General features: G+C 33.4%; 45 non-coding genes across 45 annotated transcripts; all 45 read left to right on the forward strand.

Moving 5' to 3' along the window:
- The first annotated feature begins 3,090 nt into the window (after positions 1 to 3,090).
- Positions 3,091 to 3,162, forward strand: TRNAW-CCA (transfer RNA tryptophan (anticodon CCA)). The gene has a single exon. It is a non-coding gene; the product is annotated as a tRNA-Trp (tRNA).
- A 5,403-nt stretch (positions 3,163 to 8,565) lies between these two features.
- On the forward strand, positions 8,566 to 8,637 carry TRNAW-CCA (transfer RNA tryptophan (anticodon CCA)). The gene has a single exon. It is a non-coding gene; the product is annotated as a tRNA-Trp (tRNA).
- Positions 8,638 to 9,787: 1,150 nt separating this feature from the next.
- On the forward strand, positions 9,788 to 9,859 carry TRNAW-CCA (transfer RNA tryptophan (anticodon CCA)). The gene has a single exon. It is a non-coding gene; the product is annotated as a tRNA-Trp (tRNA).
- A 6,641-nt stretch (positions 9,860 to 16,500) lies between these two features.
- On the forward strand, positions 16,501 to 16,572 carry TRNAW-CCA (transfer RNA tryptophan (anticodon CCA)). The gene has a single exon. It is a non-coding gene; the product is annotated as a tRNA-Trp (tRNA).
- Positions 16,573 to 17,722: 1,150 nt separating this feature from the next.
- On the forward strand, positions 17,723 to 17,794 carry TRNAW-CCA (transfer RNA tryptophan (anticodon CCA)). Its single transcript has one exon. It is a non-coding gene; the product is annotated as a tRNA-Trp (tRNA).
- A 3,592-nt stretch (positions 17,795 to 21,386) lies between these two features.
- TRNAW-CCA (transfer RNA tryptophan (anticodon CCA)) lies at positions 21,387 to 21,458 on the forward strand. The gene has a single exon. It is a non-coding gene; the product is annotated as a tRNA-Trp (tRNA).
- Positions 21,459 to 32,976: 11,518 nt separating this feature from the next.
- TRNAW-CCA (transfer RNA tryptophan (anticodon CCA)) lies at positions 32,977 to 33,048 on the forward strand. Its single transcript has one exon. It is a non-coding gene; the product is annotated as a tRNA-Trp (tRNA).
- A 2,373-nt stretch (positions 33,049 to 35,421) lies between these two features.
- Positions 35,422 to 35,493, forward strand: TRNAW-CCA (transfer RNA tryptophan (anticodon CCA)). The gene has a single exon. It is a non-coding gene; the product is annotated as a tRNA-Trp (tRNA).
- Positions 35,494 to 36,643: 1,150 nt separating this feature from the next.
- TRNAW-CCA (transfer RNA tryptophan (anticodon CCA)) lies at positions 36,644 to 36,715 on the forward strand. Its single transcript has one exon. It is a non-coding gene; the product is annotated as a tRNA-Trp (tRNA).
- A 1,150-nt stretch (positions 36,716 to 37,865) lies between these two features.
- TRNAW-CCA (transfer RNA tryptophan (anticodon CCA)) lies at positions 37,866 to 37,937 on the forward strand. Its single transcript has one exon. It is a non-coding gene; the product is annotated as a tRNA-Trp (tRNA).
- Positions 37,938 to 39,087: 1,150 nt separating this feature from the next.
- TRNAW-CCA (transfer RNA tryptophan (anticodon CCA)) lies at positions 39,088 to 39,159 on the forward strand. Its single transcript has one exon. It is a non-coding gene; the product is annotated as a tRNA-Trp (tRNA).
- Positions 39,160 to 40,310: 1,151 nt separating this feature from the next.
- Positions 40,311 to 40,382, forward strand: TRNAW-CCA (transfer RNA tryptophan (anticodon CCA)). The gene has a single exon. It is a non-coding gene; the product is annotated as a tRNA-Trp (tRNA).
- A 1,767-nt stretch (positions 40,383 to 42,149) lies between these two features.
- On the forward strand, positions 42,150 to 42,221 carry TRNAW-CCA (transfer RNA tryptophan (anticodon CCA)). Its single transcript has one exon. It is a non-coding gene; the product is annotated as a tRNA-Trp (tRNA).
- Positions 42,222 to 43,372: 1,151 nt separating this feature from the next.
- TRNAW-CCA (transfer RNA tryptophan (anticodon CCA)) lies at positions 43,373 to 43,444 on the forward strand. Its single transcript has one exon. It is a non-coding gene; the product is annotated as a tRNA-Trp (tRNA).
- A 2,989-nt stretch (positions 43,445 to 46,433) lies between these two features.
- Positions 46,434 to 46,505, forward strand: TRNAW-CCA (transfer RNA tryptophan (anticodon CCA)). Its single transcript has one exon. It is a non-coding gene; the product is annotated as a tRNA-Trp (tRNA).
- Positions 46,506 to 47,655: 1,150 nt separating this feature from the next.
- TRNAW-CCA (transfer RNA tryptophan (anticodon CCA)) lies at positions 47,656 to 47,727 on the forward strand. Its single transcript has one exon. It is a non-coding gene; the product is annotated as a tRNA-Trp (tRNA).
- Positions 47,728 to 48,878: 1,151 nt separating this feature from the next.
- Positions 48,879 to 48,950, forward strand: TRNAW-CCA (transfer RNA tryptophan (anticodon CCA)). The gene has a single exon. It is a non-coding gene; the product is annotated as a tRNA-Trp (tRNA).
- A 2,989-nt stretch (positions 48,951 to 51,939) lies between these two features.
- Positions 51,940 to 52,011, forward strand: TRNAW-CCA (transfer RNA tryptophan (anticodon CCA)). The gene has a single exon. It is a non-coding gene; the product is annotated as a tRNA-Trp (tRNA).
- A 545-nt stretch (positions 52,012 to 52,556) lies between these two features.
- TRNAW-CCA (transfer RNA tryptophan (anticodon CCA)) lies at positions 52,557 to 52,628 on the forward strand. Its single transcript has one exon. It is a non-coding gene; the product is annotated as a tRNA-Trp (tRNA).
- A 1,151-nt stretch (positions 52,629 to 53,779) lies between these two features.
- On the forward strand, positions 53,780 to 53,851 carry TRNAW-CCA (transfer RNA tryptophan (anticodon CCA)). The gene has a single exon. It is a non-coding gene; the product is annotated as a tRNA-Trp (tRNA).
- A 2,776-nt stretch (positions 53,852 to 56,627) lies between these two features.
- On the forward strand, positions 56,628 to 56,699 carry TRNAW-CCA (transfer RNA tryptophan (anticodon CCA)). Its single transcript has one exon. It is a non-coding gene; the product is annotated as a tRNA-Trp (tRNA).
- A 544-nt stretch (positions 56,700 to 57,243) lies between these two features.
- Positions 57,244 to 57,315, forward strand: TRNAW-CCA (transfer RNA tryptophan (anticodon CCA)). Its single transcript has one exon. It is a non-coding gene; the product is annotated as a tRNA-Trp (tRNA).
- Positions 57,316 to 59,070: 1,755 nt separating this feature from the next.
- TRNAW-CCA (transfer RNA tryptophan (anticodon CCA)) lies at positions 59,071 to 59,142 on the forward strand. Its single transcript has one exon. It is a non-coding gene; the product is annotated as a tRNA-Trp (tRNA).
- A 1,150-nt stretch (positions 59,143 to 60,292) lies between these two features.
- Positions 60,293 to 60,364, forward strand: TRNAW-CCA (transfer RNA tryptophan (anticodon CCA)). The gene has a single exon. It is a non-coding gene; the product is annotated as a tRNA-Trp (tRNA).
- Positions 60,365 to 62,129: 1,765 nt separating this feature from the next.
- Positions 62,130 to 62,201, forward strand: TRNAW-CCA (transfer RNA tryptophan (anticodon CCA)). Its single transcript has one exon. It is a non-coding gene; the product is annotated as a tRNA-Trp (tRNA).
- Positions 62,202 to 64,602: 2,401 nt separating this feature from the next.
- Positions 64,603 to 64,674, forward strand: TRNAW-CCA (transfer RNA tryptophan (anticodon CCA)). The gene has a single exon. It is a non-coding gene; the product is annotated as a tRNA-Trp (tRNA).
- Positions 64,675 to 65,218: 544 nt separating this feature from the next.
- TRNAW-CCA (transfer RNA tryptophan (anticodon CCA)) lies at positions 65,219 to 65,290 on the forward strand. The gene has a single exon. It is a non-coding gene; the product is annotated as a tRNA-Trp (tRNA).
- Positions 65,291 to 65,835: 545 nt separating this feature from the next.
- TRNAW-CCA (transfer RNA tryptophan (anticodon CCA)) lies at positions 65,836 to 65,906 on the forward strand. The gene has a single exon. It is a non-coding gene; the product is annotated as a tRNA-Trp (tRNA).
- A 1,151-nt stretch (positions 65,907 to 67,057) lies between these two features.
- Positions 67,058 to 67,129, forward strand: TRNAW-CCA (transfer RNA tryptophan (anticodon CCA)). The gene has a single exon. It is a non-coding gene; the product is annotated as a tRNA-Trp (tRNA).
- Positions 67,130 to 68,280: 1,151 nt separating this feature from the next.
- Positions 68,281 to 68,352, forward strand: TRNAW-CCA (transfer RNA tryptophan (anticodon CCA)). The gene has a single exon. It is a non-coding gene; the product is annotated as a tRNA-Trp (tRNA).
- A 545-nt stretch (positions 68,353 to 68,897) lies between these two features.
- TRNAW-CCA (transfer RNA tryptophan (anticodon CCA)) lies at positions 68,898 to 68,969 on the forward strand. The gene has a single exon. It is a non-coding gene; the product is annotated as a tRNA-Trp (tRNA).
- Positions 68,970 to 70,130: 1,161 nt separating this feature from the next.
- On the forward strand, positions 70,131 to 70,202 carry TRNAW-CCA (transfer RNA tryptophan (anticodon CCA)). The gene has a single exon. It is a non-coding gene; the product is annotated as a tRNA-Trp (tRNA).
- Positions 70,203 to 71,353: 1,151 nt separating this feature from the next.
- On the forward strand, positions 71,354 to 71,425 carry TRNAW-CCA (transfer RNA tryptophan (anticodon CCA)). Its single transcript has one exon. It is a non-coding gene; the product is annotated as a tRNA-Trp (tRNA).
- Positions 71,426 to 72,585: 1,160 nt separating this feature from the next.
- TRNAW-CCA (transfer RNA tryptophan (anticodon CCA)) lies at positions 72,586 to 72,657 on the forward strand. Its single transcript has one exon. It is a non-coding gene; the product is annotated as a tRNA-Trp (tRNA).
- Positions 72,658 to 74,414: 1,757 nt separating this feature from the next.
- Positions 74,415 to 74,486, forward strand: TRNAW-CCA (transfer RNA tryptophan (anticodon CCA)). The gene has a single exon. It is a non-coding gene; the product is annotated as a tRNA-Trp (tRNA).
- Positions 74,487 to 76,860: 2,374 nt separating this feature from the next.
- TRNAW-CCA (transfer RNA tryptophan (anticodon CCA)) lies at positions 76,861 to 76,931 on the forward strand. Its single transcript has one exon. It is a non-coding gene; the product is annotated as a tRNA-Trp (tRNA).
- Positions 76,932 to 77,475: 544 nt separating this feature from the next.
- TRNAW-CCA (transfer RNA tryptophan (anticodon CCA)) lies at positions 77,476 to 77,547 on the forward strand. The gene has a single exon. It is a non-coding gene; the product is annotated as a tRNA-Trp (tRNA).
- Positions 77,548 to 80,533: 2,986 nt separating this feature from the next.
- On the forward strand, positions 80,534 to 80,605 carry TRNAW-CCA (transfer RNA tryptophan (anticodon CCA)). The gene has a single exon. It is a non-coding gene; the product is annotated as a tRNA-Trp (tRNA).
- Positions 80,606 to 84,802: 4,197 nt separating this feature from the next.
- TRNAW-CCA (transfer RNA tryptophan (anticodon CCA)) lies at positions 84,803 to 84,874 on the forward strand. The gene has a single exon. It is a non-coding gene; the product is annotated as a tRNA-Trp (tRNA).
- Positions 84,875 to 87,244: 2,370 nt separating this feature from the next.
- TRNAW-CCA (transfer RNA tryptophan (anticodon CCA)) lies at positions 87,245 to 87,316 on the forward strand. The gene has a single exon. It is a non-coding gene; the product is annotated as a tRNA-Trp (tRNA).
- Positions 87,317 to 89,687: 2,371 nt separating this feature from the next.
- Positions 89,688 to 89,759, forward strand: TRNAW-CCA (transfer RNA tryptophan (anticodon CCA)). The gene has a single exon. It is a non-coding gene; the product is annotated as a tRNA-Trp (tRNA).
- A 2,371-nt stretch (positions 89,760 to 92,130) lies between these two features.
- Positions 92,131 to 92,202, forward strand: TRNAW-CCA (transfer RNA tryptophan (anticodon CCA)). The gene has a single exon. It is a non-coding gene; the product is annotated as a tRNA-Trp (tRNA).
- Positions 92,203 to 95,190: 2,988 nt separating this feature from the next.
- TRNAW-CCA (transfer RNA tryptophan (anticodon CCA)) lies at positions 95,191 to 95,262 on the forward strand. Its single transcript has one exon. It is a non-coding gene; the product is annotated as a tRNA-Trp (tRNA).
- A 1,149-nt stretch (positions 95,263 to 96,411) lies between these two features.
- Positions 96,412 to 96,483, forward strand: TRNAW-CCA (transfer RNA tryptophan (anticodon CCA)). The gene has a single exon. It is a non-coding gene; the product is annotated as a tRNA-Trp (tRNA).
- Positions 96,484 to 102,518: 6,035 nt separating this feature from the next.
- TRNAW-CCA (transfer RNA tryptophan (anticodon CCA)) lies at positions 102,519 to 102,590 on the forward strand. Its single transcript has one exon. It is a non-coding gene; the product is annotated as a tRNA-Trp (tRNA).
- The last annotated feature ends 33,883 nt before the right edge of the window (positions 102,591 to 136,473 follow it).

Here is a 136,473-nt window from a genome sequence, read left to right on the forward strand (position 1 = left end):
ACTATTTGTAATATAAACCACCAGAGAATCTACCGAATCACTTTTAATAAGAGGCAACAGTAGCGCATCTGACTCAAGATTAGAAGGTTGCGTGTCCAAATCACGTCGGGGTCTGTTATCATTTTGAAGATAAACTGCTCTATTCTGCCCAAAAATACTATACTAGAAACTAATTACCAAGATTGTTATCTACTTTCAATAATGTGATTATACCTCAAACTGATACCTATATCACTAGCACATAGTCATTAAATAACTCACATTCTTATCAGTTCTCATAATTATTATACAAAAAATATCCAGTTTAGAGAATACGTTACTTGAAGGCCAACTCTAAATGTCTGTAATGTAACAATACATTTAAAAGCAATTAGCTTTTCTGGATCAATTTTGGATCACTACCATCACTTGTCTATTTTAACAATACATTTAGTACCAATTTGATTTTATGGATGACTTTTTCCATTCAAATGACCTATACTGTGATGAATAAAAATGATACACTAAAGTAAAAACCACCAGACATATCTTTTTGTTTTGTTACCGAGGATGTAGGTTTGTTTGCTTGACAACTACCTAATTCAAGGTATAGTATAAGCAGATGATCTATTTGTAATATAAACCACCAGAGAATCTACCAAATCACTTTTAATAAGAGGCAACAGTAGCGCATCTGACTCAAGATTAGAAGGTTGCGTGTCCAAATCACGTCGGGGTCTGTTATCATTTTGAAGATAAACTGCTCTATTCTGCCCAAAAATACTATACTAGAAACTAATTACCAAGATTGTTATCTACTTTCAATAATGTGATTATACCTCAAACTGATACCTATATCACTAGCACATAGTCATTAAATAACTCACCTTCTTATCAGTTCTCATAATTATAATACTAAAAATATCCAGTTTAGATTAAACTTTACTTGAAGGCCAACTCTAAATATCTGTAATGTAACAATACATTTAAAAGCAATTAGCTTTTCTGGATCAATTTTGGATCACTGCCATCACTTGTCTTTTTTAGAGGTACATTTAGTACCAATTTGACTTTAAAGATGACTTTTTCCATTCACATGACGTATACTATGAGGCATAAAAACTCTACACTGACTGAAAAACCAGAATACATATCTTTTTGTTTTGTTACCAAGGATGTAGGCTTGTTTGCTTGACAACTACCTAATTCAAGGTTTAGCATAAGCAGATGAGCTATTTGTAATATAAACCACCAGAAAATCTACCGAATCACTTTTAATAAGAGGCAACGGTAGCGCATCTGACTCAAGATTAGAAGGTTGCGTGTCCAAATCACGTCGGGGTCAGTTATCATTTTGAAGATAAAATGCTCTATTCTGCCCAAAAATACTATACTAGAAACTAATTACCAAGATTGTTATCTACTTTCAATAATGTGATTATACCTCAAACTGATACCTATATCACTAGCACATAGTCATTAAATAACTCACAATCTTATCAGTTCTCATAATTATTATACAAAAAATATCCAGTTTAGAGAATACGTTACCTTAAGGCCAACTCTAAATGTCTGTAATGTAACAATACATTTAAAAGCAATTAGCTTTTCTGGATCAATTTTGGATCACTACCATCACTTGTCTATTTTAACAATACATTTAGTACCAATTTGATTTTATGGATGACTTTTTCCATTCAAATGACCTATACTGTGATGAATAAAAATGATACACTAAAGTAAAAACCACCAGACATATCTTTTTGTTTTGTTACCGAGGATGTAGGTTTGTTTGCTTGACAACTACCTAATTCAAGGTTTAGAATAAGCAGATGATCTATTTGTAATATAAACCACCAGAAAAATCTACTGAATCAGATTTAACAAGAGACCTCGTGGCCCAACGGTAGCGCGTTTGACTCCACATCAGAAGGTTGCGTGTTCAAATCACGTCGGGGTCAGTTGTCATTTTGAAGATAAAATGCTCTTTTCTGCCAAAAAAATACTATACAAGAAACTAAATACTAAGATTGTTGTCTACTTTCAATAATGTGATTATAGCTCAAACTGATACCTATATCACTAGCACATAGTCATTAAATATCTCACCTTCTTATCAGTTCTCATAATTATAATACTAAAAATATCCAGTTTAGATTAAACTTTACTTGAAGGCCAACTCTAAATGTCTGTAATGTAACAATACATTTAAAAGCAATTAGCTTTTCTGGATCAATTTTGGATCACTGCCGTCACTTGTCTTTTTTAGAAATACATTTAGTACCAATTTGATTTTAAAGATGACTTTTTCCATTCACATGACGTATACTATGAGGCATAAAAACTCTACACTGAAGGAAAAACCAGAATACATATCTTTTTGTTTTGTTACCAGGGATGTAGGCTTGTTTGCTTGACAACTACCTAATTCAAGGTTTAGCATAAGCAGATGAACTATTTGTAATATAAACCACCAGAGAATCTACCGAATCACTTTTAATAAGAGGCAACAGTAGCACATCTGACTCAAGATTAGAAGGTTGCGTGTCCAAATCACGTCGGGGTCAGTTATCATTTTGAAGATAAAATGCTCTATTCTGCCCAAAAATACTATACTAGAAACTAATTACCAAGATTGTTAACTACTTTCAATAATGTGATTATACCTCAAACTGATACCTATATCACTAGCACATAGTCATTAAATACCTCACATTCTTATCAGTTCTCATAATTATTATACAAAAAATATCCAGTTTAGAGAATACGTTACTTGAAGGCCAACTCTAAATGTCTGTAATGTACCAATACATTTAAAAGCAATTAGCTTTTCTGGATCAATTTTGGATCACTACCATCACTTGTCTATTTTAACAATACATTTAGTACCAATTTGAATTTATGGATGACTTTTTCCATTCAAATGACCTATACTGTGATGAATAAAAATTATACACTAAAGGAAAAACCACCAGACATATCTTTTTGTTTTGTTACTGAGGATGTAGGTTTGTTTGCTTGACAACTACCTAATTCAAGGTTTAGTATAAGCAGATGATCTATTTGTAATATAAACCACCAGAAAAATCTACTGAATCAGATTTAACAAGAGACCTCGTGGCACACCGGTAGCGCGTCTGACTCCAGATCAGAAGGTTGCGTGTTCAAATCACGTCGGGGTCAGTTGTCTTTTTGAAGATAAAATGCTCTTTTCTGCCAAAAAAATACTATACAAGAAACTAAATACTAAGATTGTTGTCTACTTTCAATAATGTGATTATAGCTCAAACTGATACCTATATCACTAGCACATAGTCATTAAATATCTCACCTTCTTATCAGTTCTCATAATTATAATACTAAAAATATCCAGTTTAGATTAAACTTTACTTGAAGGCCAACTCTAAATGTCTGTAATGTAACAATACATTTAAAAGCAATTAGCTTTTCTGGATCAATTTTGGATCACTGCCGTCACTTGTCTTTTTTAGAAATACATTTAGTACCAATTTGATTTTAAAGATGACTTTTTCCATTCACATGACGTATACTATGAGGCATAAAAACTCTACACTGAAGGAAAAACCAGAATACATATCTTTTTGTTTTGTTACCAGGGATGTAGGCTTGTTTGCTTGACAACTACCTAATTCAAGGTTTAGCATAAGCAGATGAACTATTTGTAATATAAACCACCAGAGAATCTACCGAATCACTTTTAATAAGAGGCAACGGTAGCGCATCTGACTCAAGATTAGAAGGTTGCGTGTCCAAATCACGTAGGGGTCAGATATCATTTTGAAAATAAAATGCTCTTTTCTGCCAAAAAAATACTATACAAGAAACTAAATACTAAGATTGTTGTCTATTTTCAATAATGTGATTATAGCTCAAACTGGTACCTATATCACTAGCACATAGTCATTAAAATATCTCACCTTCTTATCAGTTCTCATAATTATTATACTAAAAATATCCAGTTTAGATTAAACTTTACTTGCAGGCCAACTCTAAATGTCTGTAATGTAACAATACATTTAAAAGCAATTAGCTTTTCTGGATCAATTTTGGATCACTGCCGTCACTTGTCTTTTTTAGAAATACATTTAGTACCAATTTGATTTTAAAGATGACTTTTTCCATTCACATGACGTATACTATGAGGCATAAAAACTCTACACTGAATGAAAAACCAGAATACATATCTTTTTGTTTTGTTACCAGGGATGTAGGCTTGTTTGCTTGACAACTACCTAATTCAAGGTTTAGCATAAGCAGATGAACTATTTGTAATATAAACCACCAGAGAATCTACCGAATCACTTTTAATAAGAGGCAACGGTAGCGCATCTGACTCAAGATTAGAAGGTTGCGTGTCCAAATCACGTAGGGGTCAGATATCATTTTGAAGATAAAATGCTCTTTTCTGCCAAAAAAATACTATACAAGAAACTAAATACTAAGATTGTTGTCTATTTTCAATAATGTGATTATAGCTCAAACTGGTACCTATATCACTAGCACATAGTCATTAAAATATCTCACCTTCTTATCAGTTCTCATAATTATTATACTAAAAATATCCAGTTTAGATTAAACTTTACTTGAAGGCCAACTCTAAATGTCTGTAATGTAACAATACATTTAAAAGCAATTAGCTTTTCTGGATCAATTTTGGATCACTGCCGTCACTTGTCTTTTTTAGAAATACATTTAGTACCAATTTGATTTTAAAGATGACTTTTTCCATTCACATGACGTATACTATGAGGCATAAAAACTCTACACTGAAGGAAAAACCAGAATACATATCTTTTTGTTTTGTTACCAGGGATGTAGGCTTGTTTGCTTGACAACTACCTAATTCAAGGTTTAGCATAAGCAGATGAACTATTTGTAATATAAACCACCAGAGAATCTACCGAATCACTTTTAATAAGAGGCAACGGTAGCGCATCTGACTCAAGATTAGAAGGTTGCGTGTCCAAATCACGTAGGGGTCAGATATCATTTTGAAAATAAAATGCTCTTTTCTGCCAAAAAAATACTATACAAGAAACTAAATACTAAGATTGTTGTCTATTTTCAATAATGTGATTATAGCTCAAACTGGTACCTATATCACTAGCACATAGTCATTAAAATATCTCACCTTCTTATCAGTTCTCATAATTATTATACTAAAAATATCCAGTTTAGATTAAACTTTACTTGCAGGCCAACTCTAAATGTCTGTAATGTAACAATACATTTAAAAGCAATTAGCTTTTCTGGATCAATTTTGGATCACTGCCATCACTTTTCTTTTTTAGAGGTACATTTAGTACCAATTTGACTTTAAATATGACTTTTTCCATTCACATGACGTATACTATGAGGCATAAAAACTCTACACTGAAGGAAAAACCAGAATACATATCTTTTTGTTTTGTTACCAAGGATGTAGGCTTGTTTGCTTGACAACTACCTAATTCAAGGTTTAGCATAAGCAGATGAACTATTTGTAATATAAACCACCAGAGAATCTACCGAATCACTTTTAATAAGAGGCAACAGTAGCGCATCTGACTCAAGATTAGAAGGTTGCGTGTCCAAATCACGTCGGGGTCTGTTATCATTTTGAAGATAAACTGCTCTATTCTGCCCAAAAATACTATACTAGAAACTAATTACCAAGATTGTTATCTACTTTCAATAATGTGATTATACCTCAAACTGATACCTATATCACTAGCACATAGTCATTAAATAACTCACATTCTTATCAGTTCTCATAATTATTATACAAAAAATATCCAGTTTAGAGAATACGTTACTTGAAGGCCAACTCTAAATGTCTGTAATGTAACAATACATTTAAAAGCAATTAGCTTTTCTGGATCAATTTTGGATCACTACCATCACTTGTCTATTTTAACAATACATTTAGTACCAATTTGATTTTATGGATGACTTTTTCCATTCAAATGACCTATACTGTGATGAATAAAAATGATACACTAAAGTAAAAACCACCAGACATATCTTTTTGTTTTGTTACCGAGGATGTAGGTTTGTTTGCTTGACAACTACCTAATTCAAGGTATAGTATAAGCAGATGATCTATTTGTAATATAAACCACCAGAGAATCTACCAAATCACTTTTAATAAGAGGCAACAGTAGCGCATCTGACTCAAGATTAGAAGGTTGCGTGTCCAAATCACGTCGGGGTCTGTTATCATTTTGAAGATAAACTGCTCTATTCTGCCCAAAAATACTATACTAGAAACTAATTACCAAGATTGTTATCTACTTTCAATAATGTGATTATACCTCAAACTGATACCTATATCACTAGCACATAGTCATTAAATAACTCACCTTCTTATCAGTTCTCATAATTATAATACTAAAAATATCCAGTTTAGATTAAACTTTACTTGAAGGCCAACTCTAAATATCTGTAATGTAACAATACATTTAAAAGCAATTAGCTTTTCTGGATCAATTTTGGATCACTGCCATCACTTGTCTTTTTTAGAGGTACATTTAGTACCAATTTGACTTTAAAGATGACTTTTTCCATTCACATGACGTATACTATGAGGCATAAAAACTCTACACTGAAGGAAAAACCAGAATACATATCTTTTTGTTTTGTTACCAAGGATGTAGGCTTGTTTGCTTGACAACTACCTAATTCAAGGTTTAGCATAAGCAGATGAGCTATTTGTAATATAAACCACCAGAAAATCTACCGAATCACTTTTAATAAGAGGCAACGGTAGCGCATCTGACTCAAGATTAGAAGGTTGCGTGTCCAAATCACGTCGGGGTCAGTTATCATTTTGAAGATAAAATGCTCTATTCTGCCCAAAAATACTATACTAGAAACTAATTACCAAGATTGTTATCTACTTTCAATAATGTGATTATACCTCAAACTGATACCTATATCACTAGCACATAGTCATTAAATAACTCACAATCTTATCAGTTCTCATAATTATTATACAAAAAATATCCAGTTTAGAGAATACGTTACCTTAAGGCCAACTCTAAATGTCTGTAATGTAACAATACATTTAAAAGCAATTAGCTTTTCTGGATCAATTTTGGATCACTACCATCACTTGTCTATTTTAACAATACATTTAGTACCAATTTGATTTTATGGATGACTTTTTCCATTCAAATGACCTATACTGTGATGAATAAAAATGATACACTAAAGTAAAAACCACCAGACATATCTTTTTGTTTTGTTACCGAGGATGTAGGTTTGTTTGCTTGACAACTACCTAATTCAAGGTTTAGAATAAGCAGATGATCTATTTGTAATATAAACCACCAGAAAAATCTACTGAATCAGATTTAACAAGAGACCTCGTGGCCCAACGGTAGCGCGTTTGACTCCACATCAGAAGGTTGCGTGTTCAAATCACGTCGGGGTCAGTTGTCATTTTGAAGATAAAATGCTCTTTTCTGCCAAAAAAATACTATACAAGAAACTAAATACTAAGATTGTTGTCTACTTTCAATAATGTGATTATAGCTCAAACTGATACCTATATCACTAGCACATAGTCATTAAATATCTCACCTTCTTATCAGTTCTCATAATTATAATACTAAAAATATCCAGTTTAGATTAAACTTTACTTGAAGGCCAACTCTAAATGTCTGTAATGTAACAATACATTTAAAAGCAATTAGCTTTTCTGGATCAATTTTGGATCACTGCCGTCACTTGTCTTTTTTAGAAATACATTTAGTACCAATTTGATTTTAAAGATGACTTTTTCCATTCACATGACGTATACTATGAGGCATAAAAACTCTACACTGAAGGAAAAACCAGAATACATATCTTTTTGTTTTGTTACCAAGGATGTAGGCTTGTTTGCTTGACAACTACCTAATTCAAGGTTTAGCATAAGCAGATGAACTATTTGTAATATAAACCACCAGAGAATCTACCGAATCACTTTTAATAAGAGGCAACAGTAGCGCATCTGACTCAGGATTAGAAGGTTGCGTGTCCAAATCACGTCGGGGTCTGTTATCATTTTGAAGATAAAATGCTCTATTCTGCCCAAAAATACTATACTAGAAACTAATTACCAAGATTGTTATCTACTTTCAATAATGTGATTATACCTCAAACTGATACCTATATCACTAGCACATAGTCATAAAATAACTCACATTCTTATCAGTTCTCATAATTATTATACAAAAAATATCCAGTTTAGAGAATACGTTACTTGAAGGCCAACTCTAAATGTCTGTAATGTAACAATACATTTAAAAGCAATTCGCTTTTCTGGATCAATTTTGGATCACTACCATCACTTGTCTATTTTAACAATACATTTAGTACCAATTTGATTTTATGGATGACTTTTTCCATTCAAATGACCTATACTGTGATGAATAAAAATTATACACTAAAGGAAAAACCACCAGACATATCTTTTTCTTTTGTTACCGAGGATGTAGGTTTGTTTGCTTGACAACTACCTAATTCAAGGTTTAGTATAAGCAGATGATCTATTTGTAATATAAACCACCAGAAAAATCTACTGAATCAGATTTAACAAGAGACCTCGTGGCGCAACGGTAGCACATCTGACTCCAGATCAGAAGGTTGCGTGTTCAAATCACGTCGGGGTCAGTTGTCATTTTGAAGATAAAATGCTCTTTTCTGCCAAAAAAATACTATACAAGAAACTAAATACTAAGATTGTTGTCTACTTTCAATAATGTGATTATAGCTCAAACTGATACCTATATCACTAGCACATAGTCATTAAATATCTCACCTTCTTATCAGTTCTCATAATTATAATACTAAAAATATCCAGTTTAGATTAAACTTTACTTGAAGGCCAACTCTAAATGTCTGTAATGTAACAATACATTTAAAAGCAATTAGCTTTTCTGGATCAATTTTGGATCACTGCCATCACTTGTCTTTTTTAGAGGTACATTTAGTACCAATTTGACTTTAAAGATGACTTTTTCCAATCACATGACGTATACTATGAGGCATAAAAACTCTACACTGAAGGAAAAACCAGAATACATATCTTTTTGTTTTGTTACCAAGGATGTAGGCTTGTTTGCTTGACAACTACCTAATTCAAGGTTTAGCATAAGCAGATGAGCTATTTGTAATATAAACCACCAGAAAATCTACCGAATCACTTTTAATAAAAGGCAACGGTAGTGCATCTGACTCAAGATTAGAAGGTTGCGTGTCCAAATCACGTCGGGGTCAGTTATCATTTTGAAGATAAAATGCTCTATTCTGCCCAAAAATACTATACTAGAATCTAATTACCAAGATTGTTATCTACTTTCAATAATGTGATTATACCTCAAACTGATACCTATATCACTAGCACATAGTCATAAAATAACTCACATTCTTATCAGTTCTCATAATTATTATACAAAAAATATCCAGTTTAGAGAATACGTTACTTGAAGGCCAACTCTAAATGTCTGTAATGTAACAATACATTTAAAAGCAATTAGCTTTTCTGGATCAATTTTGGATCACTACCATTACTTGTCTATTTTAACAATACATTTAGTACCAATTTGATTTTATGGATGACTTTTTCCATTCAAATGACCTATACTGTGATGAATAAAAATTATACACTACAGGAAAAACCACCAGACATATCTCTTTGTTTTGTTACCGAGGATGTAGGTTTGTTTGCTTGACAACTACCTAATTCATGGTTTAGTATAAGCAGATGATCTATTTGTAATATAAACCACCAGAAAAATCTACTGAATGAGATTTAACAAGAGACCTCGTGGCGTAACGGTAGCACGTCTGACTCCAGATCAGAAGGTTGCGTGTCCAAATCACGTCGGGGTCAGTTATCATTTTGAAGATAAAATGCTCTATTCTGCCCAAAAATACTATACTAGAAACTAATTACCAAGATTGTTATCTACTTTCAATAATGTGATTATATCTCAAACTGGTACCTATATCACTAGCACATAGTCATTAAATATCTCACCTTCTTATCAGTTCTCATAATTATAACACTAAAAATATCCAGTTTAGATTAAACTTTACTTGAAGGTCAACTCTAAATGTCTGTAATGTAACAATACATTTAAAAGAAATTAGCTTTTCTGGATCAATTTTGGATCACTGCCATCACTTGTCTTTTTTAGAGGTACATTTAGTACCAATTTGACTTTAATGATGACTTTTTCCATTCACATGACGTATACTATGAGGCATAAAAACTCTACACTGAAGGAAAAACCAGAATACATATCTTTTTGTTTTGTTACCAAGGATGTAGGCTTGTTTGCATGACAACTACCTAATTCAAGGTTTAGCATAAGCAGATGAACTATTTGTAATATAAACCACCAGAGAATCTACCGAATCACTTTTAATAAGAGGCAACGGTAGCACATCTGACTCAAGATTAGAAGGTTGCGTGTCCAAATCACGTCGGGGTCAGTTATCATTTTGAAGATAAAATGCTCTATTCTGCCCAAAAATACTATACTAGAAACTAATTACCAAGATTGTTATCTACTTTCAATAATGTGATTATACCTCAAACTGATACCTATATCACTAGCACATAGTCATTAAATAACTCACATTCTTATCAGTTCTCATAATTATTATACAAAAAATATCAAGTTTAGAGAATACGTTACTTGAAGGCCAACTCTAAATGTCTGTAATGTAACAATACATTTAAAAGCAATTAGCTTTTCTGGATCAATTTTGGATCACTACCATCACTTGTCTATTTTAACAATACATTTAGTACCAATTTGATTTTATGGATGACTTTTTCCATTCAAATGACCTATACTGTGATGAATAAAAATGATACACTAAAGGAAAAACCACCAGACATATCTTTTTGTTTTGTTACCGAGGATGTAGGTTTGTTTGCTTGACAACTACCTAATTCAAGGTATAGTATAAGCAGATGATCTATTTGTAATATAAACCACCAGAAAAATCTACTGAAACGGATTTAGCAAGTGACCTTGTGGCGCAACGGTAGCGCGTCTGACTCCAGATCAGAAGGTTGCGAGTTCAAATCAAGTCGGGGTCAGTTGTCATTTTGAAGATAAAATGCTCTTTTCTGCCAAAAAAATACTATACAAGAAACTAAATACTAAGATTGTTGTCTACTTTCAATAATGTGATTATAGCTCAAACTGGTACCTATATCACTAGCACATAGTCATTAAATATCTCACCTTCTTATCAGTTCTCATAATTATAATACTAAAAATATCCAGTTTAGATTAAACTTTACATGAAGGCCAACTCTAAATGTCTGTAATGTAACAATACATTTAAAAGCAATTAGCTTTTCTGGATCAATTTTGGATCACTGCCGTCACTTGTCTTTTTTAGAGGTACATTTAGTACCAATTTTACTTTAAAGATGACTTTTTCCATTCACATGACGTATACTATGAGGCATAAAAACTCTACACTGAAGGAAAAACCAGAATACATATCTTTTTGTTTTGCTACCAAGGATGTAGGCTTGTTTGCATGACAACTACCTAATTCAAGGTTTAGCATAAGCAGATGAACTATTTGTAATATAAACCACCAGAGAATCTACCGAATCACTTTTAATAAGAGGCAACGGTAGCACATCTGACTCAAGATTAGAAGGTTGCGTGTCCAAATCACGTCGGGGTCAGTTATCATTTTGAAGATAAAATGCTCTATTCTGCCCAAAAATACTATACTAGAAACTAATTACCAAGATTTTTAACTACTTTCAATAATGTGATTATACCTCAAACTGATACCTATATCACTAGCACATAGTCATTAAATACCTCACATTCTTATCAGTTCTCATAATTATTATACAAAAAATATCCAGTTTAGAGAATACGTTACTTGAAGGCCAACTCTAAATGTCTGTAATGTACCAATACATTTAAAAGCAATTAGCTTTTCTGGATCAATTTTGGATCACTGCCGTCACTTGTCTTTTTTAGAGGTACATTTAGTACCAATTTTACTTTAAAGATGACTTTTTCCATTCACATGACGTATACTATGAGGCATAAAAACTCTACACTGAAGGAAAAACCAGAATACATATCTTTTTGTTTTGCTACCAAGGATGTAGGCTTGTTTGCATGACAACTACCTAATTCAAGGTTTAGCATAAGCAGATGAACTATTTGTAATATAAACCACCAGAGAATCTACCGAATCACTTTTAATAAGAGGCAACGGTAGCACATCTGACTCAAGATTAGAAGGTTGCGTGTCCAAATCACGTCGGGGTCAGTTATCATTTTGAAGATAAAATGCTCTATTCTGCCCAAAAATACTATACTAGAAACTAATTACCAAGATTTTTAACTACTTTCAATAATGTGATTATACCTCAAACTGATACCTATATCACTAGCACATAGTCATTAAATACCTCACATTCTTATCAGTTCTCATAATTATTATACAAAAAATATCCAGTTTAGAGAATACGTTACTTGAAGGCCAACTCTAAATGTCTGTAATGTACCAATACATTTAAAAGCAATTAGCTTTTCTGGATCAATTTTGGATCACTACCATCACTTGTCTATTTTAACAATACATTTAGTACCAATTTGATTTTATGGATGACTTTTTCCATTCAAATGACCTATACTGTGATGAATAAAAATTATACACTACAGGAAAAACCACCAGACATATCTTTTTGTTTTGTTACCGAGGATGTAGGTTTGTTTGCTTAACAACTACCTAATTCAAGGTTTAGTATAAGCAGATGATCTATTTGTAATATAAACCACCAGAAAAATCTACTGAATGAGATTTAACAAGAGACCTCGTGGCGCAACAGTAGCACGTCTGACTCCAGATCAGAAGGTTGCGTGTTCAAATCACGTCAGGGTCAGTTGTCATTTTGAAGATAAAATGCTCTTTTCTGCCAAAAAAATACTATACAAGAAACTAAATACTAAGATTGTTGTCTACTTTCAATAATGTGATTATAGCTCAAACTGGTACCTATATCACTAGCACATAGTCATTAAATATCTCACCTTCTTATCAGTTCTCATAATTATAACACTAAAAATATCCAGTTTAGATTAAACTTTACTTGAAGGCCAACTCTAAATGTCTGTAATGTAACAATACATTTAAAAGAAATTAGCTTTTCTGGATCAATTTTGGATCACTGCCGTCACTTGTCTTTTTTAGAGGTACATTTAGTACCAATTTGACTTTAATGATGACTTTTTCCATTCACATGACGTATACTATGAGGCATAAAAACTCTACACTGAAGGAAAAACCAGAATACATATCTTTTTGTTTTGTTACCAAGGATGTAGGCTTGTTTGCATGACAACTACCTAATTCAAGGTTTAGCACAAGCAGAATAACTATTTGTTATATAAACCACCAGAGAATCTACCGAATCACTTTTAATAAGAGGCAACGGTAGCACATCTGACTCAAGATTAGAAGGTTGCGTGTCCAAATCACGTCGGGGTCAGTTATCATTTTGAAGATAAAATGCTCTATTCTGCCCAAAAATACTATACTAGAAACTAATTACCAAGATTGTTATCTACTTTCAATAATGTGATTATACCTCAAACTGATACCTATATCACTAGCACATAGTCATTAAATAACTCACATTCTTATCAGTTCTCATAATTATTATACAAAAAATATCAAGTTTAGAGAATACGTTACTTGAAGGCCAACTCTAAATGTCTGTAATGTAACAATACATTTAAAAGCAATTAGCTTTTCTGGATCAATTTTGGATCACTACCATCACTTGTCTATTTTAACAATACATTTAGTACCAATTTGATTTTATGGATGACTTTTTCCATTCAAATGACCTATACTGTGATGAATAAAAATGATACACTAAAGTAAAAACCACCAGACATATCTTTTTGTTTTGTTACCGAGGATGTAGGTTTGTTTGCTTGACAACTACCTAATTCAAGGTATAGTATAAGCAGATGATCTATTTGTAATATAAACCACCAGAAAAATCTACTGAAACGGATTTAGCAAGTGACCTTGTGGCGCTACGATAGCGCGTCTGACTCCAGATCAGAAGGTTGCGAGTTCAAATCAAGTCGGGGTCAGTTGTCATTTTGAAGATAAAATGCTCTTTTCTGCCAAAAAAATACTATACAAGAAACTAAATACTAAGATTGTTGTCTACTTTCAATAATGTGATTATAGCTCAAACTGGTACCTATATCACTAGCACATAGTCATTAAATATCTCACCTTCTTATCAGTTCTCATAATTATAATACTAAAAATATCCAGTTTAGATTAAACTTTACTTGAAGGCCAACTCTAAATGTCTGTAATGTAACAATACATTTAAAAGCAATTAGCTTTTCTGGATCAATTTTGGATCACTGCCGTCACTTGTCTTTTTTAGAGGTACATTTAGTACCAATTTTACTTTAAAGATGACTTTTTCCATTCACATGACGTATACTATGAGGCATAAAAACTCTACACTGAAGGAAAAACCAGAATACATATCTTTTTGTTTTGTTACCAAGGATGTAGGCTTGTTTGCATGACAACTACCTAATTCAAGGTTTAGCATAAGCAGATGAACTATTTGTAATATAAACCACCAGAGAATCTACCGACTCACTTTTAATAAGAGGCAATGGTAGCACATCTGACTCAAGATTAGAAGGTTGCGTGTCCAAATCACGTCGGGGTCAGTTATCATTTTGAAGATAAAATGCTCTATTCTGCCCATAAATACTATACTAGAAACTAATTACCAAGATTGTTAACTACTTTCAATAATGTGATTATACCTCAAACTGATACCTATATCACTAGCACATAGTCATTAAATAACTCACATTCTTATCAGTTCTCATAATTATTATACAAAAAATATCAAGTTTAGAGAATACGTTACTTGAAGGCCAACTCTAAATGTCTGTAATGTAACAATACATTTAAAAGCAATTAGCTTTTCTGGATCAATTTTGGATCACTACCATCACTTGTCTATTTTAACAATACATTTAGTACCAATTTGATTTTATGGATGACTTTTTCCATTCAAATGACCTATACTGTGATGAATAAAAATGATACACTAAAGTAAAAACCACCAGACATATCTTTTTGTTTTGTTACCGAGGATGTAGGTTTGTTTGCTTGACAACTACCTAATTCAAGGTATAGTATAAGCAGATGATCTATTTGTAATATAAACCACCAGAAAAATCTACTGAAACGGATTTAGCAAGTGACCTTGTGGCGCAACGGTAGCGCGTCTGACTCCAGATCAGAAGGTTGCAAGTTCAAATCAAGTCGGGGTCAGTTGTCATTTTGAAGATAAAATGCTCTTTTCTGCCAAAAAATACTATACAAGAAACTAAATACTAAGATTGTTGTCTACTTTCAATAATGTGATTATAGCTCAAACTGGTACCTATATCACTAGCACATAGTCATTAAATATCTCACCTTCTTATCAGTTCTCATAATTATAATACTAAAAATATCCAGTTTAGATTAAACTTTACTTGAAGGCCAACTCTAAATGTCTGTAATGTAACAATACATTTAAAAGCAATTAGCTTTTCTGGATCAATTTTGGATCACTGCCGTCACTTGTCTTTTTTAGAAATACATTTAGTACCAATTTGATTTTAAAGATGACTTTTTCCATTCACATGACGTATACTATGAGGCATAAAAACTCTACACTGAAGGAAAAACCAGAATACATATCTTTTTGTTTTGTTACCAAGGATGTAGGCTTGTTTGCTTGACAACTACCTAATTCAAGGTTTAGCATAAGCAGATGAACTATTTGTAATATAAACCACCAGAGAATCTACCGAATCACTTTTAATAAGAGGCAACAGTAGCGCATCTGACTCAGGATTAGAAGGTTGCGTGTCCAAATCACGTCGGGGTCTGTTATCATTTTGAAGATAAAATGCTCTATTCTGCCCAAAAATACTATACTAGAAACTAATTACCAAGATTGTTATCTACTTTCAATAATGTGATTATACCTCAAACTGATACCTATATCACTAGCACATAGTCATAAAATTACTCACATTCTTATCAGTTCTCATAATTATTATACAAAAAATATCCAGTTTAGAGAATACGTTACTTGAAGGCCAACTCTAAATGTCTGTAATGTAACAATACATTTAAAAGCAATTCGCTTTTCTGGATCAATTTTGGATCACTACCATCACTTGTCTATTTTAACAATACATTTAGTACCAATTTGATTTTATGGATGACTTTTTCCATTCAAATGACCTATACTGTGATGAATAAAAATTATACACTAAAGGAAAAACCACCAGACATATCTTTTTCTTTTGTTACCGAGGATGTAGGTTTGTTTGCTTGACAACTACCTAATTCAAGGTTTAGTATAAGCAGATGATCTATTTGTAATATAAACCACCAGAAAAATCTACTGAATCAGATTTAACAAGAGACCTCGTGGCGCAACGGTAGCACATCTGACTCCAGATCAGAAGGTTGCGTGTTCAAATCACGTCGGGGTCAGTTGTCATTTTGAAGATAAAATGCTCTTTTCTGCCAAAAAAATACTATACAAGAAACTAAATACTAAGATTGTTGTCTACTTTCAATAATGTGATTATAGCTCAAACTGATACCTATATCACTAGCACATAGTCATTAAATATCTCACCTTCTTATCAGTTCTCATAATTATAATACTAAAAATATCCAGTTTAGATTAAACTTTACTTGAAGGCCAACTCTAAATGTCTGTAATGTAACAATACATTTAAAAGCAATTAGCTTTTCTGGATCAATTTTGGATCACTGCCATCACTTGTCTTTTTTAGAGGTACATTTAGTACCAATTTGACTTTAAAGATGACTTTTTCCAATCACATGACGTATACTATGAGGCATAAAAACTCTACACTGAAGGAAAAACCAGAATACATATCTTTTTGTTTTGTTACCAAGGATGTAGGCTTGTTTGCTTGACAACTACCTAATTCAAGGTTTAGCATAAGCAGATGAGCTATTTGTAATATAAACCACCAGAAAATCTACCGAATCACTTTTAATAAGAGGCAACGGTAGTGCATCTGACTCAAGATTAGAAGGTTGCGTGTCCAAATCACGTCGGGGTCAGTTATCATTTTGAAGATAAAATGCTCTATTCTGCCCAAAAATACTATACTAGAATCTAATTACCAAGATTGTTATCTACTTTCAATAATGTGATTATACCTCAAACTGATACCTATATCACTAGCACATAGTCATAAAATAACTCACATTCTTATCAGTTCTCATAATTATTATACAAAAAATATCCAGTTTAGAGAATACGTTACTTGAAGGCCAACTCTAAATGTCTGTAATGTAACAATACATTTAAAAGCAATTAGCTTTTCTGGATCAATTTTGGATCACTACCATTACTTGTCTATTTTAACAATACATTTAGTACCAATTTGATTTTATGGATGACTTTTTCCATTCAAATGACCTATACTGTGATGAATAAAAATTATACACTACAGGAAAAACCACCAGACATATCTCTTTGTTTTGTTACCGAGGATGTAGGTTTGTTTGCTTGACAACTACCTAATTCATGGTTTAGTATAAGCAGATGATCTATTTGTAATATAAACCACCAGAAAAATCTACTGAATGAGATTTAACAAGAGACCTCGTGGTGCAACGGTAGCACGTCTGACTCCAGATCAGAAGGTTGCGTGTCCAAATCACGTCGGGGTCAGTTATCATTTTGAAGATAAAATGCTCTATTCTGCCCAAAAATACTATACTAGAAACTAATTACCAAGATTGTTATCTACTTTCAATAATGTGATTATATCTCAAACTGGTACCTATATCACTAGCACATAGTCATTAAATATCTCACCTTCTTATCAGTTCTCATAATTATAACACTAAAAATATCCAGTTTAGATTAAACTTTACTTGAAGGTCAACTCTAAATGTCTGTAATGTAACAATACATTTAAAAGAAATTAGCTTTTCTGGATCAATTTTGGATCACTGCCGTCACTTGTCTTTTTTAGAGGTACATTTAGTACCAATTTGACTTTAATGATGACTTTTTCCATTCACATGACGTATACTATGAGGCATAAAAACTCTACACTGAAGGAAAAACCAGAATACATATCTTTTAGTTTTGTTACCAAGGATGTAGGCTTGTTTGCATGACAACTACCTAATTCAAGGTTTAGCAAAAGCAGATGAACTATTTGTAATATAAACCACCAGAGAATCTACCGAATCACTTTTAATAAGAGGCAACGGTAGCACATCTGACTCAAGATTAGAAGGTTGCGTGTCCAAATCACGTCGGGGTCAGTTATCATTTTGAAGATAAAATGCTCTATTCTGCCCAAAAATACTATACTAGAAACTAATTACCAAGATTGTTATCTACTTTCAATAATGTGATTATACCTCAAACTGATACATATATCACTAGCACATAGTCATTAAATAACTCACATTCTTATCAGTTCTCATAATTATTATACAAAAAATATCAAGTTTAGAGAATACGTTACTTGAAGGCCAACTCTAAATGTCTGTAATGTAACAATACATTTAAAAGCAATTAGCTTTTCTGGATCAATTTTGGATCACTACCATCACTTGTCTATTTTAACAATACATTTAGTACCAATTTGATTTTATGGATGACTTTTTCCATTCAAATGACCTATACTGTGATGAATAAAAATGATACACTAAAGGAAAAACCACCAGACATATCTTTTTGTTTTGTTACCGAGGATGTAGGTTTGTTTGCTTGACAACTACCTAATTCAAGGTATAGTATAAGCAGATGATCTATTTGTAATATAAACCACCAGAAAAATCTACTGAAACGGATTTAGCAAGTGACCTTGTGGCGCAACGGTAGCGCGTCTGACTCCAGATCAGAAGGTTGCAAGTTCAAATCAAGTCGGGGTCAGTTGTCATTTTGAAGATAAAATGCTCTTTTCTGCCAAAAAATACTATACAAGAAACTAAATACTAAGATTGTTGTCTACTTTCAATAATGTGATTATAGCTCAAACTGGTACCTATATCACTAGCACATAGTCATTAAATATCTCACCTTCTTATCAGTTCTCATAATTATAATACTAAAAATATCCAGTTTAGATTAAACTTTACTTGAAGGCCAACTCTAAATGTCTGTAATGTAACAATACATTTAAAAGCAATTAGCTTTTCTGGATCAATTTTGGATCACTGCCGTCACTTGTCTTTTTTAGAGGTACATTTAGTACCAATTTTACTTTAAAGATGACTTTTTCCATTCACATGACGTATACTATGAGGCATAAAAACTCTACACTGAAGGAAAAACCAGAATACATATCTTTTTGTTTTGTTACCAAGGATGTAGGCTTGTTTGCATGACAACTACCTAATTCAAGGTTTAGCATAAGCAGATGAACTATTTGTAATATAAACCACCAAAGAATCTACCGAATCACTTTTAATAAGAGGCAACGGTAGCATATCTGACTCAAGATTAGAAGGTTGCGTGTCCAAATCACGTCGGGGTCAGTTATCATTTTGAAGATAAAATGCTCTATTCTGCCCAAAAATACTATACTAGAAACTAATTACCAAGATTGTTAACTACTTTCAATAATGTGATTATACCTCAAACTGATACCTATATCACTAGCACATAGTCATTAAATACCTCACATTCTTATCAGTTCTCATAATTATTATACAAAAAATATCCAGTTTAGAGAATACGTTACTTGAAGGCCAACTCTAAATGTCTGTAATGTACCAATACATTTAAAAGCAATTAGCTTTTCTGGATCAATTTTGGATCACTACCATCACTTGTCTATTTTAACAATACATTTAGTACCAATTTGATTTTATGGATGACTTTTTCCATTCAAATGACCTATACTGTGATGAATAAAAATTATACACTAAAGGAAAAACCACCAGACATATCTTTTTGTTTTGTTACCGAGGATGTAGGTTTGTTTGCTTGACAACTACCTAATTCAAGGTTTAGTATAAGCAGATGATCTATTTGTAATATAAACCACCAGAAAAATCTACTGAACCAGATTTAACAAGAGACCTCGTGGCGCAACGGTAGCACGTCTGACTCCAGATCAGAAGGTTGGGTGTTCAAATCACGTCGGAGTCAGTTGTCAATTTGAAGATAAAATGCTCTTTTCTGCCAAAAAAATACTATACAAGAAACTAAATACTAAGATTGTTGTCTACTTTCAATAATGTGATTATAGCTCAAACTGATACCTATATCACTAGCACATAGTCATTAAATATCTCACCTTCTTATCAGTTCTCATAATTATAATACTAAAAATATCCAGTTTAGATTAAACTTTACTTGAAGGCCAACTCTAAATGTCTGTAATGTAACAATACATTTAAAAGCAATTAGCTTTTCTGGATCAATTTTGGATCACTGCCATCACTTGTCTTTTTTAGAGGTACATTTAGTACCAATTTGACTTTAAAGATGACTTTTTCCATTCACATGACGTATACTATGAGGCATAAAAACTCTACACTGAAGGAAAAACCAGAATACATATCTTTTTGTTTTGTTACCAAGGATGTAGGCTTGTTTGCTTGACAACTACCTAATTCAAGGTTTAGCATAAGCAGATGAGCTATTTGTAATATAAACCACCAGAAAATCTACCGAATCACTTTTAATGAGAGGCAACGGTAGCGCATCTGACTCAAGATTAGAAGGTTGCGTGTCCAAATCACGTCGGGGTCAGTTATCATTTTGAAGATAAAATGCTCTATTCTGCCCAAAAATACTATACTAGAAACTAATTACCAAGATTGTTATCTACTTTCAATAATGTGATTATACCTCAAACTGATACCTATATCACTAGCACATAGTCATTAAATAACTCACATTCTTATCAGTTCTCATAATTATTATACAAAAAATATCCAGTTTAGAGAATACGTTACTTGAAGGCCAACTCTAAATGTCTGTAATGTAACAATACATTTAAAAGCAATTAGCTTTTCTTGATCAATTTTGGATCACTACCATCACTTGTCTATTTTAACAATACATTTAGTACCAATTTGATTTTATGGATGACTTTTTCCATTCAAATGACCTATACTGTGATGAATAAAAATTATACACTACAGGAAAAACCACCAGACATATCTTTTTGTTTTGTTACCGAGGATGTAGGTTTGTTTGCTTGACAACTACCTAATTCAAGGTTTAGTATAAGCAGATGATCTATTTGTAATATAAACCACCAGAAAAATCTACTGAATGAGATTTAACAAGAGACCTCGTGGCGCAACGGTAGCACGTCTGACTCCAGATCAGAAGGTTGCGAGTTCAAATCACGTCGGGGTCAGTTATCATTTTGAAGATAAAATGCTCTATTCTGCCCAAAAATACTATACTAGAAACTAATTACCAAGATTGTTACCTACTTTCAATAATGTGATTATACCTCAAACTGATACCTATATCACTAGCACATAGTCATTAAATAACTCACATTCTTATCAGTTCTCATAATTATTATACAAAAAATATCAAGTTTAGAGAATACGTTACTTGAAGGCCAACTCTAAATGTCTGTAATGTAACAATACATTTAAAAGCAATTAGCTTTTCTGGATCAATTTTGGATCACTACCATCACTTGTCTATTTTAACAATACATTTAGTACCAATTTGATTTTATGGATGACTTTTTCCATTCAAATGACCTATACTGTGATGAATAAAAATGATACACTAAAGGAAAAACCACCAGACATATCTTTTTGTTTTGTTACCGAGGATGTAGGTTTGTTTGCTTGACAACTACCTAATTCAAGGTATAGTATAAGCAGATGATCTATTTGTAATATAAACCACCAGAAAAATCTACTGAAACGGATTTAGCAAGTGACCTTGTGGCGCAACGGTAGCGCGTCTGACTCCAGATCAGAAGGTTGCGAGTTCAAATCAAGTCGGGGTCAGTTGTCATTTTGAAGATAAAATGCTCTTTTCTGCCAAAAAAATACTATACAAGAAACTAAATACTAAGATTGTTGTCTACTTTCAATAATGTGATTATAGCTCAAACTGGTACCTATATCACTAGCACATAGTCATTAAATATCTCACCTTCTTATCAGTTCTCATAATTATAATACTAAAAATATCCAGTTTAGATTAAACTTTACTTGAAGGCCAACTCTAAATGTCTGTAATGTAACAATACATTTAAAAGCAATTAGCTTTTCTGGATCACTTTTGGATCACTGCCGTCACTTGTCTTTTTTAGAGGTACATTTAGTACCAATTTGACTTTAAAGATGACTTTTTCCATTCACATGACGTATACTATGAGGCATAAAAACTCTACACTGAAGGAAAAACCAGAATACATATCTTTTTGTTTTGTTACCAAGGATGTAGGCTTGTTTGCATGACAACTACCTAATTCAAGGTTTAGCATAAGCAGATGAACTATTTGTAATATAAACCACCAGAGAATCTACCGAACCACTTTTAATAAGAGGCAACGGTAGCACATCTGACTCAAGATTAGAAGGTTGCGTGTCCAAATCACGTCGGGGTCAGTTATCATTTTGAAGATAAAATGCTCTATTCTGCCCAAAAATACTATACTACAAACTAATTACCAAGATTGTTAACTACTTTCAATAATGTGATTATACCTCAAACTGATACCTATATCACTAGCACATAGTCATTAAATACCTCACATTCTTATCAGTTCTCATAATTATTATACAAAAAATATCCAGTTTAGAGAATACGTTACTTGAAGGCCAACTCTAAATGTCTGTAATGTACCAATACATTTAAAAGCAATTAGCTTTTCAGGATCAATTTTGGATCACTACCATCACTTGTCTATTTTAACAATACATTTAGTACCAATTTGATTTTATGGATGACTTTTTCCATTCAAATGACCTATACTGTGATGAATAAAAATTATACACTACAGGAAAAACCACCAGACATATCTTTTTGTTTTGTTACCGAGGATGTAGGTTTGTTTGCTTGACAACTACCTAATTCAAGGTTTAGTATAAGCAGATGATCTATTTGTAATATAAACCACCAGAAAAATCTACTGAATGAGATTTAACAAGAGACCTCGTGGCGCAACAGTAGCACGTCTGACTCCAGATCAGAAGGTTGCGTGTTCAAATAACGTCGGGGTCAGTTGTCATTTTGAAGATAAAATGCTCTTTTCTGCCAAAAAAATACTATACAAGAAACTAAATACTAAGATTGTTGTCTACTTTCAATAATGTGATTATAGCTCAAACTGGTACCTATATCACTAGCACATAGTCATTAAATATCTCACCTTCTTATCAGTTCTCATAATTATAACACTAAAAATATCCAGTTTAGATTAAACTTTACTTGAAGGCCAACTCTAAATGTCTGTAATGTAACAATACATTTAAAAGAAATTAGCTTTTCTGGATCAATTTTGGATCACTGCCGTCACTTGTCTTTTTTAGAGGTACATTTAGTACCAATTTGACTTTAATGATGACTTTTTCCATTCACATGACGTATACTATGAGGCATAAAAACTCTACACTGAAGGAAAAACCAGAATACATATCTTTTTGTTTTGTTACCAAGGATGTAGGCTTGTTTGCATGACAACTACCTAATTCAAGGTTTAGCACAAGCAGATGAACTATTTGTTATATAAACCACCAGAGAATCTACCGAATCACTTTTAATAAGAGGCAACGGTAGCACATCTGACTCAAGATTAGAAGGTTGCGTGTCCAAATCACGTCGGGGTCAGTTATCATTTTGAAGATAAAATGCTCTATTCTGCCCAAAAATACTATACTAGAAACTAATTACCAAGATTGTTATCTACTTTCAATAATGTGATTATACCTCAAACTGATACCTATATCACTAGCACATAGTCATTAAATAACTCACATTCTTATCAGTTCTCATAATTATTATACAAAAAATATCAAGTTTAGAGAATACGTTACTTGAAGGCCAACTCTAAATGTCTGTAATGTAACAATACATTTAAAAGCAATTAGCTTTTCTGGATCAATTTTGGATCACTACCATCACTTGTCTATTTTAACAATACATTTAGTACCAATTTGATTTTATGGATGACTTTTTCCATTCAAATGACCTATACTGTGATGAATAAAAATGATACACTAAAGTAAAAACCACCAGACATATCTTTTTGTTTTGTTACCGAGGATGTAGGTTTGTTTGCTTGACAACTACCTAATTCAAGGTATAGTATAAGCAGATGATCTATTTGTAATATAAACCACCAGAAAAATCTACTGAAACGGATTTAGCAAGTGACCTTGTGGCGCAACGGTAGCGCGTCTGACTCCAGATCAGAAGGTTGCGAGTTCAAATCAAGTCGGGGTCAGTTGTCATTTTGAAGATAAAATGCTCTTTTCTGCCAAAAATATACTATACAAGAAACTAAATACTAAGATTGTTGTCTACTTTCAATAATGTGATTATAGCTCAAACTGGTACCTATATCACTAGCACATAGTCATTAAATATCTCACCTTCTTATCAGTTCTCATAATTATAATACTAAAAATATCCAGTTTAGATTAAACTTTACTTGAAGGCCAACTCTAAATGTCTGTAATGTAATAATACATTTAAAAGCAATTAGCTTTTCTGGATCAATTTTGGATCACTGCCGTCACTTGTCTTTTTTAGAGGTACATTTAGTACCAATTTTACTTTAAAGATGACTTTTTCCATTCACATGATGTATACTATGAGGCATAAAAACTCTACACTGAAGGAAAAACCAGAATACATATCTTTTTGTTTTGTTACCAAGGATGTAGGCTTGTTTGCATGACAACTACCTAATTCAAGGTTTAGCATAAGCAGATGAACTATTTGTAATATAAACCACCAGAGAATCTACCGAATCACTTTTAATAAGAGGCAACGGTAGCACATCTGACTCAAGATTAGGAGGTTGCGTGTCCAAATCACGTCGGGGTCAGTTATCATTTTGAAGATAAAATGCTCTATTCTGCCCAAAAATACTATACTAGAAACTAATTACCAAGATTGTTAACTACTTTCAATAATGTGATTATACCTCAAACTGATACCTATATCACTAGCACATAGTCATTAAATACCTCACATTCTTATCAGTTCTCATAATTATTATACAAAAAATATCCAGTTTAGAGAATACGTTACTTGAAGGCCAACTCTAAATGTCTGTAATGTACCAATACATTTAAAAGCAATTAGCTTTTCTGGATCAATTTTGGATCACTACCATCACTTGTCTATTTTAACAATACATTTAGTACCAATTTGATTTTATGGATGACTTTTTCCATTCAAATGACCTATACTGTGATGAATAAAAATTATACACTAAAGGAAAAACCACCAGACATATCTTTTTGTTTTGTTACCGAGGATGTAGGTTTGTTTGCTTGACAACTACCTAATTCAAGGTTTAGTATAAGCAGATGATCTATTTGTAATATAAACCACCAGAAAAATCTACTGAATCAGATTTAACAAGAGACCTCGTGGCACACCGGTAGCGCGTCTGACTCTAGATCAGAAGGTTGCGTGTTCAAATCACCTCGGGGTCAGTTGTCATTTTGAAGATAAAATGCTCTTTTCTGCCAAAAAAATACTATTCAAGAAACTAAATACTAAGATTGTTGTCTACTTTCAATAATGTGATTATAGCTCAAACTCATACCTATATCACTAGCACATAGTCATTAAATATCTCACCTTCTTATCAGTTCTCATAATTATAATACTAAAAATATCCAGTTTAGATTAAACTTTACTTGAAGGCCAACTCTAAATGTCTGTAATGTAACAATACATTTAAAAGCAATTAGCTTTTCTGGATCAATTTTGGATCACTGCCGTCACTTGTCTTTTTTAGAAATACATTTAGTACCAATTTGATTTTAAAGATGACTTTTTCCATTCACATGACGTATACTATGAGGCATAAAAACTCTACACTGAAGGAAAAACCAGAATACATATCTTTTTGTTTTGTTACCAAGGATGTAGGCTTGTTTGCTTGACAACTACCTAATTCAAGGTTTAGCATAAGCAGATGAACTATTTGTAATATAAACCACCAGAGAATCTACCGAATCACTTTTAATAAGAGGCAACAGTAGCGCATCTGACTCAAGATTAGAAGGTTGCGTGTCCAAATCACGTCGGGGTCTGTTATCATTTTGAAGATAAACTGCTCTATTCTGCCCAAAAATACTATACTAGAAACTAATTACCAAGATTGTTATCTACTTTCAATAATGTGATTATACCTCAAACTGATACCTATATCACTAGCACATAGTCATTAAATAACTCACATTCTTATCAGTTCTCATAATTATTATACAAAAAATATCCAGTTTAGAGAATACGTTACTTGACGGCCAACTCTAAATGTCTGTAATGTAACAATACATTTAAAAGCAATTAGCTTTTCTGGATCAATTTTGGATCACTACCATCACTTGTCTATTTTAACAATACATTTAGTACCAATTTGATTTTATGGATGACTTTTTCCATTCAAATGACCTATACTGTGATGAATAAAAATGATACACTAAAGTAAAAACCACCAGACATATCTTTTTGTTTTGTTACCGAGGATGTAGGTTTGTTTGCTTGACAACTACCTAATTCAAGGTATAGTATAAGCAGATGATCTATTTGTAATATAAACCACCAGAGAATCTACCGAATCACTTTTAATAAGAGGCAACAGTAGCGCATCTGACTCAAGATTAGAAGGTTGCGTGTCCAAATCACGTCGGGGTCTGTTATCATTTTGAAGATAAACTGCTCTATTCTGCCCAAAAATACTATACAAGAAACTAATTACCAAGATTGTTATCTACTTTCAATAATGTGATTATACCTCAAACTGATACCTATATCACTAGCACATAGTCATTAAATAACTCACCTTCTTATCAGTTCTCATAATTATAATACTAAAAATATCCAGTTTAGATTAAACTTTACTTGAAGGCCAACTCTAAATGTCTGTAATGTAACAATACATTTAAAAGCAATTAGCTTTTCTGGATCAATTTTGGATCACTGCCGTCACTTGTCTTTTTTAGAAATACATTTAGTACCAATTTGATTTTAAAGATGACTTTTTCCATTCACATGACGTATACTATGAGGCATAAAAACTCTACACTGAAGGAAAAACCAGAATACATATCTTTTTGTTTTGTTACCAAGGATGTAGGCTTGTTTGCTTGACAACTACCTAATTCAAGGTTTAGCATAAGCAGATGAACTATTTGTAATATAAACCACCAGAGAATCTACCGAATCACTTTTAATAAGAGGCAACAGTAGCGCATCTGACTCAAGATTAGAAGGTTGCGTGTCCAAATCACGTCGGGGTCTGTTATCATTTTGAAGATAAACTGCTCTATTCTGCCCAAAAATACTATACTAGAAACTAATTACCAAGATTGTTATCTACTTTCAATAATGTGATTATACCTCAAACTGATACCTATATCACTAGCACATAGTCATTAAATAACTCACATTCTTATCAGTTCTCATAATTATTATACAAAAAATATCCAGTTTAGAGAATACGTTACTTGAAGGCCAACTCTAAATGTCTGTAATGTAACAATACATTTAAAAGCAATTAGCTTTTCTGGATCAATTTTGGATCACTACCATCACTTGTCTATTTTAACAATACATTTAGTACCAATTTGATTTTATGGATGACTTTTTCCATTCAAATGACCTATACTGTGATGAATAAAAATGATACACTAAAGTAAAAACCACCAGACATATCTTTTTGTTTTGTTACCGAGGATGTAGGTTTGTTTGCTTGACAACTACCTAATTCAAGGTATAGTATAAGCAGATGATCTATTTGTAATATAAACCACCAGAGAATCTACCGAATCACTTTTAATAAGAGGCAACAGTAGCGCATCTGACTCAAGATTAGAAGGTTGCGTGTCCAAATCACGTCGGGGTCTGTTATCATTTTGAAGATAAACTGCTCTATTCTGCCCAAAAATACTATACTAGAAACTAATTACCAAGATTGTTATCTACTTTCAATAATGTGATTATACCTCAAACTGATACCTATATCACTAGCACATAGTCATTAAATAACTCACCTTCTTATCAGTTCTCATAATTATAATACTAAAAATATCCAGTTTAGATTAAACTTTACTTGAAGGCCAACTCTAAATGTCTGTAATGTAACAATACATTTAAAAGCAATTAGCTTTTCTGGATCAATTTTGGATCACTGCCATCACTTGTCTTTTTTAGAGGTACATTTAGTACCAATTTGACTTTAAAGATGACTTTTTCCATTCACATGACGTATACTATGAGGCATAAAAACTCTACACTGAAGGAAAAACCAGAATACATATCTTTTTGTTTTGTTACCAAGGATGTAGGCTTGTTTGCATGACAACTACCTAATTCAAGGTTTAGCATAAGCAGATGAACTATTTGTAATATAAACCACCAGAGAATCTACCGAATCACTTTTAATAAGAGGCAACGGTAGCACATCTGACTCAAGATTAGAAGGTTGCGTGTCCAAATCACATCTGGGTCAGTTATCATTTTGAAGATAAAATGCTCTATTCTGCCCAAAAATACTATACTAGAAACTAATTACCAAGATTGTTAACTACTTTCAATAATGTGATTATACCTCAAACTGATACCTATATCACTAGCACATAGTCATTAAATAACTCACATTCTTATCAGTTCTCATAATTATTATACAAAAAATATCAAGTTTAGAGAATACGTTACTTGAAGGCCAACTCTAAATGTCTGTAATGTAACAATACATTTAAAAGCAATTAGCTTTTCTGGATCAATTTTGGATCACTACCATCACTTGTCTATTTTAACAATACATTTAGTACCAATTTGATTTTATGGATGACTTTTTCCATTCAAATGACCTATACTGTGATGAATAAAAATGATACACTAAAGGAAAAACCACCAGACATATCTTTTTGTTTTGTTACCGAGGATGTAGGTTTGTTTGCTTGACAACTACCTAATTCAAGGTATAGTATAAGCAGATGATCTATTTGTAATATAAACCACCAGAAAAATCTACTGAAACAGATTTAGCAAGTGACCTTGTGGCGCAACGGTAGCACGTCTGATTCCAGATCAGAAGGTTGCGAGTTCAAATCAAGTCGGGGTCAGTTGTCATTTTGAAGATAAAATGCTCTTTTCTGCCAAAAAAATACTATACAAGAAACTAAATACTAAGATTGTTGTCTACTTTCAATAATGTGATTATAGCTCAAACTGGTACCTATATCACTAGCACATAGTCATTAAATATCTCACCTTCTTATCAGTTCTCATAATTATAATACTAAAAATATCCAGTTTAGATTAAACTTTACTTGAAGGCCAACTCTAAATGTCTGTAATGTAACAATACATTTAAAAGCAATTAGCTTTTCTGGATCAATTTTGGATCACTGCCGTCACTTGTCTTTTTTAGAGGTACATTTAGTACCAATTTTACTTTAAAGATGACTTTTTCCATTCACATGACGTATACTATGAGGCATAAAAACTCTACACTGAAGTAAAAACCAGAATACATATCTTTTTGTTTTGTTACCAAGGATGTAGGCTTGTTTGCATGACAACTACCTAATTCAAGGTTTAGCATAAGCAGATGAACTATTTGTAATATAAACCACCAGAGAATCTACCGAACCACTTTTAATAAGAGGCAACAGTAGCACATCTGACTCAAGATTAGAAGGTTGCGTGTCCAAATCACGTCGGGGTCAGTTATCATTTTGAAGATAAAATGCTCTATTCTGCCCAAAAATACTATACTAGAAACTAATTACCAAGATTGTTAACTACTTTCAATAATGTGATTATACCTCAAACTGATACCTATATCACTAGCACATAGTCATTAAATACCTCACATTCTTATCAGTTCTCATAATTATTATACAAAAAATATCCAGTTTAGAGAATACGTTACTTGAAGGCCAACTCTAAATGTCTGTAATGTACCAATACATTTAAAAGCAATTAGCTTTTCTGGATCAATTTTGGATCACTACCATCACTTGTCTATTTTAACAATACATTTAGTACCAATTTGATTTTATGGATGACTTTTTCCATTCAAATGACCTATACTGTGATGAATAAAAATTATACACTACAGGAAAAACCACCAGACATATCTTTTTGTTTTGTTACCGAGGATGTAGGTTTGTTTGCTTGACAACTACCTAATTCAAGGTTTAGTATAAGCAGATGATCTATTTGTAATATAAACCACCAGAAAAATCTACTGAATGAGATTTAACAAGAGACCTCGTGGCGCAACAGTAGCATGTCTGACTCTAGATCAGAAGGTTGCGTGTTCAAATCACGTCGGGGTCAGTTGTCATTTTGAAGATAAAATGCTCTTTTCTGCCAAAAAAATACTATACAAGAAACTAAATACTAAGATTGTTGTCTACTTTCAATAATGTGATTATAGCTCAAACTGGTACCTATATCACTAGCACATAGTCATTAAATATCTCACCTTCTTATCAGTTCTCATAATTATAACACTAAAAATATCCAGTTTAGATTAAACTTTACTTGAAGGCCAACTCTAAATGTCTGTAATGTAACAATACATTTAAAAGAAATTAGCTTTTCTGGATCAATTTTGGATCACTGCCGTCACTTGTCTTTTTTAGAGGTACATTTAGTACCAATTTGACTTTAATGATGACTTTTTCCATTCACATGACGTATACTATGAGGCATAAAAACTCTACACTGAAGGAAAAACCAGAATACATATCTTTTTGTTTTGTTACCAAGGATGTAGGCTTGTTTGCATGACAACTACCTAATTCAAGGTTTAGCACAAGCAGATGAACTATTTGTTATATAAACCACCAGAGAATCTACCTAATCACTTTTAATAAGAGGCAACGGTAGCACATCTGACTCAAGATTAGAAGGTTGCGTGTCCAAATCACGTCGGGGTCAGTTATCATTTTGAAGATAAAATGCTCTATTCTGCCCAAAAATACTATACTAGAAACTAATTACCAAGATTGTTATCTACTTTCAATAATGTGATTATACCTCAAACTGATACCTATATCACTAGCACATAGTCATTAAATAACTCACATTCTTATCAGTTCTCATAATTATTATACAAAAAATATCAAGTTTAGAGAATATGTTACTTGAAGGCCAACTCTAAATGTCTGTAATGTAACAATACATTTAAAAGCAATTAGCTTTTCTGGATCAATTTTGGATCACTACCATCACTTGTCTATTTTAACAATACATTTAGTACCAATTTGATTTTATGGATGACTTTTTCCATTCAAATGACCTATACTGTGATGAATAAAAATGATACACTAAAGTAAAAACCACCAGACATATCTTTTTGTTTTGTTACCGAGGATGTAGGTTTGTTTGCTTGACAACTACCTAATTCAAGGTATAGTATAAGCAGATGATCTATTTGTAATATAAACCACCAGAAAAATCTACTGAAACGGATTTAGCAAGTGACCTTGTGGCGCAACGGTAGCGTGTCTGACTCCAGATCAGAAGGTTGCGAGTTCAAATCAAGTCGGGGTCAGTTGTCATTTTGAAGATAAAATGCTCTTTTCTGCCAAAAAAATACTATACAAGAAACTAAATACTAAGATTGTTGTCTACTTTCAATAATGTGATTATAGCTCAAACTGATACCTATATCACTAGCACATAGTCATTAAATATCTCACCTTCTTATCAGTTCTCATAATTATAATACTAAAAATATCCAGTTTAGATTAAACTTTACTTGAAGGCCAACTCTAAATGTCTGTAATGTAACAATACATTTAAAAGCAATTAGCTTTTCTGGATCAATTTTGGATCACTGCCATCACTTGTCTTTTTTAGAGGTACATTTAGTACCAATTTGACTTTAAAGATGACTTTTTCCATTCACATGACGTATACTATGAGGCATAAAAACTCTACACTGAAGGAAAAACCAGAATACATATCTTTTTGTTTTGTTACCAAGGATGTAGGCTTGTTTGCTTGACAACTACCTAATTCAAGGTTTAGCATAAGCAGATGAGCTATTTGTAATATAAACCACCAGAAAATCTACCGAATCACTTTTAATGAGAGGCAACGGTAGCGCATCTGACTCAAGATTAGAAGGTTGCGTGTCCAAATCACGTCGGGGTCAGTTATCATTTTGAAGATAAAATGCTCTATTCTGCCCAAAAATACTATACTAGAAACTAATTACCAAGATTGTTATCTACTTTCAATAATGTGATTATACCTCAAACTGATACCTATATCCCTAGCACATAGTCATTAAATAACTCACATTCTTATCAGTTCTCATAATTATTATACAAAAAATATCCAGTTTAGAGAATACGTTACTTGAAGGCCAACTCTAAATGTCTGTAATGTAACAATACATTTAAAAGCAATTAGCTTTTCTGGATCAATTTTGGATCACTACCATCACTTGTCTATTTTAACAATACATTTAGTACCAATTTGATTTTATGGATGACTTTTTCCATTCAAATGACCTATACTGTGATGAATAAAAATTATACACTACAGGAAAAACCACCAGACATATCTTTTTGTTTTGTTACCGAGGATGTAGGTTTGTTTGCTTGACAACTACCTAATTCAAGGTTTAGTATAAGCAGATGATCTATTTGTAATATAAACCACCAGAAAAATCTACTGAATCAGATTTAACAAGAGACCTCGTGGCGCAACGGTAGCACGTCTGACTCCAGATCAGAAGGTTGCGTGTTCAAATCACGTGGGGGTCAGTTGTCATTTTGAAGATAAAATGCTCTTTTCTGCCAAAAAAATACTATACAAGAAACTAAATACTAAGATTGTTGTCTACTTTCAATAATGTGATTATAGCTCAAACTGGTACCTATATCACTAGCACATAGTCATTAAATATCTCACCTTCTTATCAGTTCTCATAATTATAATACTAAAAATATCCAGTTTAGATTAAACTTTACTTGAAGGCCAACTCTAAATGTCTGTAATGTAACAATACATTTAAAAGCAATTAGCTTTTCTGGATCAATTTTGGATCACTGCCGTCACTTGTCTTTTTTAGAGGTACATTTAGTACCAATTTTACTTTAAAGATGACTTTTTCCATTCACATGACGTATACTATGAGGCATAAAAACTCTACACTGAAGGAAAAACCAGAATACATATCTTTTTGTTTTGTTACCAAGGATGTAGGCTTGTTTGCATGACAACTACCTAATTCAAGGTTTAGCATAAGCAGATGAACTATTTGTAATATAAACCACCAGAGAATCTACCGAATCACTTTTAATAAGAGGCAACGGTAGCACATCTGACTCAAGATTAGAAGGTTGCGTGTCCAAATCACGTCGGGGTCAGTTATCATTTTGAAGATAAAATGCTCTATTCTGCCCAAAAATACTATACTAGAAACTAATTACCAAGATTGTTATCTACTTTCAATAATGTGATTATACCTCAAACTGATACCTATATCACTAGCACATAGTCATTAAATAACTCACATTCTTATCAGTTCTCATAATTATTATACAAAAAAAAATCAAGTTTAGAGAATACGTTACTTGAAGGCCAACTCTAAATGTCTGTAATGTAACAATACATTTAAAAGCAATTAGCTTTTCTGCATCAATTTTGGATCACTACCATCACTTGTCTATTTTAACAATACATTTAGTACCAATTTGATTTTATGGATGACTTTTTCCATTCAAATGACCTATACTGTGATGAATAAAAATGATACACTAAAGTAAAAACCACCAGACATATCTTTTTGTTTTGTTACCGAGGATGTAGGTTTGTTTGCTTGACAACTACCTAATTCAAGGTATAGTATAAGCAGATGATCTATTTGTAATATAAACCACCAGAAAAATCTACTGAAACGGATTTAGCAAGTGACCTTGTGGCGCAACGGTAGCGTGTCTGACTCCAGATCAGAAGGTTGCGAGTTCAAATCAAGTCGGGGTCAGTTGTCATTTTGAAGATAAAATGCTCTTTTCTGCCAAAAAAATACTATACAAGAAACTAAATACTAAGATTGTTGTCTACTTTCAATAATGTGATTATAGCTCAAACTGATACCTATATCACTAGCACATAGTCATTAAATATCTCACCTTCTTATCAGTTCTCATAATTATAATACTAAAAATATCCAGTTTAGATTAAACTTTACTTGAAGGCCAACTCTAAATGTCTGTAATGTAACAATACATTTAAAAGCAATTAGCTTTTCTGGATCAATTTTGGATCACTGCCATCACTTGTCTTTTTTAGAGGTACATTTAGTACCAATTTGACTTTAAAGATGACTTTTTCCATTCACATGACGTATACTATGAGGCATAAAAACTCTACACTGAAGGAAAAACCAGAATACATATCTTTTTGTTTTGTTACCAAGGATGTAGGCTTGTTTGCTTGACAACTACCTAATTCAAGGTTTAGCATAAGCAGATGAGCTATTTGTAATATAAACCACCAGAAAATCTACCGAATCACTTTTAATGAGAGGCAACGGTAGCGCATCTGACTCAAGATTAGAAGGTTGCGTGTCCAAATCACGTCGGGGTCAGTTATCATTTTGAAGATAAAATGCTCTATTCTGCCCAAAAATACTATACTAGAAACTAATTACCAAGATTGTTATCTACTTTCAATAATGTGATTATACCTCAAACTGATACCTATATCCCTAGCACATAGTCATTAAATAACTCACATTCTTATCAGTTCTCATAATTATTATACAAAAAATATCCAGTTTAGAGAATACGTTACTTGAAGGCCAACTCTAAATGTCTGTAATGTAACAATACATTTAAAAGCAATTAGCTTTTCTGGATCAATTTTGGATCACTACCATCACTTGTCTATTTTAACAATACATTTAGTACCAATTTGATTTTATGGATGACTTTTTCCATTCAAATGACCTATACTGTGATGAATAAAAATTATACACTACAGGAAAAACCACCAGACATATCTTTTTGTTTTGTTACCGAGGATGTAGGTTTGTTTGCTTGACAACTACCTAATTCAAGGTTTAGTATAAGCAGATGATCTATTTGTAATATAAACCACCAGAAAAATCTACTGAATCAGATTTAACAAGAGACCTCGTGGCGCAACGGTAGCACGTCTGACTCCAGATCAGAAGGTTGCGTGTTCAAATCACGTCGGGGTCAGTTGTCATTTTGAAGATAAAATGCTCTTTTCTGCCAAAAAAATACTATACAAGAAACTAAATACTAAGATTGTTGTCTACTTTCAATAATGTGATTATAGCTCAAACTGGTACCTATATCACTAGCACATAGTCATTAAATATCTCACCTTCTTATCAGTTCTCATAATTATAATACTAAAAATATCCAGTTTAGATTAAACTTTACTTGAAGGCCAACTCTAAATGTCTGTAATGTAACAATACATTTAAAAGCAATTAGCTTTTCTGGATCAATTTTGGATCACTGCCGTCACTTGTCTTTTTTAGAGGTACATTTAGTACCAATTTTACTTTAAAGATGACTTTTTCCATTCACATGACGTATACTATGAGGCATAAAAACTCTACACTGAAGGAAAAACCAGAATACATATCTTTTTGTTTTGTTACCAAGGATGTAGGCTTGTTTGCATGACAACTACCTAATTCAAGGTTTAGCATAAGCAGATGAACTATTTGTAATATAAACCACCAGAGAATCTACCGAATCACTTTTAATAAGAGGCAACGGTAGCACATCTGACTCAAGATTAGAAGGTTGCGTGTCCAAATCACGTCGGGGTCAGTTATCATTTTGAAGATAAAATGCTCTATTCTGCCCAAAAATACTATACTAGAAACTAATTACCAAGATTGTTAACTACTTTCAATAATGTGATTATACCTCAAACTGATACCTATATCACTAGCACATAGTCATTAAATACCTCACATTCTTATCAGTTCTCATAATTATTATACAAAAAATATCCAGTTTAGAGAATACGTTACTTGAAGGCCAACTCTAAATGTCTGTAATGTACCAATACATTTAAAAGCAATTAGCTTTTCTGGATCAATTTTGGATCACTACCATCACTTGTCTATTTTAACAATACATTTAGTACCAATTTGATTTTATGGATGACTTTTTCCATTCAAATGACCTATACTGTGATGAATAAAAATTATACACTAAAGGAAAAACCACCAGACATATCTTTTTGTTTTGTTACCGAGGATGTAGGTTTGTTTGCTTGACAACTACCTAATTCAAGGTTTAGTATAAGCAGATGATCTATTTGTAATATAAACCACCAGAAAAATCTACTGAATCAGATTTAACAAGAGACCTCGTGGCGCAACGGTAGCACGTCTGACTCCAAATCAGAAGGTTGCGTGTTCAAATCACGTCGGGGTCAGTTGTCATTTTGAAGATAAAATGCTCTTTTCTGCCAAAAAAATACTATACAAGAAACTAAATACTAAGATTGTTGTCTACTTTCAATAATGTGATTATAGCTCAAACTGGTACCTATATCACTAGCACATAGTCATTAAATATCTCACCTTCTTATCAGTTCTCATAATTATAATACTAAAAATATCCAGTTTAGATTAAACTTTACTTGAAGGCCAACTCTAAATGTCTGTAATGTAACAATACATTTAAAAGCAATTAGCTTTTCTGGATCAATTTTGGATCACTGCCGTCACTTGTCTTTTTTAGAGGTACATTTAGTACCAATTTTACTTTAAAGATGACTTTTTCCATTCACATGACGTATACTATGAGGCATAAAAACTCTACACTGAAGGAAAAACCAGAATACATATCTTTTTGTTTTGTTACCAAGGATGTAGGCTTGTTTGCATGACAACTACCTAATTCAAGGTTTAGCATAAGCAGATGAACTATTTGTAATATAAACCACCAGAGAATCTACCGAATCACTTTTAATAAGAGGCAACGGTAGCACATCTGACTCAAGATTAGAAGGTTGCGTGTCCAAATCACGTCGGGGTCAGTTATCATTTTGAAGATAAAATGCTCTATTCTGCCCAAAAATACTATACTAGAAACTAATTACCAAGATTGTTAACTACTTTCAATAATGTGATTATACCTCAAACTGATAGCTATATCACTAGCACATAGTCATTAAATACCTCACATTCTTATCAGTTCTCATAATTATTATACAAAAAATATCCAGTTTAGAGAATACGTTACTTGAAGGCCAACTCTAAATGTCTGTAATGTACCAATACATTTAAAAGCAATTAGCTTTTCTGGATCAATTTTGGATCACTACCATCACTTGTCTATTTTAACAATACATTTAGTACCAATTTGATTTTATGGATGACTTTTTCCATTCAAATGACCTATACTGTGATGAATAAAAATTATACACTAAAGGAAAAACCACCAGACATATCTTTTTGTTTTGTTACCGAGGATGTAGGTTTGTTTGCTTGACAACTACCTAATTCAAGGTTTAGTATAAGCAGATGATCTATTTGTAATATAAACCACCAGAAAAATCTACTGAATCAGATTTAACAAGAGACCTCGTGGTGCAACGGTAGCACGTCTGACTCCAGATCAGATGGTTGGGTGTTCAAATCACGTCGGGGTCAGTTGTCATTTTGAAGATAAAATGCTCTTTTCTGCCAAAAAAATACTATACAAGAAACTAAATACTAAGATTGTTGTCTACTTTCAATAATGTGATTATAGCTCAAACTGATACCTATATCACTACCACATAGTCATTAAATATCTCACCTTCTTATCAGTTCTCATAATTATAATACTAAAAATATCCAGTTTAGATTAAACTTTACTTGAAGGCCAACTCTAAATGTCTGTAATGTAACAATACATTTAAAAGCAATTAGCTTTTCTGGATCAATTTTGGATCACTGCCATCACTTGTCTTTTTTAGAGGTACATTTAGTACCAATTTGACTTTAAAGATGACTTTTTCCATTCACATGACGTATACTATGAGGCATAAAAACTCTACACTGAAGGAAAAACCAGAATACATATCTTTTTGTTTTGTTACCAAGGATGTAGGCTTGTTTGCTTGACAACTACCTAATTCAAGGTTTAGCATAAGCAGATGAGCTATTTGTAATATAAACCACCAGAAAATCTACCGAATCACTTTTAATAAGAGGCAACGGTAGCGCATCTGACTCAAGATTAGAAGGTTGCGTGTCCAAATCACGTCGGGGTCAGTTATCATTTTGAAGATAAAATGCTCTATTCTGCCCAAAAATACTATACTAGAAACTAATTACCAAGATTGTTATCTACTTTCAATAATGTGATTATACCTCAAACTGATACCTATATCACTAGCACATAGTCGTTAAATAGCTCACATTCTTATCAGTTCTCATAATTATTATACAAAAAATATCCAGTTTAGAGAATAGGTTACTTGAAGGCCAACTCTAAATGTCTGTAATGTAACAATACATTTAAAAGCAATTAGCTTTTCTGGATCAATTTTGGATCACTACCATCACTTGTCTATTTTAACAATACATTTAGTACCAATTTGATTTTATGGATGACTTTTTCCATTCAAATGACCTATACTGTGATGAATAAAAATTATACACTACAGGAAAAACCACCAGACATATCTTTTTGTTTTGTTACCGAGGATGTAGGTTTGTTTGCTTGACAACTACCTAATTCAAGGTTTAGTATAAGCAGATGATCTATTTGTAATATAAACCACCAGAAAAATCTACTGAATCAGATTTAACAAGAGACCTTGTGGTGCAACGGTAGCGCGTCTGACTCCAGATCAGAAGGTTGCGTGTTCAAATCACGTCGGGGTCAGTTGTCTTTTTGAAGATAAAATGCTCTTTTCTGCCAAAAAAATACTATACATGAAACTAAATACTAAGATTGTTGTCTACTTTCAATAATGTGATTATAGCTCAAACTGATACCTATATCACTAGCACATAGTCATTAAATATCTCACCTTCTTATCAGTTCTCATAATTATAATACTAAAAATATCCAGTTTAGATTAAACTTTACTTGAAGGCCAACTCTAAATGTCTGTAATGTAACAATACATTTAAAAGCAATTAGCTTTTCTGGATCAATTTTGGATCACTGCCGTCACTTGTCTTTTTTAGAAATACATTTAGTACCAATTTGATTTTAAAGATGACTTTTTCCATTCACATGACGTATACTATGAGGCATAAAAACTCTACACTGAAGGAAAAACCAGAATACATATCTTTTTGTTTTGTTACCAAGGATGTAGGCTTGTTTGCTTGACAACTACCTAATTCAAAGTTTAGCATAAGCAGATGAACTATTTGTAATATAAACCACCAGAAAAATCTACTGAATCAGTTTTAATAAGAGGCAACGTTAGCTCATCTGACTCAAGATTAGAAGGTTGCGTGTTCAAATCACGTCAGGGTCGGTTATCATTTTGAAGATAAAATGCTCTATTCTGCCCAAAAATACTATACTAGAAACTAATTACCAAGATTGTTATCTACTTTCAATAATGTGATTATACCTCAAACTGATACCTATATCACTAGCACATAGTCATTAAATACCTCACATTCTTATCAGTTCTCATAATTATTATACAGAAAATATCCAGTTTAGAGAATACGTTACTTGAAGGCCAACTCTGAAAGTCTGTAATGTAATAATACATTTAAAAGCAATTAGCTATTCTGGATCAATTTTGGATCACTACCATCACTTGTCTATTTTAACAATATATTTAGTACCAATTTGATTTTATGGATGACCTTTTCCATTCAAATGACCTATACTGTGATGAATAAAAATTCTAAACTAAAGGAAAAACCAACAGACATATTTTTTTGTTTTGTTACCAACGTTGTAGCCTTGTTTCCTTGACAACTACCTATTTCAAGGTTTAGTATAAGCAGATGATCTATTTGTAATATAAATCACCAGAAAAATCTACTGAAACGGTTTTTATAAGAGACCTCATGGCGCAATGGTAGCGTGTCTGACTCCAGATCAGAAGGTTGCGTGTACAAATCACGTCGGGGTCAGTTGTCATTTTGAAGATAAAATGCTCTATTCTGCCAAAAAAATACTATACAAGAAACCAAATTCCAAGATTGTTGTCTACTTTCAATAATGTGATTATAACTCAAACTGATACCTATATCACTAGCACATAGTCATTAAATACCTCACATTCTTATCAGTTCTCATAATTATTGTCCAAAAAATATCCAGTTTAGAGAATACTTTACTTGAAGGCCAACTCTAAATGTCTGTAATGTAACAATACATTTAAAAGCAATTAGCTATTCTATATCAATTTTGGATCACTACCATCACTTGTCTATTTTAACAATACATTTAGTACCAATTTGATTTTATGGATGACTTTTTCTATTCAAATGACCTATACTGTGATGAATAAAAATTATACACTAAAGGAAAAACCACCAGACATATCTTTTTGTTTTGTTACCGAGGATGTAGGTTTGTTTGCTTGACAACTACCTAATTCAAGGTTCAGTATAAGCAGATAATCTATTTGTAATATAAAACACCAGAAAAATCTACTGAATCAGGTTTAACTAGAGACCTCGTGGAGCGTCGGTAGCGCGTCTGATTCTAGATCAGAAGGTTGCGTGTTCAAATCACGTCGGGGTCAGTTGTCATTTTGAAGATAAAATGCTCTTTTCTGCCAAAAAAATACTATACAAGAAACTAAATACTAAGATTGTTGTCTACTTTCAATAATGTGATTATAGCTCAAACTGGTACCTATATCACTAGCACATAGTCATTAAATATCTCACCTTCTTATCAGTTCTCATAATTATAACACTAAAAATATCCAGTTTAGATTAAACTTTACTTGAAGGCCAACTCTAAATGTCTGTAATGTAACAATACATTTAAAAGAAATTAGCTTTTCTGGATCAATTTTGGATCACTGCCGTCACTTGTCTTTTTTAGAGGTACATTTAGTACCAATTTGACTTTAATGATGACTTTTTCCATTCACATGACGTATACTATGAGGCATAAAAACTCTACACTGAAGGAAAAACCAGAATACATATCTTTTTGTTTTGTTACCAAGGATGTAGGCTTGTTTGCTTGACAACTACCTAATTCAAGGTTTAGTATAAGACGATGAACTATTTGTAATATAAACCACCAGAGAATCTACCGAATCACTTTTAATAAGAGGCAACGGTAGCGCATCTGACTCAAGATTAGAAGGTTGCGTGTCCAAATCACGTCAGGGTCAGTTATCATTTTGAAGATAAAATGCTCTATTCTGCCCAAAAATACTATACTAGAAACTAATTACCAAGATTGTTATCTACTTTCAATAATGTGATTATACCTCAAACTGATACCTATGTCACTAGCACATAGTCATTAAATAGCTCACATTCTTATCAGTTCTCATAATTATTATACAAAAAATATCCAGTTTAGAGAATACGTTACTTGAAGGCCAACTCTAAATGTCTGTAATGTAACAATACATTTAAAAGCAATTAGCTTTTCTGGATCAATTTTGGATCACTACCATCACTTGCCTATTTTAACAATACATTTAGTACCAATTTGATTTTATGGATGACTTTTTCAATTCAAATGACCTATACTGTCGTGAATAAAAATTATACACTAAAGGAAAAACCACCGGACATATCTTTATGTTTAGTTACCGAGGATGTAGGTTTGTTTGTTTGACAACTATCTAATTCAAGGTTTAGTATAAGCTGATGATCTATTTGCAATATAAACCACCAGAAAAATCTACTGAATGGGTTTTAACAAGAGACCTTGTGGTGCAACGGTAGCGCGTCTGACTCCAGATCAGAAGGTTGCGTGTTCAAATCACGTCGGGGTCAGTTGTCTTTTTGAAGATAAAATGCTCTTTTCTGCCAAAAAAATACTATACATGAAACTAAATACTAAGATTGTTGTCTACTTTCAATAATGTGATTATAGCTCAAACTGATACCTATATCACTAGCACATAGTCATTAAATATCTCACCTTCTTATCAGTTCTCATAATTATAATACTAAAAATATCCAGTTTAGATTAAACTTTACTTGAAGGCCAACTCTAAATGTCTGTAATGTAACAATACATTTAAAAGCAATTAGCTTTTCTGGATCAATTTTGGATCACTGCCGTCACTTGTCTTTTTTAGAAATACATTTAGTACCAATTTGATTTTAAAGATGACTTTTTCCATTCACATGACGTATACTATGAGGCATAAAAACTCTACACTGAAGGAAAAACCAGAATACATATCTTTTTGTTTTGTTACCAAGGATGTAGGCTTGTTTGCTTGACAACTACCTAATTCAAAGTTTAGCATAAGCAGATGAACTATTTGTAATATAAACCACCAGAAAAATCTACTGAATCAGTTTTAATAAGAGGCAACGTTAGCTCATCTGACTCAAGATTAGAAGGTTGCGTGTTCAAATCACGTCAGGGTCGGTTATCATTTTGAAGATAAAATGCTCTATTCTGCCCAAAAATACTATACTAGAAACTAATTACCAAGATTGTTATCTACTTTCAATAATGTGATTATACCTCAAACTGATACCTATATCACTAGCACATAGTCATTAAATACCTCACATTCTTATCAGTTCTCATAATTATTATACAGAAAATATCCAGTTTAGAGAATACGTTACTTGAAGGCCAACTCTGAAAGTCTGTAATGTAATAATACATTTAAAAGCAATTAGCTATTCTGGATCAATTTTGGATCACTACCATCACTTGTCTATTTTAACAATATATTTAGTACCAATTTGATTTTATGGATGACCTTTTCCATTCAAATGACCTATACTGTGATGAATAAAAATTCTAAACTAAAGGAAAAACCAACAGACATATTTTTTTGTTTTGTTACCAACGTTGTAGCCTTGTTTCCTTGACAACTACCTATTTCAAGGTTTAGTATAAGCAGATGATCTATTTGTAATATAAATCACCAGAAAAATCTACTGAAACGGTTTTTATAAGAGACCTCATGGCGCAATGGTAGCGTGTCTGACTCCAGATCAGAAGGTTGCGTGTACAAATCACGTCGGGGTCAGTTGTCATTTTGAAGATAAAATGCTCTATTCTGCCAAAAAAATACTATACAAGAAACCAAATTCCAAGATTGTTGTCTACTTTCAATAATGTGATTATAACTCAAACTGATACCTATATCACTAGCACATAGTCATTAAATACCTCACATTCTTATCAGTTCTCATAATTATTGTCCAAAAAATATCCAGTTTAGAGAATACTTTACTTGAAGGCCAACTCTAAATGTCTGTAATGTAACAATACATTTAAAAGCAATTAGCTATTCTATATCAATTTTGGATCACTACCATCACTTGTCTATTTTAACAATACATTTAGTACCAATTTGATTTTATGGATGACTTTTTCTATTCAAATGACCTATACTGTGATGAATAAAAATTATACACTAAAGGAAAAACCACCAGACATATCTTTTTGTTTTGTTACCGAGGATGTAGGTTTGTTTGCTTGACAACTACCTAATTCAAGGTTCAGTATAAGCAGATAATCTATTTGTAATATAAAACACCAGAAAAATCTACTGAATCAGGTTTAACTAGAGACCTCGTGGAGCGTCGGTAGCGCGTCTGATTCTAGATCAGAAGGTTGCGTGTTCAAATCACATCTGGGTCAGTTGTCATTTTGAAGATAAAATGCTCTATTCTGCCAAAAAAATACTATACATGAAACTAAATACTAAGATTGTTGTCTACTTTCAATAATGTGATTATAGCTCAAACTGATACCTATATCACTAGCACACTGTCATTAAATATCTCACCTTCTTATCGATTCTCATAATTATAATACTAAAAATATCCAGTTTAGATTAAACTTTACTTGAAGGCCAACTCAAAATGTCTGTAATGTAACAATACATTTAAAAGCAATTAGCTTTTGTGGATCAATTATGGATCACTGCTGTCTCTTGTCTTTTTTAAAAATACATTTAATACCAATTTGATTTTAAAGATGACTTTTTCCATTCACATGACGTATACTATGATGCATAAAAACTCTACACTGTAGGAAAAACCAGAATACATATCTTTTTGATTTGTTACCAAGGATGTAGGCTTGTTTGCTTGACAACTACCTAATTCAAGGTTTAGTATAAGCAGATGATCTATTTGTAATATAAACCACCAGAATATCTACTGAATCAGTTTTAATAAGAGGCAACGGTAGTGCATCTGACTCAAGATTAGAAGGTTGCGTGTTCAAATCACGTAAGGGTCAGTTATCATTTTGAAGATAAAATGCTCTATTCTGCCCAAAAATACTATACTAGAAACTAATTACCAAGATTGTTATCTACTTTCAAAAATGTGATTATACCTCAAACTGATACCTATATCACTAGCACATACTCATTAAATACCTCACATTCTTATCAGTTCTCATAATTATTATACAAAAAATATCCAGTTTAGAGAATACGTTACTTGAAGGCCAACTCTAAATGTCTGTAATGTAACAATACATTTAAAAGCAATTAGCTCTTCTGGATCACTTTTGGATCACTACCATCACTTGTCTATTTTAACAATACATTTAGTACCAATTTGATTTTATGGATGACTTTTTCCTTTCAAATGACCTATACTGTGATGAATTAAAATTATACACTAAAGGAAAAACCACCAGACATATCTTTTTGTTTTGTTACCGAGGATGTAGGTTTGTTTGTTTGACAACTACCTAATTCAAGGTTTAGTATAAGCAGATGATCTATTTGTAATATAAACCACCAGAAAATTCTACTGAAACAGATTTAACAAGTGACCTCGAGGCGCAACGGTAGCGCATCTGACTCCAGACCACAATATTGCGTGTTCAAATCACGTCGGGGTCAGTTGTCATTTTGAAGATAAAATGCTCTTTTCTGCCAAAAAAATACTATACAAGAAACTAAATACTAAGATTGTTGTCTACTTTCAATAATGTGATTATAGCTCAAACTGATACCTATATCACTATCACATAGTCATTAAATATCTCACCTTCTTATCAGTTCTCATAATTATAATACTAAAAATATCCAGTTTAGATTAAACTTTACTTGAAGGCCAACTCTAAATGTCTGTAATGTAACAATACATTTAAAAGCAATTAGCTTTTCTGGATCAATTTTGGATCACTGCCATCACTTGTCTTTTTTAGAGGTACATTTAGTACCAATTTGACTTTAAAGATGACTTTTTCCATTCACATGACGTATACTATGAGGCATAAAAACTCTACACTGAAGGAAAAACCAGAATACATATCTTTTTGTTTTGTTACCAAGGATGTAGGCTTGTTTGCTTGACAACTACCTAATTCAAGGTTTAGCATAAGCAGATGAGCTATTTGTAATATAAACCACCAGAAAATCTACCGAATCACTTTTAATAAGAGGCAACGGTAGCGCATCTGACTCAAGATTAGAAGGTTGCGTGTCCAAATCACGTCGGGGTCAGTTATCATTTTGAAGATAAAATGCTCTATTCTGCCCAAAAATACTATACTAGAAACTAATTACCAAGATTGTTATCTACTTTCAATAATGTGATTATACCTCAAACTGATACCTATATCACTAGCACATAGTCATTAAATAGCTCACATTCTTATCAGTTCTCATAATTATTATACAAAAAATATCCAGTTTAGAGAATACGTTACTTGAAGGCCAACTCTAAATGTCTGTAATGTAACAATACATTTAAAAGCAATTAGCTTTTCTGGATCAATTTTGGATCACTACCATCACTTGTCTATTTTAACAATACATTTAGTACCAATTTGATTTTATGGATGACTTTTTCCATTCAAATGACCTATACTGTGATGAATAAAAATTATACACTACAGGAAAAACCACCAGACATATCTTTTTGTTTTGTTACCAAGGATGTAGGTTTGTTTGCTTGACAACTACCTAATTCAAGGTTTAGTATAAGCAGATGATCTATTTGTAATATAAACCACCAGAAAAATCTACTGAATCAGATTTAACAAGTGACCTCGTGGCGCAACGGTAGCGCGTTTGACTCCAGATCAGAAGGTTGCGTGTTCAAATCACGTCGGGGTCAGTTGCCATTTTGAAGATAAAATGCTCTTTTCTGCCAAAAAAATACTATACAAGAAACTAAATACTAAGATTGTTGACTACTTTCAATAATGTGATTATAGCTCAAACTGGTACCTATATCACTAGCACATAGTCATTAAATATCTCACCTTCTTATCAGTTCTCATAATTATAACACTAAAAATATCCAGTTTAGATTAAACTTTACTTGAAGGCCAACTCTAAATGTCTGTAATGTAACAATACATTTAAAAGAAATTAGCTTTTCTGGATCAATTTTGGATCACTGCCGTCACTTGTCTTTTTTAGAGGTACATTTAGTACCAATTTGACTTTAATGATGACTTTTTCCATTCACATGACGTATACTATGAGGCATAAAAACTCTACACTGAAGGAAAAACCAGAATACATATCTTTTTGTTTTGTTACCAAGGATGTAGGCTTGTTTGCTTGACAACTACCTAATTCAAGGTTTAGTATAAGCCGATGAACTATTTGTAATATAAACCACCAGAGAATCTACCGAATCACTTTTAATAAGAGGCAACGGTAGCGCATCTGACTCAAGATTAGAAGGTTGCGTGTCCAAATCACGTCAGGGTCAGTTATCATTTTGAAGATAAAATGCTCTATTCTGCCCAAAAATACTATACTAGAAACTAATTACCAAGATTGTTATCTACTTTCAATAATGTGATTATACCTCAAACTGATACCTATGTCACTAGCACATAGTCATTAAATAGCTCACATTCTTATCAGTTCTCATAATTATTATACAAAAAATATCCAGTTTAGAGAATACGTTACTTGAAGGCCAACTCTAAATGTCTGTAATGTAACAATACATTTAAAAGCAATTAGCTTTTCTGGATCAATTTTGGATCACTACCATCACTTGTCTATTTTAACAATACATTTAGTACCAATTTGATTTTATGGATGACTTTTTCAATTCAAATGACCTATACTGTCGTGAATAAAAATTATACACTAAAGGAAAAACCACCGGACATATCTTTATGTTTAGTTACCGAGGATGTAGGTTTGTTTGTTTGACAACTATCTAATTCAAGGTTTAGTATAAGCTGATGATCTATTTGCAATATAAACCACCAGAAAAATCTACTGAATGGGTTTTAACAAGAGACCTTGTGGTGCAACGGTAGCGCGTCTGACTCCAGATCAGAAGGTTGCGTGTTCAAATCACGTCGGGGTCAGTTGTCTTTTTGAAGATAAAATGCTCTTTTCTGCCAAAAAAATACTATACATGAAACTAAATACTAAGATTGTTGTCTACTTTCAATAATGTGATTATAGCTCAAACTGATACCTATATCACTAGCACATAGTCATTAAATATCTCACCTTCTTATCAGTTCTCATAATTATAATACTAAAAATATCCAGTTTAGATTAAACTTTACTTGAAGGCCAACTCTAAATGTCTGTAATGTAACAATACATTTAAAAGCAATTAGCTTTTCTGGATCAATTTTGGATCACTGCCGTCACTTGTCTTTTTTAGAAATACATTTAGTACCAATTTGATTTTAAAGATGACTTTTTCCATTCACATGACGTATACTATGAGGCATAAAAACTCTACACTGAAGGAAAAACCAGAATACATATCTTTTTGTTTTGTTACCAAGGATGTAGGCTTGTTTGCTTGACAACTACCTAATTCAAAGTTTAGCATAAGCAGATGAACTATTTGTAATATAAACCACCAGAAAAATCTACTGAATCAGTTTTAATAAGAGGCAACGTTAGGTCATCTGACTCAAGATTAGAAGGTTGCGTGTTCAAATCACGTCAGGGTCGGTTATCATTTTGAAGATAAAATGCTCTATTCTGCCCAAAAATACTATACTAGAAACTAATTACCAAGATTGTTATCTACTTTCAATAATGTGATTATACCTCAAACTGATACCTATATCACTAGCACATAGTCATTAAATACCTCACATTCTTATCAGTTCTCATAATTATTATACAAAAAATATCCAGTTTAGAGAATACGTTACTTGAAGGCCAACTCTGAAAGTCTGTAATGTAATAATACATTTAAAAGCAATTAGCTATTCTGGATCAATTTTGAATCACTACCATCACTTGTCTATTTTAACAATATATTTAGTACCAATTTGATTTTATGGATGACCTTTTCCATTCAAATGACCTATACTGTGATGAATAAAAATTCTAAACCAAAGGAAAAACCAACAGACATATTTTTTTGTTTTGTTACCAACGTTGTAGCCTTGTTTCCTTGACAACTACCTATTTCAAGGTTTAGTATAAGCAGATGATCTATTTGTAATATAAATCACCAGAAAAATCTACTGAAACGGTTTTTATAAGAGACCTCATGGCGCAATGGTAGCGCGTCTGACTCCAGATCAGAAGGTTGCGTGTACAAATCACGTCGGGGTCAGTTGTCATTTTGAAGATAAAATGCTCTATTCTGCCAAAAAAATACTATACAAGAAACCAAATTCCAAGATTGTTGTCTACTTTCAATAATGTGATTATAACTCAAACTGATGCCTATATCACTAGCACATAGTCATTAAATACCTCACATTCTTATCAGTTCTCATAATTATTGTCCAAAAAATATCCAGTTTAGAGAATACTTTACTTGAAGGCCAACTCTAAATGTCTGTAATGTAACAATACATTTAAAAGCAATTAGCTATTCTATATCAATTTTGGATCACTACCATCACTTGTCTATTTTAACAATACATTTAGTACCAATTTGATTTTATGGATGACTTTTTCTATTCAAATGACCTATACTGTGATGAATAAAAATTATACACTAAAGGAAAAACCACCAGACATATCTTTTTGTTTTGTTACCGAGGATGTAGGTTTGTTTGCTTGACAACTACCTAATTCAAGGTTCAGTATAAGCAGATAATCTATTTGTAATATAAAACACCAGAAAAATCTACTGAATCAGATTTAACTAGAGACCTCGTGGAGCGTCGGTAGCGCGTCTGATTCTAGATCAGAAGGTTGCGTGTTCAAATCACGTCGGGGTCAGTTGTCATTTTGAAGATAAAATGCTCTATTCTGCCAAAAAAATACTATACATGAAACTAAATACTAAGATTGTTGTCTACTTTCAATAATGTGATTATAGCTCAAACTGATACCTATATCACTAGCACACTGTCATTAAATATCTCACCTTCTTCTCAATTCTCATAATTATAATACTAAAAATATCCAGTTTAGATTAAACTTTACTTGAAGGCCAACTCAAAATGTCTGTAATGTAACAATACATTTAAAAGCAATTAGCTTTTGTGGATCAATTATGGATCACTGCTGTCTCTTGTCTTTTTTAAAAATACATTTAATACCAATTTGATTTTAAAGATGACTTTTTCCATTCACATGACGTATACTATGATGCATAAAAACTCTACACTGTAGGAAAAACCAGAATACATATCTTTTTGATTTGTTACCAAGGATGTAGGCTTGTTTGCTTGACAACTACCTAATTCAAGGTTTAGTATAAGCAGATGATCTATTTGTAATATAAACCACCAGAATATCTACTGAATCAGTTTTAATAAGAGGCAACGGTAGTGCATCTGACTCAAGATTAGAAGGTTGAGTGTTCAAATCACGTAAGGGTCAGTTATCATTTTGAAGATAAAATGCTCTATTCTGCCCAAAAATACTATACTAGAAACTAATTACCAAGATTGTTATCTACTTTCAAAAATGTGATTATACCTCAAACTGATACCTATATCACTAGCACATACTCATTAAATACCTCACATTCTTATCAGTTCTCATAATTATTATACAAAAAATATCCAGTTTAGAGAATACGTTACTTGAAGGCCAACTCTAAATGTCTGTAATGTAACAATACATTTAAAAGCAATTAGCTCTTCTGGATCACTTTTGGATCACTACCATCACTTGTCTATTTTAACAATACATTTAGTACCAATTTGATTTTATGGATGACTTTTTCCTTTCAAATGACCTATACTGTGATGAATTAAAATTATACACTAAAGGAAAAACCACCAGACATATCTTTTTGTTTTGTTACCGAGGTTGTAGGTTTGTTTGTTTGACAACTACCTAATTCAAGGTTTAGTATAAGCAGATGATCTATTTGTAATATAAACCACCAGAAAATTCTACTGAAACAGATTTAACAAGTGACCTCGAGGCGCAACGGTAGCGCATCTGACTCCAGACCAGAATATTGCGTGTTCAAATCATGTCGGGGTCAGTTGTCATTTTGAAGATAAAATGCTCTATTCTGCCAAAAAAATACTGTACAAGAAACTAAATACTAAGATTGTTGTCTACTTTCAATAATGTGATTATAGCTCAAACTGATACCTATATCACTATCACATAGTCATTAAATATCTCACCTTCTTATCAGTTCTCATAATTATAATACTAAAAATATCCAGTTTAGATTAAACTTTACTTGAAGGCCAACTCTAAATGTCTGTAATGTAACAATACATTTAAAAGCAATTAGCTTTTCTGGATCAATTTTGGATCACTGCCATCACTTGTCTTTTTTAGAGGTACATTTAGTACCAATTTGACTTTAAAGATGACTTTTTCCATTCACATGACGTATACTATGAGGCATAAAAACTCTACACTGAAGGAAAAACCAGAATACATATCTTTTTGTTTTGTTACCAAGGATGTAGGCTTGTTTGCTTGACAACTACCTAATTCAAGGTTTAGCATAAGCAGATGAGCTATTTGTAATATAAACCACCAGAAAATCTACCGAATCACTTTTAATAAGAGGCAACGGTAGCGCATCTGACTCAAGATTAGAAGGTTGCGTGTCCAAATCACGTCGGGGTCAGTTATCATTTTGAAGATAAAATGCTCTATTCTGCCCAAAAATACTATACTAGAAACTAATTACCAAGATTGTTATCTACTTTCAATAATGTGATTATACCTCAAACTGATACCTATATCACTAGCACATAGTCATTAAATAGCTCACATTCTTATCAGTTCTCATAATTATTATACAAAAAATATCCAGTTTAGAGAATACGTTACTTGAAGGCCAACTCTAAATGTCTGTAATGTAACAATACATTTAAAAGCAATTAGCTTTTCTGGATCAATTTTGGATCACTACCATCACTTGTCTATTTTAACAATACATTTAGTACCAATTTGATTTTATGGATGACTTTTTCCATTCAAATGACCTATACTGTGATGAATAAAAATTATACACTACAGGAAAAACCACCAGACATATCTTTTTGTTTTGTTACCGAGGATGTAGGTTTGTTTGCTTGACAACTACCTAATTCAAGGTTTAGTATAAGCAGATGATCTATTTGTAATATAAACCACCAGAAAAATCTACTGAATCAGATTTAACAAGTGACCTCGTGGCGCAACGGTAGCGCGTTTGACTCCAGATCAGAAGGTTGCGTGTTCAAATCACGTCGGGGTCAGTTGTCATTTTGAAGATAAAATGCTCTTTTCTGCCAAAAAAATACTATACAAGAAACTAAATACTAAGATTGTTGTCTACTTTCAATAATGTGATTATAGCTCAAACTGGTACCTATATCACTAGCACATAGTCATTAAATATCTCACCTTCTTATCAGTTCTCATAATTATAACACTAAAAATATCCAGTTTAGATTAAACTTTACTTGAAGGCCAACTCTAAATGTCTGTAATGTAACAATACATTTAAAAGCAATTAGCTTTTCTGGATCAATTTTGGATCACTACCATCACTTGTCTATTTTAACAATACATTTAGTACCAATTTGATTTTATGGATGACTTTTTCAATTCAAATGACCTATACTGTCGTGAATAAAAATTATACACTAAAGGAAAAACCACCGGACATATCTTTATGTTTAGTTACCGAGGATGTAGGTTTGTTTGTTTGACAACTATCTAATTCAAGGTTTAGTATAAGCTGATGATCTATTTGCAATATAAACCACCAGAAAAATCTACTGAATGGGTTTTAACAAGAGACCTTGTGGTGCAACGGTAGCGCGTCTGACTCCAGATCAGAAGGTTGCGTGTTCAAATCACGTCGGGTTCAGTTGTCTTTTTGAAGATAAAATGCTCTTTTCTGCCAAAAAAATACTATACATGAAACTAAATACTAAGATTGTTGTCTACTTTCAATAATGTGATTATAGCTCAAACTGATACCTATATCACTAGCACATAGTCATTAAATATCTCACCTTCTTATCAGTTATCATAATTATAATACTAAAAATATCCAGTTTAGATTAAACTTTACTTGAAGGCCAACTCTAAATGTCTGTAATGTAACAATACATTTAAAAGCAATTAGCTTTTCTGGATCAATTTTGGATCACTGCCGTCACTTGTCTTTTTTAGAAATACATTTAGTACCAATTTGATTTTAAAGATGACTTTTTCCATTCACATGACGTATACTATGAGGCATAAAAACTCTACACTGAAGGAAAAACCAGAATACATATCTTTTTGTTTTGTTACCAAGGATGTAGGCTTGTTTGCTTGACAACTACCTAATTCAAAGTTTAGCATAAGCAGATGAACTATTTGTAATATAAACCACCAGAAAAATCTACTGAATCAGTTTTAATAAGAGGCAACGTTAGGTCATCTGACTCAAGATTAGAAGGTTGCGTGTTCAAATCACGTCAGGGTCGGTTATCATTTTGAAGATAAAATGCTCTATTCTGCCCAAAAATACTATACTAGAAACTAATTACCAAGATTGTTATCTACTTTCAATAATGTGATTATACCTCAAACTGATACCTATATCACTAGCACATAGTCATTAAATACCTCACATTCTTATCAGTTCTCATAATTATTATACAAAAAATATCCAGTTTAGAGAATACGTTACTTGAAGGCCAACTCTGAAAGTCTGTAATGTAATAATACATTTAAAAGCAATTAGCTATTCTGGATCAATTTTGGATCACTACCATCACTTGTCTATTTTAACAATATATTTAGTACCAATTTGATTTTATGGATGACCTTTTCCATTCAAATGACCTATACTGTGATGAATAAAAATTCTAAACTAAAGGAAAAACCAACAGACATATTTTTTTGTTTTGTTACCAACGTTGTAGCCTTGTTTCCTTGACAACTACCTATTTCAAGGTTTAGTATAAGCAGATGAACTATTTGTAATATAAATCACCAGAAAAATCTACTGAAACGGTTTTTATAAGAGACCTCATGGCGCAATGGTAGCGCGTCTGACTCCAGATCAGAAGGTTGCGTGTACAAATCACGTCGGGGTCAGTTGTCATTTTGAAGATAAAATGCTCTATTCTGCCAAAAAAATACTATACAAGAAACCAAATTCCAAGATTGTTGTCTACTTTCAATAATGTGATTATAACTCAAACTGATACCTATATCACTAGCACATAGTCATTAAATACCTCACATTCTTATCAGTTCTCATAATTATTGTCCAAAAAATATCCAGTTTAGAGAATACTTTACTTGAAGGCCAACTCTAAATGTCTGTAATGTAACAATACATTTAAAAGCAATTAGCTATTCTATATCAATTTTGGATCACTACCATCACTTGTCTATTTTAACAATACATTTAGTACCAATTTGATTTTATGGATGACTTTTTCTATTCAAATGACCTATACTGTGATGAATAAAAATTATACACTAAAGGAAAAACCACCAGACATATCTTTTTGTTTTGTTACCGAGGATGTAGGTTTGTTTGCTTGACAACTACCTAATTCAAGGTTTAGTATAAGCAGATGATCTATTTGTAATATAAAACACCAGAAAAATCTACTGAATCAGATTTAACTAGAGACCTCGTGGAGCGTCGGTAGCGCGTCTGATTCTAGATCAGAAGGTTGCGTGTTCAAATCACGTCGGGGTCAGTTGTCATTTTGAAGATAAAATGCTCTATTCTGCCAAAAAAATACTATACATGAAACTAAATACTAAGATTGTTGTCTACTTTCAATAATGTGATTATAGCTCAAACTGATACCTATATCACTAGCACACTGTCATTAAATATCTCACCTTCTTATCAATTCTCATAATTATAATACTAAAAATATCCAGTTTAGATTAAACTTTACTTGAAGGCCAACTCAAAATGTCTGTAATGTAACAATACATTTAAAAGCAATTAGCTTTTGTGGATCAATTATGGATCACTGCTGTCTCTTGTCTTTTTTAAAAATACATTTAATACCAATTTGATTTTAAAGATGACTTTTTCCATTCACATGACGTATACTATGATGCATAAAAACTCTACACTGTAGGAAAAACCAGAATACATATCTTTTTGATTTGTTACCAAGGATGTAGGCTTGTTTGCTTGACAACTACCTAATTCAAGGTTTAGTATAAGCAGATGATCTATTTGTAATATAAACCACCAGAATATCTACTGAATCAGTTTTAATAAGAGGCAACGGTAGTGCATCTGACTCAAGATTAGAAGGTTGCGTGTTCAAATCACGTAAGGGTCAGTTATCATTTTGAAGATAAAATGCTCTATTCTGCCCAAAAATACTATACTAGAAACTAATTACCAAGATTGTTATCTACTTTCAAAAATGTGATTATACCTCAAACTGATACCTATATCACTAGCACATACTCATTAAATACCTCACATTCTTATCAGTTCTCATAATTATTATACAAAAAATATCCAGTTTAGAGAATACGTTACTTGAAGGCCAACTCTAAATGTCTGTAATGTAACAATACATTTAAAAGCAATTAGCTCTTCTGGATCACTTTTGGATCACTACCATCACTTGTCTATTTTAACAATACATTTAGTACCAATTTGATTTTATGGATGACTTTTTCCTTTCAAATGACCTATACTGTGATGAATTAAAATTATACACTAAAGGAAAAACCACCAGACATATCTTTTTGTTTTGTTACCGAGGATGTAGGTTTGTTTGTTTGACAACTACCTAATTCAAGGTTTAGTATAAGCAGATGATCTATTTGTAATATAAACCACCAGAAAATTCTACTGAAACAGATTTAACAAGTGACCTCGAGGCGCAACGGTAGCGCATCTGACTCCAGACCAGAATATTGCGTGTTCAAATCACGTCGGGGTCAGCCAACTCTAAATGTCTGTAATGTAACAATACATTTAAAAGCAATTAGCTTTTCTGGATCAATTTTGGATCACTGCAGTCACTTGTATTTTTTAGAAATACATTTAGTACCAATTTGATTTTAAAGATGACTTTTTCCATTCACATGACGTATACTATGAGGCATAAAAACTCTACACTGAAGGAAAAACAAGAATACATATCTTTTTGTTTTGTTACCATGGATGTAGTCTTGTTTGCTTGACAACTACCTAATTCAAGGTTTAGTATAAGCAGATGAACTATTTGTAATATAAACTACCAGAGAATCTACCGAATCACTTTTAATAAGAGGCAACGGTAGCGCATCTGACTCAAGATTAGAAGGTTGCGTGTCCAAATCACGTCGGGGTCAGTTATCATTTTGAAGATAAAACACTCTATTCTGCCCAAAAATACTATACTAGAAACTAATTACCAAGATTGTTATCTACTTTCAATAATGTGATTATACCTCAAACTGATACCTATATCACTAGCACATAGTCATTAAATACCACACATTCTTATCAGTTCTCATAATTATTATACAAAAAATATCCTGTTTAGAGAATACGTTACTTGAAGGCCAACTCTAAATGTCTGTAATGTAACAATACATTTAAAAGCAATTAGCTATTCTGGATCAAGTTTGGATCACTACCATCACTTGTCTATTTTAACTATACATTTAGTACCAATTTGATTTTATGGATGACTTTTTCCATTCAAATGACCTATACTGTGATGAATAAAAATGATACACTAAAGGAAAAACCACCAGACATATCTTTTTGTTTTGTTACCGAGGATGTAGGTTTGTTTGCTTGACAACTACCTAATTTAAGGTTTAGTATAAGCAGATGATCAATTTGTAATATAAACCACCAGAAAAATCTTCTGAAACGGGTTTAACAAGTGACCTCGTGGCACAACGGTAGCGCGTCTGACTCCAGATGAGAAGGTTGCGTGTTCAAATCACGTCGGGGTCAGTTGTCATTTTGAAGATAAATTGCTCTATTCTGCCCAAAAATACTATACTAGAAACTAATTACAAAGATTGTTATCTACTTTCAATAATGTGATTATACCTCAAACTGATACCTATATCACTAGGACATAGTAATTAAAGACCTCACATTCTTATCAGTTCTCATAATTATTATACAAAAAATATCTAGTTTAGAGAATACGTTACTTGAAGGCCAACTCTAAATGTCTGTAATGTAACAATACATTTAAAAGCAATTAGCTTTTCTGGACCAATTTTGGATCACTACCATCACTTGTCTATTTTAACAATACATTTAGTACCAATTTGATTTTATGGATGACTTTTTCCATTCAAATGACCTATACTGTGATGAATAAAAATTATACACTAAAGGAAAAACCACCAGACTTATCTTTTTGTTTTGTTACCGAGGATGTAGGTTTGTTTGCTTGACAACTACCTAATTCAAGGTTCAGTATAAGCAGATGATCTATTTGTAATATAAATCACCAGAAAAATCTACTGAAATGGTTTTAATAAGAGACCTCGTGGCGCAATGGTAGCGTGTCTGACTCCAGATCAGACGGTTGCGTGTTCAAATCACATCGGGGTCAGTTGTCTTTCTGAAGATAAAATGCTCTATTCTGCCAAAAAAATACTATACAAATAACTAAATTCCAAGATTGTTGTCTACTTTCAATAATGTGATTATAGCTCAAACTGATACCTATATCACTAGCACATAGTCATTAAATATCTCACATTCTTATCAGTTCTCATATTTATAATACTAAAAATATCCAGTTTAGATTAAACTTTACTTGAAGGCCAACTCTAAATGTCTGTAATGTAACAATACATTTAAAAGCAATTAGCTTTTCTCAATCAATTTTGGATCACTGCCATCACTTGTCTTTTTTAGAAATACATTTAGTACCAATTTGATTTTAAAGATGACTTTTTCCATTCACATGACGTATACTATGAGGCATGAAAACTCTACACTGAAGGAAAAACCAGAATACATATCTTTTTATTTTGTTACCAAGGATGTAGGCTTGTTTGCTTGACAACTACCTAATTCAAGGTTTAGCATAAGCAGATGAACTATTTGTAATATAAACCACCAGAAAATCTACTGAATCAGTTTTAATAAGAGGCAACGTTAGCTCATCTGACTCAAGATTAGAAGGTTGAGTGTTCAAATCACGTCTGGGTCGGTTATCATTTTCAAGATAAAATGCTCTATTCTGCCCAAAAATACTATACTAGAAACTAATTACCAAGATTGTTATCTACTTTCAATAATGTGATTATACCTCAAACTGATACCTATATCACTAGAACATAGTCATTAAATACCTCACATTCTTATCAGTTCTCATAATTATTATACAAAAAATATCCAGTTTAGAGAATACGATACTTGTAGGCCAACTCTAAACGTCTGTAATGTAATAATACATTTAAAAGCAATTAGCTTTTCTGGATCAATTTTGGATCACTACCATCACTTGTCTATTTTAACAATACATTTAGTACCAATTTGATTTTATGGATGACTTTTTCCATTCAAATGACCTATACTGTGATGAATAAAAATTATACACTACAGGAAAAACCACCAGACATATCTTTTTGTTTTGTTACCGAGGATGTAGGTTTGTTTGCTTGACAACTACCTAATTCAAGGTTTAGCATAAGCAGATGAGCTATTTGTAATATAAACCACCAAAAAATCTACCGAATCACTTTTAATGAGAGGCAACGGTAGCGCATCTGACTCAAGATTAGAAGGTTGCGTGTCCAAATCACGTCAGGGTCAGTTATCATTTTGAAGATAAAATGCTCTATTCTGCCCAAAAATACTATACTAGAAACTAATTACCAAGATTGTTATCTACTTTCAATAATGTGATTATACCTCAAACTGATACCTATATCACTAGCACATAGTCATTAAATAACTCACATTCTTATCAGTTCTCATAATTATTATACAAAAAATATCCAGTTTAGAGAATACGTTACTTGAAGGCCAACTCTAAATGTCTGTAATGTAACAATACATTTAAAAGCAATTAGCTTTTCTGGATCAATTTTGGATCACTACCATCACTTGTCTATTTTAACAATACATTTAGTACCAATTTGATTTTATGGATGAATTTTTCCATTCAAATGACCTATACTGTGATGAATAAAAATTATACACTAAAGGAAAAACCACCAGACTTATCTTTTTCTTTTGTTACCGAGGATGTAGGTTTGTTTGCTTGACAACTACCTAATTCAAGGTTCAGTATAAGCAGATGATCTATTTGTAATATAAATCACCAGAAAAATCTACTGAAATGGTTTTAATAAGAGACCTCGTGGCGCAATGGTAGCGTGTCTGACTCCAGATCAGACGGTTGCGTGTTCAAATCACATCGGGGTCAGTTGTCTTTCTGAAGATAAAATGCTCTATTCTGCCAAAAAAATACAATACAAGAAACTAAGTTCCAAGATTGTTGTCTACTTTCAATAATGTGATTATAGCTCAAACTGATACCTATATCACTAGCACATAGTCATTAAATATCTCACCTTCTTATCAGTTCTCATAATTATAACACTAAAAATATCCAGTTTAGATTAAACTTTACTTGAAGGCCAACTCTAAATGTCTGTAATGTAACAATACATTTAAAAGAAATTAGCTTTTCTGGATCAATTTTGGATCACTGCCGTCACTTGTCTTTTTTAGAGGTACATTTAGTACCAATTTGACTTTAATGATGACTTTTTCCATTCACATGACGTATACTATGAGGCATAAAAACTCTACACTGAAGGATAAACCAGAATACATATCTTTTTGTTTTGTTACCAAGGATGTAGGCTTGTTTGCTTGACAACTACCTAATTCAAGGTTTAGTATAAGCCGATGAACTATTTGTAATATAAACCACCAGAAAATCTACCGAATCACTTTTAATAAGAGGCAACGGTAGTGCATCTGACTCAAGATTAGAAGGTTGCGTGTCCAAATCACGTCAGGGTCAGTTATCATTTTGAAGATAAAATGCTCTATTCTGCCCAAAAATACTATACTAGAAACTAATTACCAAGATTATTATCTACTTTCAATAATGTGATTATACCTCAAACTGATACCTATGTCACTAGCACATAGTCATTAAATAGCTCACATTCTTATCAGTTCTCATAATTATTATACAAAAAATATCCAGTTTAGAGAATACATTACTTGAAGGCCAACTCTAAACGTCTGTAATGTAATAATACATTTAAAAGCAATTAGCTATTCTGGATCAATTTTGGATCACTACCATCACTTGTCTATTTCAAAAATACATTTAGTACCAATTTGATTTTATGGATGACTTTTTCCATTCAAATGACCTATACTGTGATGAATAAAAATTCTACACTAAAGGAAAAATATCCAGACATACTTTTTTGTTTTGTTACCGAGGATGTAGCCTTGTTTCCTTGACAACTACCTAATTCAAGGTTTAGTATAAGCAGATGATCTATTTGTAATATAAACCACTAGAAAAATCTACTGAATCAGATTTAACAAGAGACCTCGTGGCGCAATGGTAGCGCGTCTGACTCCAGATCAGAAGGTTGCGTGTTCAAATCATGTCGGGGTCAGTCGTCACTTTGAAGATAAAATGCTGTATTCTGCCAAAAAAAAACTATACATGAAACTAAATACTAAGATTATTGTCTACTTTCAATAATGTGATTATTGCTCAAACTGATACCTATATCACTAGCACATAGTCATTAAATACTCACATTCTTATCAGTTCTCATAATTATTATACAAAAAATATCCAGTTTAGAGAATACGTTACTTGAAGGCCAACTCTAAATGTCTGTAATGTAACAATACATTTAAAAGCAATTAGCTTTTCTGGATCAATTTTGGATCACTACCATCACTTGTCATTCTTAACAGAACATTTAGTACCAATTTGATTTTTTGGATGACTTTTTCCATTCAAATGACCTATACTGTGATGAATAAAAATTATACACTAAAGTAAAAACCACCAGACATATCTTTTTGTTTTGTTACCGAGGATGTAGGTTTGTTTGCTTGACAACTACCTAATTCAAGGTTCAGTATAAGCAGATGATCTATTTGTAATATAAACCACCAGAAAAATCTACTGAATCGGATTTAACTAGAGACCTCGTGGAGCGATGGTAGCGCGTCTGATTCTAGATCAGAAGGTTGCGTGTTCAAATCACATCGGGATCAGTTGTCATTTTGAAGATAAAATGCTCTATTCTGCCAAAAAAATACTATACAAAAACTAAATACTAAGATTGTTGTCTACTTTCAATAATGTGATTATAGCTCAAACTGATACCTATATCACTAGCACACTGTCATTAAATATCTCACCTTCTTATCAGTTCTCATAATTATAATACTAAAAATATCCAGTTTAGATTAAACTTTACTTGAAGGCCAACTCTAAATGTCTGTAATGTAACAATACATTTAAAAGCAAGTAGCTTTTCTGGATCAATTTTGGATCACTGCCGTCACTTGTCTTTTTTAGAAATATATTTAGTACCAATTTGATTTTAAAGATGACTTTTTCCATTCACATGACGTATACTATGAGGCATAAAAACTCTACACTGAATGAAAAACCAGAATACATATCTTTTTGTTTTGATACCAAGGATGTAAGCTTGTTTGCTTGACAACTACCTAATTCAAGGTTTAGCATAAGCAGATGAACTATTTGTAATATAAACCACCAGAAAATCTACTGAATCAGTTTTAATAAGAGGCAACGTTAGCTCATCTGACTCAAGATTAGAAGGTTGCGTGTTCAAATCACGTCTGGGTCGGTTATCATTTTGAAGATAAAATGCTCTATTCTGCCCAAAAATACTATACTAGAAACTAATTAGCAAGATTATTATCTACTTTCAATATGGTGATTATACCTCAAACTGATACCTATATCACTATCACATAGTCATTAAATATCTCACATTCTTATCAGTTCTCATAATTATTATTCTAAAAATATCCAGTTTAGAGAATACGTTACTTGAAGGCCAACTCTAAATGTCTGTAATGTAACAATACATTTAAAAGCAATTAGCTTTTCTGGATCAATTTTGGATCACTGCCATCACTTGTCATTTTTAACAGAACATTTAGTACCAATTTGATTTTTTGGATGACTTTTTCCATTCAAATGACCTATACTGTGATGCATAAAAATTCTATACTAAAGGAAAATCCACCAGTCATATCTTTTTGTTTTGTTACCAAGGATGTAGGCTTGTTTGCTTGACAACTACCTAATTCAAGGTTTAGTATAAGCAGATGATCTATTTGTAATATAAACCACCAGAAAAATCTACTGAATCAGATTTAACAAGTGATCTTGTGGTGCAACGGTAGCGCGTCTGACTCCAGATCAGAAGGTTGCGTGTTCAAATCACGTCGGGGTCAGTTGTCATTTTGAAGATAAAATGCTCTTTTCCGCCAAAAAAATACTATACATGAAACTAAATACTAAGATTGTTCTCTACATTCAATAATGTGATTATATCTCAAACTGATACCTATATCACTAGCACTTAGTCATTAAATATCTCACATTCTTATCAGTTCTCATAATTATAATACTGAAAATATCCAGTTTAGATTAAACTTTACTTGAAGGCCAACTCTAAATGTCTGTAATGTAACAATACATTTAAAAGCAATTAGCTTTTCTGGATCAATTTTGGATCACTGCCGTCACTTGTCTTTTTTAGAAATACATTTAGTACCAATTTGATTTTAAAGATGACTTTTTCCATTCACATGACGTATACTATGAGGCATAAAAACTCTACACTGAAGGAAAAACCAGAATACATATCTTTTTGTTTTGTTACCAAGGATGTAGGCTTGTTTGCTTGACAACTACCTAATTCAAGGTTTAGCATAAGCAGATTAACTATTTGTAATATAAACCACCAGAAAAATCTACTGAATTGGATTTAACAAGAGGCCTTGTGGCGCAACGGTAGCTCGTCTGACTCCAGATCAGAAGGTTACGTGTTCAAATCACATTGGGGTCGGTTGTCATTTTGAAGATAAAATGCTCCATTCTGCCAAATAAATCCTATACAAGAAACTAATTACCAAGATTGTTAACTACTTTCAATAATGTGATTATAGCTCAAACTGATACCTATATCACTATCACATAGTCAATAAATATCTCACATTCTTATCAGTTCTCATAATTATTATTCTTAAAATATCCAGTTAAGATTAAACTTTACTTGAAGGCCAACTCTAAATGTCTGTAATGTAACAATACATTTAAAAGCAATTAGCTTTTCTGGATCAATTTTGGAACACTACCATCACTTGTCATTTTTAACAGAACATTTAGTACCAATTTGATTTTTTGGATGACTTTTTCCATTCAAATGACCTATACTGTGATGCATAAAAATTCTATACTAAAGGAAAAACCACCAGTCATATCTTTTTGTTTTGTTACCAAGGATGTAGGCTTGTTTGCTTGACAACTACCTAATTCAAGGTTTAGTATAAGCAGATGATCTATTTGCAATATAAACCACCAGAAAAATCTCCTGAAGGGGTTTTAACAAGAGACCTTGTGGCGCAACGGTAGCTCGTCTGACTCCAGATCAGAAGGTTCCGTGTTCAAATCACATCGGGGTCAGTTCTCTTTTTGAAGATAAAATGCTCTTTTCTGCCAAAAAAATACTATACATGAAACTAAATACTAAGATTGTTGTCTACTTTCAATAATGTGATTATTGCTCAAACTGATACCTATATCACTAGCACATAGTCATTAAATATCTCACATTCTTATCAGTTCTCATAATTATAATACTAAAAATATCCAGTTTAGATTAAACATTACTTGATGGCCAACTCTAAATGTCTGTAATGTAACAATACATTTAAAAGCAATTAGCTTTTCTGGATCAATTTTGGATCACTGCCGTCACTTGTCTTTTTTAGAAATACATTTAGTACCAATTTGATTTTAAAGATGACTTTTTCCATTCACATGACGTATACTATGAGGCATAAAAACTCTACACTGAAGGAAAAACCAGAATACATATCTTTTTGTTTTGTTACCAAGGATGTAGGCTTGTTTGCTTGACAACTACATAATTCAAGGTTTAGCATAAGCAGATTAACTATTTGTAATATAAACCACCAGAAAAATCTACTGAATTGGATTTAACAAAAGACCTCGTGGCGCAACGGTAGCTCGTCTGACTCCAGATCAGAAGGTTGCGTATTCAAATAACGTCGGGGTCAGTTGTCTTTTTGAAGATAAAATGCTCTTTTCTGCCAAAAAAATACTATACATGAAACTAAATACTAAGATTGTTGTCTACTTTCAATAATGTGATTATTTCTCAAACTGATACCTATATCACTAGAACATAGTCATTAAATATCTCACATTCTTATCAGTTCTCATAATTATTATTCTAAAAATATCTAGTTTAGATTAAACTTTACTTGAAGGCCAACTCTAAATGTCAGTAATGTAACAATACATTTAAAAGCAATTAGCTTTTCTGGATCAATTTTGGATCACTACCACTACCATCACTTGTCATTTTTAACAGAACATTTAGTACCAATTTGATTTTTTGGATGACTTTTCCATTCAAATGACCTATACTGTGATGCATAAAAATTCTATACTAAAGGAAAAACCACCAGTCATATCTTTTTGTTTTGTTACCAAGGATGTAGGCTTGTTTGCTTGACAACTACCTAATTCAAGGTTTAGCATAAGCAGATTAACTATTTGTAATATAAACCACCAGAAAAATCTACTGAATGGGTTTTAACAAGTGACCTTGTAGTGCAACAGTAGCACGTCTGACTCCAGATCAGAAGGTTGCGTGTTCAAATCACGTTGGGGTCAGTTGTCTTTTTGAAGATAAAATGCACTTTTCTGCCAAAAAAATACTATACATGAAACTAAATACTAAGATTGTTATCTGCTTTCAATAATGTGATTATAGCTCAAACTGATACCTATATCACTAGCACATAGTCATTAAATATCTCACATTCCTATCAGTTCTCATAATTATAATACTAAAAATATCCAGTTTAGATTAAACTTTACTTGAAGGCCAACTCTTTAAGTCTGTAATGTAACAATACATTTAAAAGCAATTAGCTTTTCTGGATCAATTTTGGATCACTACCATCACTTGTCTATTTTAACAATACATTTAGTACCAATTTGATTTTATGGATGACTTTTTCCATTCAAATGACCTATACTGTCATGAATAAAAATTATACACTAAAGGAAAAACCACCAGACATATCTTTTTGTTTTGTTACCGAGGATGTAGGTTTGTTTGTTTGATAACTACCTAATTCAAGGTTTAGTATAAGCAGATGATCTATTTGTAAATAAACCACTAGAAAAATCTACTGAATAAGATTTAACAAGAGACCTCGTGGCACAACGGTAGCGTTTCTGACTCCAGATCAGAAGGTTGCGTGTTCAAATCATGTCGGGGTCAGATGTCATTTTGAAGATAAAATGCTGTATTCTGCCAAAAAAATACTAAACAAGAAACTAATTACCAAGATAGTTATCTGCTTTCAATAATGTGATAATATCTCAAACTGATACCTATATCACTATCACATAGTCATTAATTATCTCACATTCTTATCAGTTCTCATAATTATTATACAAAAAATATCCAGTTTAGAGAATACGTTACTTGAAGGCCATCTCTAAATGTCTGTAATGTAACAATACATTTAAAAGCAATTAGCTTTTCTGGATCAATTTTGGATCACTACCATAACTTGTCTATTTTAACAATACATTTAGGACCAATTTGATTTTATGGATGACTTTTTCCATTCAAATGACCTATACTGTGATGAATAAAAATTCTACACTAAAGGAAAAACCACCAGACATATCATTTTGTTTTGTTACGGAGGATGTAGATTTGTTTGCTTGACAACTACCTAATTCAAGGTTTAGTATAAGCAGATGATCTATTTGTAATATAAACCACCAGAAAAATCTACTGAATCGGATTTAACAAGAGGCCTCGTGCACAACGGTAGTGCGTCTGACTCCAGATCAGAAGGTTGCGTGTTCAAATCACGTCGGGGTCAGTTGTCATTTTGAAGATAAAATGCTCTTTTCTGCCAAAAAAATTCTATACATGAAACTAAATACTAAGATTGTTATCTGCTTTCAATAATGTGATTATACCTCAAACTGATACCTATATCATTAGCACATAGTCATTAAATATCTCAGCTTCTTATCAGTTCTCATAATTATAATACTAAAAATATCCAGTTTAGATTAAACTTTACTTGAAGGCCAACTCTAAATGTCTGTAATGTAACAATACATTTAAAAGCAATTAGCTTTTCTGGATCAATTTTGGATCACTGCCGTCACTTGTCTTTTTTAGAAATACATTTAGTACCAATTTGATTTTAAAGATGACTTTTTCCATTCACATGATGTATACTATGAGGCATGAAAACTCTACACTGAAGGAAAAACCAGAATACATATCTTTTTGTTTTGTTACCAAGGATGTAGGCTTGTTTGCTTGACAACTACCTAATTCAAGGTTTAGCATAAGCAGATGAACTATTTGTAATATAAACCACCAGAAAATCTACTGAATCAGTTTTAATGAGAGGCAACGTTAGCTCATCTGACTCAAGATTAGAAGGTTGCGTGTTCAAATCACGTCTGGGTCGGTTATCATTTTGAAGATAAAATGCTCTATTCTGCCCAAAAATACTATACTAGAAACTAATTACCAAGATTATTATCTACTTTCAATTATGTGATTATACCTCAAACTGATACCTATATCACTATCACATAGTCATTAAATATCTCACATTCTTATCAGTTCTCATAATTATTATTCTAAAAATATCCAGTTTAGAGAATACGTTACTTGAAGGCCAACTCTAAATGTCTGTAATGTAACAATACATTTAAAAGCAATTAGCTTTTCTGGATCAATTTTGGATCACTGCCATCACTTGTCATTTTTAACAGAACATTTAGTACCAATTTGATTTTTTTGGATGACTTTTTCCATTCAAATGACCTATACTGTGATGCATAAAAATTCTATACTAAAGGAAAATCCACCAGTCATATCTTTTTGTTTTGTTACCAAGGATGTAGGCTTGTTTGCTTGACAACTACCTAATTCAAGGTTTAGTATAAGCAGATGATCTATTTGCAATATAAACCACCAGAAAAATCTACTGAATGGGTCTTAACAAGAGACCTTGTGGTGCAACGGTAGCGCGTCTGACTCCAGATCAGAAGGTTGCGTGTTCAAATCACGTCGGGGTCAGTTGTCTTTTTGAAGATAAAATGCTCTTTTCTGCCAAAAAAATACTATACATGAAACTAAATACTTAGATTGTTGTCTACTTTCAATAATGTGATTATAGCTCAAACTGATACCTATATCACTAGCACATAGTCATTAAATATCTCACATTCTTATCAGTTCTCATAATTATAATACTAAAAATATCCAGTTTAGATTAAACTTTACTTGAAGGCCAACTCTAAATGTCTGTAATGTAACAATACATTTAAAAGCAATTAGCTTTTCTGGATCAATTTTGGATCACTACCGTCACTTGTCTTTTTTAGAAATACATTTAGTACCAATTTGATTTTAAAGATGACTTTTTCCATTCACATGACGTATACTATGAGGCATAAAAACTCTACACTGAAGGAAAAACCAGGATACATATCTTTTTGTTTTGTTACAAAGGATGTAGGCTTGTTTGCTTGACAACTACCTAATTCAAGGTTTAGCATAAGCAGATGAACTATTTGTAATATAAACCACCAGAAAAATCTACTGAATCAGTTTTAATAAGAGGCAACGTTAGCTCATCTGACTCAAGATTAGAAGGTTGCGTGTTCAAATCACGTCAGGGTCGGTTATCATTTTGAAGATAAAATGCTCTATTCTGCCCAAATATACTATACTAGAAACTAATTACCAAGATTGTTATCTACTTTCAATAATGTGATTATACCTCAAACTGATACCTATATCACTATCACATAGTCATTAAATATCTCACATTCTTATCAGTTCTCATAATTATTATTCTAAAAATATCCAGTTTAGAGAATACGTTACTTGAAGGCCAACTCTAAATGTCTGTAATGTAACAATACATTTAAAAGCAATTAGCTTTTCTGGATCAATTTTGGATCACTGCCATCACTTGTCATTTTTAACAGAACATTTAGTACCAATTTGATTTTTTGGATGACTTTTTCCATTCAAATGACCTATACTGTGATGCATAAAAATTCTATACTAAAGGAAAAACCACCAGTCATATCTTTTTGTTTTGTTACCAAGGATGTAGGCTTGTTTGCTTGACAACTACCTAATTCAAGGTTTAGTATAAGCAGATGATCTATTTGCAATATAAACCACCAGAAAAATCTACTGAATGGGTTTTAACAAGTGACCTTGTGGTGCAACGGTAGCGCGTCTGACTCCAGATCAGAAGGTTGCGTGTTCAAATCACGTCGGGGTCAGTTGTCCTTTAGAAGATAAAATGCTCTTTTCTGCCAAAAAAATTCTATACATGAAACTAAATACTAAGATTGTTATCTGCTTTCAATAATGTGATTATAGCTCAAACTGATACCTATATCACTAGCACATAGTCATTAAATATCTCACATTCTTATCAGTTCTCATAATTATAATACTAAAAATATCCAGTTTAGATTAAACTTTACTTGAAGACCAACTCTAAATGTCTGTAATGTAACAACACATTTAAAAGCAATTAGCTTTTCTGGATCAATTTAGGATCACTACAATCACTTGTCATTTTTAACAGAACATTTAGTACCAATTTGATTTTTTGGATGACTTTTTCCATTCAAATGACCTATACTGTGATGCATAAAAATTCTACACTAAAGGAAAAACCACCAGTCATATCTTTTTGTTTTTTTACCAAGGATGTAGGCTTGTTTGCTTGACAACTACCTAATTCAAGGTTTAGTATAAGCAGATGATCTATTTGCAATATAAACCACCAGAAAAATCTACTGAATCAGATTTAACAAGAGACCTCGTGGCGCAACGGTAGCGTTTCTGACTCCAGATCAGAAGTTTGCGTGTTCAAATCATGTCGGGGTCAGTTGTCATTTTGAAGATAAAATGCTGTATTCTGCCAAAAAAATACTAAACAAGAAACTAATTACCAAGATTGTTATCTGCTTTCAATAATGTGATAATAGCTCAAACTGATACCTATATCACTATCACATAGTCATTAATTATCTCACATTCTTATAAGTTCTCATAATTATTATACAAAAAATATCCAGTTTAGAGAATACGTTACTTGAAGGCCATCTCTAAATGTCTGTAATGTAACAATACATTTAAAAGCAATTAGCTTTTCTGGATCAATTATGGATCACTACCATCACTTGTCTATTTTAACAATACATTTAGGACCAATTTGATTTTATGGATGACTTTTTCCATTCAAATGACCTATACTGTGATGAATAAAAATTCTACACTAAAGGAAAAACCACCAGACATATCATTTTGTTTTGTTACGGAGGATGTAGGTTTGTTTGCTTGACAACTACCTAATTCAAGGTTTAGTATAAGCAGATGATCTATTTGTAATATAAACCACCAGAAAAATCTACTGAATTGGATTTAACAAGAGACCTCACGCGCAACGGTAGCGCGTCTGACTCCAGATCAGAAGGTTGCGTGTTCAAATCACGTCGGGGTCGGTCGTCATTTTGAAGATAAAATGCTCTATTCTGCCAAAAAAATACTATACAAGAAACTAATTACCAAGATTGTTAACTACTTTCAATAATGTGATTATAGCTCAAACTGATACTATATCACTATCACATAGTCATTAAATATCTCACATTCTTATCAGTTCTCATAATTATTATTCTAAAAATATCCAGTTTAGAGAATACGTTACTTGAAGGCCAACTCTAAATGTCTGTAATGTAACAATACATTTAAAAGCAATTAGCTTTTCTGGATCAATTTTGGATCACTGCCATCACTTGTCATTTTTAACAGAACATTTAGTACCAATTTGATTTTTTTGGATGACTTTTTCCATTCAAATGACCTATACTGTGATGCATAAAAATTCTATACTAAAGGAAAATCCACCAGTCATATCTTTTTGTTTTGTTACCAAGGATGTAGGCTTGTTTGCTTGACAACTACCTAATTCAAGGTTTAGTATAAGCAGATGATCTATTTGCAATATAAACCACCAGAAAAATCTACTGAATGGGTCTTAACAAGAGACCTTGTGGTGCAACGGTAGCGCGTCTGACTCCAGATCAGAAGGTTGCGTGTTCAAATCACGTCGGGGTCAGTTGTCTTTTTGAAGATAAAATGCTCTTTTCTGCCAAAAAAATACTATACATGAAACTAAATACTTAGATTGTTGTCTACTTTCAATAATGTGATTATAGCTCAAACTGATACCTATATCACTAGCACATAGTCATTAAATATCTCACATTCTTATCAGTTCTCATAATTATAATACTAAAAATATCCAGTTTAGATTAAACTTTACTTGAAGGCCAACTCTAAATGTCTGTAATGTAACAATACATTTAAAAGCAATTAGCTTTTCTGGATCAATTTTGGATCACTACCGTCACTTGTCTTTTTTAGAAATACATTTAGTACCAATTTGATTTTAAAGATGACTTTTTCCATTCACATGACGTATACTATGAGGCATAAAAACTCTACACTGAAGGAAAAACCAGGATACATATCTTTTTGTTTTGTTACAAAGGATGTAGGCTTGTTTGCTTGACAACTACCTAATTCAAGGTTTAGCATAAGCAGATGAACTATTTGTAATATAAACCACCAGAAAAATCTACTGAATCAGTTTTAATAAGAGGCAACGTTAGCTCATCTGACTCAAGATTAGAAGGTTGCGTGTTCAAATCACGTCAGGGTCGGTTATCATTTTGAAGATAAAATGCTCTATTCTGCCCAAATATACTATACTAGAAACTAATTACCAAGATTGTTATCTACTTTCAATAATGTGATTATACCTCAAACTGATACCTATATCACTATCACATAGTCATTAAATATCTCACATTCTTATCAGTTCTCATAATTATTATTCTAAAAATATCCAGTTTAGAGAATACGTTACTTGAAGGCCAACTCTAAATGTCTGTAATGTAACAATACATTTAAAAGCAATTAGCTTTTCTGGATCAATTTTGGATCACTGCCATCACTTGTCATTTTTAACAGAACATTTAGTACCAATTTGATTTTTTGGATGACTTTTTCCATTCAAATGACCTATACTGTGATGCATAAAAATTCTATACTAAAGGAAAAACCACCAGTCATATCTTTTTGTTTTGTTACCAAGGATGTAGGCTTGTTTGCTTGACAACTACCTAATTCAAGGTTTAGTATAAGCAGATGATCTATTTGCAATATAAACCACCAGAAAAATCTACTGAATGGGTTTTAACAAGTGACCTTGTGGTGCAACGGTAGCGCGTCTGACTCCAGATCAGAAGGTTGCGTGTTCAAATCACGTCGGGGTCAGTTGTCCTTTAGAAGATAAAATGCTCTTTTCTGCCAAAAAAATACTATACATGAAACTAAATACTAAGATTGTTATCTGCTTTCAATAATGTGATTATAGCTCAAACTGATACCTATATCACTAGCACATAGTCATTAAATATCTCACATTCTTATCAGTTCTCATAATTATAATACTAAAAATATCCAGTTTAGATTAAACTTTACTTGAAGGCCAACTCTAAATGTCTGTAATGTAACAACACATTTAAAAGCAATTAGCTTTTCTGGATCAATTTAGGATCACTACAATCACTTGTCATTTTTAACAGAACATTTAGTACCAATTTGATTTTTTGGATGACTTTTTCCATTCAAATGACCTATACTGTGATGCATAAAAATTCTACACTAAAGGAAAAACCACCAGTCATATCTTTTTGTTTTTTTACCAAGGATGTAGGCTTGTTTGCTTGACAACTACCTAATTCAAGGTTTAGTATAAGCAGATGATCTATTTGCAATATAAACCACCAGAAAAATCTACTGAATCAGATTTAACAAGAGACCTCGCGCGCAACGGTAGCGCGTCTGACTCCAGATCAGAAGGTTGCGTGTTCAAATCACGTCGGGGTCGGTCGTCATTTTGAAGATAAAATGCTCTATTCTGCCAAAAAAATACTATACAAGAAACTAATTACCAAGATTGTTAACTACTTTCAATAATGTGATTATAGCTCAAACTGATACTATATCACTATCACATAGTCATTAAATATCTCACATTCTTATCAGTTCTCATAATTATTATTCTAAAAATATCCAGTTTAGATTAAACTTTACTTGAAGGCCAACTCTAAATGTCAGTAATGTAACACTACATTTAAAAGCAATTAGCTTTTCTGGATCAATTTTGGATCACTACCATCACTTGTCATTTTTAACAGAACATTTAGTACCAATTTGATTTTTTGGATGACTTTTTCCATTCAAATGACCTATACTGTGATGCATAAAAATTCTACACTAAAGGAAAAACCACCAGTCATATCTTTTTGTTTTGTTACCAAGGATGTAGGCTTGTTTGCTTGACAACTAACTAATTCAAGGTTTAGTATAAGCAGATGATCTATTTGCAATATAAACCACCAGAAAAATCTACTGAATGGGTTTTAACAAGAGACCTTGTGGCGCAACGGTAGCGTGTCTGACTCCAGATCAGAAGGTTGCGTATTCAAATCACGTCAGGGTCAGTTGTCATTTTGAAGATAAAATGCTCTATTCTGCCAAAAAAAATACTATACAAGAAACTTATTATAAAGATAGTTATCTACTTTCAATAATGTGATTATAGCTCAAACTGATACCTATATCACTAGCACATAGTCATTAAATATCTCACCTTCTTATAAGTTCTCATAATTATAATACTAAAAATATCCAGTTTTGATTAAACTTTACTTGAAGGACAACTCTAAATGTCTGTAATGTAACAATACATTTAAAAGCAATTAGCTTTTCTGGATCAATTTTGCATCACTACCGTCAATTGTATTTTTTAAAAATAAATTTAGTACCAATTTGATTTTAAAGATGAGTTTTTCCATTCACATGACCTATACTATGATGCATAAAAATGCTACACTGAAGGAAAAACCAGAATACATATCTTTTTGTTTTGTTACCAAGGATGTAGGCTTGTTTGCTTGACAACTACCTAATTCAAGGTTTAGTATAAGCAGATGAACTATTTGTAATATAAACCACCAGAAAATCTACTGAATCAGTTTTAATAAGAGGCAATGGTAGCGCATCTGACTCAAGATTAGAAGGTTGCGTGTTCAAATCACGTCAGGGTCAGTTATCATTTTGAAGATAAAATGCTCTATTCTGCCCAAAAATACTATACTAGAAACTAATTACCAAGATTGTTATCTACTTTCAATAATGTGATTATACCTCAAACTGATACCTATATCACTAGCACATAGTCATTAAATATCTCACCTTCTTATCAGTTCTCATAATTATAATACTAAAAATATCCAGTTTAGATTAAACTTTACTTGAAGGCCAACTCTAAATGTCTGTAATGTAACAATACATTTAAAAGCAATTAGCTTTTCTGGATCAATTTTGGATCACTGCCGTCACTTGTCTTTTTTAGAAATACATTTAGTACCAATTTGATTTTAAAGATGACTTTTTCCATTCACATGACGTATACTATGAGGCATGAAAACTCTACACTGAAGGAAAAACCAGAATACATATCTTTTTGTTTTGTTACCAAGGATGTAGGCTTGTTTGCTTGACAACTACCTAATTCAAGGTTTAGCATAAGCAGATGAACTATTTGTAATATAAACCACCAGAAAATCTACTGAATCAGTTTTAATAAGAGTCAACGTTAGCTCATCTGACTCAAGATTAGAAGGTTGAGTGTTCAAATCACGTCTGGGTCGGTTATCATTTTGAAGATAAAATGCTCTATTCTGCCCAAAAATACTATACTAGAAACTAATTACCAAGATTATTATCTACTTTCAATTATGTGATTATACCTCAAACTGATACCTATATCACTATCACATAGTCATTAAATATCTCACATTCTTATCAGTTCTCATAATTATTATTCTAAAAATATCCAGTTTAGAGAAGACGTTACTTGAAGACCAACTCTAAATGTCTGTAATGTAACAATACATTTAAAAGCAATTAGCTTTTCTGGATCAATTTTGGATCACTGCCATCACTTGTCATTTTTAACAGAACATTTAGTACCAATTTGATTTTTTTGGATGACTTTTTCCATTCAAATGACTTTTACTGTGATGCATAAAAATTCTATACTAAAGGAAAATCCACCAGTCATATCTTTTTGTTTTGTTACCAAGGATGTAGGCTTGTTTGCTTGACAACTACCTAATTCAAGGTTTAGTATAAGCAGATGATCTATTTGCAATATAAACCACCAGAAAAATCTACTGAATGGGTTTTAACAAGAGACCTTGTGGTGCAACAGTAGCGCGTCTGACTCCAGATCAGAAGGTTGCGTGTTCAAATCACGTCGGGGTCAGTTGTCTTTTTGAAGATAAAATGCTCTTTTCTGCCAAAAAAAATACTATACATGAAACTAAATACTTAGATTGTTGTCTACTTTCAATAATGTGATTATAGCTCAAACTGATACCTATATCACTAGCACATAGTCATTAAATATCTCACATTCTTATCAGTTCTCATAATTATAATACTAAAAATATCCAGTTTAGATTAAACTTTACTTGAAGGCCAACTCTAAATATCTGTAATGTAACAATACATTTAAAAGCAATTAGCTTTTCTGGATCAATTTTGGATCACTACTGTCACTTGTCTTTTTTAGAAATACATTTAGTACCAATTTGATTTTAAAGATGACTTTTTCCATTCACATGACGTATACTATGAGGCATAAAAACTCTACACTGAAGGAAAAACCAGAATACATATCTTTTTGTTTTGTTACCAAGGATGTAGGCTTGTTTGCTTGACAACTACCTAATTCAAGGTTTAGCATAAGCAGATGAACTATTTGTAATATAAACCACCAGAAAAATCTACTGAATCAGTTTTAATAAGAGGCAACGTTAGCTCATCTGACTCAAGATTAGAAGGTTGCGTGTTCAAATCACTTCAGGGTCGGTTATCATTTTGAAGATAAAATGCTCTATTCTGCCCAAATATACTATACTAGAAACTAATTACCAAGATTGTTATCTACTTTCAATAATGTGATTATACCTCAAACTGATACCTATATCACTAGCACACTGTCATTAAATATCTCACCTTCTTATCAATTCTCATAATTATAATACTAAAAATATCCAGTTTAGATTAAACTTTACTTGAAGGCCAACTCTAAATGTCTGTAATGTAACAATACATTTAAAAGCAATTAGCTTTTCTGGATCAATTTTGGATCACTGCCGTCACTTGTCTTTTTTAGAAATACATTTAGTACCAATTTGATTTTAAAGATGACTTTTTCCATTCACATGACGTATACTATGAGGCATAAAAACTCTACACTGAAGGAAAAACAAGAAAACATATCTTTTTGTTTTGTTACCAAGGATGTAGGCTTGTTTGCTTGACAACTACCTAATTCAAGGTTTAGCATAAGCAGATGAACTATTTGTAATATAAACCACCAGAAAATCTACTGAATCAGTTTTAATAAGAGGCAACGTTAGCTCATCTGACTCAAGATTAGAAGGTTGCGTGTTCAAATCACGTCTGGGTCGGTTATCATTTTGAAGATAAAATGCTCTATTCTGCCCAAAAATACTATACTAGAAATTATTTACCAAGATTGTTATCTACTTTCAATAATGTGATTATACCTCAAACTGATACCTATATCACTAGCACATAGTCATTAAATAACTCACATTCTTATCAGTTCTCATAATTACTATACAAAAAATATCCAGTTTAGAGAATACGTTACTTGAAGGCCAACTCTAAATGTCTGTAATGTAACAATACATTTAAAAGCAATTAGCTTTTCTGGATCAATTTTGGATCACTACCATCACTTGTCTATTTTAACAATACATATAGTACCAATTTGATTTTATGGATGACTTTTTCCATTCAAATGACCTATACTGTCATGAATAAAAATTATACACTAAAGGAAAAACCACCAGACATATCTTTTTGTTTTGTTACCGAGGATGTAGGTTTGTTTGTTTGATAACTACCTAATTCAAGGTTTAGTATAAGCAGATGATCTATTTGTAATATAAACCACTAGAAAAATCTACTGAATCAGATTTAACAAGAGACCTTGTGGCGCAACGGTGGTGCTTCTGACTCCAGATCAGAAGTTTGCGTGTTCAAATCACGTCGGGGTCAGTTGTAATTTTGAAGATAAAATGCTGTATTCTGCCAAAAAAATACTAAACAAGAAACTAATTACCAAGATTGTTATCTGCTTTCAATAATGTGATAATAGCTCAAACTGATACCTATATCACTATCACATAGTCATTAATTATCTCACATTCTTATCAGTTCTCATAATTATTATACAAAAAATATCCAGTTTAGAGAATACGTTACTTGAAGGCCATCTCTAAATGTCTGTAATGTAACAATACATTTAAAAGCAATTAGCTTTTCTGGATCAATTTTGGATCACTACCATCACTTGTCTATTTTAACAATACATTTAGGACCAATTTGATTTTATGGATGACTTTTTCCATTCAAATGACCTATACTGTGATGAATAAAAATTCTACACTAAAGGAAAAACCACCAGACATATCATTTTATTTTGTTACGGAGGATGTAGGTTTGTTTGCTTGACAACTACCTAATTCAAGGTTTAGTATAAGCAGATGATCTATTTGTAATATAAACCACCAGAAAAATCTACTGAATCGGATTTAACAAGAGACCTCGTGCGCAACGGTAGCGCGTCTGACTCCAGATCAGAAGGTTGCGTGTTCAAATCACGTCGGGGTCGGTCGTCATTTTGAAGATAAAATGCTCTATTCTGCCAAAAAAATACTATACAAGAAACTAATTACCAAGATTGTTAACTACTTTCAATAATGTGATTATAGCTCAAACTGATACTATATCACTATCACATAGTCATTAAATATCTCACATTCTTATCAGTTCTCATAATTATTATTCTAAAAATATCCAGTTTAGATTAAACTTTACTTGAAGGCCAACTCTAAATGTCAGTAATGTAACACTACATTTAAAAGCAATTAGCTTTTCTGGATCAATTTTGGATCACTACCATCACTTGTCATTTTTAACAGAACATTTAGTACCAATTTGATTTTTTGGATGACTTTTTCCATTCAAATGACCTATACTGTGATGCATAAAAATTCTACACTAAAGGAAAAACCACCAGTCATATCTTTTTGTTTTGTTACCAAGGATGTAGGCTTGTTTGCTTGACAACTAACTAATTCAAGGTTTAGTATAAGCAGATGATCTATTTGCAATATAAACCACCAGAAAAATCTACTGAATGGGTTTTAACAAGAGACCTTGTGGCGCAACGGTGGCGTGTCTGACTCCAGATCAGAAGGTTGCGTGTTCAAATCACGTCGTGGTCAGTTGTCCTTTAGAAGATAAAATGCTCTTTTCTGCCAAAAAAATACTATACAAGAAACTTATTATAAAGATTGTTATCTACTTTCAATAATGTGATTATAGCTCAAACTGATACCTATATCACTAGCACATAGTCATTAAATATCTCACCTTCTTATAAGTTCTCATAATTATAATACTAAAAATATCCAGTTTAGATTAAACTTTACTTGAAGGACAACTCTAAATGTCTGTAATGTAAAAATACATTTAAAAGCAATTAGCTTTTCTGGATCAATTTTGCATCACTACCGTCAATTGTATTTTTTAAAAATAAATTTAGTACCAATTTGATTTTAAAGATGAGTTTTTCCATTCACATGACCTATACTATGATGCATAAAAATGCTACACTGAAGGAAAAACCAGAAAACATATCTTTTTGTTTTGTTACCAAGGATGTAAGCTTGTTTGCTTGACAACTACCTAATTCAAGGTTTAGTATAAGCAGATGAACTATTTGTAATATAAACCACCAGAAAATCTACTGAATCAGTTTTAATAAGAGGCAATGGTAGCGCATCTGACTCAAGATTAGAAGGTTGCGTGTTCAAATCACGTCAGGGTCAGTTATCATTTTGAAGATAAAATGCTCTATTCTGCCCAAAAATACTATAATAGAAACTAATTACCAAGATTGTTATCTACTTTCAATAATGTGATTATACCTCAAACTGTTACCTATGTCACTAGCACATAGTCATTAAATACCTCACATTCTTATCAGTTCTCATAATTATTATACAAAAAATATCCAGTTTAGAGAATACGTTACTTGAAGGCCAACTCTAAATGTCTGTAATGTAACAATACATTTAAAAGCAATTAGCTATTCTGGATCAATTTTGGATCACTACCATCACTTGTCTATTTTAACAATACATTTAGTACCAATTTGATTTTATGGATGACTTTTTCCATTCAAATGACCTATACTGTGATGAATAAAAATTATACACTAAAGGAAAAACCACCAGACATATCTTTTTGTTTTGTTATGGAGGATGTAGGTTTGTTTGCTTGACAACTACCTAATTCAAGGTTCAGTATAAGCATATGATCTATTTGTAATATAAACCACCAGAAAAATCTACTAAATCAGATTTAACAAGACACCTCGTGGAGCGATGGTAGTGCGTCTGATTCTGTATCAGAAGGTTGCGTGTTCAAATCACGTCAGGGTCAGTTGTCTTTTTGAAGATAAAATGCTCTTTTCTGCCAAAAAAATACTATACATGAAACTAAATACTAAGATTGTTGTCTACTTTCAATAATGTGATTATAGCTCAAACTGATACCTATATCACTAGCAAATAGTCATTAAATATCTCACATTCTTATCAGTTCTCATAATTATTTTTCTAAAAATATCCAGTTTAGATTAAACTTTACTTGAAGGCCAACTCTAAATGTCTGTAATGTAACAACACATTTAAAAGCAATTAGCTTTTCTGGATCAATTTTGGATCACTACAATCACTTGTCATTTTTAACAGAACATTTAGTACCAATTTGATTTTTTGGATGACTTTTTCCATTCAAATGACCTATACTGTGATGCATAAAAATTCTACACTAAAGGAAAAACCACCAGTCATATCTTTTTGTTTTTTTACCAAGGATGTAGGCTTGTTTGCTTGACAACTACCTAATTCAAGGTTTAGTATAAGCAGATGATCTATTTGCAATATAAACCACCAGAAAAATCTACTGAATGGGTTTTAACAAGAGACCTTGTGGCGCAACGGTAGCGGGTCTGACTCCCGATCAGAAGGTTGCGTGTTCAAATCTCGTCAGGGTCAGTTGTCATTTTGAAGATAAAATGCTCTATTCTGCCAAAAAAATACTATATAAGAAACTAAATACTAAGATTGTTGTCTACTTTCAATAATGTGATTATAGATCAAACTGATACTATATCACTATCACATAGTCATTAAATATCTCACATTCTTATCAGTTCTCATAATTATAATACTAAAAATATCCAGTTTATATTAAACTTTATTTGAAGCCCAACTCTAAATGTCTGTAATGTAAAAGTACATTTAAAAGCAATTAGCTTTTCTGGATCAATTTTGGATCACTGCAGTCACTTGTCTTTTTTAGAAATACATTTAGTACCAATTTGATTTTAAAGATGACTTTTTCCATTCACATGACCTATACTATGATGCATAAAAACTCTACACTGAAGGAAAAACCAGAATACATATCTTTCTGTTTTGTTACCAAGGATGTAGGCTTGTTTGCTTGACAACTACTTAATTCAAGGTTTAGCATAAGCAGATGAACTATTTGTAATATAAACCACCAGAAAATCTACCGAATCAGTTTTAATAAGTGGCATCGGTAGCGCATCTGACTCAAGATTAGAAAGTTGCGTGTTCAAATCACGTCAGGGTCGGTTATCATTTTGATGAAAAAATGCTCTATTCTGCCCAAAAATACTATACAAGAAACTAATTACCAAGATTGTTATCTACTTTCAATAATGTTATTATACCTCAAACTGTTACCTATATCACTAGCACATAGTCATTAAATACCTCACATTCTTATCAGTTCTCATAATTATTATACAAAAAATATCCAGTTTAGAGAATACGTTACTTGAAGGCCAACTCTAAATGTCAGTAATGTAACAATACATTTAAAAGCAATTAGCTTTTCTGGATCAATTTTGAATCACTACCATCACTTGTCTATTTTAACAATACATTTAGTACCAATTTGATTTTATGGATTACTTTTTCCATTCAAATGACCTATACTGTGATGAAAAAAATTATACACTAAAGGAAAAACCACCAGACATATATTTTTGTTTTGTTACCGAGGATGTAGGTTTGTTTGCTTGACAACTACCTAATTCAAGGTTAGTATAAGCAGATGATCTATTTGCAATATAAACAACCAGAAAAATCTATTGAATCAGTTTTAACAAGAGACCTCGTGGTGCAACGGTAGCGCGTCTGACTCCAGATCAGAATGTTGCGTGTTCAAATCACATCGGGGTCAGTCGTCATTTTGAAGATAAAATGCTGTATTCTGCCAAAAAAATACTATACAAGAAACTAAATTCCAAGATTGTTGTCTACTTTCAATAATGTGATTATAACTCAAACTGATACCTATATCACTAGCACATAGTTATTAAATATCTCACCTTCTTATCAGTTCTCATAATTATAATACTAAAAATATCCAGTTTAGATTAAACTTTACTTGAAGGCCAACTCTAAATGTCTGTAATGTAACAATACATTTAAAAGCAATTAGCTTTTCTGGATCAATTTTGGATCACTGCAGTCACTTGTCTTTTTTAGAAATACACTTAGTACCAATTTGATTTTAAAGATGACTTTTTCCATTCACATGACCTATACTATGATGTATAAAAACTCTACACTGAAGGAAAAACCAGAATACATATCTTTTTGTTTTGTTACCAAGGATGTAGGCTTGTTTGCTTGACAACTACCTAATTCAAGGTTTAGTATAAGCAGATGAACTATTTGTAATATAAACCACCAGAAAATCTACTGAATCAGTTTTAATAAGAGGCAATGGTAGCGCATCTGACTCAAGATTAGAAGGTTGCGTGTTCAAATCACGTCAGGGTAGGTTATCATTTTGAAGATAAAATGCTCTATTCTGCCCAAAAATACTATACAAGAAACTATTTACCAAGATTGTTATCTACTATCAATAATGTGATTATAGCTCAAACTGATACCTATATCACTATCACATAGAAATTAAATACCTCACATTCTTATCAGTTCTCATAATTATTACACAAAAAATATCCAGTTTAGAGAATACGTTACTTGAAGGCCATCTCTAAATGTCTGTAATGTAACAATACATTTAAAAGCAATTAGCTTTTCTGGATCAATTTTGGATCACTACCATCACTTGTCTATTTTAACAATACATTAAGTACCAATTTGATTTTATGGATGACTTTTTCCATTCAAATGACCTATACTGTGATGAATAAAAATTATACACTAAAGGAAAAACCACCAGACATATCTTTTTGTTTTGTTACGGAGGATGTAGGTTTGTTTGCTTGACAACTACCTAATTCAAGGTTCAGTATAAGCAGATGATCTATTTGTAATATAAACCACCAGTAAAATCTACTGAATAGGATTTAACAAGAGACTTTGTGGCGCAATGTTAGCGCGTTTGACTAAAGATCAGAAGGTTGCGTGTTCAAATCACGTTGCGGTCAGTAGTCATTTTGAAGATAAAATGCTCTATTCTGCCAAAAATATACTATACAAGAAACTAAATTCCAAGATTGTTGTCTTCTTTCAATAATGTGATTATTACTCAAACTGATACCTGTATCACTAGCACATAGTTATTAAATATCTCACCTTCTTATCAGTTCTCATAATTATAATACTAAAAATATCCAGTTTAGATTAAACTTTACTTGAAGGCCAACTCTAAATGTCTGTAATGTAACAATACATTTAAAAGCCATTAGCTTTTCTGGATCAATTTTGCATCACTACCGTCACTTGTCTTTTTTAAAAATACATTTAGTACCAATTTGATTTTAAAGATGAGTTTTTCCATTCACATGACCTATACTATGAGGCATAAAAACTCTACACTGAAAAAAAAACCAGAATACATATCTTTCTGTTTTGTTACCAAGGATGTAGGCTTGTTTGCTTGACAACTACCTAATTCAAAGTTTAGTATAAGCAGATGAACTATTTGTAATATAAACTACCAGAGAATCTACCGAATCAGTTTTAATAAGAGGCAATGGTAGTGCATCTGACTCAAGATTAGAAGGTTGCGTGTCCAAATCACGTCGGGGTCAGTTATCATTTTGAAGATAAAATGCTCTATTCTGCCCAAAAATACTATACTTGAAACTAATTACCAAGATTGTTATCTACTTTCAATAATGTGATTATACCTCCAACTGATACCTATATCACTAGCAGATAGTCATTAAATAACTCACATTCTTATCAGTTCTCAGAATTATTATACAAAAAATATCCAGTTTAGAGAATACGTTACTTGAAGGCCAACTCTAAATGTCTGTAATGTAACAATACATTTAAAAGCAATTAGCTTTTCTGGATCAATTTTGGATCACTACCATCACTTGTCTATTTTAACAATACATTTAGTACCAATTTGATTTTATGGATGACTTTTTCCATTCAAATGACCTATACTGTGATGAATAAAAATTATACACTAAAGGAAAAACCACCAGACATATCTTTTTGTTTTGTTACGGAGGATGTAGGTTTGTTTGCTTGACAACTACCTAATTCAAGGTTCAGTATAAGCAGATGATCTATTTGTAATATAAACCACCAGAAAAATCTACTGAATATGATTTGACAAAAGACCTTGTGGCGCAATATTAGCGCGTTTGACTAAAGATCAGAAGGTTGCGTGTTCAAATCACGTTGCGGTCAGTAGTCATTTTGAAGATAAAATGCTCTATTCTGCCAAAAAAATACTATACTAGAATCTAAATACTAAGATTGTTATCTACTTTCAATAATGGGATTATAGCTCAAACTGATACCTATATCACTAGCATATAGTCATTAAATATCAAACCTTCTTATCAGTTCTCATAATTATAATACTAAAAATATCCAGTTTGATTAAACTTTACATGAAGGCCAACTCTAAATGTCTGTAATGTAACAATACATTTAAAAGCAATTAGCATTTCTGGATCAATTTTGGATCACTACCATCACTTGTCTTTTTTAAAAATACATTTAGTACCAATTTGATTTTAATAATGACTTTTTCCTTTCACATGACCTATAGTATGATGCATAAAAATTCTACACTGAAGGAAAAACCAGAAGACATATCTTTTTGTTTTGCTACCAAGGATGTAGGCTTGTTTGCTTGACAACTCCCTAATTCAAGGTTTAGTATAACCAGATGAAGTATTTGTAATGTAAACCTCCTGAAAATCTACTAAATCAGTTTTAATAAGAGGCAACGGTAGCGCGTCTGACTCAATATTAGAAGGTTGAGTGTTCAAATCACGCCGGGGTGAGTTATCATTTTGAAGATAAAATGTTCTATTCTGCCCAAAAATACCATACAAGAAACTAATTACCAAGATTGTTATCTACTTTCAATAATGTGATTATACTTCAAACTGATACCTATATCACTAGCACATAGTCATTAAATAACTCACATTCTTATCAGTTCTCATAATTATTATATAAAAAATATCCAGTTTAGAGATTACGTTACTTGAAGGCCAACTCTAAATGTCTTTAATGTAACAATACATTTAAAAGCAATTAGCTTTTCTGGATCAATTTTGCATCACTACCATCACTTGTCTTTTTTAAAAATACATTTAGTACCAATTTGATTTTAAAGATGACTTTTTCCATTCACATGACCTATACTATGATGCATAAAAACTCTACACTGAAGGAAAAACCAGAATACATATCTTTCAGTTTTGTTTCCAAGGATGTAGGCTTGTTTGCTTGACAACTACTTAATTCAAGGTTTAGTATAAGCAGATGAACTATTTGTAATATAAACCACCAGAAAATCTACCGAATCAGTTTTAATAAGAGGCATCGGTAGCGCATCTGACTCAAGATTAGAAAGTTGCGTGTTCAAATCACGTCAGGGTCGGTTATCATTTTGAAGATAAAATGCTCTATTCTGCCCAAAAATACTATACAAGAAACTAATTACCAAGATTGTTATCTACTTTCAATAATGTGATTATACCTCAAACTGTTACCTATATCACTAGCACATAGTCATTAAATACCTCACATTCTTATCAGTTCTCATAATTATTATACAAAAAATATCCAGTTTAGAGAATACGTTACTTGAAGGCCAACTCTAAATGTCAGTAATGTAACAATACATTTAAAAGCAATTAGCTTTTCTGGATCAATTTTGGATCACTACCATCACTTGTCTATTTTAACAATACATTTAGTACCAATTTGATTTTATGGATGACTTTTTCCATTCAAATGACCTATACTGTGATGAAAAAAATTATACACTAAAGGAAAAACCACCAGACATATATTTTTGTTTTGTTACCGAGGATGTAGGTTTGTTTGCTTGACAACTACCTAATTCAAGGTTTAGTATAAGCAGATGATCTATTTGCAATATAAACAACCAGAAAAATCTATTGAATCAGTTTTAACAAGAGACCTCGTGGCGCAACGGTAGCGCGTCTGACTCCAGATCAGAATGTTGCGTGTTCAAATCACGTCGGGGTCAGTCGTCATTTTGAAGATAAAATGCTGTATTCTGCCAAAAAAATACTATACAAGAAACTAAATTCCAAGATTGTTGTCTACTTTCAATAATGTGATTATAACTCAAACTGATACCTATATCACTAGCACATAGTTATTAAATATCTCACCTTCTTATCAGTTCTCATAATTATAATACTAAAAATATCCAGTTTAGATTAAACTTTACTTGAAGGCCAACTCTAAATGTCTGTAATGTAACAATACATTTAAAAGCAATTAGCTTTTCTGGATCAATTTTATATCACTGCAGTCACTTGTCTTTTTTAGAAATACACTTAGTACCAATTTGATTTTAAAGATGACTTTTTCCATTCACATGACCTATACTATGAGGCATAAAAACTCTACACTGAAGGAAAAACCAGAATACATATCTTTTTGTTTTGTTACCAAGGATGTAGGCTTGGTTGCTTGACAACTACCTGATTCAAAGTTTAGTATAAGCAGATGAACTATTTGTAATATAAACTACCAGAGAATCTACCGAATCAGTTTTAATAAGAGGCAACGGTAGCGCATCTGACTCAAGATTAGAAGGTTGCGTGTCCAAATCACGTCGGGGTCAGTTATCATTTTGAAGATAAAATGGTCTATTCTGCCCAAAAATACTATACTAGAAACTCATTACCAAGATTGTTATCTACTTTCAATAATGTGATTATACCTCAAACTGATACCTATATCACTAGCACATAGTCATTAAATAACTCACATTCTTATCAGTTCTCATAATTATTATACAAAAATATCCAGTTTAGAGAATACGTTACTTGAAGGCCAACTCTAAATGTCTGTAATGTAACAATACATTTAAAAGCAATTAGCTTTTCTGGATCAATTTTGGATCACTACCATCACTTGTCTATTTTAACAATACATTTAGTACCAATTTGATTTTATGGATAACTTTTTCCATTCAAATGACCTATACTGTGATGAATAAAAATTATACACTAAAGGAAAAACCACCAGACATATCTTTTTGTTTTGTTACCGAGGATGTAGGTTTGTTTGCTTGACAACTACCTAATTCAAGGTTCAGTATAAGCAGATGATCTATTTGTAATATAAACCACCTGAAAAATCTACTGAATCGGATTTAACAAGAGACCTCGTGGCACAACGGTAGAGCGTCTGATTCCATATCAGAAGTTTACGTGTTCAAATCACGTCAGGGTCAGTTGTCATTTTGAAGATAAAATGCTCTATTCTGCCAAAAAAATACTATATAAGAAACTAAATACTAAGATTGTTGTCTACTTTCAATAATGTGATTATAGCTCAAACTGATACCTATATCACTATCACATAGTCATTAAATATCTCACCTTCTTATCAGTTCTCATAATTATAATACTAAAAATATCCAGTTTATATTAAACTTTATTTGAAGGCCAACTCTAAATGTCTGTAATGTAAAAGTACATTTAAAAGCAATTAGCTTTTCTGGATCAATTTTGGATCACTGCAGTCACTTGTCTTTTTTAGAAATACATTTAGTACCAATTTGATTTTAAAGATGACTTTTTCCATTCACATGACCTATACTATGATGCATAAAAACTCTACACTGAAGGAAAAACCAGAATACATATCTTTCAGTTTTGTTTCCAAGGATGTAGGCTTGTTTGCTTGACAACTACTTAATTCAAGGTTTAGTATAAGCAGATGAACTATTTGTAATATAAACCACCAGAAAATCTACCGAATCAGTTTTAATAAGAGGCATCGGTAGCGCATCTGACTCAAGATTAGAAAGTTGCGTGTTCAAATCACGTCAGGGTCGGTTATCATTTTGAAGATAAAATGCTCTATTCTGCCCAAAAATACTATACAAGAAACTAATTACCAAGATTGTTATCTACTTTCAATAATGTGATTATACCTCAAACTGTTACCTATATCACTAGCACATAGTCATTAAATACCTCACATTCTTATCAGTTCTCATAATTATTATACAAAAAATATCCAGTTTAGAGAATACGTTACTTGAAGGCCAACTCTAAATGTCAGTAATGTAACAATACATTTAAAAGCAATTAGCTTTTCTGGATCAATTTTGGATCACTACCATCACTTGTCTATTTTAACAATACATTTAGTACCAATTTGATTTTATGGATGACTTTTTCCATTCAAATGACCTATACTGTGATGAAAAAAATTATACACTAAAGGAAAAACCACCAGACATATATTTTTGTTTTGTTACCGAGGATGTAGGTTTGTTTGCTTGACAACTACCTAATTCAAGGTTTAGTATAAGCAGATGATCTATTTGCAATATAAACAACCAGAAAAATCTATTGAATCAGTTTTAACAAGAGACCTCGTGGCGCAACGGTAGCGCGTCTGACTCCAGATCAGAATGTTGCGTGTTCAAATCACGTCGGGGTCAGTCGTCATTTTGAAGATAAAATGCTGTATTCTGCCAAAAAAATACTATACAAGAAACTAAATTCCAAGATTGTTGTCTACTTTCAATAATGTGATTATAACTCAAACTGATACCTATATCACTAGCACATAGTTATTAAATATCTCACCTTCTTATCAGTTCTCATAATTATAATACTAAAAATATCCAGTTTAGATTAAACTTTACTTGAAGGCCAACTCTAAATGTCTGTAATGTAACAATACATTTAAAAGCAATTAGCTTTTCTGGATCAATTTTATATCACTGCAGTCACTTGTCTTTTTTAGAAATACACTTAGTACCAATTTGATTTTAAAGATGACTTTTTCCATTCACATGACCTATACTATGAGGCATAAAAACTCTACACTGAAGGAAAAACCAGAATACATATCTTTTTGTTTTGTTACCAAGGATGTAGGCTTGGTTGCTTGACAACTACCTGATTCAAAGTTTAGTATAAGCAGATGAACTATTTGTAATATAAACTACCAGAGAATCTACCGAATCAGTTTTAATAAGAGGCAACGGTAGCGCATCTGACTCAAGATTAGAAGGTTGCGTGTCCAAATCACGTCGGGGTCAGTTATCATTTTGAAGATAAAATGGTCTATTCTGCCCAAAAATACTATACTAGAAACTCATTACCAAGATTGTTATCTACTTTCAATAATGTGATTATACCTCAAACTGATACCTATATCACTAGCACATAGTCATTAAATAACTCACATTCTTATCAGTTCTCATAATTATTATACAAAAAATATCCAGTTTAGAGAATACGTTACTTGAAGGCCAACTCTAAATGTCTGTAATGTAACAATACATTTAAAAGCAATTAGCTTTTCTGGATCAATTTTGGATCACTACCATCACTTGTCTATTTTAACAATACATTTAGTACCAATTTGATTTTATGGATAACTTTTTCCATTCAAATGACCTATACTGTGATGAATAAAAATTATACACTAAAGGAAAAACCACCAGACATATCTTTTTGTTTTGTTACCGAGGATGTAGGTTTGTTTGCTTGACAACTACCTAATTCAAGGTTCAGTATAAGCAGATGATCTATTTGTAATATAAACCACCTGAAAAATCTACTGAATCGGATTTAACAAGAGACCTCGTGGCACAACGGTAGAGCGTCTGATTCCATATCAGAAGTTTACGTGTTCAAATCACGTCAGGGTCAGTTGTCATTTTGAAGATAAAATGCTCTATTCTGCCAAAAAAATACTATATAAGAAACTAAATACTAAGATTGTTGTCTACTTTCAATAATGTGATTATAGCTCAAACTGATACCTATATCACTATCACATAGTCATTAAATATCTCACCTTCTTATCAGTTCTCATAATTATAATACTAAAAATATCCAGTTTATATTAAACTTTATTTGAAGGCCAACTCTAAATGTCTGTAATGTAAAAGTACATTTAAAAGCAATTAGCTTTTCTGGATCAATTTTGGATCACTGCAGTCACTTGTCTTTTTTAGAAATACATTTAGTACCAATTTGATTTTAAAGATGACTTTTTCCATTCACATGACCTATACTATGATGCATAAAAACTCTACACTGAAGGAAAAACCAGAATACATATCTTTCAGTTTTGTTTCCAAGGATGTAGGCTTGTTTGCTTGACAACTACTTAATTCAAGGTTTAGTATAAGCAGATGAACTATTTGTAATATAAACCACCAGAAAATCTACCGAATCAGTTTTAATAAGAGGCATCGGTAGCGCATCTGACTCAAGATTAGAAAGTTGCGTGTTCAAATCACGTCAGGGTCGGTTATCATTTTGAAGATAAAATGCTCTATTCTGCCCAAAAATACTATACAAGAAACTAATTACCAAGATTGTTATCTACTTTCAATAATGTGATTATACCTCAAACTGTTACCTATATCACTAGCACATAGTCATTAAATACCTCACATTCTTATCAGTTCTCATAATTATTATACAAAAAATATCCAGTTTAGAGAATACGTTACTTGAAGGCCAACTCTAAATGTCAGTAATGTAACAATACATTTAAAAGCAATTAGCTTTTCTGGATCAATTTTGGATCACTACCATCACTTGTCTATTTTAACAATACATTTAGTACCAATTTGATTTTATGGATGACTTTTTCCATTCAAATGACCTATACTGTGATGAAAAAAATTATACACTAAAGGAAAAACCACCAGACATATATTTTTGTTTTGTTACCGAGGATGTAGGTTTGTTTGCTTGACAACTACCTAATTCAAGGTTTAGTATAAGCAGATGATCTATTTGCAATATAAACAACCAGAAAAATCTATTGAATCAGTTTTAACAAGAGACCTCGTGGCGCAACGGTAGCGCGTCTGACTCCAGATCAGAATGTTGCGTGTTCAAATCACGTCGGGGTCAGTCGTCATTTTGAAGATAAAATGCTGTATTCTGCCAAAAAAATACTATACAAGAAACTAAATTCCAAGATTGTTGTCTACTTTCAATAATGTGATTATAACTCAAACTGATACCTATATCACTAGCACATAGTTATTAAATATCTCACCTTCTTATCAGTTCTCATAATTATAATACTAAAAATATCCAGTTTAGATTAAACTTTACTTGAAGGCCAACTCTAAATGTCTGTAATGTAACAATACATTTAAAAGCAATTAGCTTTTCTGGATCAATTTTATATCACTGCAGTCACTTGTCTTTTTTAGAAATATACTTAGTACCAATTTGATTTTAAAGATGACTTTTTCCATTCACATGACCTATACTATGATGTATAAAAACTCTACACTGAAGGAAAAACCAGAATACATATCTTTTTGTTTTGTTACCAAGGATGTAGGCTTGTTTGCTTGACAACTACCTAATTCAAGGTTTAGTATAAGCAGATGAACTATTTGTAATATAAACCACCAGAAAATCTACTGAATCAGTTTTAATAAGAGGCAATGGTAGCGCATCTGACTCAAGATTAGAAGGTTGCGTGTTCAAATCACGTCAGGGTCGGTTATCATTTTGAAGATAAAATGCTCTATTCTGCCCAAAAATACTATACAAGAAACTATTTACCAAGATTGTTATCTACTATCAATAATGTGATTATACCTCAAACTGATACCTATATCACTAGCACATAGTCATTAAATAACTCACATTCTTATCAGTTCTCATAATTATTATACAAAAAATATCCAGTTTAGAGAATACGTTACTTGAAGGCCAACTCTAAATGTCTGTAATGTAACAATACATTTAAAAGCAATTAGCTTTTCTGGATCAATTTTGGATCACTACCATCACTTGTCTATTTTAACAATACATTTAGTACCAATTTGATTTTATGGATAACTTTTTCCATTCAAATGACCTATACTGTGATGAATAAAAATTATACACTAAAGGAAAAACCACCAGACATATCTTTTTGTTTTGTTACCGAGGATGTAGGTTTGTTTGCTTGACAACTACCTAATTCAAGGTTCAGTATAAGCAGATGATCTATTTGTAATATAAACCACCTGAAAAATCTACTGAATCGGATTTAACAAGAGACCTCGTGGCACAACGGTAGAGCGTCTGATTCCATATCAGAAGTTTACGTGTTCAAATCACGTCAGGGTCAGTTGTCATTTTGAAGATAAAATGCTCTATTCTGCCAAAAAAATACTATATAAGAAACTAAATACTAAGATTGTTGTCTACTTTCAATAATGTGATTATAGCTCAAACTGATACCTATATCACTATCACATAGTCATTAAATATCTCACCTTCTTATCAGTTCTCATAATTATAATACTAAAAATATCCAGTTTATATTAAACTTTATTTGAAGGCCAACTCTAAATGTCTGTAATGTAAAAGTACATTTAAAAGCAATTAGCTTTTCTGGATCAATTTTGGATCACTGCAGTCACTTGTCTTTTTTAGAAATACATTTAGTACCAATTTGATTTTAAAGATGACTTTTTCCATTCACATGACCTATACTATGATGCATAAAAACTCTACACTGAAGGAAAAACCAGAATACATATCTTTCAGTTTTGTTTCCAAGGATGTAGGCTTGTTTGCTTGACAACTACTTAATTCAAGGTTTAGTATAAGCAGATGAACTATTTGTAATATAAACCACCAGAAAATCTACCGAATCAGTTTTAATAAGAGGCATCGGTAGCGCATCTGACTCAAGATTAGAAAGTTGCGTGTTCAAATCACGTCAGGGTCGGTTATCATTTTGAAGATAAAATGCTCTATTCTGCCCAAAAATACTATACAAGAAACTAATTACCAAGATTGTTATCTACTTTCAATAATGTGATTATACCTCAAACTGTTACCTATATCACTAGCACATAGTCATTAAATACCTCACATTCTTATCAGTTCTCATAATTATTATACAAAAAATATCCAGTTTAGAGAATACGTTACTTGAAGGCCAACTCTAAATGTCAGTAATGTAACAATACATTTAAAAGCAATTAGCTTCTCTGGATCAATTTTGGATCACTACCATCACTTGTCTATTTTAACAATACATTTAGTACCAATTTGATTTTATGGATGACTTTTTCCATTCAAATGACCTATACTGTGATGAAAAAAATTATACACTAAAGGAAAAACCACCAGACATATATTTTTGTTTTGTTACCGAGGATGTAGGTTTGTTTGCTTGACAACTACCTAATTCAAGGTTTAGTATAAGCAGATGATCTATTTGCAATATAAACAACCAGAAAAATCTATTGAATCAGTTTTAACAAGAGACCTCGTGGCGCAACGGTAGCGCGTCTGACTCCAGATCAGAATGTTGCGTGTTCAAATCACGTCAGGGTCAGTCGTCATTTTGAAGATAAAATGCTGTATTCTGCCAAAAAAATACTATACAAGAAACTAAATTCCAAGATTATTGTCTACTTTCAATAATGTGATTATAACTCAAACTGATACCTATATCACTAGCACATAGTTATTAAATATCTCACCTTCTTATCAGTTCTCATAATTATAATACTAAAAATATCCAGTTTAGATTAAACTTTACTTGAAGGCCAACTCTAAATGTCTGTAATGTAACAATACATTTAAAAGCAATTAGCTTTTCTGGATCAATTTTATATCACTGCAGTCACTTGTCTTTTTTAGAAATACACTTAGTACCAATTTGATTTTAAAAATGACTTTTTCCATTCACATGACCTATACTATGATGTATAAAAACTCTACACTGAAGGAAAAACCAGAATACATATCTTTTTGTTTTGTTACCAAGGATGTAGGCTTGTTTGCTTGACAACTACCTAATTCAAGGTTTAGTATAAGCAGATGAACTATTTGTAATATAAACCACCAGAAAATCTACTGAATCAGTTTTAATAAGAGGCAATGGTAGCGCATCTGACTCAAGATTAGAAGGTTGCGTGTTCAAATCACGTCAGGGTCGGTTATCATTTTGAAGATAAAATGCTCTATTCTGCCCAAAAATACTATACAAGAAACTATTTACCAAGATTGTTATCTACTATCAATAATGTGATTATAGCTCAAACTGATACCTATATCACTATCACATAGAAATTAAATACCTCACATTCTTATCAGTTCTCATAATTATTATACAAAAAATATCCTGTTTAGAGAATACGTTACTTGAAGGCCATCTCTAAATGTCTGTAATGTAACAATACATTTAAAAGCAATTAGCTTTTCTGGATCAATTTTGGATCACTACCATCACTTGTCTATTTTAACAATACATTTAGTACCAATTTGATTTTATGGATGACTTTTTCCATTCAAATGACCTATACTGTGATGAATAAAAATTATACACTAAAGGAAAAACCACCAGACATATCTTTTTGTTTTGTTACGGAGGATGTAGGTTTGTTTGCTTGACAACTACCTAATTCAAGGTTCAGTATAAGCAGATGATCTATTTGTAATATAAACCACCAGTAAAATCTACTGAATAGGATTTAACAAGAGACTTTGTGGCGCAATGTTAGCGCGTTTGACTAAAGATCAGAAGGTTGCGTGTTCAAATCACGTTGCGGTCAGTTGTCATTTTGAAGATAAAATGCTCTATTCTGCCAAAAAAATACTATACAAGAAACTAAATTCCAAGATTGTTGTCTACTTTCAATAATGTGATTATAACTCAAACTGATACCTGTATCACTAGCAAATAGTTATTAAATATCTCACCTTCTTATCAGTACTCATAATTATAATACTAAAAATATCCAGTTTAGATTAAACTTTACTTGAAGGCCAACTCTAAATGTCTGTAATGTAACAATACATTTAAAAGCCATTAGCTTTTCTGGATCAATTTTGCATCACTACCGTCACTTGTCTTTTTTAAAAATACATTTAGTACCAATTTGATTTTAAAGATGAGTTTTTCCATTCACATGACCTATACTATGAGGCATAAAAACTCTACACTGAAGAAAAAAAAAGAATACATATCTTTCTGTTTTGATACCAAGGATGTAGGCTTGTTTGCTTGACAACTACCTAATTCAAAGTTTAGTATAAGCAGATGATCTATTTGTAATATAAACCACCTGAAAAATCTACTGAATCGGATTTAACAAGAGACCTCGTGGCACAACGGTAGAGCGTCTGATTCCATATCAGAAGTTTACGTGTTCAAATCACGTCAGGGTCAGTTGTCATTTTGAAGATAAAATGCTCTATTCTGCCAAAAAAATACTATATAAGAAACTAAATACTAAGATTGTTGTCTACTTTCAATAATGTGATTATAGCTCAAACTGATACCTATATCACTATCACATAGTCATTAAATATCTCACCTTCTTATCAGTTCTCATAATTATAATACTAAAAATATCCAGTTTATATTAAACTTTATTTGAAGGCCAACTCTAAATGTCTGTAATGTAAAAGTACATTTAAAAGCAATTAGCTTTTCTGGATCAATTTTGGATCACTGCAGTCACTTGTCTTTTTTAGAAATACATTTAGTACCAATTTGATTTTAAAGATGACTTTTTCCATTCACATGACCTATACTATGATGCATAAAAACTATACACTGAAGGAAAAACCAGAATACATATCTTTCAGTTTTGTTTCCAAGGATGTAGGCTTGTTTGCTTGACAACTACTTAATTCAAGGTTTAGTATAAGCAGATGAACTATTTGTAATATAAACCACCAGAAAATCTACCGAATCAGTTTTAATAAGAGGCATCGGTAGCGCATCTGACTCAAGATTAGAAAGTTGCGTGTTCAAATCACGTCAGGGTCGGTTATCATTTTGAAGATAAAATGCTCTATTCTGCCCAAAAATACTATACAAGAAACTAATTACCAAGATTGTTATCTACTTTCAATAATGTGATTATACCTCAAACTGTTACCTATATCACTAGCACATAGTCATTAAATACCTCACATTCTTATCAGTTCTCATAATTATTATACAAAAAATATCCAGTTTAGAGAATACGTTACTTGAAGGCCAACTCTAAATGTCAGTAATGTAACAATACATTTAAAAGCAATTAGCTTCTCTGGATCAATTTTGGATCACTACCATCACTTGTCTATTTTAACAATACATTTAGTACCAATTTGATTTTATGGATGACTTTTTCCATTCAAATGACCTATACTGTGATGAAAAAAATTATACACTAAAGGAAAAACCACCAGACATATATTTTTGTTTTGTTACCGAGGATGTAGGTTTGTTTGCTTGACAACTACCTAATTCAAGGTTTAGTATAAGCAGATGATCTATTTGCAATATAAACAACCAGAAAAATCTATTGAATCAGTTTTAACAAGAGACCTCGTGGCGCAACGGTAGCGCGTCTGACTCCAGATCAGAATGTTGCGTGTTCAAATCATGTCAGGGTCAGTCGTCATTTTGAAGATAAAATGCTGTATTCTGCCAAAAAAATACTATACAAGAAACTAAATTCCAAGATTATTGTCTACTTTCAATAATGTGATTATAACTCAAACTGATACCTATATCACTAGCACATAGTTATTAAATATCTCACCTTCTTATCAGTTCTCATAATTATAATACTAAAAATATCCAGTTTAGATTAAACTTTACTTGAAGGCCAACTCTAAATGTCTGTAATGTAACAATACATTTAAAAGCAATTAGCTTTTCTGGATCAATTTTATATCACTGCAGTCACTTGTCTTTTTTAGAAATACACTTAGTACCAATTTGATTTTAAAAATGACTTTTTCCATTCACATGACCTATACTATGATGTATAAAAACTCTACACTGAAGGAAAAACCAGAATACATATCTTTTTGTTTTGTTACCAAGGATGTAGGCTTGTTTGCTTGACAACTACCTAATTCAAGGTTTAGTATAAGCAGATGAACTATTTGTAATATAAACCACCAGAAAATCTACTGAATCAGTTTTAATAAGAGGCAATGGTAGCGCATCTGACTCAAGATTAGAAGGTTGCGTGTTCAAATCACGTCAGGGTCGGTTATCATTTTGAAGATAAAATGCTCTATTCTGCCCAAAAATACTATACAAGAAACTATTTACCAAGATTGTTATCTACTATCAATAATGTGATTATAGCTCAAACTGATACCTATATCACTATCACATAGAAATTAAATACCTCACATTCTTATCAGTTCTCATAATTATTATACAAAAAATATCCAGTTTAGAGAATACGTTACTTGAAGGCCAACTCTAAATGTCAGTAATGTAACAATACATTTAAAAGCAATTAGCTTCTCTGGATCAATTTTGGATCACTACCATCACTTGTCTATTTTAACAATACATTTAGTACCAATTTGATTTTATGGATGACTTTTTCCATTCAAATGACCTATACTGTGATGAAAAAAATTATACACTAAAGGAAAAACCACCAGACATATATTTTTGTTTTGTTACCGAGGATGTAGGTTTGTTTGCTTGACAACTACCTAATTCAAGGTTTAGTATAAGCAGATGATCTATTTGCAATATAAACAACCAGAAAAATCTATTGAATCAGTTTTAACAAGAGACCTCGTGGCGCAACGGTAGCGCGTCTGACTCCAGATCAGAATGTTGCGTGTTCAAATCATGTCAGGGTCAGTCGTCATTTTGAAGATAAAATGCTGTATTCTGCCAAAAAAATACTATACAAGAAACTAAATTCCAAGATTATTGTCTACTTTCAATAATGTGATTATAACTCAAACTGATACCTATATCACTAGCACATAGTTATTAAATATCTCACCTTCTTATCAGTTCTCATAATTATAATACTAAAAATATCCAGTTTAGATTAAACTTTACTTGAAGGCCAACTCTAAATGTCTGTAATGTAACAATACATTTAAAAGCAATTAGCTTTTCTGGATCAATTTTATATCACTGCAGTCACTTGTCTTTTTTAGAAATACACTTAGTACCAATTTGATTTTAAAAATGACTTTTTCCATTCACATGACCTATACTATGATGTATAAAAACTCTACACTGAAGGAAAAACCAGAATACATATCTTTTTGTTTTGTTACCAAGGATGTAGGCTTGTTTGCTTGACAACTACCTAATTCAAGGTTTAGTATAAGCAGATGAACTATTTGTAATATAAACCACCAGAAAATCTACTGAATCAGTTTTAATAAGAGGCAATGGTAGCGCATCTGACTCAAGATTAGAAGGTTGCGTGTTCAAATCACGTCAGGGTCGGTTATCATTTTGAATATAAAATGCTCTATTCTGCCCAAAAATACTATACAAGAAACTATTTACCAAGATTGTTATCTACTATCAATAATGTGATTATAGCTCAAACTGATACCTATATCACTATCACATAGAAATTAAATACCTCACATTCTTATCAGTTCTCATAATTATTATACAAAAAATATCCAGTTTAGAGAATACGTTACTTGAAGGCCATCTCTAAATGTCTGTAATGTAACAATACATTTAAAAGCAATTAGCTTTTCTGGATCAATTTTGGATCACTACCATCACTTGTCTATTTTAACAATACATTTAGTACCAATTTGATTTTATGGATGACTTTTTCCATTCAAATGACCTATACTGTGATGAATAAAAATTATACACTAAAGGAAAAACCACCAGACATATCTTTTTGTTTTGTTACGGAGGATGTAGGTTTGTTTGCTTGACAACTACCTAATTCAAGGTTCAGTATAAGCAGATGATCTATTTGTAATATAAACCACCAGTAAAATCTACTGAATAGGATTTAACAAGAGACTTTGTGGCGCAATGTTAGCGCGTTTGACTAAAGATCAGAAGGTTGCGTGTTCAAATCACGTTGCGGTCAGTTGTCATTTTGAAGATAAAATGCTCTATTCTGCCAAAAAAATACTATACAAGAAACTAAATTCCAAGATTGTTGTCTACTTTCAATAATGTGATTATAACTCAAACTGATACCTGTATCACTAGCAAATAGTTATTAAATATCTCACCTTCTTATCAGTACTCATAATTATAATACTAAAAATATCCAGTTTAGATTAAACTTTACTTGAAGGCCAACTCTAAATGTCTGTAATGTAACAATACATTTAAAAGCCATTAGCTTTTCTGGATCAATTTTGCATCACTACCGTCACTTGTCTTTTTTAAAAATACATTTAGTACCAATTTGATTTTAAAGATGAGTTTTTCCATTCACATGACCTATACTATGAGGCATAAAAACTCTACACTGAAGAAAAAAAAAGAATACATATCTTTCTGTTTTGATACCAAGGATGTAGGCTTGTTTGCTTGACAACTACCTAATTCAAAGTTTAGTATAAGCAGATGAACTATTTGTAATATAAACTACCAGAGAATCTACCGAATCAGTTTTAATAAGAGGCAATGGTAGTGCATCTGACTCAAGATTAGAAGGTTGCGTGTCCAAATCACGTCGGGGTCAGTTATCATTTTGAAGATAAAATGCTCTATTCTGCCCAAAAATACTATACTTGAAACTAATTACCAAGATTGTTATCTACTTTCAGTAATGTGATTATACCTCCAACTGATACCTATATCACTAGCAGATAGTCTTTAAATAACTCACATTCTTATCAGTTCTCAGAATTATTATACAAAAAATATCCAGTTTAGAGAATACGTTACTTGAAGGCCAACTCTAAATGTCTGTAATGTAACAATACATTTAAAAGCAAATAGCTTTTCTGGATCAATTTTGGATCACTACCATCACTTGTCTATTTTAACAATACATTTAGTACCAATTTGATTTTATGGATGACTTTTTCCATTCAAATGACCTATACTGTGATGAATAAAAATTATACACTAAAGGAAAAACCACCAGACATATCTTTTTGTTTTGTTACGGAGGATGTAGGTTTGTTTGCTTGACAACTACCTAATTCAAGGTTCAGTATAAGCAGATGATCTATTTGTAATATAAACCACCAGAAAATCTACTGAATCGGATTTAACAAGAGACCTCGTGGTGCAACGGTAGCGCGTTTGATTCCATATCAGAAGTTTGCGTGTTCAAATCACGTCAGGGTCAGTTGTCATTTTGAAAATAAAATGCTCTATTCTGCCAAGAAAATACTATACAAGAAACTAAATACTAAGATTGTTGTCTACTTTCAATAACGTGATTATAGCTCAATCTGATACCTATATCACTAGTACATAGTCATTAAATATCTCACCTTCTTATCAGTTCTCATAATTATAATACTAAAAATATCCAGTTTAGATTAAACTTTATTTGAAGGCCAACTCTAAATGTCTGTAATATAACAGTACATTTAAAAGCAATTAGCTTTTCTGGATCAATTTTGAATCACTGCAGTCACTTGTCTTTTTTAGAAATACACTTAGTACTAATTTGATTTTAAAGATGACTTTTTCCATTCACATGACGTATACTATGATGCATAAAAACTCTACACTGAAGGAAAAACCAGAATACATATCTTTTTGTTTTGCTACCAAGGATGTAGGCTTGTTTGCTTGACAACTACCTAATTCAAGGTTTAGTATGAGCAGATGAACTATTTGTAATATAAACCACCAGAAAATCTACTGAATAAGTTTTAATAAGAGGCAATGGTAGCGCATCTGACTCAAGATTAGAAGGTTGCGTGTTCAAATCACGTCAGGGTCGGTTATCATTTTGAAGATAAAATGCTCTATTCTGCCCAAAAATACTATACAAGAAACTATTTACCAAGATTGTTATCTACTATCAATAATGTGATTATAGCTCAAACTGATACCTATATCACTATCACATAGAAATTAAATACCTCACATTCTTATCAGTTCTCATAATTATTATACAAAAAATATCCAGTTTAGAGAATACGTTACTTGAAGGCCATCTCTAAATGTCTGTAATGTAACAACACATTTAAAAGCAATTAGCTTTTCTGGATCAATTTTGGATCACTACCATCACTTGTCTATTTTAACAATACATTTAGTACCAATTTGATTTTATGGATGACTTTTTCCATTCAAATGACCTATACTGTGATGAATAAAAATTATACACTAAAGGAAAAACCACCAGACATATCTTTTTGTTTTGTTATGGAGGATGTAGGTTTGTTTGCTTGACAACTACTGAATTCAAGGTTCAGTATAAGCAGATGATCTATTTGTAATATAAACCACCAGAAAATCTACTGAATCGGATTTAACAAGAGACCTCGTGGCGCAACGGTAGCGCGTTTGATTCCCTATCAGAAGTTTGCGTGTTCAAATCACGTCAGGGTCAGTTGTCATTTTGAAGATAAAATGCTCTATTCTGCCAAGAAAATACTATACAAGGAACTAAATACTAAGATTGTTGTCTACTTTCAATAATGTGATTATAGCTCAATCTGATACCTATATCACTAGTACATAGTCATTAAATATCTCACCTTCTTATCAGTTCTCATAATTATAATACTAAAAATATCCAGTTTAGATTAAACTTTATTTGAAGGCCAACTCTAAATGTCTGTAATATAACAGTACATTTAAAAGCAATTAGCTTTTCTGGATCAATTTTGGATCACTGCAGTCACTTGTCTTTTTTAGATATACACTTAGTACCAATTTGATTTTAAAGATGACTTTTTCCATTCACATGACGTATACTATGATGCATAAAAACTCTACACTGAAGGAAAAACCAGAATACATATCTTTTTGTTTTGCTACCAAGGATGTAGGCTTGTTTGCTTGACAACTAACTAATTCAAGGTTTAGTATAAGCAGATGAACTATTTGTAATATAAACCACCAGAAAATCTACTGAATCAGTTTTAATAAGAGGCAATGGTAGCGCATCTGACTCAAGATTAGAAGGTTGCGTGTTCAAATCACGTCAGGGTCGGTTATCATTTTGAAGATAAAATGCTCTATTCTGCCCAAAAATACTATACAAGAAACTATTTACCAAGATTGTTATCTACTATCAATAATGTGATTATACCTCAAACTGATACCTATATCACTAGCACATAGTCATTAAATAACTCACATTCTTATCAGTTCTCATAATTATTATACAAAAAATATCCAGTTTAGAGAATACGTTACTTGAAGGCCAACTCTAAATGTCTGTAATGTAACAATACATTTAAAAGCAATTAGCTTTTCTGGATCAATTTTGGATCACTACCATCACTTGTCTATTTTAACAATACATTTAGTACCAATTTGATTTTATGGATAACTTTTTCCATTCAAATGACCTATACTGTAATGAATAAAAATTATACACTAAAGGAAAAACCACCAGACATATCTTTTTGTTTTGTTACCGAGGATGTAGGTTTGTTTGCTTGACAACTACCTAATTCAAGGTTCAGTATAAGCAGATGATCTATTTGTAATATAAACCACCTGAAAAATCTACTGAAGCGGATTTAACAAGAGACCTCGTGGCACAACGGTAGAGCGTCTGATTCCATATCAGAAGTTTACGTGTTCAAATCACGTCAGGGTCAGTTGTCATTTTGAAGATAAAATGCTCTATTCTGCCAAAAAAATACTATATAAGAAACTAAATACTAAGATTGTTGTCTACTTTCAATAATGTGATTATAGCTCAAACTGATACCTATATCACTATCACATAGTCATTAAATATCTCACCTTCTTATCAGTTCTCATAATTATAATACTAAAAATATCCAGTTTATATTAAACTTTATTTGAAGGCCAACTCTAAATGTCTGTAATGTAAAAGTACATTTAAAAGCAATTAGCTTTTCTGGATCAATTTTGGATCACTGCAGTCACTTGTCTTTTTTAGAAATACATTTAGTACCAATTTGATTTTAAAGATGACTTTTTCCATTCACATGACCTATACTATGATGCATAAAAACTCTACACTGAAGGAAAAACCAGAATACATATCTTTCAGTTTTGTTTCCAAGGATGTAGGCTTGTTTGCTTGACAACTACTTAATTCAAGGTTTAGTATAAGCAGATGAACTATTTGTAATATAAACCACCAGAAAATCTACCGAATCAGTTTTAATAAGAGGCATCGGTAGCGCATCTGACTCAAGATTAGAAAGTTGCGTGTTCAAATCACGTCAGGGTCGGTTATCATTTTGAAGATAAAATGCTCTATTCTGCCCAAAAATACTATACAAGAAACTAATAACCAAGATTGTTATCTACTTTCAATAATGTGATTATACCTCAAACTGTTACCTATATCACTAGCACATAGTCATTAAATACCTCACATTCTTATCAGTTCTCATAATTATTATACAAAAAATATCCAGTTTAGAGAATACGTTACTTGAAGGCCAACTCTAAATGTCAGTAATGTAACAATACATTTAAAAGCAATTAGCTTTTCTGGATCAATTTTGGATCACTACCATCACTTGTCTATTTTAACAATACATTTAGTACCAATTTGATTTTATGGATGACTTTTTCCATTCAAATGACCTATACTGTGATGAAAAAAATTATACACTAAAGGAAAAACCACCAGACATATATTTTTGTTTTGTTACCGAGGATGTAGGTTTGTTTGCTTGACAACTACCTAATTCAAGGTTTAGTATAAGCAGATGATCTATTTGCAATATAAACAACCAGAAAAATCTATTGAATCAGTTTTAACAAGAGACCTCGTGGCGCAACGGTAGCGCGTCTGACTCCAGATCAAAATGTTGCGTGTTCAAATCACGTCGGGGTCAGTCGTCATTTTGAAGATAAAATGCTGTATTCTGCCAAAAAAATACTATACAAGAAACTAAATTCCAAGATTGTTGTCTACTTTCAATAATGTGATTATAACTCAAACTGATACCTATATCACTAGCACATAGTTATTAAATATCTCACCTTCTTATCAGTTCTCATAATTATAATACTAAAAATATCCAGTTTAGATTAAACTTTACTTGAAGGCCAACTCTAAATGTCTGTAATGTAACAATACATTTAAAAGCAATTAGCTTTTCTGGATCAATTTTATATCACTGCAGTCACTTGTCTTTTTTAGAAATACACTTAGTACCAATTTGATTTTAAAGATGACTTTTTCCATTCACATGACCTATACTATGATGTATAAAAACTCTACACTGAAGGAAAAACCAGAATACATATCTTTTTGTTTTGTTACCAAGGATGTAGGCTTGTTTGCTTGACAACTACCTAATTCAAGGTTTAGTATAAGCAGATGAACTATTTGTAATATAAACCACCAGAAAATCTACTGAATCAGTTTTAATAAGAGGCAATGGTAGCGCATCTGACTCAAGATTAGAAGGTTGCGTGTTCAAATCACGTCAGGGTCGGTTATCATTTTGAAGATAAAATGCTCTATTCTGCCCAAAAATACTATACAAGAAACTATTTACCAAGATTGTTATCTACTATCAATAATGTGATTATAGCTCAAACTGATACCTATATCACTATCACATAGAAATTAAATACCTCACATTCTTATCAGTTCTCATAATTATTATACAAAAAATATCCAGTTTAGAGAATACGTTACTTGAAGGCCATCTCTAAATGTCTGTAATGTAACAATACATTTAAAAGCAATTAGCTTTTCTGGATCAATTTTGGATCACTACCATCACTTGTCTATTTTAACAATACATTTAGTACCAATTTGATTTTATGGATGACTTTTTCCATTCAAATGACCTATACTGTGATGAATAAAAATTATACACTAAAGGAAAAACCACCAGACATATCTTTTTGTTTTGTTACGGAGGATGTAGGTTTGTTTGCTTGACAACTACCTAATTCAAGGTTCAGTATAAGCAGATGATCTATTTGCAATATAAACCACCAGTAAAATCTACTGAATAGGATTTAACAAGAGACTTTGTGGCGCAATGTTAGCGCGTTTGACTAAAGATCAGAAGGTTGCGTGTTCAAATCACGTTGCGGTCAGTTGTCATTTTGAAGATAAAATGCTCTATTCTGCCAAAAAAATACTATACAAGAAACTAAATTCCAAGATTGTTGTCTACTTTCAATAATGTGATTATAACTCAAACTGATACCTGTATCACTAGCACATAGTTATTAAATATCTCACCTTCTTATCAGTTCTCATAATTATAATACTAAAAATATCCAGTTTAGATTAAACTTTACTTGAAGGCCAACTCTAAATGTCTGTAATGTAACAATACATTTAAAAGCCATTAGCTTTTCTGGATCAATTTTGCATCACTACCGTCACTTGTCTTTTTTAAAAATACATTTAGTACCAATTTGATTTTAAAGATGAGTTTTTCCATTCACATGACCTATACTATGAGGCATAAAAACTCTACACTGAAGAAAAAACCAGAATACATATCTTTCTGTTTTGTTACCAAGGATGTAGGCTTGTTTGCTTGACAACTACCTAATTCAAAGTTTAGTATAAGCAGATGAACTATTTGTAATATAAACTACCAGAGAATCTACCGAATCAGTTTTAATAAGAGGCAATGGTAGTGCATCTGACTCAAGATTAGAAGGTTGCGTGTCCAAATCACGTCGGGGTCAGTTATCATTTTGAAGATAAAATGCTCTATTCTGCCCAAAAATACTATACTTGAAACTAATTACCAAGATTGTTATCTACTTTCAATAATGTGATTATACCTCCAACTGATACCTATATCACTAGCAGATAGTCTTTAAATAACTCACATTCTTATCAGTTCTCAGAATTATTATACAAAAAATATCCAGTTTAGAGAATACGTTACTTGAAGGCCAACTCTAAATGTCTGTAATGTAACAATACATTTAAAAGCAATTAGCTTTTCTGGATCAATTTTGGATCACTACCATCACTTGTCTATTTTAACAATACATTTAGTACCAATTTGATTTTATGGATGACTTTTTCCATTCAAATGACCTATACTGTGATGAATAAAAATTATACACTAAAGGAAAAACCACCAGACATATCTTTTTGTTTTGTTACGGAGGATGTAGGTTTGTTTGCTTGACAACTACCTAATTCAAGGTTCAGTATAAGCAGATGATCTATTTGTAATATAAACCACCAGAAAATCTACTGAATCGGATTTAACAAGAGACCTCGTGGCGCAACGGTAGCGCGTTTGATTCCATATCAGAAGTTTGCGTGTTCAAATCACGTCAGGGTCAGTTGTCATTTTGAAGATAAAATGCTCTATTCTGCCAAGAAAATACTATACAAGAAACTAAATACTAAGATTGTTGTCTACTTTCAATAATGTGATTATAGCTCAATCTGATACCTATATCACTAGTACATAGTCATTAAATATCTCACCTTCTTATCAGTTCTCATAATTATAATACTAAAAATATCCAGTTTAGATTAAACTTTATTTGAAGGCCAACTCTAAATGTCTGTAATATAACAGTACATTTAAAAGCAATTAGCTTTTCTGGATCAATTTTGGATCACTGCAGTCACTTGTCTTTTTTAGAAATACACTTAGTACTAATTTGATTTTAAAGATGACTTTTTCCATTCACATGACGTATACTATGATGCATAAAAACTCTACACTGAAGGAAAAACCAGAATACATATCTTTTTGTTTTGCTACCAAGGATGTAGGCTTGTTTGCTTGACAACTACCTAATTCAAGGTTTAGTATAAGCAGATGAACTATTTGTAATATAAACCACCAGAAAATCTACTGAATCAGTTTTAATAAGAGGCAATGGTAGCGCATCTGACTCAAGATTAGAAGGTTGCGTGTTCAAATCACGTCAGGGTCGGTTATCATTTTGAAGATAAAATGCTCTATTCTGCCCAAAAATACTATACAAGAAACTATTTACCAAGATTGTTATCTACTATCAATAATGTGATTATAGCTCAAACTGATACCTATATCACTATCACATAGAAATTAAATACCTCACATTCTTATCAGTTCTCATAATTATTATACAAAAAATATCCAGTTTAGAGAATACGTTACTTGAAGGCCATCTCTAAATGTCTGTAATGTAACAACACATTTAAAAGCAATTAGCTTTTCTGGATCAATTTTGGATCACTACCATCACTTGTCTATTTTAAAAATACATTTAGTACCAATTTGATTTTATTGATGACTTTTTCCATTCAAATGACCTATACTGTGATGAATAAAAATTATACACTAAAGGAAAAACCACCAGACATATCTTTTTGTTTTGTTACGGAGGATGTAGGTTTGTTTGCTTGACAACTACCTAATTCAAGGTTCAGTATAAGCAGATGATCTATTTGTAATATAAACCACCAGAAAATCTACTGAATCGGATTTAACAAGAGACCTCGTGGCGCAACGGTAGCGCGTTTTATTCCCTATCAAAAGTTTGCGTGTTCAAATCACGTCAGGGTCAGTTGTCATTTTGAAGATAAAATGCTCTATTCTGCCAAGAAAATACTATACAAGAAACTAAATACTAAGATTGTTGTCTACTTTCAATAATGTGATTATAGCTCAATCTGATACCTATATCACTAGTACATAGTCATTAAATATCTCACCTTCTTATCAGTTCTCATAATTATAATACTAAAAATATCCAGTTTAGATTAAACTTTATTTGAAGGCCAACTCTAAATGTCTGTAATATAACAGTACATTTAAAAGCAATTAGCTTTTCTGGATCAATTTTGGATCACTGCAGTCACTTGTCTTTTTTAGATATACACTTAGTACCAATTTGATTTTAAAGATGACTTTTTCCATTCACATGACGTATACTATGATGCATAAAAACTCTACACTAAAGGAAAAACCAGAATACATATCTTTTTGTTTTGCTACCAAGGATGTAGGCTTGTTTGCTTGACAACTACCTAATTCAAGGTTTAGTATAAGCAGATGAACTATTTGTAATATAAACCACCAGAAAATCTACTGAATCAGTTTTAATAAGAGGCAATGGTAGCGCATCTGACTCAAGATTAGAAGGTTGTGTGTTCAAATCACGTCAGGGTCGGTTATCATTTTGAAGATAAAATGCTCTATTCTGCCCAAAAATACTATACAAGAAACTATTTACCAAGATTGTTATCTACTATCAATAATGTGATTATAGCTCAAACTGATACCTATATCACTATCACATAGATATTAAATACCTCACATTCTTATCAGTTCTCATAATTATTATACAAAAAATATCCAGTTTAGAGAATACGTTACTTGAAGGCCATCTCTAAATGTCTGTAATGTAACAATACATTTAAAAGCAATTAGCTTTTCTGGATCAATTTTGGATCACTACCATCACTTGTCTATTTTAACAATACATTTAGTACCAATTTGATTTTATGGATGACTTTTTCCATTCAAATGACCTATACTGTGATGAATAAAAATTATACACTAAAGGAAAAACCACCAGACATATCTTTTTGTTTTGTTACGGAGGATATAGGTTTGTTTGCTTGACAACTACCTAATTCAAGGTTCAGTATAAGCAGATGATCTATTTGTAATATAAACCACCAGAAAAATCTACTGAATATGATTTGACAAAAGACCTTGTGGCGCAATGTTAGCGCGTTTGACTAAAGATCAGAAGGTTGCGTGTTCAAATCACGTTGCGGTAAGTAGTCATTTTGAAGATAAAATGCTCTATTCTGCCAAAAAAATACTATACTAGAAACTAAATACTAAGATTGTTATCTACTTTCAATAATGTGATTATAGCTCAAACTGATACCTATATCACTAGCATATAGTCATTAAATATCAAACCTTCTTATCAGTTCTCATAATTATAATACTAAAAATATCCAGTTTGATTAAACTTTACATGAAGGCCAACTCTAAATGTCTGTAATGTAACAATACATTTAAAAGCAATTAGCATTTCTGGATCAATTTTGGATCACTACCATCACTTGTCTTTTTTAAAAATACATTTAGTACCAATTTGATTTTAATAATGACTTTTTCCTTTCACATGACCTATAGTATGATGCATAAAAATTCTACACTAAAGGAAACACCAGAAGACATATCTTTTTGTTTTGTTACCAAGGATGTAGGCTTGTTTGCTTGACAACTACCTAATTCAAGGTTTAGTATAAGCAGATGAACTATTTGTAATATAAACCACCAGAAAATCTACTGAATCAGTTTTAATAAGAGGCAATGGTAGCGCATCTGACTCAAGATTAGAAGGTTGCGTGTTCAAATCACGTCAGGGTCGGTTATCATTTTGAAGATAAAATGCTCTATTCTGCCCAAAAATACTATACAAGAAACTAATTACCAAGATTGTTATCTACTTTCAATAATGTGATTATACCTCCAACTGATACCTATATCACTAGCAGATAGTCTTTAAATAACTCACATTCTTATCAGTTCTCAGAATTATTATACAAAAAATATCCAGTTTAGAGAATACGTTACTTGAAGGCCAACTCTAAATGTCTGTAATGTAACAATACATTTAAAAGCAATTAGCTTTTCTGGATCAATTTTGGATCACTACCATCACTTGTCTATTTTAACAATACATTTAGTACCAATTTGATTTTATGGATGACTTTTTCCATTCAAATGACCTATACTGTGATGAATAAAAATTATACACTAAAGGAAAAACCACCAGACATATCTTTTTGTTTTGTTACGGAGGATGTAGGTTTGTTTGCTTGACAACTACCTAATTCAAGGTTCAGTATAAGCAGATGATCTATTTGTAATATAAACCACCAGAAAATCTACTGAATCGGATTTAACAAGAGACCTCGTGGCGCAACGGTAGCGCGTTTGTTTCCATATCAGAAGTTTGCGTGTTCAAATCACGTCAGGGTCAGTTGTCATTTTGAAGATAAAATGCTCTATTCTGCCAAGAAAATACTATACAAGAAACTAAATACTAAGATTGTTGTCTACTTTCAATAATGTGATTATAGCTCAATCTGATACCTATATCACTAGTACATAGTCATTAAATATCTCACCTTCTTATCAGTTCTCATAATTATAATACTAAAAATATCCAGTTTAGATTAAACTTTATTTGAAGGCCAACTCTAAATGTCTGTAATATAACAGTACATTTAAAAGCAATTAGCTTTTCTGGATCAATTTTGGATCACTGCAGTCACTTGTCTTTTTTAGAAATACACTTAGTACTAATTTGATTTTAAAGATGACTTTTTCCATTCACATGACGTATACTATGATGCATAAAAACTCTACACTGAAGGAAAAACCAGAATACATATCTTTTTGTTTTGCTACCAAGGATGTAGGCTTGTTTGCTTGACAACTACCTAATTCAAGGTTTAGTATAAGCAGATGAACTATTTGTAATATAAACCACCAGAAAATCTACTGAATCAGTTTTAATAAGAGGCAATGGTAGCGCATCTGACTCAAGATTAGAAGGTTGCGTGTTCAAATCACGTCAGGGTCGGTTATCATTTTGAAGATAAAATGCTCTATTCTGCCCAAAAATACTATACAAGAAACTATTTACCAAGATTGTTATCTACTATCAATAATGTGATTATAGCTCAAACTGATACCTATATCACTATCACATAGAAATTAAATACCTCACATTCTTATCAGTTCTCATAATTATTATACAAAAAATATCCAGTTTAGAGAATACGTTACTTGAAGGCCATCTCTAAATGTCTGTAATGTAACAACACATTTAAAAGCAATTAGCTTTTCTGGATCAATTTTGGATCACTACCATCACTTGTCTATTTTAACAATACATTTAGTACCAATTTGATTTTATTGATGACTTTTTCCATTCAAATGACCTATACTGTGATGAATAAAAATTATACACTAAAGGAAAAACCACCAGACATATCTTTTTGTTTTGTTACGGAGGATGTAGGTTTGTTTGCTTGACAACTACCTAATTCAAGGTTCAGTATAAGCAGATGATCTATTTGTAATATAAACCACCAGAAAATCTACTGAATCGGATTTAACAAGAGACCTCGTGGCGCAACGGTAGCGCGTTTTATTCACTATCAAAAGTTTGCGTGTTCAAATCACGTCAGGGTCAGTTGTCATTTTGAAGATAAAATGCTCTATTCTGCCAAGAAAATACTATACAAGAAACTAAATACTAAGATTGTTGTCTACTTTCAATAATGTGATTATAGCTCAATCTGATACCTATATCACTAGTACATAGTCATTAAATATCTCACCTTCTTATCAGTTCTCATAATTATAATACTAAAAATATCCAGTTTAGATTAAACTTTATTTGAAGGCCAACTCTAAATGTCTGTAATATAACAGTACATTTAAAAGCAATTAGCTTTTCTGGATCAATTTTGGATCACTGCAGTCACTTGTCTTTTTTAGATATACACTTAGTACCAATTTGATTTTAAAGATGACTTTTTCCATTCACATGACGTATACTATGATGCATAAAAACTCTACACTGAAGGAAAAACCAGAATACATATCTTTTTGTTTTGCTACCAAGGATGTAGGCTTGTTTGCTTGACAACTACCTAATTCAAGGTTTAGTATAAGCAGATGAACTATTTGTACTATAAACCACCAGAAAATCTACTGAATCAGTTTTAATAAGAGGCAATGGTAGCGCATCTGACTCAAGATTAGAAGGTTGCGTGTTCAAATCACGTCAGGGTCGGTTATCATTTTGAAGATACAATGCTCTATTCTGCCCAAAAATACTATACAAGAAACTATTTACCAAGATTGTTATCTACTATCAATAATGTGATTATAGCTCAAACTGATACCTATATCACTATCACATAGATATTAAATACCTCACATTCTTATCAGTTCTCATAATTATTATACAAAAAATATCCAGTTTAGAGAATACGTTACTTGAAGGCCATCTCTAAATGTCTGTAATGTAACAATACATTTAAAAGCAATTAGCTTTTCTGGATCAATTTTGGATCACTACCATCACTTGTCTATTTTAACAATACATTTAGTACCAATTTGATTTTATGGATGACTTTTTCCATTCAAATGACCTATACTGTGATGAATAAAAATTATACACTAAAGGAAAAACCACCAGACATATCTTTTTGTTTTGTTACGGAGGATGTAGGTTTGTTTGCTTGACAACTACCTAATTCAAGGTTCAGTATAAGCAGATGATCTATTTGTAATATAAACCACCAGAAAAATCTACTGAATATGATTTGACAAAAGACCTTGTGGCGCAATGTTAGCGCGTTTGACTAAAGATCAGAAGGTTGCGTGTTCAAATCACGTTGCGGTAAGTAGTCATTTTGAAGATAAAATGCTCTATTCTGCCAAAAAAATACTATACTAGAAACTAAATACTAAGATTGTTATCTACTTTCAATAATGTGATTATAGCTCAAACTGATACCTATATCACTAGCATATAGTCATTAAATATCAAACCTTCTTATCAGTTCTCATAATTATAATACTAAAAATATCCAGTTTGATTAAACTTTACATGAAGGCCAACTTTAATGTCTGTAATGTAACAATACATTTAAAAGCAATTAGCATTTCTGGATCAATTTTGGATCACTACCATCACTTGTCTTTTTTAAAAATACATTTAGTACCAATTTGATTTTAATAATGACTTTTTCCTTTCACATGACCTATAGTATGATGCATAAAAATTCTACACTAAAGGAAAAACCAGAAGACATATCTTTTTGTTTTGCTACCAAGGATGTAGGCTTGTTTGCTTGACAACTCCCTAATTCAAGGTTTAGTATAACCAGATGAAGTATTTGTAATGTAAACCTCCTGAAAATCTACTAAATCAGTTTTAATAAGAGGCAACGGTAGCGCGTCTGACTCAATATTAGAAGGTTGAGTGTTCAAATCACGCCGGGGTGAGTTATCATTTTGAAGATAAAATGTTCTATTCTGCCCAAAAATACCATACAAGAAACTAATTACCAAGATTGTTATCTACTTTCAATAATGTGATTATACTTCAAACTGATACCTATATCACTAGCACATAGTCATTAAATAACTCACATTCTTATCAGTTCTCATAATTATTATATAAAAAATATCCAGTTTAGAGATTACGTTACTTGAAGGCCAACTCTAAATGTCTTTAATGTAACAATACATTTAAAAGCAATTAGCTTTTCTGGATCAATTTTGGATCACTACCATCACTTGTCTATTTTAACAATACATTTAGTACCAATTTGATTTTAAAGATGACTTTTTACATTCACATGACCTATACTATGATGCATAAAAACTCTACACTAAAGGAAAATCCGGAAGACATATCTTTTTGTTTTGTTACCAAGGATGTAGGCTTGTTTTCTTGAAAACTACCTAATTCAAGGTTTAGAATAAGCAGATGATCTATTTGTAATATAAATCACCAGAAAAATCTACAGAATCGGTTTTAACAAGAGACCTTGTAGCACAATGGTAGCGCGTCTGACTCCAGATCAGAAAGTTGCGTTTGCAAATCACGTCGGGGTCAGTTATCATTTTGAAGATAAAATGCTCTATTCTGCCCAAAAATACCATACAAGAAACTAATTACCAAGATTGTTATCTACTTTCAATAATGTGATTATACCTCAAACTGATACCTATATCACTAGCACATAGTCATTAAATAACTCACATTCTTATCAGTTCTCATAATTATTATATAAAAAATATCCAGTTTAGAGATTACGTTACTTGAAGGCCAACTCTAAATATCTTTAATGTAACAATACATTTAAAAGCAATTAGCTTTTCTGGATCAATTTTGGATCACTACCATCACTTTTCTTTTTTAACAATACATTTAGTACCAATTTTATTTTACGGATGACTTTTCCATTCAAATGACCTATACTGTGATGCATAAAAATTCTACACTAAAGGAAAAACCACCAGACATATCTTTTTTTTTGTTACCAAGAATGTAGGATTGTTTGCTTGACAACTACCTAATTCAAGGTTTAGAATAAGCAGATGAACTATTTGTAATATAAACCACCAGAAAATCTATCGAATCAGTTTTAATAAGAGGCAACGGTAGCGCATCTGACTCAAGATTAGAAGGTTGAGTGTTCAAATCACATCGGGGTCAGTTATCATTTTGAAGAAAAAATGCTCTATTCTGCCCAAAAATACCATACAAGCAACTAATTACCAAGATTGTTATCTACTTTCAATAATGTGATTATACCTCAACCTGATACCTATATCACTAGCACATAGTCATTAAATAACTCACATTCTAATCAGTTCCCATAATTATTATACAAAAAATATTCATATTTGAGATTACGTTACTGGATGGCCAACTCTAAATGTCTTTAATGTAACAATACATTTAAAAGCAATTAGCTTTTCTTGATCAATTTTGGATCACTACCATCACTTTTCTTTTTTAACAATACATTTAGTACCAATTTTATTTTACGGATGACTTTTCCATTCAAATGACCTATACTGTGATGCATAAAAATTCTACACTAAAGGAAAAACCACCAGACATATCTTTTTGATTTGTTACCAAGGATGTAGGCTTGTTTGCTTGACAACTACATAATTCAACTTTTAGTATAAGCAGATGATCGATTTGTAATATAAACCACCAGAAAAATCTACTGAATCAGGTTTAACAAGAGACCTTGTGGTGCGACGGTAGAGCGCATGACTCCAGATCAGAAGGTTGCGTGTTCAAATCACGTTGGGATCAGTTGTCATTTTGAAGATAAAATGCTCTATTCTGCCAAAAAAAATACTATAAAAGAAACTAATTGCCAAGATTGAAATCTACTTTCAATAATGTGATAATAGCTCAAATTGATACCTATATCACTAGCACATTGTCATTAAATATCTCACATTCTTATCAGTTCTCGTAATTATTATACTAAAAATATCCAGTTTAGATTAAACTTTACTTGAAGGCCAACTCTAAATGTCTGTAATGTAACAATATATTTAAAAGCAATTAGCTTTTCTGGATCAATTTTGGATAACTACCATCACTTGTCTTTTTTAACAATACATTTAGTACCAATTTGATTTTATGGGTGACTTTTCCATTCAAATGACCTATACTGTGATGCATAAAAATTCTACACTGAAGGAAAAACCACCAGACATATCGTTTTTTTTGTTACCAAGGATGTAGGCTTGTTTGCTTGACAACTACCTAATTCAAGGTTTAGAATAAGCAGATTAACTATTTGTAATATAAACCACCAGAAAATCTACCGAATCAGTTTTAATAAGAGGCAACGGTAGCGCGTCTGACTCAAGATTAGAAGGTTGCATGTTCAAGTCACTCCGCGGTCAATTATAATTTTAAAGATAAAATGCTCTAGTCTGCCAAAAAATACCATCCATTACACTAATTATCAAGATTGTTATCTACTTTCAATAATGTGATTATAGCTCAAACTGATACCTGTATCACTAGCACATAGTCATTAAATAACTCACATTCTTATCAGTTCTCATAATTATTATACAAAAAATATCCAGTTTAGAAAAACTTTACTTGAAGGCCAACTCTAAATATCTATAATGTAACAATACATTTAAAAGCAATTAGCTTTTCTGGATCAATTTTGGATCACTACCATCACTTGTCTTTTTTAACAAAACATTTAGTACCAATTTGATTTTATGGATGACTTTTTCCATTCAAATGACCTATACTGTGATGCATAAAATTTCTACACCAAAGGAAAAACCACCAGAGATATCTTTTTGTTTTGCTACCAAGGATGTAGGCTTGTTTGCTTAACAACTACCTAATTCACGGTTTAGTGTAAGCAGATGATCTATTGGCAATACAAACCACCAGAAAAATGTATAAACCAAAACTTTGCAAGTAGTCTTATGGCGCAATTTTAACACATCTGACTCCAGATCAGAAGATTGCATGTTCAAATTATGTCAGGGTCATATTTTATTTTGAAGATACAATGGGATGTGATTATAGCTCACATTGATACCTGGAAGTGACTACTAATTCCTTACTGCTCCACTTGATTACTGCAATTGTAGATGAAGGACTATTAGCTTTACATAGAGTCTCTTTGAATTCATCTGGGGTTCGAGTTTTTAGCTTTGTGACTCTGGTTCTATGAATCTCGCATCATCACATTTTATTTGAAATCTTTTTGGTTGCTATGGACAACTCGTCCACTTGAGCTCTTGAGAAGGTTTGATAAATCATGTTCTCTTTCGATTGAATTGTTTTAGGAGCCTGATGAGCAATTCAATTGTTGCTCCATTTTGACTCCTAATGCTGTGGGAGGTCACATTTCTACTCATATGTGCAAGAAGAAATGAGTGTAAAGTTCATTTTTCTGTGCACTCTAATGGTAATTTAGGCACCCAAATGGCCGATTGGGCACCCTAACCACTTTTTTTATTTTTGGACAGGTTTAGCCACTTTGCGTGGCTAAACCCAGTGCTTTTAGCCGTGGTAAAAAGTAATGGGTGCCCAAATGGAGAAACAATTGAATTGCTCCATCAGGCACCTATTCGTATACATGTTGTGCAGTGCATTTGAATCACCCTCTAAGGGGTATATTTACTAAAGTGTAGGTTTTTTAGAAGTGGAGATGTTGCCTATAGCAACCAATCTAATTTTAGCTATTATCTTCTAGAAGGTGCTAGATAAATGATAAGTTGAATCTGATTGGATGCTATGGGCAACAACTCAACTTCTAAAAACCTGCACTTTTGTAAATATACCCCTTAGTCTCACCTGCAAATGTGGACTCTTTACTCACTGGACTTTCTACACCATTATTAATAAAACTAATGGAAAGGATATGGACCAGTACTGATTACTATGAGGGTAGATCCAAAAGTCTTTGTCCTGACGTAGTAGTAGATGTGGCACTCGCACAGTGTTGATTCTCTGTATGTATGAACTAGATGTCTTAGTAGAACACTGTAGATAAATACAGCACAATTCTTTTATTTTTTGCAGATATTGATGAATAAACAGAACAATATCATTAAATAAAAATAAAAAAGTAGAAAAATGGAGAATACTGAAAAATGGAAAAAACTGAAATTCGAGCCATCATTAAATACCTGCAAATGAAGAAGTTGATGGCTACTAACATTTACATTCAAGCTCAAGGAACACATTTTTGGGAAGACTATCGCATCTGATGACTATGTGATGACTGCTGTATAGGACTGGATTGAGGACCATTCACCAGACTTTTTCTTGAATGGAATCAAGAGGTTGGAGCATCGATATGAGAAGTGTATTGAAGTAAATGTAGACTATGTCAAAAAATAAGTGTCATTTAAACTGAAATTTCTCTGTTATTATTGGTCAGGACACCGACTTTTGGATCCACCCTCATATAACCCCAAACCAATAACATTAGCCCAATCTTTATATGTTCAATGCAAAGATGTACTAGGGGTCAAATTCTGCCCTGGCATACTGTGTGCTCATATACACAGAAAACAGGCATGACCAAGTGACTATGGGGCATGTAGTCTCAGCATGTTAGCTGAGCAGAACGCTAGGAGGCAGAACTTATTGACCAGGCATTTAGATGGATAGACTGGTCCAACAGGCTATCGACCCTTCTGGCATTTGTCAGAAGTATGTAAATGTGTAGAAAAAAGGAAAGAAGACTCTAGGTTGGGGGCACTCAATTATTGTATCAGTAGTAGAAACTAGTGATACTAAAACTTAACTTATAATTTGACAAAAATTAAAACAGTAGATAATCAACAATACATGACATACAACATACAACACAAAGAAATATCTTCCACTATATCGCTCAGACAAGTGGAACAAATTGTGCACATGGCACTGATAAATGATGTGAAAATTGGCTAAGCTAAAATAAAATGAGCTTGACTTCAGGCGAATAATGATAAGATTCTAAGAATTCAACCGACTAAACTTGTGAAATATAAGCATGTAACAAGGAAGAATTCTCCTACTGTCACATACAGCCAAACAGTTGCTCACATAAACGAGCATGAGAGAATCCCCAAACAATTGCTCGCAAAAACGGGCATGAAAAGAATCACCATACCCAAAGTATAGCACGACAGTATATCAAATTGTCAAGCTGCCATGTATGTTTGAGCCAGTATGCAGAACAGTAGCTCAAGGCTATTCAAAGATATATTTGAAATACTTAAAAGTTTGCTGCATGAAATATACAATATACACAGTTAGCATATGAATGACATCTGTCAGAATATGGTATAGAAACATATCATACAATATCTCAACATGGTAATTGTTAAATACATAGGTATAATGTAAGACAAGAGTTTAGTTTGAGTACTGTGTGAATTTCTGCATTTGATTCTTGCATAGGCATCAACAAAAGTTTTTTTTATTTTATATGTAGTTTGTTGATAAAAAGGTCATATTATTAAACAGCACGTACGTTGTGTTTATAGGTGCTGTACATGGATCATTAGTTGCATGCAAACTTAGCTGGCTATGAAATAGCTTGGAACATAATGCTCAATATAAATGTATCAAAACATTTAATTACTGTGTCACCTAGATCGGGGAATAAGTTGCATGCAGTTATTGTATATTAACACATTATATGGAGGCATATAGACTCTTAAGAATAGTGCCAAAAAGGGGCCCAGACAATTGTCTCCCCCGTTTCTGCTGTCATTGTGTCATGTAAACCAGAGGACATGGGATGAGAGAACGGGGTTGGCAGCTGGTAGGAAGGAAGCGAAAGAGCACCTCTGCTGTCAGTGTGCACAAGTTGTCACTCCCCTGATATCGAAAGACATTGCAGGGTAGGTACAAGAGGTAGACTGATGAGAGAGTGCGGAAGATAATCTCCATACATATAATGGTCCCTTGATGATCACATGTATTAAACAGGTTTACACATAGAATCTCAGTATTAGAAGTATAAAGGCATAAGTGGAAATATCAGTACTTCGTGGTTAGGACTGTAATTTCAAAGAAAACAACTGTGTTAGTTAATAAATAAATCATGCACAAATATACACAACGAACACACACTGAACTTGTTGTTTATAAAATAATGGGTAAATATATAGTATATCAATAATATTAATACACTTCCCCTTTGATAATAATGCAGAAAATATTGACATATGTGTACATATGAAGGGAGGAAAAGAATTCTCCTAAAAACATGGAGTGAGTGAACCTCCGGAGCAGGTGCACGGTGCAGAAGAATTAAGTCGTGTACTGCGATCGAAAATATAGCAGAGATAAAGAACGAGACTTAAATGCCTGATCACTAAAAAAGGGAAAGAAGGCAAATTATGTAATCCTTCTTATTTGAAAATTCAAACAGTTCTGGCTGTATACAATATCACTCGGGAAGTGAGCAAGATGGTATCAGGCCAGTCAGGTTGTTCGGGTAAGTATTTAGTCTTAGGTTCAAGCGGCTGTGATAGTGTGCTGTATACCGTGGGCAGTCAGTGGGATGGTGCCCCGCCAGTCAAATCATTAGGCGGTGAGTGATGTTTTCAGGATCGAGCGGCTGTGACTGCACGCTCCATACTTACGGCAGTCAGCGGGATAGTGCCCAGCCGGTCAGATCACTAGGCAGTAGGTGATTTTCAGGATCGAGCAGCTGTGACTGCACGCTGCATACTTACGGCAGTCAGCGGGATGGTACCCGGCCGGTCAGATCACTACGGCAGTGGGTGATGACGTACGTTTCGCCTCGTAGGTAAGGCTTGTTCACATCGGTGAAGTATGTGAATCTCGCATCATCACATTTTATTTGAAATCTTTTTGGTTGCTATGGACAACTCGTCCACTTGAGCTCTTGAGAAGGTTTTATAAATCATGTTCTCTTTCGATTGAATTGTTTTAGGAGCCTGATGAGCAATTCAATTGTTGCTCAATATATACCCACCCTCATAGAAGGTAATTATCTAATTGCTAAATTAACTCAAAACTGGTGAAAGAAATTAATTTAATCAAGGATAATTAGACACTCTAAATATATATACCATATTGTGTATCTTTTACTGGTAGATACATAATGAATATTAAATAGATATTTAGATAACTATGAGAATAACATATATGCTGACATAGATATATAGGGAGAGGTGGCCTAGTGTATAATTAGTAGAGGCCAGTTAATGACAATATGAATGACAGCCTAATCATTTATTTAGGATGGGTGTGATATCAAAAAATGGTGAGTGAAATTGTATACACAATGTTATTGGTTCTCCCAGTAATGGACAGTGACACTGGTGGTACGGTGATAAGATAGGCAAATTGTAGTCCTAGATTAATATCTGGTTACGTAATAACACTAGACAGCAGTCAGTGTTAAGCATTAACGAAAAATAGGACCCTAATATTAAAGAGTTATTCCTAAACATGTCTGTATATATACCACCTCTCGTCTACCATATATGATGTATCGTATATATAACTAAATAGTTAATAAATGTTGAAAGTACCCAATATGAATATTAATATTATCTAGAACAGCCATATTGGATATCTCAGAGACATAGGTGATATAAGGATATAATATTATAACATCTCCCTTGACTGGTAATGGGATAGATAATAGTTAGGTAGGTATCGGGTAGAGGAATAAAGTATAGTTAGAGATTGATATCTAATAGTGATTAAATAAATAATATTTATTAATCAAAGAGTAATAATTTAATAGAGGACTCCTTAATAAGAAAGTATCCATATACACCACAGTGTGTATTAGAACCTCTAAAAATGAAACTCCCTGTGTATATTATTATGCATAAAAGGAATTATTTAGGAAGTTATTGTAGCAGGATTTCTTATGTGTAAATGAGAAGTAGAAAGAGGGGGAGAGAGAGAGGAAGGAAGAGAAGAGAGGATATCTCGTGAAATCTTACCAACACGACAGTCAATAGATTGATTTCAATGCGACAATATATATATATATATATATATATATATATACATGTATATATACACATACAAATACATATACATACACATATATACATACATCCACATTCAGTGGTATTAATGTGCATAAGATTAGAGGAAGGGACTGAAGCTGATGTATTCATTAAGGCCTCCTGGTGTTAGAGTTCCCAAATTGAAAGTCCATTGACTCTCTTTCTTGAGTAATTCCTTAGTGAGGTCACCCCCTCTAATTCCCAATTTTACCTCCTCCAAGCCGAAAGCTTTAAATCCCTTCAGGTCTCCCTTATGTTTGTAATAGAAGTGTCTAGCGACCGATGTTAGTTGCTTCATCTTGATTATATCGGAGGCGGCATTTCTCACTGCGCCTAAATGTTCTAGGATCCTTTCCTTTAGCATCCTGGTAGTCATACCGACATATCTCATACCACATTGACATGTGATGCAGTATACGACTCCTTTCGTTCTGCAGTTTATGTAGCTCTTGATTGGAACCAATGCTCCATATCTATTAATGACCTCCCTCTTTTTAATCATATAGATGCATGCCTTACATGACCCGCAAGGGTAAGAGCCTTGGATAGATAAGGATCTAGGCGGAGCTCGTCGATAATGGCTCTGAGTAAGGTTATCCCTTAAATTGGGAGATCGTCTCCAACTCATGGATACATTTTAGCCTAGAGCAGATGATAGATCTTTGTCCAGGAGCAAGACATGCCAATGTTTTTGAATGATGTTTTTTATGACTTTCCATTCCTGGCAGAAGTCTCCCACAAATCTGATGGTTTCCATGGGATTAGTCTCTATTGGTTTGTTCTTCCCAAAGATGAGGTCATCTCAATCAGCAGAGTTGGTGATTTTGAAGGCCTTTTTGATAGATCTATTGCTGTAACCCCTCTCTTTCAATCTGGAGGAGAGGATTATACTCTGTTGTTTAAAAACTGCATAATCCGAACAGTTCCTACGCAGGCGAAGAAATTTGCCTTTAGGAATATTCTCCACTTTTGGGAGAAAATGTGAGCTAGTCTGATGGAGTAAACTGTTTGTGGCTGTTTCTTTCCTAAAGAGTTCGGTCTCAATAGTTCCTTTCGGGTTTTTGTAAATTTTGAGGTCCAGAAAAGTTATTGTAGTCTGGCTTATCTCGTGTGTTAGCCTCAGATTGAAAGTATTTTGGTTTAATGACTGAGTAAATTCAAGTAGGAGTTTTTCCTCCCCATCCCATATGACAAAAATATCATCTATATAGCGATGCCATGCTATAATGTGGTTGGTGTAGGAGTCATTATTTTCACTGAAGACGTGTTCCTGCTCCCACCATCCCAAATAGAGGTTAGCATAGGTCGGTGCACATGCTGCGCCCATTGCGGTGCCTCTAACCTGTAAGAAGAATTTGTCGTCAAATGTAAAGAAATTGTAGTGTAGTACAAAATCCAGTAGTTCCAGTATAAAGTCTTGGAATTCATTGTGATCTTCCATGTCTTGGAAATATCGCACCGCTTTGATACCTACATCATGATTGATGCTGGTATAGAGGGCCTCCACATCTAGACTCGCTAAAATTTGGCCTTCCTCCTGTCTAGTATCATTGAGTTTTTTAAGGATATCCGAAGTATCCTTTGTATAAGAGGGGAGTTGTAGAACAAAATGGCGAAGATGTAAGTCTATAAAAGTGCTGGCTTTTTCAGCTAGGCTGCCTATGCCTGATACTATTGGTCTCCCCAGTGGAGTGATACTGTTCTTATGTACCTTGGGGAGAAGATAGAAAGTCGCCAATTTAGGATGTTCCACATTAAGGTAAGCATGTTCGGATTTAGTAATGATCCCATTTCCAAATGCACGGTTTATCATATTGTAATATATATTTTTGAACGTATCTATGGGATTCAAGAGTATTCTTTGATAACATTCCTCATCTAGGAGTTGTCGGTATGCTTCTTTCAAGTATTCAGTTTTGGGCCAGATCACTATGTTACCCCCTTTATCTGTTTGATTACAACATCGGACCATCCTTTGATGTCTTGAAGGGCTTCCCTCTCTTCCTTATTGAGGTTAGATGTTCTGCTATGAAGATGTTTATTATTATATAATTTGTCCAGATCCTGTGAAATCAAATTCATAAAGATATTTACCTCTGGACAAACAGTTTCAGAGGGAAAAAAGAGAGATTTATTTTTACACTGTGGTCGTTGTCAAAATATTGGTAATGCCGAATCAGATTCTTCTTGTAGACTCTCAAGTGCTGATAATGCTGATGCTTCCAATTCAGTAAGAGATTCTTGTGTAGTAGCCACTATGTCCTCCTGTTTTGTTGAAAAAAACTTTTTCAACAATAATTTTCTACCAAACAGTTTGAGATCTTTTTCCCATTTAAATCGATTGAACTTAGATGTGGGTGAAAATGATAAACCTCTACTGAGAACTCCCATTTCTGCAGTCGTAAGTATATGTGTTGATAGATTAATGATTTTTAAACTGTCTATTATTTCTTGTGTTGGTTTCATGTACTGTATCTGCTGGGCGACAGATTGTCACACTTTGATCCTCCTCTTCTTCCTTGACCTCCTGATCTTCCTCTGTTTCCTCTGTATGGTTCCCGATTTCCTCTCGAATTCCCTAAAAAAACCGGTGCTAATGAATTAGAGGAACTGGATGTCTTAGGTGTGGTTCCTTCGTCACCTGAGGATTCCAGTTCTGAGGAGGAATAATTACTGTTTTGTTCTCTGTGGAGATCTCTTCTATTAGATGGTCTCCAATGGAAAATATGTCCAGTCGAGAAGTCCTTTTTGTCTCTAGAGAATTTATTCTTTTTCCTCTCTATAATGATTTTCTCATAGTTTTCCAAATCTTTTTTACTCTGCTCAAAGTTTTTTTGGAAGGTATTGTCAGTTTCCCATTGTTCAAGCTTCTTACCTAGGGTTTCAATTTCCCTCTCACATTCCTCCAAAATAAGATTATCATGTTTGAGAAGTATGTAAGACACCAACCTAGAGTCTTCTTTCCTTTTTTCTGCACCCAACCTAGAGTCTTCTTTCCTTTTTTCTACACATTTACATACTCTGTATCTCTCTGACTCAGGGGAGCACCGCCAACTCAAAAATTAAATCTCTTTTCATCATTGGATACTATGATTATTATATAAGTTGGTTTGAAGAGGTATATACCATCCCATCCTACGTTTGTATGTTGCATACACCCAGGATGTTTGTAATATTATTTTCTTTCTGTTTTTTCCTGTGCGGGCTCTAAAGATAATTTGTCAGAAGTGCCAGGTGGGCAGTCTGGCCATGATTCCACATATAACAACTTTCTGAGTACTATCTCTCAGTCATTTACCTACCCATGTGTCTATATTCACTGTTTATACATTATGGGCCAATCTGTTATGTGGAAGTATATCAAATGCAAATTCAAATACATTATATTTCACTTGTTTTGGCAAAAATCCACATTATGATTTATTTGCTCATAGAAATGAACTAGATTAGTTTGGTATGACCTGACCTGTGCTGACTCTCTGTTACTATATTGTGGTTGACCACAGTTCTTTAATTTAGTGGCTACACTGCCCTGATTTGCACGGCTCAATGTACATTCAGATTTAAAGGCTGTATGTGATGACTTTGTGTGGAAGGCAGGATTGTCTTAACAGCAGTGTGGGCCCTGGGCAAAGCAATGCACTGGGGCCCCTACCCACCCATTCACGGGAAAAAAATGGAAATGGTCAATAAAATTAAACCCTCCTGCATGCCCATCAGACCTCCCACACATGCGGAGAGACTCTGACTGGTCTAAAGCCGGCGGATGAAGTGAAACTGGGAGTGTGGAATCGTCACATGGGGGGAAGGAGTGGGGGATGTTAGATCAGATTGTTATAAATATACATCTAAGGCTAAGGGGCCTATTTATCACAATCCGCATTTCAGAGGCAGATAGTGATGAGATAAATTTGACTACATGTGCATTGTAATATTACCAAATATTGCAGGAATGTATCAATATTTGGGTGCATGGACAGAGCTTGCGAGAAAGCCTTCACTCAGAGCCGTAACTAGACTTTTTGGTACCCTGTGCTAGAGAGAGCATTGGCGCACCCCCCATTTTTTAAATAGGGACATAATGGGGAAGAGATAGGGGAGGCCAGGAGATGCTGGGGATAAAAGAAGAGGAAGCTACAAGTGAGGATGATTATAAACAGGAAAATTGACAGCCCCAAACAGCACCCCCTGCCCTGCGGTGCCCTGTGCCACGGCACTGGTCGCACTACCCTAGTTACGGCCCTGCCTTCACTTGCCGACTTTTGAAAAACCATTTCAGGGAGATTGTGGAAGTAACACCTATGAGCACGGTGGTAAATTGGGCGTGTACTGCTACATCTGAGAGGCGTGTCATAAAATTGTCCTACATCCAAATGTAAATGAGCCCCAAAGCAGTTAGTAAGATCTTTTGATACCTTTTTAGGGCTTGCTCATATATTGTGTTTTACAAATGTTTCCATACAGCTACATAATGGGGGTAAAGGTACAATCAGGGAGATTGCTGGACTCTTCAGGGAGTCAGGGAGATTGCTGGACTCTTCAGGGAGTCAGGGAGATTGCTATGATTTCAGGGAGAGTTGGCAAGTATGAGCAGAACTGATGACAGTGGGCCTGATTCAGACCCTTTCGCAAGCAGCCGCTCTCCCACAGGGCAGGCAAACGGGAATGTGCTAATCAATGCCTTTTGCCCGTAACAAAACTGACGTCCCCAATATTCTGCAATGCTCCTCCTATAGCTAGCAAGCGACAGAAGTTAGTGAACGAACCACTCGCTAATCTTTTTTTGTGCGTTTGCGCTCGCAGGGTTTTTTCCCCCTGCAAACATGTGCTGTTTCGATTGTCTATCGGTTTATCACAGCATATGTTAAGCTAATGATGTCAATAATGTAATTAATTAACATAAGTGTTGTCCAAATGTTTTCCTTTGGTTTTTTGGGGGGTTAACGCTTTTTTTTTTTTATTATTATTATTATTATTATTATTATTATTATAAAAAATAAAATAAAAAAAATTAACAAACACACTTAAAAGGTAATTGTCCAAAAACAACATTTACGCAAAAGTAGAAAATAATACTAGCTTCAGGATACTTTGCTATACTAACATGTTTCGATAAGCACCAACAGTTATTTGGTTAATTAAGCCAATTTGCTCCTTCAAATGCACCTGAGCAATTGGGCATCCAATTAGCCCTGTTATTAGTAAGAAGTTTGCAGACTATTAAGTGATTGCATTGTGGGCTCCGAAATAGTAACATCACTAGTTACATCGGTTACATAAGGTATTAACGAAAAGACTATCGGTCTTGCGGGAGACCATACCCTACCACAAACTGGACGATCATCCCAACCTGAGGCCTGCTCGCAGAGTGACGTATTACTACTTCCGCTCTTCGTTCTCTCTCTCAGCAGTTAATTTATGTACACCCCGAAAACGGCGTGCGAATGCTGTGGCACGCCTGCGTTTTTAGACCACCTCCCCATCACCTCCCACAAACGGCCCTTTCTGTCAATCAACTATCGGAAGTCACTTCCTGCTCTCAGTCCGTACGAGCGAACGAATATCTGTTTGCAAAGACTCAGTCGTGCATGCGCATAACGGTGCATATGCGTGCGCAATTGCAGAACATCGGCCAGGAATGAGCGAGCGGCTGCTTGCGAATGGGTCTGAATCAGGCCCAGTGAGTGATGAGTGAGTTGGCACGAAGATCTGTCCAGCAGCTCACCCATTCCTCACACAACAGATGGGGACAACCGGCTGCATGCAGAAAGAAAATAATGGTTGTAAAAGAAAATAAATAAATAAAATCGCTTACCTCCACCCAGTGATTGGTGATCGGTGATCGGTGAGCTCCTTCTGTAAACCTGGTCAGCTGAGCTGCTCTCAACTGACATATCAGCTGACCACACAGCCCAGCAGACCGGGTCACAGAAGGGGCTCACCGATCACCGACCCCTGAGTGCAGGTAAGTTATTTTATTAATTTATTTTCTATTACAGATGTTTATTTTTTTCCTGCAGCAGCCAGTGTTCTATCAGACCCAAGGTAGATGCTCTGGGCCTGATTCAGACCCAGTCGCAAGCGCTGTGCGCTCGCACTGGGTCGATGGTGGGCCAGTGCGCATGCGCACGACGGAGCTGGCTCCGTCGTGTGCATGCACGAGACCCGGATAGCGACGGGCAATCCGTCGCTCTGGGTCTCGCACCAAAGGGGGCGTGCTGTCGATGTTGAGTGACAGCACGCCCACTTGGTGGGCGGGCCGGGGGGGTGGCTGGCCAAACGGAGGCGTTCCCATGAGAACGCCTACCGTCTGGGGGCGGCTCCATTGACATCACAAGTGATGTCAGTGAGAGAGATTTTGGCTCTGTTAGAGTCGAAATCTCTCTGGGGCTTGCGGCCACGAGACCCTACCACAAGGGTCTCGTCACAAGCCCGATGGTCACGATGGTCTTGACCATCGTGACCATCTGCCTGGATGCTCGCTATAGCTGTGGGTGGTCACCCACAGCTATGCGAGCGGCCAGGGGGCCGTTCTAAAAAACCAGAAGGCCGGCCCTGATTCAGAGCGAGCGATCTGTCAGAGCATCCGGCTCTGAATCAGGGCCTCTGTCTCCACACTTTGCACTGCCTTACGAGTCATGTGCAGAGCATACTTGTCAACTCTCCCTGATTAAAGACAAATGCACCAAAATAAAGGCGCTCTCCTAGTACCAAGTTCGTGTGTATCACTAGCGTGTATGAGAAGTAACAATAGTCACTGTAAAACATGTCATATTCATTTAAAATCCTTATAACTGGAGATGATTCAATCAGGATATAACCCCTCCATGCAGCCTTTCACAGTGCAGAGTAGTTTTCCTTTCCAATATGCATAATCTGTGTATGGTTTCTCCCCTCGCAATCAGCATGTAATCCCGACAGCGGAAGGCCGGCAGGTAAGTACAACTAACCCAACCCACTACCTTAACCCTCCTTTAGGGGTGCCTAACCCTAACCTCCACCCCTAGTGACTAACCCTAACAACCCTCTAAGTGCCTAAACCTAACCCCCCCTTCCCCGCAGCCTAAACCTAAGTCTCCCGGGGGGGGGTGCCTAACCCTAACCTTCCCCTGGCCTAAACCTAACCCCCCCTTCCCCTAGCCTAAACCTAAGCCTCCAGGGGGAGGCCTAGCCCTAAGTCCCCCCGGGAGTCCTAAAACCTAACCCTCCCCCCCTGCAGCTGTCCGCGTCTGGCTTACCTTTGTTCGCTATGCCGAGTGTCAGGCTCCCGGCGTAGGTCTAATGACAGGCATCGGGATTTCAATGCCTGTCATTAGTACCTTGCCGGGATTTCACAGTCGGGAAGCTGGTGGTCGGCATTTCGACCGTTGGCTTCCTGACTGCATCCCTTCCCCTCCCAATGTACTTTTACAGCCACAAAGGTTCAGGAAAACAGATAGAAAACAATTTATTTTAAACAAAAACCCCACAGGTTTAATTTACATATTGCACTAACAAAGACATCAGAATATAAGCGTATAAGTGAACTCTATAGTGGCAAAAGCAGCGTCAAACAACAGCCTGGGGGTTCCCAGGAATCCTAGATGTACAATGGGGAGACTGGTTCTTTGCTCCGGATGCCTAGGTCCAGTCACAGGGAATCTCCTCCAGAAAATGGCTGAGAGAGCCCAGGAATCCAAAACACACATAGCGCCACGCTTGCAGTGCCAACCCGCTGTAAGTAAAAAGCTCCATCAAAATAAAAATAATTATTCAATAAACTTAGTTTAATACTTTCAAGAATAAAGGGCCGTTAGGCTCTTGTCTAACTCAATTATAGTGTATAGAGTGCTTACGTTTGCACTGCAAAGGAAATCCCCATCTTCCCACACAGAGGGCGAGATGTACTAACCTTGCGGAGTATAACCCGCCATGCTTCGCATACCTACTGATCTCATATGTACTAACATATGCGATCAGTAGCGCAATAGGACAACTCTTCCGATAAGAGCTGTCCTTTGCCATGTGCGCTGTGCCGAGGACTTCCGTGTTTATGACCCGGGAGTCCATCTGCGCATGCGCAGAGTGACGCAGTGGCAGCGGGGCTTGCTGGGAGGGATCCGATCGGATCCCTCATAGCAGTTTCGATGCGGTAGAAGCCCACAGGCTTCTGTAGGGTAATGCCAGCAAAAGCTGGCGTTACCCTTAGCATCGGAGACCCGACAGCCAGGTGATGATACATACAAAAAATGCGGTAAAACTCAGAAAACTGAGTTTTTACCCCATTTTCCATTTAGTACATCCAACACATAGGGCCTGATAGCTATTGCGATCATGCATGCAGTGATCAATTTGTACAGCGAAATGCGTCAGGACACCACCAGGACATCACCCCAATTTACCTGAGTGACCTCATTTTCAATGTCACCGCTGAACTGAATACTCTGGACCAGCTCACTGGATTCACCCCACTTGGGGCATTTTTGGAACTTATTTTGCCTGTTTCATCTACTGGACCTTATTACAGTCCCACACCGTAAACTTTGGAGGACTCCAAGTGCAGCATGTCAATTGTGTATGTCAATAGGAGCATTCCCCCTATCGGTGCAAGGAACGGTACATATACCTTGAACAGTCCAAGTACCACCTGTTGTCAATTGATACTTATACGGGACAGTTCCAGTGAATTTATACAAGTGTTACAATACATCCTTGAGATTGTTTTTTTTTTTTATCCAGGAACATTATAGGAACAGATGTTTATCTATGTGGACATAGACTAAGGGTGACAATTGTCCTATTATATATATTTTTTATTCATTTCTCTGATTGTATAGTGTAATTTTATTGTATTGCAATATATTGCGTTTTAATTCTTTTTATTAAATATGAGTTGTTTATGAAACAAGACGTTTATTAATATCATCAAAAGCACTACTACACATTCTGCGTTATTTACATATTTTATGGGCCTGACTAGCCCTATTCAGTAGTAGCTCGGAATTGATAGCCCATTTCAGCGCCTGTACCCAACCTGTTGGTAATTTCCATTGCTGCTGCGAAAATATGCTAATGTTTGCAATGGCAAAGCCAGCATAGAGACATCCAATACTGTTACAGTATCTCACATCCATAATACCTCGCTACACATCAGTATCATTGAGTAACATCGGACCCTCAGGCACAATTACAGCAGCCCTGACCTGTCTCAGAAATTGCAAGTCTCGTCGCACGAGTACTCAAGCTGCATACACCGTCGCAGTGGCTAATCTATGAACGCCCATGTAATGGCGTTCAAACAGACCGGCACGCCCATGTTTCTCTGACCACTCCCCCATCACCACCCCCAAACCCTGTCATCCCATCACTCACTCTGAGATGCACTGCGGTGCATAAGCATATGCAATATGCACCATCGGATGATCTGCGTACGCAGTTCCAATTGATATTCATGCTGAATCGGGCTCATAGTCCTTACATTTTCTTCATCCCCTGTATCTTTTAGGAATGCCTTAGTGGATTGAACTAATGGCTGTTAGTAGAATTCCACAATAGGTGAAAGATTGCTGGTAAGACTACTACACCCAGAGATTATTGGTCTACTTGGGGGGTGGGGGGTCCTTATGTACTTTAGGGAGCACATATATTGTAGGTATAGAAGGATCTTGTATATTGAGAAAATCAAACTCATTTTTTGTTATGACCTTATTTTCCAGAGCTCTTGTCATTAAATCCAACAAGGCCTTCCATCCTTACAGTGGGGTCACACTTTAATTTCTGATTTGCACCCTCATCGTTAAGTTGTTTTTAGATCTCCTGCATACTGTATACGTTTCCCTTTTCATAAGGACCACCCCTCCACCCTTATCTGCTGGCTTAATAATGAGATCTTTATCATCTCCCAGAGATCTAATGGCCTCAAACTCTTTGTTAGTTAAATTGAGTTTCCTTTTTCCAGGGTCTTTTTGTATTATCTGTTCTATTTCCTCTGAGGCCACTGTATTAAAACATCAGGAGGAAAAAACGACTAATGTTGTCCACAAGGCAATCTTAAAAGACCTCTGTTAAAAAAGGCTACCGCTGTAAATTCAAAATTGCTCCCATGCGAACATACTTCCCATTATAGGTATTAGGAATGCGATGTGCATTCAAAAAATATGTGGATTTCAGTTTACAAAAACTCCTCCAGAAGCCCTTTGATGCATTTAGGTGATACTAAAATAATATAGAAAGGGTGTGAAAACAGTGGACTGATCAAGACTGGTGGGCCTGGCAGGAACCACAGCACCAGCTGCACCACCAGTTCTAACTATGGGCTCAGGCAGCATGGGCTCTTTCGGGCAGCTCAGATGCGGCCATGACCTACAGAGATGCTGCAGTATGATACAATAGATCCCACCCACACAGTGCTCTGTCTCTCTGCAGTGACCTAGTCACTGAGGCTGCAGCCACTGATGGGTGCCAGTGCCACCCTTGGCTGAGGGACAGGAAGGTACTGGCAGCTCCTCTCTCTCCTTTGCTACTGACAGGTTAAGTAAGTCTTCTGTGGGGGAGGGGCAATATTTAATGTGTTTTTTCAGTGGGGGCCAATGTGTCTGTTTCTTTTCTGTGGGGACCAATGTGCATGTTTTTTTTCTTGCGGGGGCCAATGTGCTTGTTTTTTTCTATGGGGGCCAATGTGTCTGTTTTTATTTTCCTGTGGGGGGCAATGTGCATGTTTTTTTCCTGTGGGGGCCAATGTGTCTGTTTTTTTCTGTGGGGGGCAATGTGTTTATTTTTTCTGTGGGGGACAATGTCTTTTTTATTTTTTTCTGTGGGAGTAATGTACTTTATTTTTTTCCTGTGGGGGCCAATGTGTTTGATTTTTTCTGTGGGGGCAAATGTGTTTTATTTTTTTTTCCTGTGGGGGCCAATGTGTTTGGTTTTTTTCTGTGGGGGCCAATGTTTTTGTTTTTTCATGTGGGGGTCAATGTGTGTATTTTTCCTGTGGGGTGAATGTGTTTGTTATTTTTTATTGTGGGGGCCAATGTGTTTGTTATTTTTTCCTGTGGGGGCCAATGTGTTTGTTTTTTTTCTGTGGGGACCAATGTGTTTGTTTTTTTCTGTTGGAGCCAATGTGTGTATTGTTTCCTGTGGGACCAATGTGTTTATTTTTTCCTGTGGGGGCCAATGTGTTTGATTTTTTCTGTTGGGGCAAATCTGTTTGATTTTTTTTCCTGTGGGGGCCAATGTGTTTGTTTTTTTCTGTGGGGGCCAATGTTTTTGTTTTTTTATGTGGGGGCCAATGTGTGTATATTTCCTGTGGGGCCAATGTGTTTGTTATTTTTTCCTGTGGGGGCCAATGTGTTTGTTATTGTTTCCTGTGGGGGCCAATGTGTTTGTTTTTTTTCTGTGGGGGCCAATGTGTTTGTTTTTTCTGTTGGGGCCAATGTGTGTATCTTTTCCTGTGGGACCAATGTGTTTATTTTTTTCTTGTGGGAGCCAATGTGTTTGTTTGTTTTTTCCTGTGGGGGTTAATGTTTTTTTTTTGTGAGGGACAATGTGTTTCTTTTTTTCCTGTGGGGGCAAATGTGTGTGTTTTTCTTCTTGGGGCCAATGTGTGTGTGTGTGTTTTTTTGGTAGGGGCCAATGTGTTTTATGTTTTTGCTGTAGGGGACAAGGGGTTTGATTCAGTTGTTTACAAACCTAATGATTTGTGTACAGCTCTGATTTCTGGAGATCTGTGCATGAGCAGGATCTGCACTACACATGTGCAGGTCTCCTTCTGTGACTACGGTCACTGTGCCCCTAATCTGCAGCATGATTCCTATGCTGCAGCTGTTTATGGGGAGGGAATGGGCAGTGACAGCCAGTGTGTCACCCCAATTTTCTTGGAGTGCCAAGGCCATTGTCTGTGTCTTGTGATACAGATTTACTGCCCTCAGCTATGGAACTGTGACAGCCATTTTGAGTAGCCTTAAGCTAGCTCAGATGGCCAATGCTGTGACTGATGGGGATCCAATGCTGACTCAGATCTGCGATGGAGTCAGGGGGCGTATTTTGTCCCCCGATGTCTCATGCGGCATTAACACAATGTTTTTGTTTTTTTCCCACTGGGGACAGTGTGTGTGTTTTTTATTTTCCCTTGGGGGGACAATGTGTGTGTTTTTTCCCATTGGGGACAATGTGTGTGTTTTTTTTCTGTGGAGGCAAATGTGTGTTTTTTACCTGTGGATATTTTTTAATTATTCATGTAGTGGGATATGGGACAGATGTACTAAGCTCTGGAAAATTGGAGTGTGATAAACTACCAACCAATCAGCTCCTAACTGTCATTTTTCAAATAGTTAGGGAGCTGATTGGTCGGTAGTTTATCACTCTCCAGTTTGTCATTTTCCAGAGCTTAGTACATCTCCCTCAATGTGTTTTATTTTTTTCCCATGGGGGGCCAATGTGTGTTTTTTTTTTCATTGAGACAATGTGTGTGTTTGTTTCCCATTGGGGACAATGGACCTCATTCAGTGGGTGCTACAGCTGCTGTGTCACTTGTCCTGTCAATTAACTGTGACTGCTGCTGTCCATCAGGCTAGAGCTGCAGTTATCCAGGGGGGGTGCTCTGTCAATTAGCGGTGCTCTTATCCAGTGTAAAAAATTTGCTTTTTTTTCTTTCTTTTGTTTTTTTCGTGTGTGTGCGTTAGCAACTTAGCTGCGCTATTATTGTTCAGTGACACTGCCACAGTTTATCATCCACATATTTGTGACTCTGGGGTGCTTTGTTGTTCATAAAAAAGGAGTGCCCTCTGTGTTGTTCATCAAGGGGCTGCTGTCTCATTCAGGGGTGCTCTTACCCAGTATCAAAAAAAATAAAAGTGCTTTTTTTGTGTGTGTGCATTAGCAACTTAGCTGCGCTATTATTGTTCGGTGACACTGCCGCAGTTTATCGGCCACGTATTTGTGACTCTGCAGGTCGTTTGTCTGCACTCGGCAGGCTTGCTTTGTTGTCCATAAAGAAGGGGTGCCGCAGTTTTTTTTTGTGTGTGTGCATTAGCAACTTAGCTGCGCTATTATTGTTCGGTGACACTGCCGCAGTTTATCGGCCACGTATTTGTGACTCTGCAGGTCGTTTGTCTGCACTCGGCAGGCTTGCTTTGTTGTCCATAAAGAAGGGGTGCTGTCTATGTTGTTCATCAAGGGGCTGCTGCCTCATTCAGGGGTGCTCTTCCCCAGTGTTTAAAAAATAAAAATTAAATAAAATTATTATTATCAATCCACAAAAAATAAAAATATATATATTTTTTGTGTATGTGTTAGCAACTTAGCTGTGCTATTATTGTTTAGTGACACTGCCGGCCAGACCGCAGTTTATCGTCCACGTATTTGTGGTCTGTCCACACTTTGCAGGGTTGCTTTGTTGTCCATAGAGAAGGGGTGCTGTCTGTGTTGTTCATCAAGGGGCTGCTGCCTCATTCAGGGGTGCTCTTTCCCAGTGTTAAAAAAAATATTGTTTGGTGACACTGCTGGTCAGACCACAGTGTAAGTTTGTTGATATGGAGGACGATCAAATGAGAGGAGAGCAGGAGCCACATACCAGTCTTGCAGCTGCTGCCAGCAGTCATGATGATGATGCAAGGCCGTCAACGTCATCTACGAAGGCCGATGCCCAAGTGCTTAAGTCAGGGCATTTGAAATCAAACAAGCGATGTTTTACAGTGTTTAAAGAAAAAAAAATTAAAAGTTAGCTGCAGAGAAACCAAAAATTGGCAATATGCCATTTACTACAGAAGTGGCAAGGAAAGGATAAAGCCTTGCCCTTTATTTATGACTGGTGGTTCTGCATCTTATAATGATGTAAGCTCTTCTCCCTGTAGAAGTGTCAATAAAAAAAAAAAAAGCTAAGGTACCTGAACCAACTGTGTACTCAGAAAAGTCACAGCTCCCCGAGGAGAGTCCAAGTGTGTCTGCGGTTGCCTTGTGTGAGCCTGACCATTCTAATACTGTTAAAACTTAACTTTTAATATGTACCCTTGTAAAATAATCAGTATCAAGTGTATAATTAAAATACAAAAATACCTTTTAAAAATGTGAAAATATTCAAAAAACTATATATTCAAAAACATATATATGAATAAATTCAAACTTCATTATTGGATACGTGTATATTACACAATCTTTGAAGTAATTCCCCTCTGGCCACACTATGGGGTCTATTTACAAAGCAGTGTTAGGAGACAGAGTGAAAAGTGATAAGAAAGTTATAAGGTGCCAGCCAATCAACTCCCAACTGTCAATTTTCAAACACAGCCTGTGAAAAATGACAGTTGGGAGCTGATTGGCTGGCACCTTATCACTTTCTTATCACTTTTCACTCTGTCTCCTAACACTGCTTAGTAAATAGACCCCTAAATGTTATTATCCATATAGTATCATAGTCATCACATCTGTAAAGAATGTATATTATGTCAAGTTGCATTTGTAATGTGCAGCAGCATCACTTAAAAAAAGTGTTAGAAATGAATAACATAACACATATTCATTATATTGGGAATAGTATTAAATAAAGTCAGATAGTTTTCTTGGTCTGCATGCGTCCCCTAAAGCAATGGTAACCATTCATCCAAAACAGCATATATTCCAAGTATTACAGTTATAAGGCATATGTTCAGTATCTAGACGTGCTGATCATTATCATTTGATATTTCTCACAATGGGCTCTATTTACTACAATTCGCATTGGTAATGCAGATTGTAGTGTGATATTAACGACTGAATTCGCATTGCGAATTCAGGCAATATCACAGGGATTTACTACAGATCCCTTGCAGGGACAGAGCTTGAGATAAAGCTCTGTCCCTGCGAAGCCCCTTTGGAGCCTTATCACGGTATTTTTGCAAAAAAATACAGTGATTAAGTGCCCGCACATGCGCCGACCGGTCGCCGCTGCTACCCCCTCCGGCGCTGAGCCCCGCCCCCGCGATCGTGGACCCCCCGCGACCCCCCCTCCCCACCGCCGCAACCCCCCTCTCCCTTACTTACACTTACCTGCATGCTCCAGGCCTCCAGTGATGTTCTCCATTCCTCCAGTCAGGTGATCTCCCATACTGCACTGGGACCCGATCACCTGATGACCGGGCAGCAGTGCACTATGGGAGACCAGCTGACCAGAGGGGAGTCATCACCGGAGCCCAGTTCACCAGTCCCTGGAGTCAGGTAAGTAATTTTTTTTTTACTATTTTTTTTTTTCTTTTTTTTACAGTAATCAGCTTGCGGTCTGTTTAGACCACACAGCTGATTACTGGGACCGACTCCTGGCTTTGCTCTCCCCATTAGAGCAGGCCAGGAGTCCGGTAACCGGGGGAGACCCTGGATAACTCCACCTCCAGGTGGCGTTATTATCACAGGGCTTTCCCTGATATTTTTTTCACATTTATTTTTAGTAACTTTGGTCAGATCACATTTCCCATTACAGTTATGGGAAATGCAATCTGCTTACTAAAAATAAGTGATACTTAGGGGTTGGAGTAGAATTTTACAAATTCTACTCCAATTGCCCTGTAATAACTATAGGTGATACTAAAATAATGTGAAAAGGGTGTGAAAACAGCCTTTTTCACTTTATTTTAGTAAAAATAATGTTAATAAATAGAGCCCTATGAATCTACATTGCACAGTAAAACATGCCATCCAGTGAAGTTACATCTATTCACTATCACTAACTTCACTCAATGTCAATTATATAGTCCTATAAAAGATATTCACAATCCCCTTAAAACAGCACTGTGTGAAACCTTGGTAATATATATTCCCTTTATTCACATATCCTGTGTAGTAGAACAGGTTTAAGTCTGCAGTCATAGTTTCTTTTTTAGGAAAAAGGAAAACACATTATTTCGAAAATGATACATCATTCTATTGCTATGTTGTTGCACTCTCCTATAGCAGCAATTGAATAATATTTATGCAATTAATTGTCTGATGAACAGATTGCCACAGGCTGCCACACCTGCACGCAATCGGCCGATTGGTGCGATCGGTGCATGTGTATGCCTCGCAGTGCGCGTGCGTGAACTAGCCACTGCGATCGGGACTGTGATCACAGTGGCTACGCAGACCCAACGCAGAGTGATTGGCAGGAAGTGCTGTTTGTGGGAGGTGATGAGGGGGTAGTCGGCGAAATGCTGGCGTTCCAGTGCGTTCGAATGCCAGTGCATTGGGACGTGCATAAATTATCCACTGCGATGGCCTGCGCAGACTGAGTACTCATAGCGTGCGATGAGGTTATCAATTCCTGAGTAAGATCTGACCTTGTGCAAGTGTGCGTGAGGCTGCGATGGTACTCCATGTTAGCGATGGTTTCGCAGTCTTGCTAAGGATTACGGATGTGTGTAAGGTAAGGTGGGCGTCCTTATGTAGTACTGCGGCGGCATAGCGATCGCAATGGATTAGCATACTATCGCCGTGAGACTGCGTGTGTGTTTAGCAGCCCGATGCTATCAATGTCTCATTTGTTTTTGCTATTTAGATATTTGAAAACACATTTTGGGGTTAAGCTTTATGTATCATTTATTTTCTCAGTTTGCATTTACCAGTCTCATTTCTCCTTAAAATATTGTATTACTTGCCTTATAAGGAATGATATATTTGTATCATTTACTTTTAACAATGTAATGCTTCTATTAGCCCATATCACCGCTACTACTTTATAATT

Source organism: Taudactylus pleione, unplaced genomic scaffold (genome assembly GCF_031769625.1).
Source record: "Taudactylus pleione unplaced genomic scaffold, aTauple2 ptg000393l, whole genome shotgun sequence".
NCBI lineage: Eukaryota > Metazoa > Chordata > Amphibia > Anura > Myobatrachidae > Taudactylus > Taudactylus pleione.